A 144,179-nucleotide genomic window follows, 5' to 3' on the forward strand; every position below is an offset into this window, starting at 1 on the left:
CAACCTGATGGTACTGTATTCCAATTAAAACAACAGAAATAACACACAGTGATTAGATGCAAGTGCAAACAGATTCAGTCATTTCTAATTATCTTCTTTGCACAAGATTTTGGGCTCAGCTCCACTGTTTGGGCAACACTTGAGGGAATGAATAGGACAGGACAGAATTACAATCAAAGTGAGTGACTGCTGAAAAGCCTTTTACTTCAGCAGTCATGAACCTGCATCTGTCAAGCTGCATATTTAGTGAGCCTCCTTTAAGTCTTAAAAAATCTGTGCAATAACAAAATTATGAATGGAAAACTACAGTGCTGTGGTAGATTACTTTCCTATTCTCTTTAACCCAACAAGTCACAGTTGAAACAGAGTATTAATTGCTAAAAAAAAAAATGTTGTGACGTTAGTAAAGACTGACTGAGAAGCGTAACAACATCGAACATTTCTTTCTGTATTTTCTTACCGAAGTTGGAACCAGGAGGCTGGCGGGTCGCTCTATCAGCTCAGGCTGTCTCCCCGCCACGTTCATCTCCCATAAAACCGCTTTTTTTCTGTCCAGTGACTTCGGCGGGAGTTTTTCAAGTCATTGATCCGAGGCAAGGCGGTTATTCTCCGGCGTCCCGCGGTGTGACAGTGGCGGACGGAGAAGAGGAGGATGGAGGCATGGCGGAGCTGTGCGCGCTGCTGTCGGGATTCGTGCAGGTCTCACTCCGCGGAGGACGAGGCTGGAGCCGGGAAAGTGCGCTGCTCTTTGCCGCTCTTCAGTCTGTGTGGATCTCCACCTGCTGCTGCCGCCGCTGTCCGCGCGTTAACCATTCCTGCGTCAGAGAAGAGGCACGTTAACCCGTTGAGGACGCGCGTAAGGTGGCCAATCAAGGCTCCTTGTTTTTGGTGACATTATGAGTTGGCATAATCACTAGTGAAGGCTGTGTTGAGCACATGAGCTGACCAAACATTTGTATGGAGTTTGGCCAATTCTATAAGCTAATGAAGCACTTATTGGAGTCTTATTGCGCTACTGGACTTAGATTTATGCGTTTTAATTATGAAAACTGTAGCATGCAAAACGCGTCTTTCCACATGCGCATAGTTAAGCTTATAGGCCAATACAAGTAGCACCCATCATTTTGTATTTCCACATGACATCCAAAGGTCTAAATCCACTGGCAAGAAGGTATTGGTACGTTTTAGGCCTATTACCAAAATCTTGCAAGGGGAAGGCTTACTGTTATGCCAAGTACAATGAACCGAATATTGTTGCTTCACGGTCAGCTCTATGTTCCCTCATTTCGAAGATTTTTCTTGTTTCTTGGATTTTTTTCTCAAAATGAAACTCTCTAATTCAAGTCATTTTTGCTTTTCTACCACATTTAAAGGGACGATTCAGAGTCATTTCAACCTCAGGTCCACTCAGCCTCAGGTCAACTGCTGCTGACAACCAAATTGGGAGAAATGGGGGTTATATCTGATGAAATGTGGGAATGTAGAGCCTAATTTTGAAAAAAAACAAACAAAAAAAAAAAATAAAAATAAAATAAGGGAACACAGAGCTGTGGGAACATAAAGTTGTGGGAACGTAGAGTTGTGGGAATGTAGAACTGTGGGAACATAGAACTGTGGGAACATAAGGCTGAGGGAACATAGAGCTGTGGGAACATAGAGCTATGGGAACGTAGAACTGTGGGAACATAGAGCTATGGGAACGTAGAACTGTGGGAACATAGCGCTGTGGGAAGGTAGGCACACTCCCGTTGCCTCAACTTTGAACAATAAAACAAAACATGACCAAATGAGACAGTAGAAGTACCGTTCCATCCCATACTCTCCCTTACCAGCGTTACTTCTCGAGGTTGTCTCTGCAAGAATAATTAATGTGTGTCTACTCTGAGAATACACTGGAGCTGTATTGAGCCTACAAACCATAAAATTATTACAAACCCCTGAATTATTGAAGCGTGCTGGAGGGCTATCTTGGTTCCCTCACTGGGGGATGGGGGCAGTCCTGTCCAGGCTCCTCTCTGGCCTCAGGGAGCTGGTGCTAACAGCGCCTATACTCACTACAACCTCTGCAACACTTCCACTTATTACACAAAGATTTTTATGACCCTGTGTGGTTTGAATAGACAGTGGTGGGAAAAGACTAACAGACCTTCTTTCACAACAGTTTGACTTCCACTTGAGTACTGTATTATTCAGTAACAACACTTCACTTGCAGCATTTGGCACTCTGTCAAAGGTATTGGCTTCAACGCATGTACTTTGTGAACACATTTTTATGTTTTTCTGTATTTCTAAATAGTTGTTTGTGTGTTTTTCTGCTATTATTACTCAGACAACGTGTTCAATGTCAAATAAGACTTTTATTTAACTTTCAAGCAATAACTCTTTCTTAGGACACATTTTTGGCAATGTTTCTTTATCAATAAAACAACATGACAGGGATTCTAAGAGGAGAATGACTTTAAATACCCAGGCTGGCACCACCTAGTGCCTCCGCTCAATTTCATTTCTCTCCAGTGACTAGGTCAGGAATCAGAATACACTAGACGATTTCCAAAAACCCCAAAAGTGCAAATTCGGGCACCAGCCAATCAGCGAAGAGCCATACATTCTGTGTTGACAATGGTTCCCGAGATCGAGGATTTAAAGCCGGAACAAAGAGAATGTTTGGTGAATTTTATCAAGGGGAAAGACGTTATTGCTCTTCTTCCTACGGGATTTGGGAAAAGCTTAATATACCAGTTAGCTCCGTTAGCAGCACATTACATACATCACGACCAAATAACAGCGACTGGTTAAATAAAAAAGTACACGCTTACCGTTGCGTGAACAAATACTAAAGCTGCAAGACCAGACTTTCACTTCACTATGCTGTGGTTGTATATGTAGTGGTAGTTTTCAAGTTAACAGCCGGTCAAAAGTTTTAGAAAACCCTAATTTTTCCAGTTATTTATGGCAATTCAAGTCGTGCAACTTCAATGAAGAGCTTGAAATGGTACAAAAGAAATAACTGAACAGACAAAGTTTTTTTTTTTAAATTATAAAAAATAACAAAACACAAGTCTAAGCTCTGCCAAAACTACCTCAGGGAAAAAAAGAACAAGATGGTAAAGCATGAAAACATGGAGTGTCCAGCACAGTCTCCAGACTTAAACCCCATCGAGCTGGTTTGGGATGAACTGGACAGAAGAGTGAAGCAACGTACAGACTTGGAAAGAACTTTCTGAAGAATATTTGATTTCTATTGTAAAAAAGAATAAACCATGAGTGTGTTCAGCTGTCATATCTGCCAAAGGTGGACACTTTCATGAATCAAAAGTTTAGAATACATTTTGGTCTATACATTTATTCCATGATTTCTTTTTGAACTCATATTGTTTTTTTTGTTTTCTGTTGCTTATTTGTTCAAAAACTGGAAAAAGTGTGTTCTAAGACCTTTACCGGTAGTGTACATTTTACCTTTAGTTCAGTAGTTTGACAATACCAGAGCTGAAATCATCCAAATGATTCTGTTGAAGGTGTACAGAGTTTAAAAACACAGTGGAGCAAACACTGCAGCATAATATGGGCCCTTTAATGTCTAATTCCAACTCTGTATTAGCATTTCAGCGTAAACAGAGCAGCGGAACATAGCATATTTTATTTATTCATTATTTTCTGCATCATACAATCAGACCGCAGAATCACAGGAAAAGCAACCTGATTACGCGTCTATTATTAGCCGTAGAGATCGCGTTAAGAGTTTTAGGATTACAGCATTATACACAGTTGCGGTATACTTGAACGCTCGCGGTGCTATACGAGGCGGTGCCAGATCTGCTCTGTCTCCACGAGCTGTGAAAAGGTACCATCAGAGCATTTGAAAAGACCGATTTGTAGCGAACCGTCTCAGATTCTACTGCACATATAGACTACAAGCGCTCATCAAGCACACTGCAATATTACGCCACGCTCAGGTGCACTCTGAAATAAGGAGGTATGGGGGTTTCACAGCAAAATACACAAAGTTGTTATTGTCACCATTTGAAATACAGAGAGGCTGAGGGGAGTCATTAAGCAGTGCAAGTTTAGTCATGGAGATATTTCTAGAGGCAATCGCAAAGATAAATAGATACTTGTTGTGCTGGAAAAGTTTTAATGAACAAAATGGGTTATTACATGCATACATAATATTTGGCAATTATTGTTGAGCTGAAAGGAGCAGAGAAAGCCAGATGGTGTATCAAGATTTTTTGTTTTAGTTGTTGTTGGTTTTTTTTTGTAGTCTTAAAGGTTCTATTTTACGCAAACTTGGCTCTTGTGAGCGTTAAGCGATGTTAGAATTCTTTTACCTGATCAAAAACTTACCCAGAGTTGTGTCTTGTTTCACAGTGACGCAACAAGGTCATTACTCTGGCAGAGGCATATGCTATCCAAGACATTTATTAAAGGAGATTTCTTAAGTTAAAATAACTTTTATGAGGTTTTATTACACAAAATTGACTCTTGCAAACTTTAATGTTATAATGTTGTTACCTCCTCAAAAACAGACCTGGAGTTGTGTTTTGTTTCATTCACATGTTTGAGTAATGCTTTATTATTTGTCTGTCTGCTCTGCTTCACCAGGTCAGTTCACTAGAATCATTTGAATAATTTCATTCCTGGAATTGCCTATCTCTATTCAAAATGTACAATGGGGCAAAAAAGTATTTAGCAGTTATAAAAGGGGCCAGATTACTCACTTCAATCAAGTGGAATTTCTCCAAATTATACAAATAAAACAATCACAGCATTTGATTTCCTGGATTTTTTTTCACATTCTGTCTCACAGTTGTATAAGTGTATCAATGATGAAAATGACAGACCTCTCTCATCTTTTTAAGTGGGAAAACATGCACTTTCTCCAGCTGCTAAATACTTGACTTTAACACTGTATGGAGCATGCAGTGGAGCACTTCCTGTATTACCACATGACAGAGGTGGGGCCAAGCCATTGTTTTGCGAGTCTCAAGTAAGACTCAAGTCCAAGTCAAGTCCCAAGTCAAAGACAGGCAAGTCCAAGTCGAGTCTCGAGTCACTGGCCCATAAGTCCAAGTCAAGTCCAAGTCGTCTGCTTTGAGCTTCAAGTCATTTCAAGTCTTTAAATCAAAGTACCAAATATAGGTTTGGTTTTAGCTACTTTTATCAAGAATACAGATTTAAAAATGCAGTTATTTTGTAGTCTGCACTGAAATGGAAGATCATGTTCTATGTAGTTCCCTCGGTTATACTGTATTTACTGTATTGTCCTGTATATTACTATATTGTACTGTATATTATTGTAGTATATTTGAGGATACCACATCACAGTACTTTAGTTACATCCAAAGTACCAAATCAAGTCCCAAGTCACTGACCTTCAAGTCTAAGTCATGTCCCAAGCCTCAGTCTATTTTATCAAGTCAAATCTCAAGTCCTAATCATAGTGACTCAAGTCTGACTCGAGTCCAAGACACGACCTGCAAGGTGGAACAGAGTGTTTTGAGATAAGAACCTATATAATATGTTCCTCATGTGTGTATGAAATAAAACACAACTTGGGGTTTGTTTTTGATCAACATTATAAGAGAGATGAGAAAATGTCCTTTAAGCATGTTCTAATGTTGTTCCCTCATCATACATTTACTTCGAGTTGGTGTGATTGATTCATCCATGTCTGACATTGTTCTGCTTTTGAGGATTGGTTTTCATCTGCCCCCATCTCTGCTGACTACTTGCCTGCAATTATTTAAAAAAAAAAAGTGCAGTGATTTGAATTGGAAGTCAATAGGTGTGTTTCTATTAGTGCGCTGATTTAGGCTAATATTGACGAGCACAATGACCAGAATGTTAAAAATATGATCTGAGGGTGTGTATATTATGAAGGGACTTGGGCATTTCAGTATTCAGTGGGACTATTTTAATAAGCTGTATGCCTGATAAAATATTTAACTGTAAACTTTACTTTGAAAGTGGCTCACCTTGAGACACAAACACAGGTCTCAGCTGCTCAAGTGGGTTCAGATGTTATAAAAGTTTAATCAGTCAGAGGACACTTCTCTTTGCATAAATTAAGAAAAGTTAATATGAGTGCAACTAGGCTGAACTTTTGAACTGCAGAATGCGGTCTTATTGTCCAGTTCATATTTTCTCTGCAAGACACAAAAAGTACAGTTCTGATCAGTAGAGTGCATAAATAGTTTAGTTTTGCAAATAAAATAGTTTTGAAGGTTTTACCCTGAACTGGCATATGGTAAAATCCATCAATGATGATTAGAATTGCGAGGTAAGTTTAGGGCCTTGTATGAGGTCAACACTTTCTAAACCATTGTAATTTACAGCACCAATCTAATCATCTCATACACTTTTAACTTCAAAACAAACTCTGACAAACTGAATAACTTGACCTTAATTGACTTTAACAAAGCCTGAAAAAAGAACAGTAGTATTACTGGTGCTAACAAATGATTTATTTATTAAGAATGATTCAGGCTCAACATAACCAATTATTTCAGACTTAAGGGGTTAGGGTTTGTAGTTAGAGTAAGGTAGGTAGGCTAGGGTTTTAAAGCTCTTATTAAGGATGGGCATGATTAGTCAACTAATTGATAATTGATCATTAAGAATTTCATCTATCACGTTCATTTTTAATCGACAATCTAAATGTAGGTTGCTGTACATAGCGTAGCATAAGGAGACGAGGCTGCGTCTGACACAAACACTGGAGTTGAGTCCCACGTTTTGGGCTCTGACTCCTCCTTGGAGACACTGTACCACTCAGTGAGTGTGTTTACATGCACATCAGGGTCCCAGGTATGACTGGGTTTTTTGAGTATCCCGGTTTCGTCATGGTGCATGTATATGCAGTATCCCTCTGGCACAGAGAGAACACTCTGAGACCACTGAGACCACTGAGTCATGTCCTTTAGTCCGACAGAAGCTGAACCGCATCAGTGCACAAGGAGCAAGCTGATTTTTTTCAGCGCTTATAGTTTATGCAAATGAGCCATATGGTTTTAAGTTTTGATTCTGTAAAATGTAAACAAATGTGTCGTCAAAGCTGCATTAAACACATTATAATGTCAAACTGGCTGATGTGGCTCTATAGTGGTTAGGATTTATATGTTGTAAAGTTGATTTTATTTATGCAGATTAGTAATAGTAATAATAATGATGATCATTTCAATATAAAAACTTTAATGATTAACTGAAAATTGATCGTTAATTCTCCCGACGATCGATTAAGAAAATGTAATCGAATGCCCATCCCTAGCTCCTATATTACACAAAATGGAGTATTTTCTTATGAGCTTTAACACATGTTATAATGTTGTTTCCTTTTCAAAAACAGACCTGGAGTTGTGTTTTGTTTCAGTCACACATGTTTGAGTAATCCTGCATTATTAGTCTGTCTACATCTCCAAAGCTCAAAATGCTCTGTTCCACCTTGTGATGTCAGGAAGTGGTAGTTATCAAGTTAACAGCGTTTTTTTTATCTTTAGTTCAGTAGAGATTGGGTATTCCAAGGCTGAAAATATGCAAATGATTCTAGTGAAGGTGTATGGAGTTTAAAAACAGAGTGGAGCACTTCTTGTATTTCCACATGACATCACAAGGTGGATCAGAGTGTTTTCTGTTTGAGAGAGGAACTAAATATGCAAGATTTGTGTGAATGAAACAAAAGACAACTCCAGGTCTGTTTAATTACGAATTTAATCTTCATTCTTAATTAAGGCTATTTAAGTGAGTTACCAAATTATTAACAATGTCAGTGTTTAAAAATCCCTACAACCATTGTATTTTGTTCAATATTTAAACACTATTTAAAACATAGAGTAGTGATCTGAATGTGTTCGAGCTCTACATTTCAGGGAGGAATTTTAGATGTGCTTTAAATGCTTGTTTATCGGGCTCTGGAGGGCCCATTAGCTCCAGTTCTAAGGGGGCTTTGAAAAACTTATGTCAAAGCTTCAAAGTCACTTCTCTTCTTTGATTCGAATCTAAAATCTGCCCATTTTAAGATGATGTTTTACATATTGCAGCATCTTGGGTTTACAGTGACTCACCATTACATTAAAGGTGCACTACCGGACTTTTCCAGTTGGGAATCTTTATAATTAGGTGATTTTATAGCTCACAAATACCTTCAAAAAACATGCATTATATCTGTGAAACTACATAAAACTACATGGAACTTTCCGAGCCAGCAAAGCAATAGCATTTCTATGGAGGCATTAAAAAAAAGGCAGTGCACCTTTAACTCCTGACTAGATAAGTTAAAACTGGGGGCTGGTTCAGGATTTGCTTACTTGAGCCCAGAATGAAGGCACATACTGAATTAAATAATAAATGATAATGATGCTGTAAAAAAAAAGGTGATTTAAGGTCAACCGTCCTCAGGAACCTGTCTCTATCTAAGCACAGCCTCCGTGCCCTATAAATCTTGCTTAGCTTCAAGAAAATCATCAGGAAATTGGTTGCGCTCATATCTTGTTCTCACCCAAAATCCTTTCCTCCAGACTAAAAACTCATCAGAAAGTCATTTTAGGAAGACAATAAGTGGGTCAAGGTTCAGCCAAGTTCACATCAAAGCCACAACATTTTTGTACAGTATTTTTCAATTTGTGGACAGATTCTAAACCGGCTCGTGGCAAGGTGAGTGGTGGTGCAGTGGTTAGCATCCTTGCCTCACAGCAACTAGGTCTGTGGTTTGAATCCCAGACTGTTGGAGATCTTTTTGTAAGGAGTTGGCATGTTCTCTGTGTGTTTTGTGGGGTTTCCTTAGGATACTCTGATCAATCTTAAACATGGACGATAAACTAATTCTCCACATATTTACTGTTAAAGTAGTCAGGCTGGGACCTGGCACCAGGCTGCCTCCGCTCAATTTCATTTCTCTCCAGCGACTAGGTCAAGAATCAGAATGCACTAGACGGTTTGCAAGAATCCCAGAGGTGCAAGTTTGGGCACCAGCCAGTCAGAGAAAAGCCATACATTCTGTGTTGGCAACGATTCCCAAGATCAAGGATTTAAAGCCAAAACAAAGAGAATGTTTGGTGAGTTTCATCAAGGGGAAAGACGTTATTGCCCTTCTTCCAACAGGATTTGGGAAAATCTTAATGTATCAGTTAGCCCTGTTAGTGGTGCATTACATACATCACGACCAAATAGCAGTGACTGGTTAAATTTAAAAAAGTACCTTCCTACTGTCGAGCGAACGAATCCTAATGCTGCGAGGTCAGACGATTTCCACGAAGTGAAACCATCTGATGAATCAGGCTACTGTTAAAGATGCACTGTGTAACTTTTGTTGTGGACAGTCCACCAACTGACCTGCTTGTCTCATGGAGATGTTGCTTTGCTTGTAATGTTGCACATTATGGCATTAGACTTTAAACTCAAAAATATATATTGCAGGTGCTTTACTGCTTTTGAGGTGCATTTCTTAAAATGTTACAACTCTCGAACATTCCAGGCAAAGATAGTGGTTCCTACCAGAAAAGTTACATGCTGCATATAAAGAAAAAGGAGGAAATTAATGTATTCAAACATGCAATAAAAGATTGAAGTGGGCCACACAAACTGGGCTAAACAGAACATACTGTACAGTATATTATCCATTAAAAGTGCTCCATATTATGAATGACCATATAAACTTTAATCATATTTTGGATAGAGGAAAGGAAGTGGTAACAGTGAGATTCATTTCTATGGTAATTTTATAGTCTCTGACTAAAATCAAGGTTAGTCTTAAAGAGATACAATACGTGACCTTAAAACAGAAGCACATTAAAATACATAAGGTAAAAAATAGCAAGACTAAATCTGATGTTCTGTTAATCACGGGTTCTCAAAAAATGGAAACGGGCCAGAGTTTTCTCCAAATTACATTAATTACACAAAAATGGAAAATTTTAATTTGTTAAAAGTGGGGTACAAGAAATATTAGGGACAAATGTCTTGCCAGAACTACTGAAAATTGCTGCTGAATTAAAGCTCCTATATTACACAAAACTGACACTTGTGAGCTTTAAGTCATGTTAGAATGTTGTTACCTCATCAAAAACACCTATAAGCAACCCTTTATTATTATTATTCTGTCTACACTTCCAAAGCTAAAAATGCTCCGTTCCACCTTGTGATGTCATGTAGTGGTAGTTTTCAAGTTAACATCTACCTTTTACCTTTAGATCAGAGATTGACAATTCCAAGGTTGAAATCATCCAAATGATTCTAGTGAAGGTGTGAGGAGTTTAAAAACACAGTGGAGCCCTTCCTGTATTACCACATGACATCACAAGGTGGAACAGAGTGTTTTCCTCTTTAAACATGCAGAGTTTGTGTGTTAAACATGTATAAATAAAATAAAATACAACTCAATGTCTGTTTGTGATGAAGAACAGCATTATAACATAGATCAGAAAATAGACGTTTAACAGAATCAGAAGACTGAGCCTGTCCTTTTACCACTCACTCAACTTTTCAGAGGAATTATTTGTGGGGGGAAAAAACATTTGGCAGTTCCCAGAGTCTCAGCTGATGGGACAGGGTGCAATCATCTCCAATCAGCTCCATTATTGATGGGAGTTTGGCAGCACATATGGACTGCACTGTGAGGACTCTGGCTCATGCAACAATGTCACTGTGTTTCCATCACGCGCACAAACGGATAACTCAAGATCAACTGTCAAAACTACAAAGGTTATATACAAAAATACAGCTTAATAAATGATATGATTAGGGAAGTGTGTAAAATGCAGGTTAGAGGACACATATTACACAATTTTCTGATCTATTATAATGTTGTTTCCTCATCAAAAACATTAAGGTTGTGTTTTGTTTTAGCTAACACACAAACCCTGCATATTTAGGCTGAGTTCTTCTCTCAGAAAAGACTTGATCCACCTTGTGATATCATGTGGTAATACAGGAAGTGCTCCATTGTGTTTTTTAAACTCCATACACCTTCACTACAATCAGTTGGATATTTTTAGCATTGGAATTTTCACTTTCTACTGAACTAAAGGTAAAAGGTTAACTTGAAAACTACCGCTTCATGACATCACAAGGTGGAATAGAGTATTTTGAGTTTTGGAGAAGTAGAAAGAGTAATAATATCAACATTCTAACATGTCTTAAACCTCACAAGAGTCAATTTTGCATAATATAGAACCTTTAAGAAGTTGCTAAATTAAATGTAACTGAGTACTATCCATTTCTGCGTTGATGTGTTCGGTTGAAGCTCAGAGTTTATCTCGCACATGCTCAGATAACTCAGATGTGACACATGAAGACATATGTGAGTGCAGTCATTGGTGTAACGTGCCTTCTGGTATTACTCAAACATGTGTGAATGAAACAAAACTCGACAACTCTGCGTATATTTTTGAGGTAACAACATTCTAACATGTCTTAAAGCTCCCCAAAGTCCATTTTGCATAATATAGGAGCTTTAATGCATCACAAAAATAGAGCCCCCAAAACAGAGCCCTGTGGGACTCCCTTGACTTCAGTAACACTGTTGAAAGTTACTTTAGTGGTACAATGGAAGGCAGTAACAAGGGCACAGCTCGCCTTTATTGACTCAATAAAGGCAAGACATTTCATTTTTATGTTCAAGTCCAAAACACAAAGTTTGAAAGACAGTAAGAAGTGTAAGATCTCAGAGTACAATATTTGTCCGAGGTGAAAAAGATACCCCTGGCTGCTAGAACAAAGAGCACTTATGTTCTTACCAATACCGCTGCTCTCATTACCATGTACCTCAGTGCTTTAAAACTACACTATGTACAGTGTGGTGACAGGCGTGCCAATCATTCTCGTGTGTTTGGGAAATTTAAAATGAAATCCTTTTGGGAAAATATTGCAGTTGTAATGGAAGAGGTATTTAACCATAAAATACCCATTGACACACAGGTTATGTTTTTGGGCTTGTTTTTGGGCTTGTTGCATGAAAATATTATTCGAATTGAGGACTTCTATTTCTAAAGTTAAAATTTTTATAGTTTAAAGTGATGCTTTTGGCTCGTAAGAAAGTTATAACAAGGAATTGGCTGAAGGATGACCCTTTAAAATTACAGGAATGGACATATATAATGGAGGAAATTTATGGGATGGAAAAAATAACTTATTATTTGAGACTGAAAGTTGGTAAATTTGAGAAGTAATGGTCAAAATGGTCTATTTAAAAGCTCACTCTAATGTATGAGGTATTTTCTTTTAGAACCCCAGATTGTTTGTTATTTTATGTACATTTATTAAAATTATGAAAAAGCACAAATAAAAAGTAAAAAAGCTATGTAATTTTTTACCATTTCTAGCTACATTCCAAAAGTTTTAAATGAGAAATTGCAATATCCCAGCTCCTTCTGAGATGTGCTGTGGCTTGTTTACATACATCTGAATAATCTGGACAAGTTGTGAGGTAACACACACAAAGTTCACAAGATGCCTACAGCTACACAAGTCTGGATAAATTAATCAGAACCACCACAACAAAAACAGCGGTAACAACAGCTCACGGCAGTAACATCCGTGGCTAATATTTGAAATGTTAAATTAGTGTAGTGGGGATTGATTATAAATGAAGTCATTTATGGAAAAAGTTAGTATTTACTGCCGTGACTGTAACATCTGATTTATAATTTAAAGTTAATGTAAGGATAAAATCTGAAATAATGCACAAAATCAGGTATTGTCAAAGGACAGTTTCATATCTGCAGGAGCGATGCAAGAAACACAAATGGTCAAATCAACATAAAGCTTTTGTCACTTGTAGAATTACTTACAGTAGGAAGAGTAACCACAAGGGATGTAACAATAACCGAAATATCATCATATCCTATCGTCAAAAGTCTCACAATAATATTGTGGATTGTCACAATATATCGAATTACAAGTTCCTTTGCTTAAATGTATGGTTTTATAGCAGCAATAGCTAATAAACATTTGGAACTACATATCCCATGATTCATTTCAGCGCAGACAACATGAAGTTATATGTTTTTTACTTGAATTCTTACGATTATGACAGTAATTATTCACACCAAAATCTTGTCAAGGTATTTTAAAAGAAAAAAAAAAGTGTCCTGTCTACAATTATATCAGCCTCTTCAAAATATGCATATCGTGAAAATATCGTACCAAGAGATTTGGATATCGTTACATCCCTAGTACACCAAAAAATACACATATATTATTCAAGTTGGACTAGAGTAAAGTACTATTTCTTTAAAGGGCCGATATCACGCTATATTGTGATCTAATGTTTGTTATAATTAGAGCCCGACCGATATGGATTTTGTTGTGGCCGATATGAAACTGATATAATGGGAGTAGGAGCTGCCGATAGCCGATATAATCACCGATATATTTAGTGATGTAAAAATTCACTGTAAATCTTGAATTGATTAAAAAACTTAGGTTTGGCTCTAGTGGATTCTAAATTGGGTTTATTTAGGCAACATTTATTGTTATTCTGACTCTTTACATCATATTTACATACAGTAGATTGGCCTAATGGCATTTTTGCATCACATTCTAGCTACTAGTGATGGGTATTCCATTTTTTTTTTTTTTTTTTGGAGAACCGGCTCTTTTGGCTCGGCTCACTAAAGCAGTTGGCTCTTTCGGCTCCCAAGCGACTCTTGAGATTGTTTTGTTGCAAGCAGGACTAAACCAAAACTAAACCACCTGTTTATGTGCTGGAGCTACAGCAGCTAACCGCTAACAAAACCTAAACTAGCTTCAAAGTCGATGTATTTCCAACACTCACCGCTCACACAGGCTCCTCCTCGCATCACAAGTCTGCACTAATAAATGTCCTTTTAATCCAGACTCAAACCGATTGTCCGAAAAAGAATATATCAGTGTTGCGCACTGCTGCGGGTGTAAACAAACACACGTGAGTGAAGTGACGTCACTCTGGTGGTGTGTTCAGGGACAGTACGGACACAGACAAATTACACCGCAGATAAATACTGATGCGGAGCCACATATTAGGACATTTATCTGTCTGTAAATTGGATTAAATTAACATAATGTAGAGAGTCTAAGCTTTATAACGAGGTATCACATGCCCACGTGAAATATCGGCCCATATCAGCAAGCATATCGGCCGATAGCCGATATGTCTCCAGGTGCTCATATTGGCCGATAATATCGGCCAGCCGATATATCGGTCGGGCTCTAGTTATAATGCTGTTTCCTCATCACAAACATACCTGGAGTTGTGTTTAGTTTAAGTCACGCATGTTTAACACACAAATCCTGCACTTCTCTCAGACAGAAAACACTCTATTCCACCTTGTGATGTCATGTTGTAATAGAAGAAACTGCGATTTTAAACTCCACACACCTTCACTAGAATCATTTAGATGATTTAAGCCCTGGAATTGCCAGTCTATACTGAGTGAAAGTTTAAAAAAAGGAGCTGTTAACTTGAAAACTACCGCTTCAGTAGAGCATTTTGAGCTTTGGAGATGTAGACAGACCTATAAAAATCAACATTCTAACATGCCTTAAAGCGCCAGAGAGTCAATTTCGCATAATACAGGGCCTTTAAGAAGTTGCTAAGTGAAATGTAAGTGCCCACCTCTGCGTTGATGTGTTTGGCTGAAGCTCAGAGTTTATCTTGCACATGCTCAGATAAATCAGAAACATGTGAGTGCAGTCATTGGTGTAACGTGCCTTCTGGTCCTGACAATATGGCGGATGTTCAGTGGGCTGGGACTGGACACATAATGGACGGAGGAGCTGGAGAGAGATGAGGAGGGCAGATATGACTAGGCCGGGTACACGCTCAGATCAAAAGGGTTAGAAAAGGCAACGTATGATGAGTTATTAGAACCAAAATATGGCAAACTGCACAACACTGTTTTGACAAGTTGTCTTAATGTTTATACAAGTAGTTAAATGTGCACAGTTTCTCAGCAGATTTTTGGTTTATACATGAAAATATTAAAAAAGGCTCTCAAACTTCACTTGCTCTCAAAAAGTACGTATTGCTCCTAGTATTTCTACAAAGCACATTGCAGCTACTTCTATTTCTGATGATGCACTTAATACAAGCTTGGAAACTTGTTTTTTAATTTACAAAATGTTTAGTAATTTAACAAGAAACATACATACAGCTGGAATATCCTGGAAGATCTTCTCAGTTATCTGAAACATACAATTACATCATTAGTAAAATTTTCAGGATTTTGTTACATTTGAAAAACAAAGTACAATCTATTTTAAAATAACTCTTTCAGTCTCATCAACATGCTATTGTTTATGCCACATTAGTTTTCTCCCTTTTCGCATATTTCCTCTTGTCAATCCAGGTGTAAGCAGTTAGAGAGAAGTCTGCTACACACATCAGATGAAACTGTTTACATGACATTTCAGTAATCTGATTATTCCAGAAATCAGATTGTGAGCAGATTTTGTTTGCAAACATTATCCAAACTTTGACATACTTGACTGTATTTTCGTCCTATAAATCATTATGATACTGTTACTGTACTGTTTCATTAGCTTTCTTAAAGGTTCTATTTTATTTAAAATTGACTCTTGTGAGCTTTTGTTAGAATGTTGTTACCTCCTAAAAACATGTTTGAATAAACCTTTTATTATTAGTTTGTCCACATCTCCAAAGCTCAACATGATCTTGTGATGTTGTGAAGAAGTAGTTTTCAAGTTAACAGCAATTCTAAGGCTGGAATAATCCAAACGATTCTCATGAAGGTGTATGGAGTTTGAAAACACAATGGAGCACTTCCTGTATTACTACATGATATCACAAGGTGGAACAGAGTTTTCTTTTTTTTTTTTTGAGGAAAGAACTCTCCTAAGAGAACTCCCACCTAAATATGCAGGGTTTGTATGTTAAACGTGTGTGAATGAAACTCCAGGTGTACTGTACACTGTTAATTTTAATGTAGTGAATTTTAGACAGATAAGATCTTTTATGACTCTATATGCGGCATTAATGTTTTTACACTCCATGATACTGTCTCATATAGAAGAACCACATGGCCACTTGCTGCTGGCACAACACTCAAACCAGTTGAATCGCTTTTTTTTTTTAAACTGTAAAAATACTTAAAAAGAAACCACTCTCATTTCACCACTGCACTATTTTAGATAAGTACAACCTGCTTAATTTTTATAATTTTGTTCATTTTAAATATTGGATGTTTTATATATTAAGTATTGTATGGACTTGCCCCACCTCCGTGACAGGATTTTATTAAAATAAAGACCGTCAGTGGGATGGAAATCAGGGCCACAGTCCGGAGGAACTGTGAGCTCCACACAGACGCGCCACATTTGGACAAAGTGTGTCTCAGTCAGAGGCACTAAGTTCTGAAACAATCTCCCATTATCAATAAGAGAGACTCCAACACTGGACACTTTCAAATCCCACTTGAAACATGCTAAAGGAAAACCAGACTTGTGGACACTTTTAGTTTAGAACTGTCACTTGTTATTGTTGTTGTTGTTTTTTTTCTGTTAAATTTGTGGTGTTACCTGCTGAGGGACTACAGATAGATATGAACATTTTTGCTATAATCTGTCATATTTACACTGCAATGCTGTAGATGTTCATTAATATGCACTGTCCATATTTAATAAATGAATAAATAAAACTAAAACTAAATATTTTGCAGATATTTATGATGAGGAAAAAACATTATGACATATACCAGAAAACAGCTTAATATGTGCTCTTTAAACATATTAGAAAAAAATAATATTAGTGAATGTTGTTTCTAAGTGAAGTGATGTTTGAAATCGCCTGGCATTCACTTCAGTTTTGCCCCTTGGGTCAAAACAGCTTTCACAGCACAAGGACTGAACCTGCCACACTGGCCTCACTACAAACAGCACATCCACGCTTCAGACATAAGAGAGCAGCAGATGTAACCACCAAGGCCACTGCCAACTGTGGACTCCGTGTTTCTCTGTGAGGCTGGAGGGGCGCGAGCGAACCGCCTCTGAAGCACACAACATTTGATTTATGCTAACGACATAACTCCATGCGGCACCATATTGTAACGGCAAATTATTAAATCGAAGTAAAGCCGATGAAGTGGAACAAGCAATTAGAGACTCAATCAGAAAGGAGCTCAAACCTTCATTTGCTCATTACTGTTAAGGCAGTTTAATTGCTGTACATCATAACAATGCACAGTGCTCTCCTATTCACAGCACCCCAGTCTTTATTGGCCCACTTTGGCACATTCAAACTGTAGGGCAGAGCTTTGATGTCAGCTTTGAAGAGCTTTTGAAAAAGGTATTACAGCTTCTCTGGTTGCTGCTAATGAATCATTTGATAACAAGGTCTATTTTTCTGATACGCAAATCAAAGGCAAAACTAAATTATATGGTTTTGTTACAAGTCATAAAGTTACAGTCATAAAGTATCATCGAAACTTTGTCTCACAGTAGTTTGTGTTCATCTGTTTCTATAGTATTTTGTCAATTATTACTAGGCCTGGTTATCATTAAGAAGTTTATACGATACCTTGATACATAGGCCATGATACGATATGGTTTTTCGATACAGTGCATTTTCGATTCAATATGATTCGATACGATATATTTCAAAACGATTCAATACGGTTCAGTAAAAAAACAAAGCTTAAATCATGGCTGTGATGCTAAAAGTTCATATGAAAAACAACAATTTTACTCAAAACAGTGAAAATGCCAAGTGTAAAGCATAAACAAGTGAACTTTCTCCAAACGAGGAAAACAACTGTAGCTCTTTGGCGATATATCGATACAGCAGCACATGATACTGATACCAATAAAAACAATAAGATATATCGATATTTCAATATTTTTTCACACCCCTCGTTATTACATTACATTTTTTTATGCTGCAACAATTCAATTTCATCTTTTTTAAAATCTGAAACCATACCCCTGGAAACCACTGAATCATGTGGTAGTAACTTAGAGTAATGCCCATTGTACTACTGAACTACTGAAGTTGCAGTAGTTGTAAAAAGTAGTGAGAATGTCCACATAAACCAAATAAAGCTAGTTTAGTTAGAATTTGAAGACAGGAACATTTGAAAACCTTGTCACAGAAGTTTGATGGACTGTCTTGTCCAAAAGCACAATGACAGTGTGACCAGGGGAGAGTGGGAAATGAACTTATGAACTGGATGCCAACTGCTTTTCCCATCTGAACAAGTGTCTTGAGGAAAAAAATAGAAAGAAATGCGCAGAGAACTTTGAGAGAACAAAGTTCACCAACACATTTGTAGTGATTTAAAGCCTTGAAAACTATCAGTGTAGCAATAGAAAATATATTTATATTGTTATCTGTTCTGCCAGTTCACTTCTGTACAACTCTAAAGCTAAGAAAAAAAAGTCTATAGGTACCTGTCAAAAGCATGAGCTATTTTGCCCACTTCAAAGCGTGTGCTGTTAATGTTAAAACATCTGAAAATGCCAGATAAAATAGTCAACTTTCCTCTACAACTCTACAATATTTTTTCCCTCTTAACTGTGCAAAGTTACACAATTCCCCACAAATCTTCAGTGGGCTTATCCAGGCTATATGTGCTCAACATGGTGTACATTCTCACCTCATTTGTTCTTCATGTATGCAGTTCATAATTTAGTATTGGACAGTATACATCAGGGAGGCAGAAGGGTTGTGCTTGTGACTCCCCCTACTGGCTATTCAACTGTAAAGACATAAAAAAAAGAAGCGTAACAATATCCAAATCCAGTTCAAAGAGAGTAGTCTTACAGAATACTTAGATAAAAAAGAATGTCCAGACGAGCCACACAGGAGCTCAGACTTTGTTCTCAGGCGGTGGTGGGTTTCCTGAGGTTGGAAGTGCTGTAATCTGTCAGCAGGCATCAGCGAGTTAACCAAAGCTCCAGTTCTCCTCGCACTCCGGTCGCCAACGCCCCCATCAAAAATGCAAAAAAACTGTGCAGAGGAAACAGAGTGGTTGGCTTCACTGAATACATTATATACCGTACCCCATGGTGAACGCAGCAGGATTATTATGGGATGGGAGGATGTGTGTCGACATACATGAGAGGAGGCTACTGGAAGCTCTTATGAATTACTAAATGCTCTGTGCAGGCTTATCCTCGAGCTCATTAAGGACCTAAAAAGCAGAACAGAAACAAATCGATGCTTCAAGAATGTTTTGAAGAGTTTTTTCAAACAAGATGTGACTAAACAGAGGCTTATGGTAATTGTTTCAAAGATATACTTCAAAAGCTTGTAAAATCAAATGGCATTTTATTGAGTTAGGAAATTACAATATGTACAGTGGTTCTACTATTGAGATTAAAAAAGACAAACATTAGCTTGTCACACCAAGCTTATACATACATACATGTTAACATTGCACTTACCTACTCTTAAATAAAGAACCAGATTTAAATAATGATTACAGGTCGTCATGGCATCCTCATGTGCATGATGTGCTTCCAGGACATCTTTGTTCAATGTAACAAAATCATCAAAGTGTTCTTAAATAGTCTAACCTACACTATACAGAACATAACACATATTGAAGCATGTGTTCCATGGGAAACAAAGAAAAGGCAATGGTTTGAAAATCATCTCGGATGAAATAGTCGCAAGCCTTGATCAATTCATTAAGGTCATTTACAAGAGGTGGGTCTCACCATTAAAGCAGTCAAATAATACTACTATCTGCTACTTTGTTCCAAATATACACAAAACATACAGTAGGTGCAAAAGGTTCAGTCAGAGCTTGAGTGGTATGCCCCACAGTGAACTAAGCTGAAATTCACATGATTAATATTGTCCTTTAGTGGCTCCCGTAGTTCCAGTGTGTGACTGTTTGAGAACTTTCCATTGCAGTGATTATTCTAATGTTCTTTGTCTCGCTGACCTTTGTCCTCCTTCTTGTCCTGCTAGTGTTCTTCCTTGTCTCGCTGACCTTTCTTCTCCTTCTCGTCCTGCAGAGCTGTGCCTAACTTCTTGATGAGCACAGACAGGACCTTGTCCAGAGGGTCCATCACACCTCTCTGCAGCCACTTGGGAATTGTAGTCCTTGCATGATGAAAGCCCAGCTTCTGCAGGATGTAGTCCACACCAACAGGGTCGATTTTACGCCCGGTCCAGGAAATGAGTCTGGAAGAGGAGAGATGTGTGTGAGAGCAGGGCCACCGGGATATTCTGTCAGTACTTTTAGCTCTGATTTCATATTGTTAAACCAGAATCAGAATGTTCAGAATGTTTTTTTCCAGTGAACTTCTGGCCACAATTGTACAGAAAAATAATAAAAAAGTACATTTTGTGTACCGGTATGTTTATTTTCTGTAAAAACTAAAGTTGCATCTAGCCTAACAAAGATGGAAAATAACTACGGAACGCATGGCTTTAAAATAAGACAGTCAAATTTGCCTGTGAAATATTGTTAGAGCAAACTTGATGTACTTGTCAAACTCTCCAGTCCCAGCCTTTGAAGTGTTGTTTTGCCCGAGCTAACTAAAGAACAGCCCTGTCATATAAACAGTGGTGCGTGAGTGGAGCGGGGCTGACCTGAGCGTGGGCTCCAGGTGCCACGTGTTGCACATGAACTCTCTCCAGTCCACGGTGGTGTAGTTGGAGCTGTCGTCCTTGTCTTTATCTGAAGAGCTCTCGTCGTGGAGGGCAGTGGGGCTCTTCTGTCCTGGCCTCGCTGCAAACATCCGCGGGGCAAACAGCGCTAAACAAATAACACCCAAAACACAAACAATGAGCTTTTGTTTTTTTCCAAGCTTCGGTGAATGGATGTTTTCTTGTTAACACAACGCAAGTCTTCAATATAAAGAAGTAATTCTCAACAGAGGTACAACGGGCGTTTGCCTTGAGAGCTGTTACCTTGAAACCATAAATTAATTTCCATCTTAATTAATCAGAAATAATATAAACACTAATGAAAATCTCAACAGATCTGCATCTTTCAATTCATTTCAGCACAATCAATAGAGGCAGGGGTTTATTCTTATAAAACAATTGGCGCAGGCATAAAGACTTGTCTTTTTGAAACATTGCACAAAGTCACTGAAATGGTGGTGCCATTAATAGACGAGTGAAACAGCTAATAAACAACTTTAATGGCACAGAGGTACATATGTGCTTGAGTTTGCTGCCAAGTACAATGCTATTTAAAACAATAGCTCCACTTCACAACTCCCACTGCAAGTCCCTCATAGATGATGTTATATTAGTGAACCTGCTGCTGTGCTAAAGTACTAGGACTGAGCCGGTTGACAGTAGACTTTTGTAACCTTTCTCCTTCTCCTTGAGGTAAGCGGACACAAGGTCATGGAGGAACATGATGAGCTCGGCGTCCATGGTAACGCAGATGTGGTCAGTGAATTCCGTCACCACGCTGCACTCCACTTTGGGCTTGCTGTTGGCATCTGGGAAAAAGAAGGAACATTGTTGGGATTTTGGTAGTACTTCACATGTTTGAAGTAGTATTTACAGTTTAAGTTTATTCTCGATTGATCTGGTTAACTGCTATTTGTCTATGTATATTTTGAATATTATGATGCACTTTTCTTTGTTAAACGTTTGTGCTTTTGTACCTGATAAAGTAGGCTCCTCCGGGTCCTGCACATGTGTCGATTTGAAGTCCAGTTGCATTCTGGGAAGAGCGAAGATGGTCTCTGTCTCGTGGTTGTAGCTGGAGGAGCCACGGAAGCTGCTCAGAAGACTGGAACTTTTGGCAGTGGCTCCATTTTCTTGATTGTTGGCCTCCACGTTCCTGAGCAGGTTTAACTCTAGAAGAGGAGTTTATACTTAATACTATGCACTGTCCCCAAAGTACATTTAAAGTAGTACACACAAATAAAAAGCTACAATGTTAAGTTCCCACAGTGGGTTATTTTACCTTCATTCCTCATGGCAGTGACGTAGTTGAACCATTCTTTAACAGTGGCGACACCGTGTGGTGGGTTTTCGTGGCGTCGTCTGGTGATTTTGGTGATTGTAGCCATTGGGCTTTCAAGTGCTCCACAGGGTTTGGTTACCATGGTGTTGTGACCAAGGTGGAAATCCAGTCTTTGAACTACGTAAGTCGAATGATCTTTAGAACCTGGTGATAAAAGATAGCAAGGCGAGTTGAAAATACAATACATACACATTTTCCACAACATAACTAGAATAAACAATACTTTTTCAGATCACTATATGACAACATGTTCTGAAGATTTTACATGATGACTTTCTCAATAAATCACTCATGGAAGATTCTATAACAAAACACAGAAAGTAAGCTTGTGTTCTGAATATTTATAGTTGTTCCTCCACTCACCATCCTCCCAGATCTTCTGTGCCTCAGTACAGAAGGTGATGTTGGGCTCCTCCAGGTGGAACAAAGCCCAGGACTTGGAGCGGAAGTTAGGTCCGTGGAAACAGGCCAGGGTCATATGGTTGCCGTGGAGACTCATAGACCCACCGAGCTGCACAGCATCCTCAGGCAGGGGCATCTGGAATAGCGAGATGTGGCAGCCCGCGATCACCTTCAGCACCCCGGGCCAGTGCCGGTGGTGAGCTGCATCTAGATCTGAGAAGCAATGCAACATGAGGTTAAAAGTCAAACACAAAAAACACATAAAAACAGATATGTCTATTTATCTAACTATAGATTTACTGACAATAACTGTTCTAGTGTGACAACTTTCTCACACTGTGTATAATCACTGTGCACTTGACTTTAAACTAGTAAATAATAGACTGTATCAGGTTTTTGATTTGTCTTATTTATCCTATTGTACTCTAAAGGAATTTTCACTTACTAGACAAAAATGTAACTTGTGCCCGCTCATTTAAGCTACTGTCTCTGCGGCACACTTGCTGAGGCAGCTGATGCTACAGCCCTGTCAAAGCATTAGCAGGTAAAGCGTGCTTACAGAGCTCAGTGGTGCCTTTCTCATTGTTGATGACGGGGGTTTTTGGAGGCAGGTACGGTCCGGGGCCCCAGGTGGAAAGAGCCCGTTTGCTGGTGTCAAACTGCTGAGTGAAAAACTCCTGCAGCTTCATGCCAATCTTGATGAGGTCCGGAGTGGTGGAGCGCGAAATGATCACCTGGAAAATGTCCCAGTGCAAGTCTCCATGGATGAAGATCTCACTGGAAGAAGCAAAGGATGAAAATATGAGTGTGGGGGCAGGAGGCAGAAAGATAGAATGCAACAGTAAGTAAGTAAGTATATATCTATATTCAAATTTGACATTTCACACCTTTTTTCTGACATGCTGGTGTCCACAGTGCATAGGTTGACCTTCCATTCGTCCTGCAGTTGTAAATCGGCATTACTGAAAACACCCATTAGAATGCTGGAGCCCATATAATCCACTCGCGCCTCAGTTGACCCCATGGTGATCTGGATTTTATGGCTTGGCTGCTGGTTTGGGTGTTCAGAGATGTGAGCTACAAAAAAACATATTTTTCAGTTTTACTGCAGCCATAAAAATACAAACCAATTGGAAATAACTGGCAAATACTGGCACATAACTCCAAAACAGGCAAATAAATAAGATCAACTAAAATGCTTGAACATTTGCCATTATGTTGAATTAGTAGTCCTATACATAAATTGTCCTTGTGTAAACTGTTGTTGTGTCCTTAGGCGAGACACTTCACCCATCTTGCCTAGTGTGTGGTGTGTATGTGTGAGTGACTGGTGGTGATTGAAGGGTATGTTCAGCCAGGTAAAATGAAGGTTAATTTAAATAAAATAACACAGAAAACATGCTTTATCAAATCATGATCTTTTTTATTTTTTCTAATCTCTAAAGTTTACTCAAACTTTCACCAAAATATGACCAAAATATATTGAGTCTGCCCAGCTCTCCACGGTGAGTGAGAATCGTGGCTCATGTGAGTAGAAGAACAAGCAGCTAACAAGATGGGGAAAAACAGCAAATATTGTAGTGTTTACTTACAGACCATCTCCAGGGTATTGACATCTATGTTGCCACCCACCACTCCGCCCTTAGAGTCCAGTTTGGAGCGTCCCAGGCCGACACTCATGCTGATCTCGCGGTCTCGGTTACTGCCCACGGACAGGCGACCCTGGCTCTTCAGTCCACTGGTCGTCCAGCTGCAGGGGCCAAAACACACAGTGAAAGGGCGCTGAATAATGGAGCAGCACTCTCTATCAAACATAAATGACTCTCATTGTGAGGACTTGGCCAGGTGTAAACACATCTAACACACAAAAATAAAACTTGGCTAAAGAAGTGATTGACAGCTCGACTTTTGGCTTTGCTACAAAAACAGAATGGCACCTGTTAGTGTGCTGTATTTGTAATAATAATAAAAAAAAAAAACATGTATTATAAACCAAAAATAAATTGTTATATAATCTGAATACCAAGGTAGCTTCATTACTAATAAATTTAATTTAATCATCACCCAAAGCTCTTTATAGAGCATTATCCATTCAGTTCACACTCGGTGGTGGTAAACTACTATTGTAACCTCAACTGCCCTGGGGAGGGACTAATATACTACATACAATACATCATTACTAGGTAAAATGGGCAACTTAAGTGGAAAAGTAGTAATCAGATTAAAAGGTGCTCTGTGTAATTTTTCTTGGCAGTCAACAGAGATAAAATGAGATTGCTTTGTGTATAATGTTCCACAATATGGCGTTATCTTGCATTTATTCAATTACCTTATAAACATGCAATCTTACTGAGAGCAGGGTCACCTGTCCACAGATCTGATCTGTAACTTGGTCTGATAGTGTTATCTATCTCCATAGAGACAAGCAAATAAGTTTAATACTGTACTGTGGATCCTTCAAGGCGAAGAAACAACCTCTCCATAAAGACAAGCAGGTGGTTTATTGTCCTCCAGAAAAGTTGCATAGTACATCTTTAAAATATGTCCTAAACTTTACTCAAAAGTATTTAACAAAATACTTCACCTGAGTATTTTTCATCATTTATAATTTATTATCCAATGTAAGATTAAAGAATAATGTTAGAGCTACTATGATGTATGGATGTAAAAAATATAGAAAAAATACCAAGAAAAATGTATTTTTTTTCTCTAAATATTCTAGCGCCTTGTATTATTGAAACACCAGCCAGCAGTGTAGATACTTGCTGTAAACAACAGCGGGGTGTGGCTTTTGTGACTAAAAGATGCGCCCACACAATTCCTTTCTGACTTTCTTGGACTCAGAGCTCATAAAACTGTAGTGTCTAAGTTATGAAGGCTCCCTGTTTGTCAATGATTCAGCAGATTTTTTTGCAAAGCCACCTTAACCAGAGAGATAAAAGTTGTACATCGCTGTATTTTTTGAAGTCACCGGCATACGCAGTCATTAGAACAGATGAAAGGAACGGAAAGTGGTGGGCGAAAAGAGGCCGGAGAGGGTAGAAAATCGGTTTTGAACTGATGGTAAAATAATAAGGATAAGCAAAAAACTGCTCTAGAGGGAAAATCTGCAATCACTTCTTACTGTGATGAATGTAAACAAAGAGTGATTAAGTCCAGCTAACTATAAAGACACTATCATAGTCTATCAGGGGAACGGCTTAAATTAAACTACGACGTATTTGAGTTTGAACTATTTTGATGTGTCCTTACGTGTTGTTTCCCATGACATTGCTCATGTTCATTTGCACGGTGAGCTGTTTCAAGTTGATGGCAAACACTACAAGAGTCTCCCATGGCGCCCCCTGCTGCCCGGTAGCTTTTCCATTTTTGCCAAAGGCTGGAGTTGAGGTTTTTGACACAGAATCTGGAAAAAAAAAAAAAAAAAAAAGGTAAAAATTTTAATCTGAGTACGGCATTTAACTTTACAAATGAAGATACAGCACTTTATTTGTACAATTATTAAAGATGTTTACATGAGTATATCCTGCTGTGACTTTTAAAAATTATGGGTTTTTAAAACAGCCAGTTACATGTTTTACTTTTTACAAGGGAGGTGAAAGCTTAAATAACTTTTTTGGTTTATTGATTATCTAAATTAAGCAAAAAATAAACATAACAAACATAAAAAATATATACATATCAACTTAGTACAATTTTTCCTGACTACAGCTTTTCTTTGAGGGCTCATTTCTGTGCTTACCTCTCCTCGGTGCAGAGGAGTCTGACACGCTCCTCGTGCGCCCTGGCCCAGGTGACTTGAGGTGGCTGAGGGCAGGAGACATGTTACTTCCGGTGGAATGCTCCGAAAACACATTTGGAGACTGAGGGGCGTGCTGAGCCCCGCTGCTGCCGTCCCACGTCCTCCAGTAAGCCTTCCGACTGGACTCAGGCGACAGGTGCTGTGTTTCAGCAGAGTCAGGGGTCGCAGGGCCAGAGGCTGTGGAGAATAGAGATGTAAGTAAAAGGACAGCCTCGCAAATGTCAACACAGAACAGAGAAGGATCATGTTGGCTCAAGAAGGCCAACAGGATGGGATATTAAAAATGAACACAGGACAGATCCACTGAGACTGCAGCTGCACCCAGTGGAAAGAGACCAGAGCGGGTGTTTTGTGTGATATTTATATAATATAAAACAAATCAATGCTTATCCAAAAACAGGTCACCTGGCAGGTTTATGGTCTGGTCTCCCAAAAACAGACGTCTGGCAATACTCCGACGATACCAGGCTTTCGGAAAGGCCAGAATCTCACCCAGCCGCCGCATGTCGTATTTGAAGGAAGCAGAGCCGATGTCACACACAGCTGGAATATAGAAGGGTGTAACATGATGTCAGGTTCACCTTTTCAACATTTAATGAGCTTTTTAAGAGGATCATGTCAAAGAGAACCCCTGTTGTAACAAATGTCAGCGTCAGAATTGGAGCCAGAATGTACCTGAAATATTGATGAGAGTGGTGTCTATCTTGCCCCCCTTGGCTGGGATGAAGCTCTCAATCAGCACGGGGCCCCCGGTGCGCCTCATCCTGGATAAGCTGACTTTGACAAACTCCAGATTGATGCTCAGGGAGTCTTTTCTTCCTGTGACTGAAGAGGGCTCCTCATCCACTGTGCCTGAAACCACAAATGACAGCCTTATCAAATACTTAAAGCAAGTACCAGTGTATTACAAAATGACTTTTTCTTTTCCATACCTAGGGGTCCTGGGCCTGGAGGCAGCCCTGTGACTGCAGATTTCTGTTTTCCAGCGCCGTAGGGGTGGAAGACGTACAGGGAGAAGTCCGACATGCAGGCAGTAAAGCTGAGGCCGGAGGAGTTACTGGGGGGGCCACTCAGGTCTGACTGACTGCTGCTGTGGCGGCTCCTGCCCAGAGGGCTCCCCAGCAGAGGAGACGCTGCCCATAAGGAGGGAGAAGAAAGGGATGAACTAGTTAGAAAAGTTCACTCCAGTATGTAACAACATATGGTGGATGTATGCTAAGTGATGAAGCAAAGACAATAAAAGGGCTGAAGAAACATTAGCAGTTTGTAGTTCAGATGCTGCTACACTAGAATGCCCACCTTTACTGGGGGGTATCTTTGGTACATGCTGCCCAGGAGGGGTAGAGGAGGGAGGGTTGGGTCCCTCTGTGGGGTGGGCTCCTGATGGAAGCTCTAGCTCTCCACGGTTTGATGAAAAAACCAGGTCTAAGGAAGGCAGTTTGAGCATGCACTCCACTCTGGACATGGGCAGGCAACTAAACCGAATTTGTGAGGGCTGGGGAAAAAAAAACAAGCTTTTTAATAGCATTAGGCATAACAATGATCGCAAGTTTTCAAGACAGTGGCCAGTGTGTTACCTGAACTCTAACATAAACAACCACATCGACAGGGAAGGAGGAGTAGGCCGATGTAGATGAGGAAACAAGAGAAGTGGTGGATTCTTCCAATGGATCCACAGCATCAAACTGACCCACGTCATCCTCCTGAGAGGCTACTGCTGAAAGTAAACAAACACAATATAGTCATTAATATTTCAAAAGCACACTACATCAACAGTATATGTGTGAGCTGTCTCTTAGACATGTCCATATGAGGCGTGACAAACCTGCATAGTTCCTATCCACAGGAGTGATAGGAATAGTCTCTAAGGCCTTCTCCAGGAAATCAAGCAGACATGGGCTAATGACCATTTCCTCTGGTAGAGTTTGGAGTGCCACCCATGCATACAACTTGGCTGTCTTCACCCCTCCACTCCCCTTACCTTTGGCTGTAAAGACAAAAAAAAGTTACAATTATATAGTCTAGGTTTATATACAGTTAGATGAATGTTTCAATGGATTATTTTAATTTTGTGTTTTTTCTCCATCTTTGATACACATCAAAATGCATGAACCCATTGATCAAAATGCCCGGTAGTTGTAACATGCGTTTAGTGGGGTTGTGATTTTGATCATTTCACATCTTGTGCATGTGACTGTCCAGGATTAGGGCATGCAATAACTTATGAGGAGAGCATAATACCTGATGGAATAGGTGGGGGCAGGGGAGGTTGGAGCGAGTTAGTCTTGCTTTGGACAGCATTGGGAGGGTTGGAAGGGCCATTATCTTTCATACCAAATAACTTGGATTCTTTGGAGAGAGTGCGAGGGAGAGAGGATCCGCGTGAGGCATTGGGCGACTCTGTCTTCAGCGTCTTGGAGTTGTAGTGCAACTGTGATATTATAAATAAAAAAATAATTTAAATACAACATATCAACACAACATATATCTGAAGGTTATTCTGTATAATTAGGGACTAACCTTAACGTCTACTCCTGGAATGTAAAAAACAGTGGTCTCCAAGTCATTTGATTTGGTCTGTAGGGTTGAGGGGTTCTTCTTTCCAGCTAAGAGATGAGTGGTGGAGGTGTAGGTTGGCTGTAGTTTCTTCTTCTTAGGAGGAGAGTCTTGGTCCAAACTCTTAAGACTACGCTCGCAGCTTCTATAACACCACCAATGGCAAATTTCAGAGCACGGTCAACACACTGTAATGAAATGTCACTAGTTACACAAGGTTAATACAAATTTTAAAGACGGTTTTCATCTGACAAATCATTCAAGAGGATCTCATTATTTGAAGAATAATTTGGCCATTTCAGAGGCGTTTCTATCCCCATGGGAATCAGCGGGAGATGTCAGTCAGACTTCAAATATGGCTGAGTTATTTCTCAGAGTGTGAAAGCTCTTTTCATCCCACCTCTTCAAGGAGACATCCTCATGCTCTGGCTGCGGAGTGGTGGGGTGGAGAACACACTTCCCGCTGTCAATCTCCACGCGCACGTCCAGCTCAAAGTCTATGTTGCGCTCTGTCGCCGTGCCACTGAAGCTGCGATTGGTCGGTGTTCCCGGCCAGCGATCGGAGAACAGCTGACTAACACTGGTGAAACCCGTGGACTTTCTGTGGGATGGTGGGCTGTAGACAAAAAGAGGAAAAAGATTTATTGATGCTGGAGTCTGTAATAGTAAATGAAGTAAACACTGGACTTACAAAGGCCGTCGATAGCTGGGTAATCTATCAAAGTCATCCTCTTTTTCAGAGTCCTCAGAGGAAGAAGTGGAGAGGTCATCGCGTCGGGAGTCATCGTGCTGGAAGGGAATTGTGGGTGAGAAGACAGCAGGAGTGCCTGGAGCGCTGAACGCCGAGCGCTGTGTCTCAGTGGATGGAGATGGAGGATGGAGATGAGATGAATGGGATGGGTCATCGATGGTGACTGACAACAGGTCCAGCTCTGCCTCCTCAGGGAACTTCACAGAGGAACACAGAGTCAGGGCCAGAAAAATGTGCAGTAAAAAGAAATGAATTGCAATGGTTGATTTATGTAGTCCACCAACACAAATTCATGCATTTTCTGGTAATGAAAGATATGATGCAACAAGATGAGAATGTACATTACCCAAAATATAACAAGATGACGCACAGTCCAGCAGAAGTAGTATCAACATATTCCCAAAACAGAGCATGGCAAAGTAGAAGGTGGCTTTCCGTAATGTATGAACAATTTAACAGACCTACTATAGGAAACTGTTCTATAAATCCATCTGGTTATAATTGATGTAGGGCAAATTTAAGACTGAAAATCCCCAAACTCCAAAAAGCCCAAAACCAAGCAAGCAGGACAGCAGACCAACATTTTTAATAATTATCATTAAAGTTAGTAAATATAGATTTAGATACACCACGTTTAATATCTGATCAGTTTAAAGGCACAGCAAAAAGCTTTAAAAAATCTGCAGCTGAAGGAAAGATTTTTATTCAGATACATTTCAAGTCAGGATGAGAATGTTTGTAATGAAATAAGTAGCAACTGTGTATTAAAGTAGGGTAGATATGTCTGAATATAATGTAGTCTGGGGCAATCTAATCAAAGCTATTCAGTTGTATATAGTTAGAAGAATGAAATGGTGACAGATTACAATACAAATTTGATAGTGAATATTGTTCTCTGAATGTTCTTGTTGGTAGCATTCCTCATCCTGATTTGAGTATGCATATATCTTATTAAAAATAGGAAACACAAATTTGTTGGGGTTGGTTAAATGTCTGATTTTGTAAGTTTGATTTTTGTACCAAATACCTTAAATATTTCTCCTGGACTGACAGGTGCAAGTGCAGAATCCGAGGCCTGATTTTTAGACTTAAATTAAACACAAATTATGTGATTAAGGTGTCAATTTACTATTACTTACAGAACAAAACGGCAAGTAAGTTTGTTCATTTTACCCACATTCATAAACCTCATTGAGGGTGTACAAAACTGTCACAAAATGACAATATAATATATTTGATTTGTCAGTAGTATATAGAAAAGAAATGTATTTTTAATAAATGTCATGGTTGTTTCCAAAAAGTTTTTCTTTGTTTTTGTTTTTACCGGATCTTGGATGTTGAAGGTGACCCGAGGTCCAGGGGAAGCCACATCAATCCTCACGTCAGGAAAGTCCTCCATATCTCCTATTCTGGAGCTGCAGTCACAGTGATACATGGCATGAACTACATGAACTGTAAGGAGCCATCACAGCAGTAAAATACAACAGACCTTTGTCTGTCCATCCTCTTCAGGGGCGGTCTGCCTGCTGCCGCAGAGATGCTTTTGGACCTGTTGTAGCTGGGTTTGTAGCCGAGACCCCACTTATCCTTCAGGGAAGCAGCCTGGCACAGGAACAAAACAAAGTCACAAACAACTAAAGCAAATGAGAATAATGTAGTGAAAATAGCAAATACAAGACATTGTACCCTCATGCTTGAGCGACGCAGTTTCTTTCTAACATCTCTCCTGATGTCATTAACAGCAACGGACTCCAGCTGCTGATAGCGCTGAATTTCCTGGTTGATTGTACCTTCACTGGCACCCAGTTTTCTGAAATGGAGTGAAAGGGTTAAAGAGAACAATACAATTGCATTTATCAATGGGAGAAAAAATAAATCTTATGAAGTGTTACTTGAGGTCATCGATAACTTTGGCTTGCTCATTCAGTTCTCGGATGTCCACCACCCTCTTGGTAATCTTCCTCCCTCTGGCATCAGTCACCTGGTTCCCCATAACCATCTGCCGTCTGGGGTCGACGCTCTCCTGCAGGTCAGACACAAGTCAGACTCACAACCATAAGGCTTAATGTCCCTCTGTTAAGCCCAAAGATACTGAAGGATCAAAACCTTATTTTAGCCAGGCATCCCACATCTGCATTTATTGGCTTTTAAATAGTTTTTTCCCAAATTTTTTGTGAAGAATTCACACACCAGAAAGAATAGATTTCAAAATAGTAAAACCACCACCACTTCAATCGAAGATAAAAGAATAAGGCAACCTTTTCAGTGTGGACTGTGCACCACCACTCTACTCTATTTGACCTGCCATTAAGTTCAATGAGGGCAGCAAATGCTCAGCAAAGTTACCAAGTACCATGCATATGATTTAGCGTCCTATGATTTGGAACAGCATTGCTCAGCATTTTAGAGGACAGCACTGCCTCCAATGAAACAGATGATTTGGTCAGCCCAGAGAAGAGTGTCACTGTGGGGCTACATACACAGGCCCAGGAGAGAGGTCTTTGGGACCTTGCCGCGCCCGCTCCTGGGCGAGGCGAGGCACAGTTTAAGTAGTCAGCTGGGACAGACACACTCTGAGGTCTGGGGCTCAGGCCCAGAATGTGGTTTACCAGACGCTTCCTTAGGGTCAGCCGAGGGCTGAACGGGGTCTCAGAGCTCTGCAATAACAGGAACATGGAGGGGCAGGAGCAATAGTTCAACAACTTTTCCATTACATCCTTGAGAGCCAGGTGGGATCATACAATGTATTGAATGTAACTGTATATGCTCATGTGTGGTTTTGTATGGTTTGTGTTTAAACACATTTACTAAAATGTGCTATTAAAAACTATAATTGGGCGTACCATATGAATGGTGGGCGACATGGAGTCTGCTTCATCCTCATCAGAAAGGTCGGCCATATTGACTGAATTAAGGTCCCCGATGTCATCGATATCTTCCTCTCCAGTCAGCGAGGTGAGAGTGTTGCCAAGAGCATTGAGCCTCTTGCCAATGTTGGGGTCCATGTGAACGTCAATGCCACACATTTTCCACAAGACATTCAATGTCCACGTCCCCGCACTGCTGCTCTCTATTCAGAGGAACAAAAATAAAAGGGGAGAAGCAGCAGAAGAGAATTACTGGAAAGAGTTTTGTGCTTATTGTGCAGCTTTAAGGTGTGATCAATAATTTATAGTCTAGCAAAAAAGAACTTGCCTGCAGAAGCTTGTCCCGTAGTTCTGGAGCAGACTTCATATGTGCCATCAGGGACAACACCTACAGACAAAATAAGAATTAGAAGCAATGTGTACAGACAACGTCAGCTCTATCCCAACTCTCATGCCCCTCAAAAGTTACCAAGGGATGACCATTATATATTTGTGCATACTTTACTCACATGCATTCATGACCAAGTCTCCTCGCACTTCAGGCTTCCAGTCATCCCAGGAGGTCTCAAAGCCCTCAGCAAAGCGAATGCAGAAGTTTTTGAAGTGCCCTTTGCTCACCAGAGACTCAGAGGAGCAGGCAGTGATCAGTGTGCTTTCAATGGTCAGGACCAGGGCAGAGCCGGTGTCAAAGTCTATGCTATGGTTGGCCTGGGAAAGAAATCATGAATATTTTGACATGGGGGAAACTTGTTCACTGGCTCATAATGACTGAATGGGAATATTTAAAGCTGGAATTCTTTTGTCAAGTTCCACATGAGGGAAACAACTGATTAAATAAATTATTACTCTGAGAAGGCATCAAATCAAGTCATTAACTGGTCATTCTGGATATTCAGAGAAATATTGATCATTCTAATTCTAATTACATCATTCACCATTGAGTCATTAGAGCTGAATATAATCAAACCACAGCAGTCACAGCAGTCCCTTATACCACAGTTTGCACATTAGTATTAAAATTGAATTATTATTATAATTATACATTAGACCCAGAAACTGGCATTTATTTAGACAGCCCAAGCACATACACCACATTAAACTTCCTTGTTATGCCAGAAAGATAGAAGGTTGTTATGGGTACACAAATTGCACAAGTGATACTGCCACTTGTATGAAATGATCAAAGCTAACCATTTCCCCACATCAAGCCACAGAAGATGTAATAAGCCACTGGTTACTTTTCGTGCATATTTTTGGCGGCCTACTGATGCGCTTGTCCCATGTTCAGAGCTGTTGGCCTCCGTAACTGGCACTTGACCTCTCTATGGAATACATGTCACAACACAACTGGTCTTATTTGTACACATCACATATAGAAACTCCTACAGAATGTTTGTAATGAAAGTTGTCCCCCCAAAACCCAAATGCATCATGAATAAATTAAGTCAGACAAATGCTAAAACGGTAAAAACAACACTGCTCACCTGAGAGGAGCTGGTGATGGGCAGGCAGATACCTAGATCGTTGACAGTCAGTTGCAGGAAAAGGGTACTAAAGGCCTGGGCTGAGGTCTGCTGAATGCCAGGCAGTTTGTCCACCACCTCTTTGGTGGCCACGTGGATGTCCTTGTTCAAAGCCAAGCGCTGCTCATTCCAGTTGTCATACGCAGCCTTGTAATTCAACCAGAACAGCACAGCTGTAATACAGAATGCAGCAAAATTATATAAAATAAGAGATGAGCGTAAAAAGATATAGAGATAAGAGTCAAAACCTCTGTCAAAAGCCACAGGCTGAGCAAAAACTATTGGTCTGTTGAGTGTGATGAGGACAGCCTCTTTGTCCGAGGAGCCACTGATTTCCTCCTGCAGAGCATTTCTCAGGCCAATACGGGTTTTGAAGTATGCCACCTGATGGAAGTCTGACCCTGCTTCTTCATACACCTGGACAAGAATAAAGGAAGTGTTGAAACTCTTAAACTACAAAAGGTCAAATAATATCATCCTTTTGCTTTACTGTACCTGGTGCCTGACAATCTGTCCCAGAGCTAGGTTCAAGTCAACTTGACATTTGCCAAAGAGTTTCAGATAACTGCTGCTGCCACCAGGTTGGGCTTTGCACTGGATTCTGTTGGACAGTTCTAGTTCAATGAGCCCAGTCTCAAAGCGCACAGCTCGCATGGATGGAGTAGTGGCTGTCATTTGAATTCCCTATAAAAAAAGACAAATCTCTAATTACAGCAACATTATAGGTAATAATTTAGAAAACATCATCCACTTTGAAGAGATACCTTAAACATGAGGCTAACTGAATAAAGTAGAATCTTTGGCTTATCGGCGTCTGTCGAAGTGTCATGCTCATTCCACAAAGGAATAGGCTGTTCTCCTCCTGTGTATGAGAACATGCAATGATTAAATATGATCAACTACACAGGAAAAGTACAGAACTAAAACAGCACAAAAGTATTATTAAATAAACCAAAACAAATGAAATACAGTGTCTTTACTGTGACATACCTGAAACTTTCTGAATGACCTCATTGACTTCCTTCATGAAAACCTTCTGGAGGAAAACCAGGTGGTTGAGCAGGTCTGTGGTCAGGTTATGCTCAAAAGAACCAATCTGTATATGAGAAAATGTGTGTTTATCATCTTCATATTGATTCAAAAACCTTTTAGTTAACAATGCGACGTGTGGTGTTAATACCTCAGCCACACAGCGCAAGTAGTTTCCTTGCAAATAATTTCCTTGCTTGGTAGGAAAGTCATCAGGTGCCCACCCATGGTCTGAGTGAGTATCATGGTCTTCCATTATGTACTCCCCAGACATAGTGACAGGGGGCAGAGTGAGACTGGCTGATGGGGGCATGGTGGATAAGTCCACGGGGGACACTTTGGACTGGAAACAGAGCTTGTGGTTTGGCAATTCAAAAGTGAAGCTGGTTTGAGCCCCTTGGTTGTATATAAAAAGAATGTGTTATAATGACAACAAATACTGAGGATCTAAGAGTAATGCTACATTTTAATCTGTGGCAGACACACCCACCTGTCATTCCATGGCTTTTCATACGTCCCATTTTGTACTCTGCCTTCAGTGATGGCAGCAGGGCAGCTCCTATTGTAATACCATCCATCATGGCACTAAACTTAAGCACAATTGGCTTCTTCTCCAAACCCTCAGGAAGTTGGGGGAACTCATTGGCTTCTACAGGCGTTTGATTAATGCTGGATGCTTTGTCTGGGGGCTGTGGAGTGGGTGTGTCCTCCCGGTTTGGAGGCTGACTGTATACAAAAACAATACAAGAGTATTAGGAGGAGATTCACAAAGGTTATTTATCAAGAGATGTAAAATTTACAAAAACATTTGCGCATACGCATTGGAGGGCTGGCGAATGAGGTCTGAGATTTGTTTGGAGAGCTGGTGGGAGCTGCGGACCATCATGCTGTGCAAAGTAGCTGGATGCTGAGGGATATTGATCATGATTGCCCCCACTTTGAAAACAGCAGCATTATTGGTCTTCAGTCCCCGCTGCGCACTATACAGGGCTTGAGACTTGGCAATGTTGCATTTTACCACCGTTCTGAAAAAGGCACAACAAAATATAGTAAATAAATTCCTCCATTTTACACTTTTTTGACAATGCCTAAGTAAACATTTATCATTCAAATGTCATGCACCTTCAGGAGAGCATTCATATGACCAGGAAAGACAATGGCAATGGATTGAGAGTGATTTCTGTATGACGTTGAAAATATGACCAGCAAGACAAGTATTATACTTTATCTTCTTGTAATTAGTTTTAAGAAATAAGCACTTGAGATTTTTAATTATTGGGCTAAATATATTCATCATCAGTAGTGATATTTTGGCACATTGAATGTTCAGCTTTAACTGTTGTAATAAAACAACAACAAAAAACACCAACACACTGATTCCAGATGAGATGAGGTGACACATGATGATGTACAACCAGGAGTAGATTCACAAAGCCTAATCTTTATGTTTAACAACAACATACAGAAACTCCTGTTTAGCTGTGCTGGTGGGAGATGTTGGAAAATCCTCCAGTCTACGCATAGTAGGCAGAGAAAGCAAAAAAGTAAAAGAGAAGAGAAGAGGGAAGTGTGAGACAGTGCTAAAAGCCAATAAGAGAAGCTGTAGCTTAGTCGCTTTCCCCCAATTCACATATGACCAAAGGGGGGCTCCAGACATCAGCATAAGAAGTCATATTGCTAGGGAGTCCCGAAATAACCTGAAGTATTTTTGAACATCTTACTTTGACGCTTAGTGAGAACACAGATTCATAGCCTTTCCAGGATGCATGACTGCCGGGCTAGTAACTTGATTAGGGTTGTTGTGTTTTAGGGAAATTGCTTGCCAAGCTGGAACAGGCTTTGTAATTGTGTCTAGCAGAGTAAAAACACTTGAGATGAACACTTCACCCTTTTCTTATTTTGCCTTTGCAGAATATACAAGGTGAAGGCAATATTCTGAGGATTCCTTTTACATTAGTGGAGGAGTGCTATACACTGCAGCGGCACAGTGTAAAAAAGAAACTACATTCTACAATTGGTTAGAAAGTAAATTTAGTCCAAAATAAGCATAAAATACATACAGTTAAACACTGTTAAAACTGAAATGTGTTGATCAATAAGAAATTAGACATCACATACTGAATGTCTGGTGTAATGCCCTCCAAGAGAACTATGTTGACTCCTCCTATGTGAGCTGATGCACATGTCTCTGTCATTTTCTGATGCAGGATATCTAGGATGAAAAAAGACAGGTAATCAGTACACATTTACCAAAGAGAAGGGTACCTGTTATTTATGAAAAAACATGAATGAACCATTACCACTACCACCTACCTTTCATCTTTTCCTTTAGTGTAAAACTTCCATGGATCTTCTTGAGCTCCGCCTCCATGGTCAGTCCTCCTATATCAGCCTCTAGGTGGGTCCTGTTGACCATGCCTATCCCGAACACGATGAGGGTGACGTGCTGCGGCTCTGAGCTCACCAGACTTCTCCTCCTCCCTGACGGCTTATTAGGCGTGGTGGGCTCCTGCTGCTCATTTTCAAAAATCACTTTACAGAATGACTCTGAAGTTCTGTGGCCATTTTCTGTAAAAACACATAAAATTCTCATCACCATTTCCCTAAAACTAAAGAGGGGAGATAATGTACTGCTCCAGTGCCAAACCTGTAAGGCAGTTCTCTGGAGAGTTTTTCTCTAAGATGCCAGTTGGATCAGAGATGAGAGAATAGAAGTTTAACAGCTTGTACATGTTCTGCCAACATTCGGCTGATGGCTCACTCTGCTCCGACACCGTGATGGAGTCAGAGTCATCCATCTGGATCGCCATGTGGTCCGCCACATCACGAGAACCCTTTCGAGACACCTGCAATCATAACACAGGATCGAGATTTTTTTATATCATTACTATATTCATTACTATATTCAAACATATTTGAAGGAAATGACCACCATGTAATTGTTGTTATCTGCTGGCACCACCTACTGGTAGCAATACTTATGCTAACTCAATAGGACAGAAGTCTAAAATTTAAGCAACGTTTTGAGGTTTTGTCAACTGTTAAAAATATGATAATACTTTTCTCTTTTCATGAATTAATATTATGCAGATTATTTTTAAAAAAGAGTGACAGGATAACCCAATATACAAAAAAAAAAGTTTTATAGTTTACAGAGATGATTCCATTTTTTACACTTAAACAAATTAGTATACATCTTAATTTCTAAAGAGATCAATGTTAATTACCTTAGACGTGCGTCTCTCTGAACGCCCCAGAGAAGTCCGACCTCTTGGCTCTCTTCTGCCTAGTGTGTCCATTCCTGATGGAGGACCATTCGGGGGCAGACCTCCGCTCATGCCTGCTCCTCCTGCCCCAGCTCCAGCCGCTCCCCTTTTCTTTAACGTCTGTGTGGCACTTCGGACGCCTCCATTGATGCTGCCCCTCGAGCTGCGGCTGAAGTCAGATGACCTGAAGTGGCGATAGGGGCGGGCCTTGAAGGTGGGTGTTGGAGAAGCTGAGCCTGCAGTGTACCGACTCAGCTTTATATCAGTCTGTGTGGCTTTGATGTCGTCGATCATGGTGCTGAACTGGTGGATGAGGCGCACTAGGGCCATGTCTACTCTCTGGCTGATGGCCTGGCAGGCAGTGGTAAAGTCACAGTGGAATGTGTTGTAGTGACGTCGGTTCAGGTCGTGGAAGGACAGAGGGGCAGCAGTGGGACCCTGAGGAGCGCTGGTGGACTTCTCCATGACAACCGCGTTCAGGCTAAACGTCTCGATCAGCAGAGCTGGTTTGAACTCCAGTGGTGGGAGGTTCACCATGCCTTGTCTTTAGAATAGAAGATAATATTTGACAGTGCCAAGAGGAAGATTATAGCAATGAATCAGAAAATAAATTAAGAATGATTTTGTACCTTCTGGATCTTTTGCTCTTCCGCTCTTTAGATGGGTCAGAATCAACAATATCTGCACGGAGACATTCAAGGTTCCCAGAGAAAGACAGGTGCTCTCCAAAATACATTTTATAACTTAAAGGGGTAGCATCCTGGGCCTGTATGCCAGTGTAGTTTAGCAGGGGCTTGAAAACAACCTAAGAAAAATAAACACAGTAGTAGTAGTTGTTGTATTTATATATATAGTTATAGTAGTCTGATCACCATTTGACTTTAATTGACTTTTAAATACCTGGGCATCAGCCAGTTGTACAGCTGCTGGGCACAGGTTGCCCTCCTCAATGTCATCGATGTCATCCTGGCTGGTGCTGTGCTGGGAATGCTGTGACTGTGTACCATCCAAAGTGTTCTGGTCACTGGACAAAACAGTGTTGAAGTCTGACGCAGAAGGGATTGTGGGTAGATTACAGGTTCCACCTAAAAATGTCAATGAGATTTGTAAGGTAAATAATATTATAAATTAACTGTGCTATACTTTTTACACAGAGTATAACAAAAGGCTTAGGCAGCATAATAATATTTTTTTTCATTTTTACAATATAGTACATAGTAATCAATAACAAGTTACACATTGCAATGCAGTCACGTTATGTTCTTGAATGTTTTGTGCCTCTGCATTTATTCTTACTCTTACAGTCAAACTTAAGAAGTATTTTGCATTGGATTGTCACATTACAAGTCACATTACAAATTCACTTATAATTACTAACACATGACAACAGTTAACTATCATCTATTTTACATAGTGGATTGTAGAATTGATTTCAATGCAAAACTATATGCCTACAAGTATAAACATGGTGTAGCTATTTTACTATGGGAAACTAAAAAGACTAGACTTTCTGATTACTTCACAAGCACAACACAACAATCCCTGACCTCCTTCTGGGCTGTTAACCGGTAGTAGTTCATATTGGTAATAGCTATCCAAGGATAGATATTCCGGGGAGTCTTGTGGAACAACATTTGAAAGTAAAATATATTACAGTTGAGTAAACATTTCAGTAAATCAAACTGCATAGTTTCTGACCTGTTTGTAAACTGTTGTGCTGGGAGCGGGTGGCTGGTGAGTCCTGGGTGATACCTCCAGTCCTGCCACCCACGGCGTTGGACATCCAGTTATAAAAACTTACAGAAGAGGGTGCCGATAGCAGAGGATGTTCCGTCAGCATGTCTGTCCCAAGGCTGTTCCCTGAAATGGCACAAAAGCGTAACATAAAGACTATTTAGAATGTCATCCTTACAAGTGGCCTTAAATGCTTGGGCTCTTTGCCATGTGAATACCTGTGCGAGTCAGGGAGCTGGTCTTGGCAGCTGCTGCAGTAGACGGTTCATTCCTCTGCGGTGTGCCCTCCAGTAAGTTGTGCAGACTTCGAAAACTGCCTGTCAGATTGCTCAAGAGACTCTCCTTCCTGGGGCTGTCCTTGGCCGGTAAGCCCCCTCGACTCACATGGGCTGGGGAGTCTGCTGCTGTGTCGCCGCTGGTGTAACTGAGCGACTGGTATGGATGTGAACCCTAAGTGTGATAAATGACAAGACTTAACACTCCAAAAAACTTGAATATGGCCACTTAATGCAGTGTCATCTTATAATTAATCACACCTTACAACCTCCAGCTTTATACGGCATTATTCATTCATTCCACACACCAGATAAGCCACAACTACAGCTACTATACCTATACGTATACCTACTATAACTATTGCAGCCAATCTGCAGCAATGGTTGGTCAGTCAGACATTATCTCACTAACAAAAGTCCCTCTTATATTTTCATTGTGGATCTCATACTTCCCATTCACAGCCAAAAATTGTACAATATATTTCTGAGTTTCTTTTGAAAATCAATACTACAAAAAGCTATAGGTTGCACTATAATTCATATACCTTTATTCTGAGACCAGAGTCATTGTGTGTGTGGGACTTGGAGAGCTTCCTCATGATTTCCACTCCACTGACAGGGCCAGTGTTTGCTTCCTTAGGCGGCGGGCGGCTGCACAATCCATCCAGCAACATGGTGTGTTCACTCACTGTGGCTTCACAAAAGAATATTAAATCAAACTCTGAGAAGAATGCCAAAACTCCTTCAAGTCAAATATTCTTTCCTCAATATACTATCTGCTGACAAACAACAAACATTGTTCTTTTATGTCTGTGTAAACACTGACAAGCAGAGGTGGGGTACACCAAACAATCCCCATCCCTTTGAAAGCTTTATACTCCCACCTGCATCAAATTCAAACTCGGCTCCATCAGCGCTGGTGTCACTCTGTAGGGCGGCGCCATTGTCCAGGCCCATCACCGTTTCCACCAGGGTTGGCTGAGGTTCTTTTGGCTTGGCAAGCTGGTTAGGCCTCATCAGACCAATGGCTTTGAAACCCTGAGTCACTACAATAAATTTCATCCATTGCCTTGCCAATGCCACAAGACCCTTCTTTAGAGTTACTAGTGCTGGCACGCCATCATTCTGAAATAAAATGGAAATAGATTGAATAGGTTAAAAGTCAGGTGTTATGGATTTACTCAGTTAAATGTAACCTACTTAAACTTATTTGTAGTGCAAAGATAAAATATTATCAGTGTTTAACAATGTGAGAAAATGTATATTTATTTTATCATACATTTTTGCTTCTAGAATTCAGACTTTTTCTTGAGTACTATTATTTTAAAAATTAATTCAATTTATATTCAGTTTATATTGCACTTACCATGGTAGCCTCCTCAATTATGGAATAATCTGCTTGTTGCAGATAGCGATGCAAGATGTTACACAGCATACATGAGGGATTCTCATGCAGATACCGAGCTCTCTTGGTAACTCGGTTGTATTTGCTCCGGAATGGAATGTGAATAGTCTTTTTCTGTTATAAATATTACATACGATTATAACAAAATATAAAAACACATAAAATATCTTGGCTTATTAGTGAATGTTCTAACCTCTAAAGCTTCTGTCATTATGCAGCCCATAACTGCACAGATTCGTAGTGTGCCTTCCATGTCCAGTTTGCGTAGGGAGGACTTGAGCTGGTCAATGGGAACCAACCAGGCGCCAATAGCAGGTGTGGCTGTGCTAAGTAGATTGAGCTGCCTGAAAAGTAGTAAACAAACTAATTAGACAGAGGTGTACTACTTTCAAGTTAAGCATGGCTCTGTAATGATTGTGTACCTTGAAATAGCTTGCGAAGGTGAGCGCACATTTGTTGGAGCAGCGAAACTGAACCAGATTTCTCGGATGGTCAGTTTCATGCTGCTGGAGTCAGGAGGCGGGGGCATGAGGGGTAGGTCTTTCTTGAGGTCATCTGATTCAACACCTTCGTCCTGTAAGCACAAATCAGTAAAAATGTCTATTAACAGTCTTTTGTGTGTGTGTGTGTGTTTTTGTAACTCACCTGGTCATCAGAGTCAGAGTTCTCGTTGGCATCAGAGGGTGGGCTGAGGGGGTCGTGTGGCAGGTTGTCATCAGAAACATCTGTGCTGTAGCCGCTGCCTGTCTGTGAACCTGTGGATCCATTAGACTTTGACGTTCCTGTTTTTCCTCCTGTGTCTGTGCGACCCATCACACCAAATGCATTGTAAAGAATGGCACCCGATTGTCGACCACCTAAAAAAGACAAAAATGTACATATAGAATTATTTTCCACTCCCATATTTCATAGCACATGAAAATTGATGTATTACCTTTGACTGTAAGATTCTCAATGCCACATTCAAACATAATCCATCCCCATTTCTCCAGTGAAGACATGGAGCGACCCAGATCACCTCCTGTGACTTGAGCATCAGTCTCATCCACCACTGAAAACTCCTCCATTTCCTCCAGGCCAAAGAGCACTTTGGATTTCTCAAAAGGAATTGCAGTAATGGCACAGGTGCCAATGTCTACAGAGAGAAAGAAAAAAATACGCGTAAAATAAGTTTCAAATGGGGACTCAGTGAAATAGCAAGAGTTCGTCCTGACCTGTCGAGTCGAGGCCTCGGAGCTGACTGTGAATGCGGTGGATGTTGAGTCGAGCAGCAATCTCTTTGCCTTTCTCAATGCCTGCATTTGATCGCAGTGAGCCCGAAGACTGGGGCTGCATTTTGGTGGCTGAGGCGTACTTCTCTAGCATGACTGAGGGTCGGCCATGTTCTGTTGTGTTTGGGGTCTCTTCCACAATCCCTCTGAAGCCAGAGAATTTTGGTAGTAGGTAAACATGTTAAAGAATCTAACATTTTGTAATGATTCAAAAGTAATTTTCATTTTAATATTAAGAAATAAAAAACACAAAAGATGTACCTGTTCATTCTGAACTGGGTGGCGATCCGATCAAAACACAGTGCCACAAGTGATACATGTGTGACAGTTTTGCTAGAACTCGAAGGAGATCCCTCTTCTACTGAAGCTTGAAGAAGGCAAAGGTTTACCTAGACAAAGGATAAATACTTGTGAAAAAAAATCTAAAATCTAAATTCAAATTAACATGTATATATTTTTTTTTAATATGATGCTTCAAGAATGTACATAGTAAAAGACTGTTAAAAAGCATATTTAAAGCATAAAAATGATTCCACTTGAAGCATTCTGCTTCAGATCACATTTTGTGCAACCTTTATAGTCTTTCATTAGTCTGGGTCAAAGGTCATACCTTGGGGATGGAGACATTGGCCTGAAGGCCCTTGATTTTCACATTATCTGGTTTGACTGACAGGTCTGTCTGGCCTTGGGGAACGCTCAGGGAGCTAGGGTTCACGGCCTCGCTCTTGGACAGCTTATGCTCCTGCTTCCCAGTTTGGCTCTGAGAGGTGAAACAGATTGGAAAACAGTGAGTTTCATTCAACTTCACTTTTAATTTACTTGATTAGTGAAAGCTAACTGAAGTTTGAGTATAATAACTTCATCTTATATTTGATGTCTGTTTCATATAGAGTTACAAGAAGCATTTATAGCAGTATGATTGTTGACTAAAGTGTACTTACAGATTCTGTGACAGTGGACTTGCTTATTTGATAGGCCTCATTTAAAACTTTGCCATGCAGGTCATCTAGTATCGCTGCAGGGTGTCGGATACTGGCAAAATGAACCATGGCCTCAATGTACCTAAAAGGCAACAGTACAATCATATTCTAAGTACATATGTTTAAAAATGTCAGAATACAATTCAAAATTAACTTGAACATATAAAATGAGTGCTACCTGTCCAGAGACTCTGCCACAAGAGGTGTGAGCACCACATTGATGGCTCCTTTCACCTCCACGATGGCAGTGGTCCTGGTCTGGGCCAGAGGCTGTTCCAGAGTCCAGTCATCAGTCATTGTGTCCTCATCTGTATTCTCCATGGCCCGCTTATCCAGAGGAGTATATGGTGTACTACAAAAAAATAAATTCTATAAAAGTAGCACAAAAAAGCATGCATAGAAATACATAGAAAGAACAGATTGATTAAATACCTGTTGTTATCTCCCATCAGTTGAACTCCTCTGTCTAACAGTGAGCTGGCGGAAAGACCCTGCTTAATGATCTGAAATCATTCAAATTAAAACCTTATTACTCAAAAAGTGTATTCTTCTATCTATATCTATATCTATATCTATACAGATATATAGATATAATTGACTTCCACATTATAAATGAATTAACATGTGCAGTATACCTTAAAACAAGGGACCGAGAGCTGGTCAAAAGATCCAGAACTTTCTTCACTGGTGGGTGTATCCAGGTCTAGGGGACGATGGAGTGAAGATTTAGATGTTCTCTTGTTTGTCGGCTGCTTGACAGACCAATTAGACACCTGCACAAACAGGCACAAAAGCACAGCTCAAATACAGTAATAGACTTGTTGAAGTGCGTGTCTTCTTCAGTGGAAGATAGAGTTTTACCTGGTACTGGGCGAGGTAGCTTTGGTAACATGCCATGACATGGGGTTGGCGAGTGACAGGGCCAGTCTCAGCGGTCTTCTCAGCTTCCACAGAGCTCTCCTCCTCCATGGCCAAAGCAGAGACAAAAGAGGCCTGGGACATGTGACTCGGGAGGGGATGAGGGGGCAGGGGAGGCAGTGTTGGAGGTAAGGGCAGAGGGCGTGGCTCAGTGATCAGCTCCCCATTGAGAACATAGGTGAGGGGCCCTTCCACACTGTGGTATATGGACGTTCGACTGCAAAAAAGAGAAATTACAGTCCAGTCACTATGGTTAAAAGCTTTACCAGTTATAGTTATTTTATCATTTTAAAATTATGATTTTAGAATTTACTACTGTTACTACTGCAATAGTTTTGAATGAATTTTGCTTCCTACGTGAGCCTGAGCATATTATTTCCATTCATTTGAAGGCCATATCAATCAAAAAATATGGAGAGATCAATAACAACATTTAAAGTAATAGAAAAATGACAAGGTAGTTACAGAGCAACACCAAAATCCAATTTGCACAACACTTCAGCAAGTGCCTTCTCATGGATCAAACATCTCATTTGGTACAAGCCATTTACATCATAGCCAGCCTCCATGATTGAATCAATCTAATAAATGAAAGCCTCAACGTGTCTGGCTCAGGGCCAAGATGGTTTGTACAATGAATTGCAAAATGTGTTATATGAAATCATCACACCAATCCATTTCTCCTCATTGATTCTGCTTTGTTTTATGAAAAAAATTCACAACATAACCCCCACAGAGCTGCAGTCAGCAGTGGATATTTCTGAATCTTGTGTGTTTCTGTTTCTCAAGTTGTTATAAAATATATATATATATATATATATCTAAAAGATAGTACTCAAATGGTTAGGTTAAGGTTAAAAAATGTAAGGGTAAAGAGGATGAAAAATGTTTGTGACTGAGGACATATTGGTATCATCATATTAGCAACATGTAGAAACCAATAAAGCTATACAATTTGCACTGGCATGTTTTTACGATTTCACTAACAAAAAAATATGCCACAAAACTTAGAGCTGTGCTGCTGACCTGTAGCTCTCCATGTAGTATGGTGGTGGGGGTTGAGGCTGCCTCCTCTTCTTCTTACGTCCGGGGTAAGTGCCCGGACCCTCGTCTGCGCTGCTGATTGGTTCAAAGTCCTCTGCAGCGGAGAAGTACGCTTCACTGTCAGCCACAGACATGCTGGAGTCTGCAGAACGATACTGATGGAAGGTGTTAGAGTCAGCTGATGGTGTGAAAGGAAAGGAGCCATAACTCCTCCGCTGACGAGGCGAATCCAGAACATTCTCATCACTGCGGGACACTTCACTGTTGAACTGGACACCTCCAGCCAGAACCACAGGAGGTTTGTCTGTGAAGACAGCAGCTGAGAGGCTCTTTGTGCTGCCCAGGCGCCCTGAATGCACCGACGACTGTCGCTTGAGGGGAACACAGAGGAGAGCGCACAGAGGAGCGGTCCTGAGAGTTACTGGGAGACACGGGTGAGACCTCTGGTACTTCTCCAAGAGTCCTGTGCAGAATAATGACGTTTAGTTTAATGTATATTACATAATAATGTCTTTAAAAGACCATTTGACAAAGCTGTACAACTCACTCAGCCGGGCTTTTGTTGTTAATGGTAAACATGCGTTCCTCTATGCTGGGAGAGGGGGTGTCTCTTTCTCCAGCCAAAAGGGGCAGTGCAGCACTAGAGGAGCTGTTCTCTTCTGAAGAGGATGCAGAGCTGTGGGAGCGCTGAGGCACCTGCAGATTCAGGTGTTGTTGACATCTTCTCTCTGGCACTTCAGGAGGGATGCAAGGAGAGTGTGTCTCTGTCTTTAGTCCTACAACCCTCCCTAAGAAACAAATTATATTAGGGCTATATTCTTGAAATAACAAGAAAGAACATCTGTTCAAAAAAAGTATACCATCCACTTTGGGAGTTTCCTTGGTAATAATCCACTCTGCAGGTTGCAGGAGGGACTGTCCATAGGACATGTCTGTCTCAGTGCTGGAGGAGGAGAATGCAGAAGAGGAGGAGGGAGTGAGCTCCTCAAGCCTGAAAAAGTCCAGACCCATGTTGGTCCCCCCAAAGAACCGGCAGCCACCAAGACAGCCACAGCGATTTCTGCCACGCTTATTACGAACGCTAGCATCTTCTGGCCACAGAAACCAGAGTCTGGAAAGTAAAACCAAAGGAAGAATTAACTGACATCATTTTTTTTAATGGACATTTGAATAAAGTCTGCAATACTTCATGCCTCTGAGGCAATGTGAGATAAAAAGCCATGCGATGTCATGCTGTCAGTCAGTTCAGTAAGCGAGTTAACATGCCTCTCTGAGCACAGGCCATAATCTGTTGCATGGAGGCATTATAGCCTCACATGCACTCACAATGTGACAACTTAGCGCACTGAGATGCAGATAACTGATGACAGTATGTATGTCCACCTTTTGGTCTGTGTATCGTGTAGTTCCAAAAAGTGCCTCTGGACTTCACATTTGGCTGGGTGGTCAGCGGCCAGAGCGATGTCTGCTGTAATGAGGTTCAAGTTGACTGAACCCGCTTCCAGCCAAACAGAGCGTCGCAGCAGAGGGGGCTGACCCAGACCTGGTGGACCTTGGCTCTGACCAGCAGGCTGCAGTCTGGAGGCTTCAGAGTACTGCTGCTGCTGTTCAATGTACAGCCGGATATTAACATCCTGCACCACTGCACTGATACCCTCTCCAACCGCCTGGTTATGCAGGTTGCAATTTGCCACCCTAACAATGCCAGTCTAGACAAAACAAACCATAAAAAATATATATTGGGTATATCAAATTGAAAAGCAGATAAAATTCCCATTAGTTTTTGCTCTATACCTTAATGTTGGCAGCACATCCATGCTCAACAATGAAGAGGTCAATTCCATCCATTGCAAGTCGGGTCATGGTGTACTTGAGCTCCTCTGATGTGCGGCAGTGCCCAGGCATACAGGTCAACTAAACCAGCATAAGGCAGTGTATTTCATGAATAACATTATAGACTCATGGAGTTATACAGAGTCACCAGCAAATACAGAATTTGAATTGTTTAAACTGTCAAATAGTTTAAAAAGTTTGATGTTATATAAAACAAAAGTCAATAACTGAATAGAAATTATTTTGTATCTGAACATAACAGATCATTAGAGAGAGTCTGCATGGGTCTTCATTCATTATCTGCTGTTGGACCAACACTGAGCCAAGTGAAAAATGCCTTTGGCTATAATGAGCAACTTCTAAAGCCAGGTTCAAACGCACAGTTAGCTTCACATCAGAAACATTTCTCATATTAGCAGTAGCAAACATGAAACAGTGCAAAAACTCTAAGCTTAAGTAATGACAGTCTTGCACATTGTGCATGACTGTTTATACCTTAGCGTCACAGATGCGTCGGTCTACACCATGTTGGCAGATGACTGTGGGTTTGGGTTGCTCTAGTTGGAATTCTCGAGACATCACATGGAAAATAAAAGTTTCTCCCCACTCTACCACACTGGCCAGCTAGTGACAAAGTTATTATGCAAATCAACATGTTAAGATGATTTAACAACAGAAATCCTGATCCTGAAATGTAGTGTTTGAAGCAGCAATAACCTGTGGAACAGAGATCCTGCCTGTGAGGCCTCCTGCCTGCATGTCAATGAGCCATGCGTACTCCAGTGTGTCACTGCCCAAAGGTAGGCCCTGAGCAGAGAACATGGCATGTGCTCGCATCTGCATCCCTGACAGACTCAAGTGTCCGTCTCTGAGCACCCCATCTGCCGTTGGCCTCTGTGGATTAAAGAGTGGTACACATTTAAAACAATCATAACACCATACATTTGTTCATATTGAAGGTGACTCTGGAGAAGCGAAGAGTATGCTTTGGGAGACATTTTTCAGCAAAACAATATAAAAGAGTGGCAGAATTCTTAGAACACAGACATTCTATATGGTTACATGTTTTCTATTATGCAACCCTGACCGCTGGCTTTTCTCACAGTGCAACCGGCCCAGAATAACTGCTGCTGTATTATGGTCACTTGCTAAAGGCCATGGTTGTACAAAATCACTTACATTAAGTAAGTACATTTTGCTCACTTGTTATTGTCAAGATAAAAATGTGAAACATAATGCTTATTACCTGGTAGTTATCACTGACAAAGATGTGAATGGGAGACAGAAGTAGCTGTAGCATGGTCTCCTTATAGCCCTTCTTCATCTCAAAACAAAGCCGTTCCAAGAAGCCTGATGGGCCTTCAGGGCCCTCGCTGCTGCAATGCTGAAAGAGGGAGGGCAATGTGACTTTGAACTTTGAAATGTAATTTCAATCAGTGTTAAATATTTTTGGTATTAAATAGCATTTTCCTCTTGGCCCATCAGTCTTACTATTGGCAGTCGACCGTGCACTTTGTAGAGGTTAATGAGCACTGTGATGTCCCAGGGCCGCAGGTCCAGAGGATGGATGTCGGTTGTGTCTTTCTGCTCACTATCCACCATTCCCAGAGGGGACCAGCCCAGGCCTGAGGAGGTGGCTGTGGACAACACGGGGCTGGTTACTGCCTCCTCAAAGTCTGTGTACATGTCATCCTCTCCAAAATAGTTCTCCTGTGAAAACAGTGGGGGAGGAGTGTTAAAAAACGAACTAAATAATCACTGGACTCTTGTGACTGCTACAGTAAGTAATATAATATAATGGTACCTTAATGGCGAGCAGTGCTCGGAGTAGAGGGCCATAGAGAATGATTTGGGAGTCAGGAGACATTTCCATCTCCACATGTAGCCTATCAGGGGGCAGCTCTGAGGGGTCTGTGGGCATGCGGCTGTAGGCGTTTGAAGCAGTGGCAGAGGTGTTGCGGGGCTGTGACGTATTGGGTCCAGAGGAGTGCTCTGGGGGTCTCAGTGCTGACAGCATGGACTCCTCCATCTCAGAAACTGTAACAGATTAGTGTGTTTCAACATTACACTGATACAAACAGCACAATACTGTTGCAAAGGAGCTTACAGGATTGTTTGAGTTGCTCATCAGCCTTCTGGGGATAAATAGGGTGCCAGGTATAGTCAATGATGAGTAAGAAGTTGGGTACGCTCCAACAGTCCACCCAGCCAGCTCTGTAAGGAGAAAAAACAGTTCAGTGAGAGGGCCGTCTGCTGAGGTTTTAAGTGAATTTTCCACTTCATCATTTGCTTTATGGACCATTCAATACAAGGACATTGAGTGGAGATAAAAGACTGCAAATGGGTTGCGCCTGATTTCACCTCAGTGCCAGTGTGCACTAGCCCAGACAGAATTTGATCGTAACCTCCCAGGGGTACAGGGACTCTTCTATCCTACATAAGTAGTGTACATGTTTCAGCACAGAGCTATTCATAATAGATGAACTTGATGTGGAGATGCCATGTACAGTGTGTACAGAGAGTGCTTTCTCACCAACTCTGACTTTCAAACATCTCTTCCGAGAATGGTAACATTCTGCAAAACTGAAATTTCTATCAAAATAAATACAAACTTTTCAAATGAAAAATAAACCTTGTGTCATATTAAGACTAATTTGAATAATGGAACAATAGCTAGTAATAGTTAGTACATTTACATGCACAATCCAAGAGGTTTCACTAAATCTCTTCAATTTCTACAGTTAAGATACTTCCCCAGCATTCTTTTGCTGTCCAGTCAGCTAGCTTACAATCATGAAACACTGATATCTTTTATCAGAGTTTTGGTCCACAAGTCCAAGCAGTGAACTGAATGAATGAACTGAATGTGCTTTTCTATGGAAATACATGCTACACTCACTCGGTGTGGGTGATGTTCCTCCAGCGGGGCTTGCTGGGTTTGGGAGGGGGCGGTACATGGCTCTCCCCTGTCATAAACATGTCCGTAGGCAACTTCACATTTTGGTAATCTTTGGCCAAAGTGAGGAGGGGATATCGACTTGGGTGACACTCTGGCAGAGAAAGGCGCATATCTGTATCCTCCGCCTGAGAAACACAAATCACAATGCACCCACACACCGTAGTTAGACACCTCTGTAGGCGGATTTGCACATTTGTGTATTGTTCAAAAACACATCAAAATCTGTTTACTTGCTATGACTAACCTTCAAACTGAAGCGAGTATTGCAGGTCGTGGGAACAAATTCATTGAAGGGCAGAGTGAAATCAATAATGAGCGTTTCTCCACATGCAGCCAGGTACACTGTGGAAAAACACACATAATATACTTCAAATCAACATTATACAAAAAAATCCAGGGCAAAATGTTTAATTTTACAGGATTTATATGTAATTATAATAAATCGCCAGCAACACTTCTCATATATCTTTCATATGTTTAATCCACATTAGAACAGGTGTGCCTTACCATTCTCTTGCTGTTTGGTTGAACAATCAATCCAGTTGTGCTGATTTGCAGCCCAGAGCATCTCAAATTGGTGAAATATAATTTTAAATGTCCAAGAATAGGGCACAAAGGAATAGATATCAGGTGCACTGTCACTGGCCCAGTCCTTAATTAGGTCTAAAAACAGTGAAAAACAAATAGAAAATCTATTTTAGAAATTATATTCACTTTTTATTATAGTCAGTATAGTATAGCATATTTTGTGCCATGGGATCAATACCAGTGAAGAAGTTTTTCTGAGCATAAATGAAGTGGTATGTGGCTTTGTAAACCTCAATCTCACATTGCCACGTCTGAGGCATATTCCACACTCGAGGATAGCTGGCGATCACATGAAACTAAAGAGACAGAATACATTATGCAAGTCTCTCTTGCGTGACATTGTTGAACATATTACTTACTGCAAGCATCTCAGCCTCAAGAAGAGTCCTGTACTGCATGCTGCTGGTGGCATCCACATGAAGTAACTGTCCTTTGATGGTGGGAGAATAGCCTAAAAGTAGAAAAATGAAAATACAAAATTTGTAATAATACAAAACTGGCAGTATTTGTATTATTTAGTATGACTGGTAAAAGAAAAAATTAGAACATGTATACAAATTTTTGGTGGAGAAAAACAAATGTATGAAAAGCTTGTATGACAAGGTTGCAAGCTTGTCACATGTTGAATATCTATAAACAATGTATTTATGCATCAATTAATTAATAGATGAGCTACATTTTCTGCTTACCCATCTCTCCTACAGTCATCGGTATATTGACCTCCAGGTAAGAGCCTGCTCCCACGTTCACATGAATGGCATTGGTTTCCTAGAAAAAAATATTAGTAAAATTTACAAAAAGACGAAAGAAGACAAAAACATTACACAACAAACTCTTAACATAGATTTACACAAAATGCCTGTTATGGAACACAAACAATTTAATGCATGATTTAATTTTTTTTTTCTTAACATGCAAATAACATTTGTGGAATTCCTCAGCTGTTGAGGCATTGGTATTTGAAAAGAAGCATAAAAACGCCCTAATGTCAGTGCCAAACATGGCGAGACATAAACACAAAGGGACCAGAGGAGAAGAGAGATCAAAGGAGCTGTCTTAAAGTAAAGCAGAGATGGAGAGAGATATTCACCCTGTTTTTGGTAAAGAGCAGATCGATGGTGGCATCAGCAATGATGTTCATGCGGAGCTCAAAGGCCTGGATCTGCCGAGGTTTGCCAGGCTGTGGCACCTCTGTCACCTGCATGGCCTGGAAGTCAGCAGGCAGGAAAAACTTCCACAGGCAGTCCCTGAAATGAATGCAAAACATCTTCTACTGATATGTTTGCTTTTTATTGTGTGTAAGAGTTACTTTTATTCATCTGCATTTAAAGAATACGGAATTTCAGGTTAAAGTATTGATACAAGCTTCTCTCTCACCTCTGGCGATCAGCCCACGGGCCATAGTTAAAGTCAGTGCCTTTGCCACACACTATGTCTAGACCCCAGCATGGGGGCAGGTCCTGAAGTTTGTCATCCTCACTGGATGTCTCTGCTTCCTCCTCACCCTCTTGCTCCACTGGGACCAGGCCTGCAAAACAAAGACACACAAACACACATTTAAACAATACTTTATAAACAATACAATGAGAAAATGTAGAGAAACCACATAACCATGTCTGTGTGTTGTGTACCTGGTTCATCTTGGTAATAGTAGATGTCAACATCATTGGATTGCATAACCACAAAGCCTTCACCCATCAGTCTTGGAGGTCTGATGAGGAAATCATTTTACAAAATTATAAATAATAGTTAAATATTTAATTTATTTCATATACTAGTGAACTAAATTTAAGGAACTACTAAAATAAAAAATAAAAACAAGTTTGATAGGCTGTGGCCTTACTCATCATTCTGCAGGCCCAGGTAGCGTGGGCTAGGAACCAACATGACCCGGACATTCTCCAGTGAGCCTTTAACGATGTGCATGAACTGATCAAGGTGGCTAGAGGGAGGTTTAGTGGCATAGGTCAAAAAGGCATCTTCAAAATATACACAGAGTGTCTGGGGGAGGTGGTGATTCCCAAAAGCCAAATGTCCCTAAAACAAAAGAATGCATATTTTAAAATTTTGCTTTAATGTTTTTATAATAACTAGTGATTGCGCATATCATGGTGCTAGATTTGGCCTTACTGTGCTGATGTTGACTTTGATGACAGGGATGAGGGAGCGCCAGGATGACGAAGGGTCTGGAGTCTCCGCTTTGATGTTCACACTATGAAAGAACAACAACTTTAAGTCTTACATGCTGTATTTCAACAGCATACCTACATTTAGGTTGTTTGAGGTAGATGCACACCATATGTACCATATAAAAATAAACAAATACTATTTTAAGCAAAACAAAACCAAAAAGCTTTTCTAGCATTTTGAATAGAACAGAAAAATAAAAGAACTTCCTGTTACAGCAAACTACACACTTTTTGCACTGAGTACCACATAACTAAATATTTGGCTTATCAAAACTATCAAGTTTGTCAGGCCAAATATGGTCTAAAACGAGACTACACCACATCTGAATTTATACTAAACAATGTCTAATTCTAAATGATGACTATCCCAAAAACATTCATATATTTGTTTCTGAATAAAACAAAAAGAACAAAAGAACCCTGCAGAGTGGCAGCCTGTGTGCCATCAGTGGTTCACATACCACAGTTTGAGAAACACAGCAGAATCTTACCTTTCGAGGGTGTCTTCCTGTTCCTGGTCTTCATCTTTTTTGGGTGGAATTAGAGTCGGTTCCAGGCCAAAGGTCTTCTGCAGCCGTGCGTAAAGGTCAGTTCGGTTGTAGACATGAAATTCAAAGCCATTTACTGTCACATAGAGCCTGGTTTCTGCTTTGGGATCTGGGAAAATATGCACAAATTATAAAAAAAAAACATTAAGTCGGGCTTTGTTTTTTATCTTTTCCCCTAACATGTATTCTTAACATGGGTTTCACTTTCCTTTTAAGTAAGGTAAGATTTATTTATTTTTTTTTACTTTTTTTTTTTTTAAAGCACAACAAAGCCTAAAATAACTTACCGTGTTGTTTCTGTTTTGGATTGTACACTTTCCACCATCTGAATATAAGGAAGCCATCTTGTATCCTATTGAACAAAGTGGGTAAATTCAAATCATGCTGAAAATTGATCTAGGAAAAAAAACAAAAAAAAAACAACTGTAGCTTGCTTAATTGTAGTACCTGATTGACATATCTGGGTTGATGAAGTAGACATCTCTGAACATGACTTTCCCTGACAGCACAGAGAAGGAGAAGGAGCCTGGGGAGCAGATTGATAAAAAGAAGAAATTTATAAAATTATTTATAGATAAAACACCACATTATTTATAACCCAGCTATTAAGTTTTACACATTTTTGAGAATGTGTCTCCTTTTCTACCAAACTTCTGCATTCACTTGCCTCTCAACCTCGTTGTGCAAGGCCAACATTTTTATTAATTTCAGTTTAAATGCCAAAAGATTGATACAAATATTCCAGGCAAAGGACTAAATAAATAATAATGTGCTGAAGTTTTTAAAGCATTGTTAATTGTAAGCAACGTTACCTTTGTAACATGTAATATTGTACTATAAAACATATAGACATAATGCATTACATGTTTAAAAATAAATAGACTGGCACTCGGGGCACTGCTCACTTTGTAGTGTTAACTATACCTCTGTCTGACATTTTAAACTTTAATGCTGCTGGAGCCATTACTCTAACACTTCCTTTTCTGTTAAAAGGCCAGTAGATCAAGGTGTCCAGTATCACGCAGCAGTGTAAAGCCAGTGTAAAGGAATCTTATTCCACATAAAAGCATTTTTCCCCACACATTCATAAAGACACATTAATAGCACATTTATACTGCTTTTTATACTCCTCCATGTACTAAATGACACAACATAAAAAATTAACAACTTCATGCCTTTGACTGCTTGACAGTGCTGTCCAACAAAACTCTCTGTACGTACCAATATGAATGTAGCCATCTTTGTAAAGTCTGTTGATGATCAGGGTGAGGATGAGGCCAATGTTGCGGGAGTTGTAATAAGTTAAATAAATAATCCATCCACAGGATAGAATAGTGGCTGTAAATTAAAACAGTGTTACATACACACATACATACATACATACACACACATATGAGCAAGACATGGTTCTATCAGACTGAAGCTTTGGGGAACTCACCCACGAGGAGCCAGATGAAGTTGGAGTTGTGTTTTGTAAGAAAATTATCTAAATCCACAAAGCTGGGAAATGTGTTGTTCCCATCCATGGCTATGGACTTTCAGTGTAACATCTGAAAATTTGCAATTTAATCAAATATCACATAGTAAAGGACAGATATGAACATAAATTATGTTATGTATGTGAAAATAGATTTTTGTGAAAATACATTATATGACACTATAAAGGGATTACATTGTATATAAGCAGCAGGAGCAGGTGCTGTCCACCCACACCTTAAAGTCACGCTCAAAAAACAATGAACAGAAACTGAAATCCTATTTCAATCTCCTTAAAATGCTACCAGATTAAGACTAAGAAAAAATTTGAAAAATGAGTGCATGTACAGTACACAAACATGAGCGCTCTCTGACAGCTCTAAGTATGTGAGCCGTTTATTTCAACTCTTGGTCCTCACCTTGGTTTGTTGCTTTCATAACTATTATGAGCAAAACTGATAAGAATCAAGTATGTTTCTTCAACAGCAATATAATCTGCCAAGTGTGATTCATTCTCACATAAAGTTGAAAAGCAAGTTCTCTACATATAGCCTAAGGTATCAGCAGAAATGTAAGGTAAATAAGCCTAAAGGTGTAACATATTCACAAAAGAATTATGGAATAATTATGGAAAAATCATGAATATTAAACCTCAGTTATAATATGAGAGCATGCAAATTGCATACTAACAAAAATGCAATGCAGTTATTAGAATTATGCACTGTGTTTTGCAATCATTAGCAAACAACAAAACAGAAACTACCTTGAAACACATTATAACACTTGTATTACTCAAACTGCGTTTAGCCTGGGAGACAGGCACACCGGGCATGATGTGTGGCGTTATGGATTGATTTAAGGGTTATAGTATAGCAGTATCACAGTAATGGCAATTTATTTACAAGTAAATCGATGAACAGTCACCTAAAATGAAACAAACAACAGATACAATGCCAACACACTACCAGAAACACTATTATTCAGCTGGTTAATCCCCTGTCTCAAGAAATGTCCTCACCACCACAATAATGCGGCTTCGAAGTACCACGAGTAAATGCTATTTGTTAGTGTATGAGGATAATATCGGCTTATTCTACACATTACCAGGCTGCTTCGTGTGAAACGTACAGGTTATGTAGTGCAGTAGTTATTAAGATAAGCGCTACATATCATACTATTAGCAGAGAGTGCTAGCGAGCTAATGACAGCAGGCCGCACCCTGTAACTTCTCTTTAATCCACTTGTGTAAACACTTTCGCCAAATACTGTAAATTACCTTATTCTTTTTGACACAGCATGTGGTTTCATTTTTCCTCCGATTTCGCAGGAGTAGTCCTTTTGTCATATGAGACATTGGAGCTGCTAGCATCCTCTGTTCAATATTTACTTGGAAGAAGGCCAGCTGACATCTCTTCCGGCTCTGATGCGAACAGCCAACAAAATGAACCAATAGCAAACGTTCTACTTTAGAAACTGGCCAATCAACGTAGAGAGGCGTGAACAACAGCTGATGCCTTAATGATTGACACGGCTCTCGACCAATAAGTCTTAATGTTTTCGTAGTAGTGTCATTACACCCTTGCCTCACAAATTTGGTATGCAAATAAGGAAGATACTGTGTTATACATGGTATAAAAAAATAAAATAAAAAATAAAAATATGTAAATATGTAACGTTTGTTTGTTTTAATAGGTATTTAACACTAATTAATAAATCCATTGTAGTTTCAGTGGTGATTTTATTGAGTTTCTCTTAAGCACTGATGAGTAACGTTTTAAATATGTCTGTTCATTCTGTTCATACCTGTTTAGGGGACACTCAGTTAGCTCCTTCTTGTCAGCAGCATTTCGCCCCAGACGGATTTCGGTTATACATTAGAGGCAAGTATTTCGCTGGATATTATTAATATAGATGAAGCCAATGCTGTTGGAAAGGTCATGAGCCAAACTTCACCCTGATTCAAACTTTATGATGCATGCAGAAGAACTCTACATTGTTTATTTAACTTCTGACAGATTAGAAACATTCTTGTACCAAAATATTTAAAACATGAAACCTTTTATTGTGAAGACAGTGAAAATTGATTTTGGCACATTGGAATGACAACACCATTTTCATTCTTCATAATCAATACTCCCACCACAATTGAACATGCTGGAAATACAACGCAGTAGAATGTTTGCTGTGTGGCTGGTTAAGCTGAACTGCAAATAGCAGAGCTGTAGCTCTGAGGAGGGGCCAGAATCAGAGCAAATCAATTTTACACACAGCTGGGCAAATACATAATGATGACAATCGCTGTCAACTACAGACAAAAACACTATTCAACCATGACGGTGATGAGTAGGATAGAAACAACTTTCTTTTTGTTTTCATGTGTTGTAAGGTTAAGTGGTGCTATATGTAAATAATGTTAAGGCCAGATGAAATGTTTGTGTTGTAAAGGCAGCTAAAAACGTTTATTTGGCAAACTTTATAATGCACTGTATAATAACACATGCTTTCAACATAAATAACACATTCATAGGCACAAAAATAATTTAAACTTGAGCTCAAAATAAGTTATTATTTTTCTAAAACAAAAAAATTCTATAACAGCAGGACATGGCAACATAAAATCATTTGGCTCGTATTAGCAGTAACATTATAATCATGCATGCTTGAAGACATAAAAGGCCAATCATAATATGTATTTGCTTCGACAACGGAGCAATGTGCATGCTTTAAAACAAAATAAGAACAAGCAAAAACATGTACCATCCAACGTGTGTCAAAAGCTCGTTAGTGCATCTCTTTCTTGCATGCTTGTGTAAAATGGCTTCCCAAAAACAAACGAGTGGAGTCCTGCTCTTAACTTCTCAGCCAAAGCCATAACAATGTTCAAGTCGCCTTCAACAGTTAGGTCCAAGTCAGTTTTGAGATTACGCAAAGACCGGAATGGCTTCTTCCCTTTTTGCCTGTGAAAAGAAGGAAGAGAAACTTGTAACACAGTACAAAGGGTCAGAGAATTTTACATTTGAATCTTGTTTGGTTGCAGCTGTGTACAAAGATGCCATACTAAAATGAATTATGTATGCTTCCAAGAGACAGCCACAGAGCATAAACAACCTAGATGGGGCACCTGTAAAGAAGCTTGCCCTTACACCTCACGCTGTAAGAAACATAAAAAGTAGTCTACTTATGTGATATTTTGAAAAGAAGATGCTCACACAATATGGCTTTGCTAGTGAGGGAGAATGCCTATGATCACATTTTCCAGAGCAGCTGGTGAGATATGAGTCTTGAATATAAAACATATGGTGTTATTCTACTTTTAAAACAGTTAAATGCAATTCATATATTTGTGTTGCTTACTTAAATGTTAAATAACCCCAAAAAATACCGGGTCATAAAAAGGTAATACAATGTTTTTCATCTTGTTTTTGTTGTTGTTGTTTTAATATGCATTTCAAATCTTAATTTACAGTCTTCCTTTAGCAAAAAATATACGGCCAATCAATACCCCAAATTTCAATGTAAAACACATTTTAAAAATAATTTATTAATACAATAACTAGTATCTCAAAAAAAAAGTGGGAAGGTCAGTTCATTGTTTGGAATCACAGAATGGACAGAGTGTGTCCCAGATGGATGAAAGAGCAGGTCACCGTACGGCCAGGGCGGAGAGGACAGATTTGGGCACAAGTGAGGTTTTTGGAGTTTCTGAAAATTCACTCACATTATTTGGTACAAATCAATTATCTTGAAAATTATGTAAAATTATGTGTACTGTATTTTTATATATTTGGAGTTTGGCATATTCTGATGATTAATAATTTCATAGAGATTATTTTGCTGCATAGAGGCAATCTTGTTTTGAACTTAAGCATGCCATTCTTCAACCTGCTCCCTCTTGGAGCTTTACATGCATGTTCTGGCCTGAATCCCTGCTGTCCCATAGTGCACTGCTGTTCATCTTCATTTAGCCACTGTCTTGGAAACAGTTAGAGAGGCCTGCCTATAGGTCGCTATTTTCCATTGGATATAACAATGCCGCATCCAAAACATGTTTTTGTTTTGGCCTGTGAATGATTCGACACAAGGGTATTCCACAGCATTTCACATATGTTTTTGTCCACGGTTGTTTTCCAACTGAACCCACAATTGTCAGCCCCTGTTTATTGCAATGTTTGGAGTTTGCCCCTCTGAGCTGATTGTACCCTGGCCCCCGGTGTAGCAAATCCCTAGGGATTACATTACTAAACACAGAAAAACACAGACATGCCCTGTGTTGAGTAGCGCTTTGTGCAGCGAATCAACAACAAAGCTCGGCTGCCTTGTGTCCTACAGAGTGACCAGCAGCGACGTCCCTTTCAAGGCGAGGTCATACTACAACAACACTACAAAGTCATAAACAATCAAGGGAACAGAAGGCATCATCAGCTTAGGTGTTTTGACTTTCAAGCATTCTTTTTGTAAAGCAGAGTGTGGGGGTTGGAAACGGTGTGGGGCATTTAATTTAATTTTAATCGAGATCCATTTCTAATCTTCAATGATAAACTTTTTAATTGAAAGGCCTACAGCCAATCCTCTGTCAACAAAAGCATCTGGTTTGGAGCATCAGAGTTTGAAGGAAGCCTGCATCAGAAAATTAATATTGAAAGCAATTTGATTTCTTTTTATAATACAAAAACAAATTGAAAATTGTGATTGATCAATATGAGGATTTTTGAGTTGTTATATCCCCCAGTCCCAGTGTGAGGCTGCAGCATAGTGTTTTATGAGGAGTGCTTAAGAGTTGTTAGTGGCAGTTCTTACGTTTCGTCCTCGATGTACTTGAGCAGCGTGAGGGCTTTCCTGTGGAGCAGCAGCAGGAACTGGGCCAGATAGGTGCTCCGCAGGGACAGGCCTGGCTTCAGCATGAACACCTGGGCGTGACACAGGACGTCAGTTAGTCGTCTTGGATACGGCACGGCAGGAAGCGACACGGGCAATATACAGTGAACAGAACAGATTTCCCCCACTGCTGTGCTAACCTTGAGCAGGGAACATATTGCTCTAGTCACGACAGAAAACCTGAAAGAGCATCAGAGGGCAAATGGCCATGGAAACAGATGACGCCAAGTGACCCATGAGAATGAGTCGTGTTGGCTCTGGATTACATCAGTTATTTGGAAGGTTAAATGGTATTTAGTAGCCAATACATAAGGCTCATTAGCAATGCACTAATCAGGGTGATGAAGTAAGCCTTGATTCAGTCTTTTACAGAGACTTGTTGATGTAACTCCTCATTTGTTCAGGCGTGGACCATGATAGAAAAAGTTTAAAAGCCATGGTAGTCATCTGGACAATGTTTCTGAAATTAAAACGTTTCGGCTAACCATTTGGAACAGAACTATCAATCTGAAATGAGCAAAAATGTATACTGCCTGAAAGGGAGGAGTTTACCCTGAAACTTACCACAGTGTAGATAACTACTTTTGAAACGTATTCTCCCATAATCTACCTGAATTAACATTTGAAACCTTAGTATCTGCTCTGACTAAGAATATCATAAATAATATGCATCTTTTTAACATAAAAAGAAACAAATATGCACTAGTACATATTCAACCCAAATGCAACATTATAGTCTTAAAACCCCATTGGATAATTGGATAACTCTCATTACCACTGAGTGTTTATTATCACTATCACATTTACACTTTTCCTTCCTTCAGATGATAATGTAATTCCTTACTCATTTTCCTCATCATGCAACATATGGTAGCTTTAACAGAATTGCTGCATACTAACCTCATCAATGAATGACTTCACCAAAGTGTCTTTGTGCATGACATCTTGAAATATATTTCTAAAAGCAGAAAACACAATGGTTATATATATATCCATAAAGGACACAGAGGCACATTAAAATAACACTGATTCAGCCTGGTGCTCACAGGTCAGGTGTGAAGGTCTCATCAGTGTGGATCACAGTATCAGGGGGTATATCGTCCTCACAGTCGGTCCTCCACAGGGCACTGAGCTCTGAGCGCATGTAGCGCCGCTGGTTATATGTGTGTTCATGGCACGGTGGCATCTGCTTTACCGTGTTGATGTCAACGTCAATGTGTGTAGTGGGATATGGAGAGTACAGCACCTGGCGGAAAGGCAAAACAAAGCTGCCTGTGGAGTCCTGGAGGGAAAAAGGCAAAAGCATAATCACTACTTGTGTGTACTTGTGTGTTGTTCAGTTAAAACATGACAGAACTTGAAACGCCAACACAGAATCTGGTGTCCACACTTTTTTGCAAGATGGTAAAAATTGAAATACTAAGAAATAGCAAAAACACGTAAAAGAGAATTATATTGTTGAAATCTGGAGTCCCTTCTGTCTAATAAAATCTAAGCTACCTTCAGCAGACCTTGAACAAACAGGCCAGTGTCATATTTGAACGAGGAGTCAGCCTTGCAGAGGCGCGAACATTTCCTCTCAGAGGGGGTCAGGAAGAGGCACAGCGTTCTGACAATCTGCACAAACAGAAAGTACAATGTCTCCTTTTCAATTTTTGTTAAAATACTAATGTAAATACAACAAAATTAAGGTTACATTCATGGAGCCAGCTCATTGAGTAAGGAGCCCTTTTGTGCTAGAAATTAAATGCTTACATCATATGCACTGTACTATATTATTTAAGTGCTTATTTGCAAAAAGAAGTTGTCTCTCAATTATGAAAATTACCTTATTTACTTTGTCTGGATTACTCCCAACTACTATTGAGCAGCCACATGTCTGGAGATGAGAGCTGATGGCCCTGATACACACAAATAAAGACAAGAATTGCAAATAAGAGTCTATTAGGAAGACATTTCTAATGACAGATTTTAAGGTTAATCGTCAGGTCAGAGGCGTTGCCAGAATAATGCATTTACAAAAGGATTAATTATTTCTTTGAATATAAAATACACTCCAGGGCAAAGTACTGTAGGCTAATCCGATTTTGATTAAACCATGAAAAGACATTGCCAAACTTTTGTCCACTTTTTATCCTTATGACACAGGTGAGTGGGCAGGGATTAACACATGCTTTGTCATCTTCATAGGACATTGAGGCTCCCCGTGCTGCTTTGAGCGATTAGGCACTTTATTGTCAAAATGTACTTTTCACAGGCTCTCGGCGCTAAGCGATTTCACCCTTTTCTCCAGGGGAAAGTCGGCTAAGTGGAAAGCCATTATTTATCATTGCAGGCCTGATAGGTGTTAAATGGGCAGTGTTCATCATCTGTCTCCATTTGCCTGTACTGCGGCACTCACTTGTGCAGGAAATCCTCATGGCAGCTGTCCCCAATGTCGTCGTCATTAAGAACTGTGTCTTTAATCTGCACAACAGCCAGGGAGGAAATGTATTATTAATCTCAATTATATTAAAACTCTTTGGGATAATAATATGCTTGTTTGCAAATTTGTGTAAATGTGTGCAGTAGTATAGTGTTATGTCAACTCACAATACACAAAAAAAAATTTTAGTTTCTAGTGCATTTATCAAAGTTGTGATTATATTGGGATTATATATAGGACTACGCAACTTTTCTGGAGATAGTTCTGAAATCTTCCTTTCTCCAAGGAGATGTGTTTTTCCCGTTTCCAAGTATAGCATTACCTGTATATAGCTTGAATTGAATTATAGAAGACTATTTATTTGTCAAAAATTTGTTGGAAAAAAAAAAAAAGCATCGGAACAGGAAACAGGGAAAACAATCACATCTCCATGGACACAAGCAGGTACTAGACATGGGAAAGTTACATGATGCATCTTTAAATAATAATAATGAAATGTACCAAATTACAGAAAGTATTGTCAGTTTCTGAAATCTTATACAAGCATTTAAAGTAGTATTGTCAGTCGAGTAAATAAAAGCATCATCTTAGAATCCTACCTAAAAGTATTTTTGTGTTAAGACAAAAAAATAAATAAAATACAGTAAGTAGTAAAGTGGCAATCATTGGGTCTTGGGGTTAAATTGGGATTGTAATTTATTGATGTGTGCCTGTATATGGACTATATACAAGGATATGTCTGATATAGTGCAAAGAGACAGTAGTGCTAAAAGTCTTTCCCTCTACTCACATCGATGTCATCTGGGACACTGTGTGTCTTCATGGATGCCAGAAGCTCCATGATTGGGATGATTTCCAAGCCTAGCACTGATATGATGTTGTAACCCTGAAAGCAGAACAATCATAAATAAGATATTTTTGTGCTATATTAATACTATGTTTCAATATCAATAACGCCGGGTTTGAAGATTAACTCACAGCCACAACCTTTTTATTAATCTTTAAAAGAATATAGTTGGGTTTACCTGACTGCTACAAAACCTCAAGGTTCATATCATATCAAAACCACACAGGACCTAAAAATAAAACTTTGAGAACTCGTAAAATATTAATTGCGTCAAGGGAAAGAGTTTGAAAGCCGAATGAGCTGTCACACAAGGTAAAACAAAACAGATGTGATACTGAAACAATGAGGACAGAGAGATGGGCTGTCAACCTGAGCTGACCTGACCCTCTCCATCTTAAAAGGCTGCAAGTCTCCTCCACATGCGGCCATTTCATTTTGACTGCTTTTATTATTACATTATTACATGCACACTAGTTTCCTCGGTTGGATCATTTGGAGCTAATTAGTCGGGTTGCCCCTCTGTGCTGAGGGACTGCAACTTTATTATTCTGCCAATGTTGCTATAATGCTTAATGAGTAAAGCCAAGATGATAACAGTAATTAAGTTAAAAGGGATGACGTCATCTCTAGGGCTGGACACGTAGTCATGTAGGCGATTAATCAGCTGATGGTGTCTTAGTCGATTAATTATTTTATTGGGATTGACAGTGCCCATTGCAAACTAAACACTGCTCCTAAACAAAAATGTTAACAATTCATGTTGTTACCAAACTTTAGTCCCCAATAAACATCTTAAAAACATTTTAGCTCATGCAAAATATATGGAAAATTGACCATTTATTAATTTATATTTGAATGTAGTTAAGGCTATCGATTTCTAACCAAAAAACATTGTTTTTGTAGATTTCTAACCAAAACAATGTTAAAATGTTATACAGTATTTTTTAATATAAAAATATATTTATAGAGACAACAGGGGCACCAGCAGTACATAAGGAAGTGTTTTCTAAAAGATCACAGGGGTTAATGAGGTTAGCAATTACTATTAGTATTTTTTATTTTTTTTAATCAATTAACAAATTCAGCTATGTATGAGTTGAATGTGCACATTTTTAACAAAGTTTCAAATTAATTTAGACTTAGATAGACTAAGATAAATAAGAATAATACCTGGTGATAATAGATAAATAAGATTCTTTATTGCACTCATGGTTCAGAGTAAAAAACAAGGACAAAATAAAGATTACATTTTTACAAAATACTGATACAGCGAGATTTACAAAGGTTTACCTTTTGCATCCAAATGCGACCCCGGCGTATCACGTGTTTGAGCCTCTCCACACAGATGGCATGCAGCGGCAGGTAGAAGGCCAGCTCAGTCTGAGGCAGGATGATGGACAAGGCACATGTGTTCTTGTCTCCTTTTAGTTCACCATCAAAGATTAGTGACACTATGATGACGCCCTTCTCCGCCAGGACAAAGAACTTCACATCCACAGCTCCGCATTCAGCACTGCGCAGGATCTCCCCATTCAGAGTGTGATTAGCTAGAAAAGTCACCTCTCCATCGCTAAGGTACATGACTTGGTTGCCCTTGGGTGCCCATATGTGGCGTACGCGGGGCCCCAGGATGTTGTCCCAGTAGGCGAAAGTGGCAGCAAGCAGAGGGCATTCCCCATCTACGGAGACCTCAGTCTTTGCCACAGCAGGAGACTGGGGCGGGCAACCAGATGACATTGGAGTGTGTGGAGGAGTAAATGAGTTCTTCAAAGAAAGATTGTATTTAGATCCTACAAAAAAAGACAGCAGTGATTTTACTATTGCTGCTTTATAAAATAATTTACTTTGAATAAGTAAAGCTCTATTTGTTATTGAATTGTACAGGAAAATTGGGTAGATAAGAGTGGTATTATGCTCTGCTATGCAGTTTCAGAACCTTGAAACCAACATTATAACACTGACATGCTGTTATGGGTTGTGAGTTATACAATATATTAATAAACTGATCTCTAAGAATAAAGCCTATTCACTTAGCAAAATGTGATATCATCAAATACTGACAACCTCAAATAAAGTATGTAAATAAAGTGCTGGTGCTAGATTGCACAAGTCAGACTTCTTTTTCCTTCTTCAACTGTCATCTACCTTTTGCTTAACAAAAATGCACAATGATATTTGTCATAAATGGAACACGTGAGCTAGTAATGAAGGAAAGTTAGAGAAATCATTTGCAACTGTTTTAAGTTAAGTTTGTCACTACTATCATGATGCCAATCAGCTGACTAGTTATTGTGACACTAATGGCAGCTTTGAAAACTGCATTGTTCCATATAAAAACTATAATCAGGAATAACTGACAGTCTACGCACAGCAAACATTAAACATTTGTTTTTATCCATATCACTGAAACAAGACTAGAAAGACTTTTAATAATAACCACTATCACAATCCACTAGCTCACTCGCAGCACAACGATAACCAAAACATAGCGATAAAAGATGATCAGCGACTTACCTGATGTTATTTTCTTGTTGCTGGTCACAATAATGTTTTCACGGATAATGAATTGAGCTGCTGCTGTCGTACCATCGTAACTATTAAATCTTATTATTCTATTCTATTAAATGAATCCTCATATGACTAGCATCTGTACTAGCCACACAGCTACTTCCGTGTACGTCAGTCTACATCACCAACAGATGTTCATGCGAAGCGCCCTCTAGTGTTTACGTCCCGTCATTGAACCTCAATGATGTCATTTTTATCCGCGCCTCCAGCCTGCGTCCACAGCATCCACCTGCACAATGACTTATTACACTTAGATCTATTTACAGGACTTTAGAAAGACATGAACCTTTATATTTGCTTGCCTAATTTCCTTTTTAGCATGATATCATATAAGTTTAAATTGCTTTCTCTACAATCGGAAAATCGTAAAACATATAGCCTACTGCATTTTTAATGGTGTCGGTGAAAACAGTATCATAATAGCCTCCTTTTGCTTGCAACCTGAGCTTTCTGAAATTGAGTAGGCCTACTTATACCTGTTAAACCATCAAACAAAAAAGAAAGAAAGAAAAACTACTGCGGATTTTTCTTTGACAATATGTGTGTGTCTCATTTTGTTAAAACACATGTAATTTATTATTCATATCATAGAAATTCATTGCAGCAATTGTATTTCTGAATGTGGATAAATACATTTAGGCTATTCATAGGAAACTCAGTGGTTTTAATAAAATTAATCACCATGCACCCTGTTCTGCAGCCACACAATACTCCTCAGAGGCACTTGAAATGTTGTTTATCAGCAATTCAAGCACAAACTGCAGTAAAAGCCAATACTAGTTTGCTATTCAACATATAGACTGTTGCCTATTCTACTACTATACAACCCCTGTCACTCCCCAGTCACCCAGTCTTCATTTTTTCTTCATGGTTTCCTCTTGCGATCTGTCCAAGCAGCATGACTACAAATCACCCCAAATAAACTAGGAAGTTGTAAGACTTGTGTTACTGAGGATCTCCCGGTTGGCCATCTTGCTGTTTGCTGGTTGTTAGCTGGGTGTGTTGGTATAATTCTGTCTTGGACCTCTTCCCTATAGCTCCATGCAGCTCTCTTGGGGAACAAGCTGATGAGTTTGGGGCCAAAGGACATCTATATAGCACTAGATCATCCACCATTTAAAGGGGCACTGGGGCAAATGTGCTGCGGATTTCTTTTAGTGTTCTGCCTCCTATGCTGTTTGCAATCTTTAAGTGTCCTCTGTATCATTTATGAAGCATGCAAACCTCCTCGTGCTATAATGTCTTTGTTTGGTGGACCTATGCTGGGTACTATACATAAAACTGACTCTTGTGAGCTTTAGCCATGTTATGAGCCATGTTGTAATGCTGTTACCTCCTCAAAAACATAACTGGAGTTGTGTTTTATTTCATTCACATGTTTGAGTAATCCTTTATTATTAGTCTGTCTACATCTCCAAAGCTCAAGATGTTCTACTCCACCTCATGTGATAGTTTTCAATTTATTTATTTATTTTTTTTTTATTAAGGACATCACAATCGCATTAAACAAGCCAGATGCATTGCTTTGAGTGTTTTAGCACAAGTGTGACTTTTCAACACCTGTCCATATACAAAATACAAACTACATGCATAAAACCAGACAATGCAAAACACATAATTTACATACAGATAAAATATATACAGTACATTTTCAGTGAGTACTTTTTTGCATGGAAACATACAATCATTTTAATTTACGTTTAAATTTGTTGTTGTTGGTTTGCAGTTTTAAATCAGCTGGTAAACAGTTCCACAGTCTGGCCCCTTTAGAAGAGAAAAACACTGATCAAGAGTCGTCCTGTACATTGGAACTTGTATTGGCTCTGCGTGTACATTTTATGGTTCTGGCAAATTCAGGATATAGCGGTATATCACAGTTAAGACACTTAAAAGGGAATTTAAGATTATTAAAATTGGTAAAAGTTTCAAAGTTAAAAAGGCTATGTTTCTTTAAAATTTCACAGTGGTACCAATGTCTGGGCTTTTTGTCAATGATCTTAGGAGCCAGTTTATAAAATGAACAGAGCAGTCTCAATATGGTTGAGGAGGCCTGCGACCATGAGGTGATACAATAAGATAGATGAGAGAACATCAGTTACCTTTTACATTTAATTCACTAGAGATGGTCAGTTCCAGAGTTGAAATCATCCAAATTATTCTAGTAAAAGTGTATGGAGTTTAAAAACACAGTAAATCATTTCTTGTGTTACCACATGACATCAGGTGGAACAGAGTGTTTTCTGTTAGAGTTCAAAAACAGTGTAATGGGCCCTTTAAAAAGAAAGTTTTCAAGGTCGACAGGAGAAAATTTGACAAACTGTCCCGGTCTCCACATGTGGCTCTGTGATGTTATTGCACATTGGTGATGTAGTGAAGTCTTCCTGAAGGTGAAAATGAGTTTTTACACCCAGATAAAAGCTCGGCAAGGATCAAAGTCCCATTAGGGTGACACATTATTTGAGAGAATTAACTTCATTTTGCCACTTGCCATGCTTGTGCACAGAATGTTGGACTTTCTTTGATTAATTTCTCTTATTGGGGGTTCAAGGATGGCAGATGTAAATTGGTGAGACGAGTGATCAAAAAATGTACTTTAGTTTCTTTGTCTGTTTAATTTGAAGTATTGATAACAACAGAGAGAGGAAATACAATCTTGATGTTACAAAATCATATGAGGTAATGTGTAGCTAAAAACATTTTGTTCAGAAAGAAGACATGTTGTTATGTTACCCAAGTCATTTATTTAATCAGCTGAATAACAAACTGGGCTTCATAGCACCACCTGCCAAAATTACAAATAAGCCTGGGTAATTGCCAGTTTTTGATATTCCACTTCACTTAGTTGGCTATTTTGGCTAGTATTGGAGAAAAAAAACACGTTTTTATTTAATTTGCTTGCTACTACACAAATATCATATTATTATTTTAGATGAGACATGACCTTAAAGAGTTAAATTTCTGTTGTCTCGACAATAGACTGTATAAAAAGTGGACCAAGGGAGTGTGACGTCTCCCAGAACGTTTTGCTCCAGTCAAATGAAGTTCACAAGGCTAGCAGTTACAACAAAATGACGAGGCTCCCTACAGCAGTTACAAAGAGAGAGGTGACCATTTTTGTAAAGTCAATAGACCTTTCACACAACGGCCGGATTTAATATATCCACATCTATGAAGGTAAGAAAGACAAAAACATAAAGGTGAAGAACGAAAATGCATTAGTGAACTACTCCTGAGCAAAACTAACATTATGGTCATGAATAAAACAGAAGTAACTTGTTTACTCAGACTGATTCTATAATTAAAATTACAAATCGATTTTGTGGTGTAGATATTAGCATAGACAGAGAGATTTGTGCAGTTTAAATGTGAGACATCTATAATCTATGAACATCTATAGCATTCGAACTGCGCAAATCTCTCTGTCTATGCCAATATCTACATCATGAAATAGATTTTTTACTTTAATTGTAGAATCAGCCTGAATTAACAAGCTATTTATTAATGAATTACTTATTACTTCTGTTTTATTCATGACCATAACATTAGTTTTGCTGAGGAGTTGTTCACTAATGCATTGTTGTTGTTCGCCTTTACGTTTTCATCTTTCTTACCTTGATAGTTGTGGATAAATTCTGGATAAATGTCCTTCGTCGAAGTTTTGGTGATGGGGCAGATTTATGAAGCTGGTGGAAAATACGCGAGACATTTTCACAGATATTTTGCCAGAAAAAAGCATTAATGTAAGTGACATTTACCCTAGATCGCACCACTTTCGGCCATTATGAAAAAGGTCTACTGGAGCCAGAACTGATGGAGCTAAACTTGATGTGAGGACCTCTGTGAGAATAACCCTTTACAAACCATGTCATATACCTGTTTTCTCACCTCCTCAAACTCCGTTAACCACCTTGTCGCAAATACAGGTCAGTGTTAGCGTCTAATATAATAAAGTGTAAGACAAATTACATCATCAGAATTGCATTTCCCCCATTTCCGTTCTTTTTGGCTGCTGACCAGATTCCCGGATGCAATCAGCGAGTCTGCGTTCTCCTCCCAGTGAGAACACCCTGAACATAACCCTCTTACACTGACTCTAATGGTGTTACTATGTTCCCCCCAGCTCCTCCTCAACTCCTGCTCTACCACGCGCTATTTACAACCACATACAAGGAGGTTGTGCTCCTGTCAGAGGAGAAAGAAAAAGCACATATATATTCTTACACAATATCCAGCAAGTGTAGCAGTGAAATAGTTTTATGCATCATACCAAAAAGAGATCTACTGCAACAACTGTATGAACATTTGAAAAGAACTTTACTACCTCATAGACATAATACAGAGGGATGTAACAATAACTGAAATATTGTGATATCGTATTGTCAGAATTCTCACAGTAATATCGTGGACCATCACAATATATGGAATTACAAGTCTCTTTGCTTAAATGAAAAGTTATGGTGCAGCAACAGCTAAAAAAAAGACAGAAGAAACTACACAGACCATGATCCTTTGCTCCATTTCAGTGTAGACTACAAGAAGAAATAACAGTTCTAAACACTTTTAAGTCTTAGTTCTTTGGATTAAGTCTTGTCAAGGCATTTTAAGTGGAAAAAGTAATAGATTAACAGTTTTAGCTGTTTAGCCTCCACAAAATATCGCAATAAATATCATGCCATGAGATGTATGTTTTGAAAATATTGTACAGAGAGATTTGGATATTGTTACATCTTTAATCGTGAGCATCCCCACCATATCATGAGCTTTCCTATGATATCGCAATAAATATTGTACCGTGAGGTTCATACCGTGACAATATCGGATCGTGAGACTTGGTACACCCCTAGTATTACATTTCAAGGGCCCATATTATACACTATTTTCATGGTTTCATCCTCATCAAAAACATACCCGGAGTTGTGTTTTTCTTTTTTCATATGCCTGCACTTCTGGCTCCTCCTGATTCTGGCTCCCATTGACTTACATTGGAATATTGTGGTCCCTCTCTCTGTAACTGCTGCTGCGTTCCTCGTCATTCTGGTCTTGAAATGTTCGAATGAACCCAGTCTACATGATCCTTTCAGATTTATTTATTTTTTTTTACTATTTGTCCTCTTCATAACATAGAACCTGGCTTCAAAATGGCCCCTATAACCACTAGCATCACACTCACTTAATTAACTTCTTTATACAATATATGGTTACTCACTGTGATGTCGTGTTAATACAAGAAGTACTCCACTGTGTTTTGAAACTCCATACACCTTCACTAGAATCATTTGGATAATTTCAGCCCTGAAATTGCCAAACTGAACTAAAAGTTAAAAAGTAGTTAACTTGAACACTTCAGCTTCATGACATTACAAAGCAGAACAGAGCAAAATTATACCATGGCTTAAAACTCACAAGAATTCATTTTGAGTAATACAGGACCTTTAAAGTACACACAGGTTTCAGTAATAACAGAAAAAAATATTTTAAAAACGTACAATAAATATGCCTTTTTTATAGGCAGTACAGCTTTAGAAGAGCTTGTTCAGATGGTGAAGTGAAGCAGGGATCACAGCCAATGTTCATCCAAAATGTAACATAGCAATGCATCAGACGCTTTCTTTCTAGTTTATGGTCAATACATTTTTATAATTAAATGCTATGTGAGAAAAAAATAATCTTGGAAAAAAGTTGATAGCTTTGATTCTTTATAAATCTTATGATAGAGATTTGAGTGAATTTGGTGCCTATACTGCTTCTCTAATCACGCCGAAATGAATATGGGAAGTGTGTGGCAGGATAAATAGCTCATGAATTGCTATTGATGGTAATTGGGGGTTTTCATTTCAAGTATGAAAGAGGAAGAGTAGTGATCAGTGTGTACTTCTGAATTGGCTGCGGAGTGTTTTGGCTCAGTTAAAAGAGATTGAGAGACTATAGGCAGCTCTGGTTTACAGTTACTGCTTCAAACATTAAACCACATGACCAGGAATCATGCAGGAAAAAGGGCCTGGAGCAGCCTCGGAGCAGCCTGCAGGGTCAGCGGTGATCCAGGACTTCCACCACAGTGCTTTGGTCCATTGTGAAAATATACTAGTATATTTCTGTCTGTTTGGAATGATTTAGTTGTTGGTTTTTTGTTTTTTGTTTTTTTTTTTTTTTTCAGTTTTCACAAAAGTTAACCTTCAACTCAGGCATATGTTCAGCAAGGAAGCTTCTGAAGGCCACAAGCTAATTTACAAATATGATACCATATACTGTGAACATGTCATAATCTCTATAGATAGAGCTGTGAACTACAGTATTAAGGATGTTTTTTTAATGCTAATTGGGGATCTTTCTGAAAACATCTATGACTAAAGAAGAACTAGAAGACTAAAATGACTCTAATTATAATATAAGCAGTAAAAATGCACAAAGGAACATCAGATTTCAAATCCCACCTAAATTGTTTTGGGTAAATCTAAGGAGAAGTGAAGCTGCTCTGGAGAGATGATCTGATAAACAGTAGATTGAGCATCTGTTGGGTCTTGACAATGCTCCAATCAATAAAAATAAGATTTAGGGGCTGATAGAATTAAAAAAAAGTCTAAATAGAATTCCTATAAAAGATTACATTTTTCTAAATTTAATCACTTTTTTTTTTTTTTTTGTCGGTTTGGAGCATAATCCTGCACAGATCGATTTTTGGAGACCTGCACCCACCTGCACCCGCGCTGTACAGCACCACACCCACCTATTAACCCATGATTATATCAAAGTTAAACCCGCACCCGCCCGGAGTCGTTGACATTCCACCCGCTACCCATTCGTGCCCATGATAAATCACACAGAATTGAAAAGTTACAACTTCAAGAATTACAATCACGAAATGAAATGAAACGGTTACACTTTCTTCAGTATGAATACGAATTCACAGGCGCGACTCGACTGTCATCACTCCACAGACATTAGCAAAAGGAACACACCACGGACTGAACCAGGACTAACCCAGCCCAGAAGTTTAGTCCTGGTTTAGTCCTGGTTTAGTCCTGGTTTAGCCCTGGTTTAGTCACTGGTGAATCTCCCCATTTTCAGATGGGCGTGATTGACAGGTGGATTAGCCAATTGGGACGTGCATGATCCTTCCATATCAGAAAAAAGAAAAAAAAAGAAAGAAAAACATTGCCAATTTTTGCAGAATTAATGAGCAAATAACTCTGTTCAAATTATATATTTGATTTTATTTGCAAATGATATGTGACCAATGAAATCACTGAAAAATACAAATCTGATAGTGTGATTGAGTCTGAGGTGCATGGAGAGTGTGGGGGCCAGACTGATGTCAATCTGTATAAAAAATACAGAAAGCCAGGCAAGATCCTGATTCACCTCAGAATGTTTGACTTGACTGAAAATAAGTGGGTTACAGCATTCCCTTTATGTTTTATATGCCCGCGAGCTTCACACTTCCCTTTTATCAGATGGTCGACAAAAAGGAATAAATTAAGAAACAAAGTCAAACCTTATTCAGCTTAACAGGTTTAAGTGACTATGAATGTCCACCTCCTTCTTCTACAAAAGGCTGATTTGTTATGTATGCATAAATGTACTGTATGTATGACAGAGTTCAAGTACACGTATAGCCTTGATTGCAGCTCGGTACAATGTTCTGTAATCACATAAAGAAAACATTATCATCAGTGGGTGCGCTTATGTTTTCTCCATTATCAATGAATGACTCTCACTCTGACTCATACCATCTCAAAGTATGACGCAAGTAGCTCCTTCCACCCCATTCAGAAGGGGCTCATTTGGCGATTATTATTCAGATTTTCTACAGGCCATCATGCGGACAGATAGTGGGTGCATAATAGGCTCTGGTCCTTTTGTATGGATTCAAAGACCGTCCGGGTTTGAAACAACAGCAGTAGCGGCACTGGGAGCAGTGTGGGTCTGGGTATAGCCTGCCTTTCACACGCGCTAACTTCAAAGCGACTCATTTTCTCCTGCCCAGCTGCACGGTGCTCTGCCACGGGCCAATCATTATAATGAGTTTTTAAAGATGGCCAGCTACAGACAGACAAACACTGCACAACTGGGAACAATAGTGTGAGGTGTTTCAAAGGGAGATTCACAACATGTTCTGACTGATTTAATACAAGTTAATACACCTGAGAGCTAGAGCACTGGGTATAAGGGTGCAAGAAGTAAAAAGCAAAGACGGTCCATTGTTGGAAAAGCTTTATAGTTAGTTTTTCAAATGATGATGTGTTTCGTAATGGGAAGGAGTATGTGTGAGGCTTTTCAAAGACAGCAACACAACATGTTCTATCTAATTTAACACATTAGTCTACACCTGAGAGGGAAAAGATTGAGAAAAAGGTACACAGTAAAAAGCAAATGAATCATATTATAGTTTTCTAGTGATGATGTGTTCTATAATAAGAGAGACTATCTGTGCAATGCTAGACTTGACTAGCCTGATTCATCAGCCGGTTTGACTTCATGGAAACCATCTGACCTCGCAGCATTAGGATTCGTTCTCTTGACAATAGGCGGGTACTTTTTATATTTAACCAATTGCTGCTATTTGGTCGTGATGTATGTAATGCGCCAATAACGTCTTTCCCCTTGATAAAATTCACCAAACATTCTCTTTGTTCCGGCTTTAAATCCTCGATCTCGGGAATCGTTGCCGACACAGAATGTATGTCTTCGTCTACATCCATCTCGGCGGCTTTGTTTACTGTTGTGCTGTACCAAAAAAGGGACCAAGACAGGTGCTTGAGTTTTACGTCATGGCTTCATAGCTCTACGCTGATTGGCCAGTGTGCAGTTTACAACTTCCGGGGTTTTTGCAAACCGTCTAGTGTATTCTGATTCCTGACCTAGTCACTGGAGAGAAATGAAATTGAGCGGAGGCACTAGGTGACACCATCCTGGCTATGACTTGACAACTTTAGAAGAAGAAAAAAAAAATCACAACTGTTATAATAGAAAAGGATGTAAAATAAATACAAGCTGTTGCCTCTCCCATGACATACTGGCTATTCTGCTAAATTGACACTGGCTCCTCCGTCCACCACCAGTCACTTATCACTTAAGAGTCTTGCCTAAGGACCTAACAACAGTAAATGGTAAAGGATCACATTTTTATACAGTGCTTTCCCGCCTTCAAGGCACTCAAAGAGCTTTACATCAAGGAACCACTCACTCATTCACGCACACATTCATACACTCAGACACTGGGGGCGAGGTGGGTTAGTTATCTTGCCTAAGGATACAACGATAGTATTCAGTGGGAGATGGAATCACATCGTCAACCTGTGGGTCAGTGAAAGAACTCAACTGAGCTACTGTCGACCATAACAGCAGTGGGCACTAGAGCCGGAGCTGCCACAATAAAAGACCTGGTATTCACTCCCATCTGAGTCTGACCAGGCCCAACCCTTCTTATCTTCTGAGGTCAGACGACTTCAGGTATTCTCAGAGTGCTGTGGACCACAATGATGAAGAAGAAGCAGCAGATAGCACTGATTACAGGTTATATATGAGCCTATGTTTATTTTTTCTACCCACACAGCATAAACTTGGTATTTGTGAGAAACTGTGGAGTTATATTAGTCTCATTGCTGCCTTGATGAGCCTTTTCCAGTCCATTGCATTTGATTCCAAAATGTGTTATCACTGGAGTAGAGACTGTGGAACACTGCAGCTTTCTGGGCCTATAAAATGCCCCAGTGGTTCTGTGCAACCAGTCATTTATCGACTGAAATACTTCTAAATAACAAACATGTGCCAAGACAGAAATACTTTTACATAAATGCAGTAGTTTAAAGGTCCTAAGTTACTCAAAATTGACTCTTGTAGGTTTTAAAACATGTTTTAATATTGTTCCCTCATCAAAAATACACCCAGACTTTTGTTTTCTTTCACGCATGTTTGAGTAATCTTTTATTATTAGTCAATCTCAAAGGTGGGACCAAGTCTTTGTTTTGCAAGTCTCAAGTAAGTCTCAAGTCTTTGACCTCAAGTCCGAGTCAAGTCCCAAGTCAAATACAGGTAAGTCCAAGTCGAGTCTCGAGTCACTGGCCCATAAGCCCAAGTCAAGTCCAAGTCATCTGCTTTGAGCTTCAAGACATTTCAAGTCTTTAAACCAAAATACCAAATATAGCTTTGAATTTTGCAATTTATATGAATCTTAAACTAAATTGTACTTAAAAAAAAGTCATGGTATATTTATATATGAGTATTTATAGAGTATACAATAGTTCTAGAAATTAATTTAGTTATTTTTTCCTTTTTAATTTGACAAGATCTCTGTCATTACAGTCAGAACAGAAAAAATCAGATTTTAAAGTGCTTCTCAAGTCACAGGCCTCAAGTCCGAGTCAAGTTCCAAGTCAATGACCTTCAAGTCCAAGTAGGGTCCCAAGTCTTAGTCCATTTTATCAAGTCAAGTTTCAAGTCCTAAAAATAGTGACTCAAGTCTGACTCGAGTCCAAGTCACGACTTGCAAGTCTACACCTCTGGTCTGTCTGTCTCCAAAGCTCTGTTCCACCTTGTGATGTCATGAAGCGGTAGTTTTCAATTTCACTTTTACCTTTAGTTCAATAGAGATTGGCAGTTCTAAGTCTGAAATTATCCAAATGATTCTAGAGAAGGTGTGTGGAGTTTAAAAAAAAACAGTGGAGCGCTTCCTGTATTACCACATGATGTCACAAGGTGGAACTGAGCTTTTTCTGCATGAGACAAAAAGCTTAAATATGCCGGGCTTGTGTTTTAAAGATGTGTGAATGAAACAAAACACAGCTCCAGGTATGTTTTTGATAAGGAAACAAGAGAAAACAATATGAGGCGTTTATCAGGACCAGCACTTTTATTTTTAATTTGAATACGTGTTATACACAAAGAGATTCCGTTCACTTTCCAGCCTATTCAAAATTCAAGCAACTTTAACAAGCTCTCGGAGGTTGGCTATGATAAAAAGATTGTAATGTGAATTTCTCTTAGTGTTCATGTCCCAGCAACACATTGCATGAATACATAACAGACATCCTTGAGATCAATACAAATTATCCAAAGTTTTTGAAAGGGTTCGGAGTTCTATAAGACCGCAAACGCCCTCAGCAGACAGAAATCAATAAGCACTTGCGGAGAAGAGGACTACCAGAATATTTAAAAAACCCACTCACCTCCCCTCTCGTCTCTTACATTTGGATACATGGCAAACATTCAAAGTCTTTCTCTTCAAAGCCTAAAGTGAATAGTTCAAACATAGTGACATATCTTTACCTTGAGTACGTCTGTGAGGGTGTGACTGTTATGACAATATGGACTCTCTTTTTTATTTCAAATGCGCTACCTTGTGTTACCTCTGCTTCGAGTAAAAGAAAAATACGCCAACTGCTAGTGGGTTGTGCTTCAGTGCTGTGAACCTGTCTGCAGAGATGTCAGGGTTGTGCTTGCTTTACAACATCAGGATGGAAATAGCATAATACAGCTCTGTTTCCATATTCTTATACAGAATAAAAGCTCAAGGACATATGTACCCTATTTCAATGAGTAAATGCAATTATAATCAATTACACATAGTAACATAGAAAAAAAAAGTATAGAGATAAAATATTAAATGTAAAACATAATACAGTGCAATGCAATAAACACACACACATTTGTACGTATCGTATTTGTTCTATTACATTTTTAGAGACCCGCACCTGCGCATTACAACACCATACTCACCCGTTAACCTGATTATATCCAAGTTAAACCCACACCCACCTGGACCCGTTAACATTCCACCTGTTACCCGCCTGTGCACACACATTAAAAGCATTCTAACTGAAGCACTTTATTTTTTTCAATGCGCCTCTCAAAGAACAATGACGCTAAATGAGGACTGAATAAACGGTTTGAATAGGCAATGCACTGATCCCAGGACTAAAACAGGACTAAACCAGGACTAAACCAAAACTGAACCAGGATTGACTGTCGGGACGGGCCCGGAGGTGCACCCGCGTCGGGCGACCCCAGGCGAAAGGACCAGCTCATAGCTTCGCACCTCATGGAGCTAAGTGCAGCCCTCGCTTGATCAAGCTTTGCAGACACCCTGCTCCACGGGCTTGGGGTTCTCCCTATCTCTCTCAAGTCCAAGATTAGTCCTGGTTTAGACCTGGTTTAGACCTGGTTTAGTCCTGGTTTAGACCTGGTTTAGACCTGGTTTACTCCTGGTTTAGACCTGGTTTAGTCCTGGTTTAGTCCTGACCCGCCAGTGTGTAATCACTACCCGCCCGTAAAATTCCAAAATGTTAAAACCCGCTGGTTTCAGCAATTATTTGCAGGTACCGGTGCAGGACTCTGAATCCTTTTAACTAGCTATTGATTTACTTTAAGTAAACATTTTCCAGTGTCATTACTTATCACATTTGACTTCACTATCTTTTTAAGTAAAATAGAATAGTCTCCTTCGGCTCTCTGACAAAAACAAAGAAAAGTTTTTCAGTGAGCATATTGAGACAGATGAAGGAGCAAGCAGACAGCAGGGTACAGTTTATACCTAAAAGGAAAAAAAGCTGTGAGGAAAATAGATCTGGATTTTAGAGGAAAATGTTATAGCATGCTTGTTGCTTAGTCAGTACTTCCTTCATATCCAACCAAATGAGGTTTGAAGCTTGAAGAAGGAGAATAATTAACCTGAGGTACACGTCTTTATCCATGTGAGGAAATTGATTCTCTGCATTTGATCCTGATAGAGAAATTGCACTGCCACCTCAAGCCATGTAATCTTGGCCTACGTCATCAGAGGTATAATACTCCCTACAATGGAAGCATAGCCAGACTGGACAATACTATCACGATGTTTTAAGGGTTCATATCTCTGGGTGCTGCGTCTCATACTGACGGGAAATAAACTTCTGCAGTGTTAGAACTCCAGCTCATGCCTCTTCTTTTCAACTCCCAGGGTACTTCAATTTATTCTACAACAGAAGCATCCTTCAGTGCCGCTGGGGCAACCTGACAGGAGCAGCGGGCGACCGGAGTGTAGCGCTAGGGGACCCACCTCCAGATAGACCTGGTCAAGACCTTCTTACCTGGAGGATTTCACCACTTGTGCATTTTTGTGTCAACAGACACACAAGGGCCAGAACATTATGACAGATTTGACCACTTGCAAAAGTCAAACTCGAGAGTGTTTCCAACCTCTGCCATTATAGATTTAATTACATATAACTTATATATAATAATAAAGTGCAAAACATAAATGGTAAAATTCAAAATATTAAAAATACCAAAAATAGCAAGAGTTGTGTCAAATATGGTTAGGTTAGGTTAATTTTGCCATTTGTAGTTAAAAAAACACATTGGCAAAACATGGGCAAAAAACTCAAAATGCACAAGGACACAAAGTCTGGAACACTCTGCCCCTCTATGTCTGAACAGCCCCCACAGTGGAGTGCTTTAATTCTTGTTTTAAAATCCACTGATCTGATCAGACAGATCAGAATTTTGGACATAGGGCCTCATTTCCTAGTGAGCCAGAGTGTTGGAGACGTGTGGAGACACTTTTTAAAATATTCCATCCAATGTTTGTATTTGCAGAGGTCGCTGGTGCTAGGCTAGTGCATGTCAATGGCCATAGTTAGCTTGCCACAAAAACAGTCTTACCCACTCCACAAAACACACAAAGCAAATCTATTATTACACCAGACACACAGACAATGTGAATGTCTGTGTTGATAGAATACATTTAGAAGCAAAACCAACCTTGCATTTGAAGGATTTATGTCTGAGCAGCAGCAGTGAGTTGTACTTCCTGATAAAAAGTTTGGCAGTGGTGGACTGATAAATGAGAAAATAGTCCCTCAACATGCGACGATTCATGCGGTAGAAGGTTAGTTTTATTTCAAACATTATTCTATCAACACAGACATTTACATCAACAGTCTGGTGTAATAATAGACTTGCTTCAGGCGTTTTCAGTAGTGGGTAAGAATGATTTTAGTGGCAGGCTCACTATGGCCATTGACATGCACTAGCCTAGCACCAGCGACCTCTGCAAATACAAGGACTAGATAGAATATATTGTAAAAAGTGTCTCTACACGTCTCCAACACTCTGACTGACTAGGAAATGAGGTCCTATGTCCAAAATTCTGAACTGTCCCTTTAACACCATGTGAATTGTGTGATCCTCCGTGTCTTTTATTTACTTTTAATGTATTTTATTGGTTTTATTTATTGCTATTCTATGGTTTTGCCTCTATTTTATTTTCTGGCTTTATTAATTTAAGGCTAGTATGATTAAATCTGAGCATTTATTTTATCATTATATTATTATTGTTGTTATTAGTATGTATTTGTGCAGCACTTTGGAAACTGTTTGTGGAATGTGCTATAGAAATAAAGTAGATTGGATTGGAATAGTGAACCATGACACTGTGAAATAAACCAGCTACAAAGATTAATTAACCAAAGTATTCAAGTGCTACATCAAAATTCAAAATGCATTGTTCAAGCTTTTAACAGCTTATAAGACTCAACTATACAGATTTTTATCTTGCAAATAAAGTAAAATCAAATATAGTAAATAGAAAATCTATCTAGACTATTTGGGTAGGGAGATTATGATGTGCCCATGTACTATACACCTCTGCCATGTCTGTCTGTTTGCTATTGTTTATTTGGAGCATTTCACACCTCATCACTGCATCACTGGTCCGCCTCAGCGCTCTGCCTTACCAAGATGATATCTGTGACACGGGTATACACTCATCAGTATGCAAAAGGGAAAACCTGCCGCCCAACATTCTCTTAAGTGTAAGTGACTGGGAGTGATGGAGCATGATACAAACGACACCATTTTAATCCAAGCCATACATTTAGCAGCGAGTAAAGCAAATAGATGGAGAATGTAGATGAGAATCACGCCGAGACTTAACTAACGGCTCAGTGCACCAGCTGTTACCAGACACCTCCCTCTCAACTGCCACTTACACCTTTCACAGTCAGTGCTGTGGAGATAAAGCTTTGTACGAGAAGTGTTAAGAAATCATTACTAACGATCAGTATTTTAGAATCAATTTGAAGTGAGTGAAATAGTGGTGATCAAAACAGTAGTAGCATAATTAAATGTAGCGTTAGAAGACATAGTAGCTGGCACAAAGTAGTTGGATTTGAAGTTATTGTTGAATTAGTTTCAATAAGATTAGTAGCATCAATAAGAATTTACTCCTCTGTCACACAGTATTTATGGCTCTTCTGTAGACACTGTGAGACTAGCACAGGTCAGAGCTGGAACTGAACCAGTTATCTTTAGGTATAAGGGCAACTCTGCAGGCAATGTATGTGTAGCATATAGAGTAGCCAGTATTTTAATATTGTGACGGTTTAAAATTTCAGTATTAAATAAAATGATTGATACTCTATAGCAGTCACAATGCAATGTTCAACCAAAAATAGTAGTTTCCCATACTACGCTATTTATAATCTAGTATGTTGCAGTATGTTTCTTCATCAAAAATAAACCTGGGGTTTTGCTCTGTTTCATTCACACATTCTTAACACTCAAATCCTGCATATTTAGGCTGAGTCCTTCTCTCAAACCACCTTGTGATGTCATGTGGTAATACAATGTGGTAATACTGTGTTTTTAAACTCCATACACCTTCATTAGAATCAGATGGGTAATTTCAGTCCTCGAATTTTCAATCTCGACTAAATTAAAGTTAAAATTCATTCTGACATCACATCAGTATTTTGAGCTTTGGAGATGTAGATGAATAATAAAGGTTACTCAAACATATGAGAATGAAACTAAACACAACTCTGTTTTATTAGTGTCTCAATATTTGATTATTTTTTATAAGCAGTGTTAGTATGCTTTTGCTCAGATGCACCAGTCATGTCCAATCTAAAAACATAAGCTGTACACTGCATTTGTAAGTATAATGAAAACCCCATACATATACTGAGTTCTTTTCATCCCAACCTCTTGTATGTCACCTATTTACTTCACAGTCAATCGAGTGTGGTTTTTCTGCCTCCCAATTCTACTGTACACTGTGCCTGTTGTTTTCCTGGTTGTTGCATTGTCCCTGTGCTGCTTTTCTTTGGTCAACACCAAAGGCCCTGTCTCTCTTTGAACCTCCGCTCCAATTCCCCATGGCTGAGTGCCAGTGGCATTCACTTCTGCACATCCACACCTGAGCATTCAGCCACAAAACTCCTTCTCCATTCCACTAATACGACAACAGCTTTCTCTAAGACTGTTGATGCGTCCTTTCAAACACAATCAGAATTTCCCTGAAGTGAATGAATGGTGTGACAGAACATCAGTATTCCAGTGTGCCGTCATAATTAGCAATAGCGTCCATGTAACGTCACAACATTGGTTCATGGTTTATTGTTAATATCTTTTACTGGGTAATTACTAATTACCTCTCAGCATGAAAACAAAAACTGCTACAAATTGATTTATGGACAAAATAGCAAAATAAAAATACCAGGATCATGTTAATATGAACATTTTAAGAACTAAATGAGGAGCCTGACAGCAGAAGTTATGGTGACAGGGGCAACGTTTCGGTAATAAGAAGTGTCGAAGTCAATGGAGCTGAAAGCGCGCACATGGTCACTTTCTATTTGAAACATGGTGGCAAGTTAACTATGTCCATTTATATATACTGTCTGTGATTCATGAGTCTGGTTAGTTGAAAGGAACAGAAAGAAAGTAACACGGTTAATATGGCATGTTTGTGGAGCCAATTCCTAACAACAATACTAACATTAAAGACTATTATTATTATTATTATTATTATTATTATTATTATTATTATTATTATTATTATTATTTTGCATATTTCACATAAATAATAATGAAAATAATTTGTTGCTTATTTGGGTAGACGGTGTTCACAGTTTGATTATTAGAATAAACATCCATCTATCTCTTTTCTTCTGCTTTATCCGGGGCAGAGCAGTCTGAGCAGGGATGCCCAGACTTCCCTTGCCACACACACTTCCTCCAGCTCTTCTAGGAGGATCTCGAGGCGTTCCCAGGCCAGCCAAGAGACACACCCTCCACCGTGTCCTGGGTCTTCCCTGGTGCTTCCTCCTGGTGGACTGTGCCCAGAACACCTCCCAAGAGAGGAGACCAGGAGGCATCTTGAACAGATCCTCAAGCCACCTCAGCTGCTCCTTTCAGTGTGGAGGAGCAGCGACTGAGCTCTTCACCCTATATCTAAGGGAGCGCCCAGCTGCTCTATGGAGGAAACTTATTTCCATCACTTGTATCTGCAGTCTTGTCCTTCCGGTCATTACCCATAGCTCCTGACCGTATGTGAGGGGAGGAACGTCGATTTGCCTTTGCCTTTTGGCTCAGTTATTCACCAAAACGGCCTCATCATCCGGCCTCATCACTGCCGATCCTGCACCAATCCACTTGTCAATCTCATGCTCCATCCTTCACTCACTCGTGAACAAGGTCCCAAGATACTTGAACTCCTCCACTTGAGGCAGGGACGCTCCATCCACCTTTTTCTGGTTAAGAACCATGGCTTTGAGTTTGGAGGAGCTGATTTTCATTCCAGCTGTTTCAAACTCAGCTGCAAACTGCACCAGTCAATGTTGCGGGACAACATCATCTGAAAACAGCAGAGATGAGATCCTGTGGTCCCAAAACCAGACATCCTCTGACTGAGAATTTCTGTCCATAAAAACAATGAACAGAACCATGGACAAAGGGCAGCCCTGACTATGTCCCACATGCACTGGGAACAGGTCTGACTTACTGCCGCAATGTGAACACAGCTCCTGCTCCAGTCATACAGGGAATATTTTTTATGTACTAGAATAAGCATAGTACATAAAAAATATTGTGCATGACATACACACAAAGTAAGCCTATAGGTGTATTTAGATTTAGCCACTGAATGCATTAAACAGTCTGTGATTGAAGCACCATGTGATTCTCTGACTCTAAACCACAAGTCAATTGCTAATTTATTTAACAAGCTAAATCTCTGCTGGCGTTGTAGTAAAACTGTGAACCTTTACGCATCTGAATATTGTGAACGCCTTTGCGACATGCTCTCAGAGATATTAGGGGAGTCCCATGCAGTCTTCTCCTTCAATGACGCTCTTTGAACAGGAATCCACAGGGAGAGGCAGCCGTCTGAGCTCGCCATTTGTCTTTTATCTCCCATCAAACAACACACAACATGAAACACTTGTGCTCTCCCAGCCTTATTGCTCCGCTTTTGGAGGGAAAAGCTGAACAAGTCATAATGATTACTCACACTGCGGTCCATGCTTGAAGTGACAGTCTATCATCCGCCAGGTAGCACCAATCTCACACAGTACATTTAGGATCAGGTGGTGCTCGGCTTCCAAGAACTTGGGTAATTTTGTCAGTTTAATTTGAGGGTAGAAACGTGTTAGTCAAGTTATTTTACTGTTGAGATATCCATGAAATTGCTCATAGAGGGCAGTGATGGAAAAAGTGCTCAATTTTGTTACTTAACTCGGCACTTTATATACACTTTATATATATATATATCTTCATATACATCAAAAATAGCTTCCTCATTCTTTTGTGGAACTGTATATGTCCTTATCTGTCTGTCTGCCTGTATACTGAGTTTATTTGATTTATTACTGATATTTACGTACATTTCATGTCTGTGTATGTGGTGTGTGTGTATGTGTTTTAAGTTTTTGACATTGGACATTTTCACATTGGAGTTCTGGGGAAACAGTTTTGATTCCCCTGTGTAATGTCTGTTCATTTTATCTTTTTCTTATCTTTATCTTAAGTAAAAGTACAGGAGCAAAAATTAAGAAAAGTAATATTAAAAGTATCAGCCAGTATCAAGTACTAAGAATAGACCTTTTTCACAATGGCCAGAAATGCCGCGATGTGGGGCAAACCTCACTTACGTTAATGCTTTTCTATGGCAAAATATCTGTGGAAATGTCTTACGTATTTTCCACCAGCTTCATAAATCTGCCCCATCACCAAATCTTCATCCAACAAGGTCCACAAAGGACATATTCTTTATTTATCCACAACTATCAAGATAAGAAAGACAAAACGTAAGCGCGAACAACGACGAGCATTATTGAACTACTCCTGAGCAAAACGAACATTATGGTCATGAATAAAACAGAAGTAATAATTAATTTGTTAATAAGTAACTTGTGAACTCAGACTGATACTAGAATTAAAATGAAAAACCAATTTCATGATGGGATTGGATTTGTCCAGTTTAAATGCTACAGATGTTCACAGATTACATGTCTAACATTTACTCTGCACAAATCTCTCTGTCTATGCTAATATCTACATCATGAAATTGATTTTTTAATTTTAATTGTTGAATCAGTCTGAGTTCACAAGTTACTTCTGTTTTATTCATGACCATAATGTTAGTTTTGCTCAGGAGTAGTTCAATAATGCGCCTTTACGTTCTCATCTTTTTTTTACCTTGATAGCTGTGGATTAATTCTTCAGAACAGAACAGAACAAAATATGTCCTTTATGGACCTTGTTGGATGAAGATTTCGTGATGGGGCAGATTTATGAGGCTGGTGGAAAATACACCAGACATTTCCACAGAAAAGCATTGATATACACGACGTTGACCCTACATTGCGGCACTTCCGGTCGTTGTGAAAAAGGCCTATTACCTTGTTTGTATTTTTTTGTCCTATCTGTTTTTATTCATATATTCATATATTTTAGTTTGCTCAAACTATGTACGTACACACAAATAGACATCACAAGGTGGAGCAGAGTATTTTGAGCTTTGGAGATGTAGACAGTAATAATAAAGGGATTACTCAAACATGTGTGAAGGAAACAAAACACAACTTAAGGTATGTTTTTGAGGAGGTAACAATATCATATCATGGCTTAAAGCTGACAAGTGTCAATTTTGTGTACTATAGAACCTTAAAAGTTTTAGCTACCACTGCACCATTTTAACTTGTCAGTGAGTGCTGATAGGCATTGCTATCCAGTAAATAATTTGAGTTCCTTTACATATGCCAGCTAACCTGCATGTCTATAAAGTCCCACCAGCAAGTTTACAGACTACCTTTGATATGCTAACAATTACCCAATAGATTGCTTATTGCCTGTAGCTGTCTGTGTGTAGCTCAACCTCAAAGCTCCCTCCACCTGACACTGGATTTCTGGGAGTAAAGTTAAAATATTGAAACTCTCCTCATCAGGACATGTCTCGGGGGTTTATCTCTTCGACGTTACGCCTTTCATGCTGTTGGTAATTGCATTCCCCCCTCCAGGAACCATCATTCATTCGGGGTAATTAGCTGGTCCTGACCCTCTAAGCACGCCCCTGACCTCTTCATCTGCTAAAGGCTGACTCCTGCCTTCATCACTGCTCACTGCTGACGGAGAGCTGACAGGCCCGGCGCACAGGTACTGGGCTTTGTTAGGCAAAATAAAGAGCTTTGCCTATAAGTCCGCCCCGCACCAGATAATAAGGATTTCTCAACAAACAACAAGACTATATAGGTTTTGGCTGGTTGGTTTTTCTTCGTTGTTTACTGAAATGGCAGGGAATTGTTGCACACTTAAGATAATGTTGGATGTCCACGGAGCATCAATTAGCGAGGGAAGTCTAGTTTCAAAAGCAGAAGAATCAAGAAAGGAAAAGTAGACTTTAAACCTATATAACATCTTTTTTTCTTTTTTTCTTCATACACTTCAGACAAAAATAACCTCCTTTATCCCTTGATTCTGCTCTATTTCCTGATATCATTTTAAGGGCCACTGTCAATCAAACCAATGTAGTTTTAACAGGTGTCAGTGCGGTTGTTCGGTCCGCTGCGTGTGCCCAGTCCCTCATTCATCTGACCAGTTACTCTGTCTGTGATACTAGCCTCCAGGGAACACAACTTGCACCATAATACACTTATAGAGGACTAACTTCTTTTTGCAGAAATGAAAAAAATATATAAAAATATAACTTGGTTTAAATTGACAGATTTGGTTTCTGCCAGTGCTGTTGTTCGTGTCCTGGCATCTCTGCATTTTATTGCCGACATCTTGCCTTGTGGTCATTTCCATTCTTTGGAGCTGGGGTTAAACAGTGGGATGGCTTTTGTCTGGTGTTCTCGTATAGATTGTATGGGTGGTCTGGGGACTGTTAGTGTTTTGGAGGAGACATGTAAAGACTAGAGATAGGCTGATATATTAGTTGGGCGATATTTGCACTTTTTAGCGATTCAGCTATCATCCTTAAAGGGATAGTTCAGAATTTTGGACATAGGACCTAATTTCCTAGTGAGCCAGAGTGTTGGAGACGTGTGAAGACACTTTTTAAAATATTCCATCCAGTCCTTGTATTTGCAGAGGTCGCTGGTGCTAGGCTAGTGCATGTCAATGGCCATAGTTAGCCTGACAATAAAAACAGTCTTACCCACTCCACAAAACACCCGAAGCAAAACTATTATTACATCAGACTGTCGATGTAAATGGCTGTGTTAATAGAATAATGTTTGAAATAAAACTAACCTTCCATCACCTTAATCATCGCACGTTGAGGGACTATTTTCTCATATATCAGTCCGCCGCTGCCAAGCTTTCTCTCAGGAAGTACAACTCACTGCTGCTGCTCAGACATAAATCCTTCAAATGCAAGATTGGTTTTACTTGTAAAATTATTCTATCAACACAGACATTTACATAGACAGTCTGGCATAATAATAGATTTGTCTCGGGTGTTTTGTGGAGTGGGTAAGTTTTTAGTTTTTAGTTTTTAGTGGCAGGATAACTGTGGCCTTTGACATGCACTAGCCTAGCACCAGTGACCTCTGCAAATACAAGGACTGGGTGAATATTTTAAAAAGTATCTCCACACGTCTCCAACACTCTGGCTCACTAGGAAATGAGGTCATATGTCCAGAATTCTGAACTGTCCCTTTAAATCTCTAGAAGAGGCCAATATTTTGTTTTGCCTGATCTTTAGTGCTGGGGTCTTCAACCTGTCGCTCTCCAAACCCCATCCAAGTAGCTCACCAAGTGATTTCTGAATTATACTATTGCGCTGAATAACAAAAAATGTATTAATTACATGCATTGTAAATATATCATTTTGAAGCTCAACTTTGTGCACTTATAAATGGACAGTGGTTTATGTTTTATAGGCATCTAACTGTACCCAAAGGCTTGCCCTGTTTCTTATAATCGTCTCAATTTCTTGCAGCCACTAAAATTAGTCGCTCTTTGGCATTTTTGTTTTGTAAAGGTTGCTTACCAGAGGAAAAAGGTTGGAGACCCCTGCTTTAGTGCTGAGAGTGAGCTGCACAAAATGTGACTACGCTGCTCTTTTATAGGTTTGTGGTAAAAAAAAAAAAAAAAGGTGGCTGTGGGTGAGTTTGAAGTCAATTTAAATAACATAATTTGAGGAAAATAATCAAAATCTGTCCTTCATAATGGCCAATAAATATCTGCAGAGTTCATCAGTCATAATTTTATCTGGATTCTAGTTAAGACCACCTGATGTTCTAAATGCCAAACCCATTTTGCATTATAGATTTTTTTAAAAAAAACTTTGAATGTGTGATGTTACTCTGTAGTGACTAAAAATGTAAGCCTGCATCTGATAATGATGGTGAAAGTCCAGTGAAGGGTCGCTGTTGTGTCATTGCTTGATTTACACTGTCTATTAAAACACATTTAATAAGTGAGATTTTTCAGTAAATTGAATAATTTAAAATGCTAATGATTATGCAGTGACATTTGTACTGATAGCCTGTGCCTCACCCGGGCTGTCGCGCTGGCTGTGTATCCGTCTTGCTGCTACATGTGATGGGAGTAAATCTGGTGCGTTGGACGGTGCTCCTGTATGCTGCAGATTAATTGGGGAGTCAGTGACAAGAATGCTGTCGTGAAGAGACAACTGTGTGGCTCCAACTGAACAATGGGCCTATTTAAAGCTGCTGCCAGGCCTGTGTACCCAGAATTAATGTTGGGATTAATCAGCACCTAGCTCCGCAATTCTTCCTCTGTGATATAGGATGTGTGAGCGGCAAGGCATGCATAACTCACACATCACGTGTAATTACTGCATGTGTCTCGGCTCACAAAATGATGAACTGGCATGATTTGAAGACAGGATTGGACATCTAGAGAAAATAACTGGATATTTCACACAAACAAGTTAACAAGTAAAAGTAATTATGAGGAAAATATTACTTTTTCTGCATAATGGTTCATATCTCAAAATGAGTAATGCAGCAGCAGTATTGGAAGCTGAAGAAAATAAAAGGCCAAGTGGCAGCATATTACTGAACTAAGCTAGCAGAAGTACTGCTTTGTTTTACAAGCAGCACTAGAAGTAGGCACCCATGGTTAAAAGTACAGAAAAAAAATAAATGCCCCTTTCAATGAGCGAATAAATGGCATACAAAGAGGAGCCCACACTTTCATAAAGGGCCCATATTACACCATTTTCTGATCCATGGTACATGCACATCTACACCTCTACACCTCTGATGTTTTCAATTAAAAATGATATTTATATGAAGTATTTATATTTAAATAAGTATATGATGTATTAATGTTTGCCTCTGAATTTTCGTCACCTGACAAGCTCAAGACCAATCAGTGACAATCAATGGACACAGAGTTCTGTAGTTCAGAGTACTGTAGTGCAGAGTTCTGTAGTGCAGTTAAAGATAACAAAATGACTTGTGTTAAAGTACGAAAAGTTGACAGAGAGTGCCGAGTTTTCAAAGAACTGATTAGTTTTTTGTTCAGTGTAAGGAGTGTGCAGTTTGTCTGATATGTAAAGAAAGTGTGGAGGTTTTCACAGAATATAATCTGCATGGTCAGGATCATACAATTCTGTTATATGGCCGACCCGACCCCCATCACAGTCAGGAGCCATAATGTGACCCTCAGAGAAAAAAGTTTGGTGACCCCTGTTTTAGACAGAAAACACTGTCATGTGATACTATAGAAAGTACTCTGTTGTGTTTTTTACACTCCATACACTCTCACCAGAATCATTTGGACGATTTCAGCCCTGGAATTGCCAATCTCTACTGAACTAAAGGTAAAGGGTAGTTGTTAACTTAAGAACTACTGAATCATGGCATCACAAGGTGAAATAGGGCATTTTAAGACAGACTAATAATAAAGGATTGCTCAAACATGTGAATGAAACACAGTTCCAGGTATGTTTTTGAGGAGGTAATGTTAGAAGTTAGATTTTTGCCTTATCATTAAAGCACTCCAAATCTTATGTCACAGTTAGTATATTTTAATATTGGATGGCTTTTTTTTTCACTAGGCTACTTAGTGGGTGAAGAATATAGTGGCAAAAGTAATATAAAAATAGATATTTTTCAAACTACAACTACATGAAAGTAATCAATGTAGGATATAAATAAAATAGCTTTTAAAGGGTAGTACTTTTATTTGACTATTTTTTTTCTATTTGTACCTGTGCTTTTTTGTAAACCTTTCTCATCCTCACATCTTAATAGCAGGTCCTCCCTCCCCCCTCCTTCCTGAGAGTGTATGCAGCATTGAGGACAGAGCTGGAGGGAGCGTGTGCACATGGGCCACCCGGAGGACATCTGTAAAGTGACGCTGATTCTCCACGGCAAATCAGAACGCATGGCCCTGAGCGATGGGCTGTGACTGCTCTACACGCTCTGCTTCAACACACTGACTTTTATATGAGCTCCACTCCCAGCTGAGACTGAGTCCGTACACTGACGTCACACTACCCACAGTGTACAGGCTCCGGGCCCATGGTTTCCGCCCTGCAGGCCCACCCGCCATGCTCCTTGTGGTTATTGCTCTCATCTTTCACCCCGCTGCACTCCCTGACACTTGCCACCAGCTCTGTGTTTGTGGTAAGAGACAATGGGGCTACAGAGTTCAACTTTGACCAACGATGAGGTTCAATGTGGGGCAATGCTTTTACCCCTCTCATATTTCATTTAGATTTAATATTGTATGTTATGTTAGTGCTGCAGTATTAGTACTTTGGATGGTGAAGAGAATTCAAAATGGCATGTATAAAAAAGAAGCTGGAATCCACAAATATATTCCATGTTATGCCATTGCAAGACAAAGACAAACTGAGCCACATGTAACAAAATGTTGTGTGTGTCTAGTTTTTCCAAAGCTTCCTGGTCTAGTCAGTAATGATCAAGCATATAAGCATGTAATTCATGTCTTTGAAAAGCCAGAACATGTAGACTTGTCATAGAAGAGCACAAGATTCATGTCTGGCAGTATTACATATTGCACACATATGTCAGTTTCTGATTTGCATTGTAAATGATGTTCACACATTGTACATCGTGTTTTAAACAAGCATAGGTGCCCACATACAGACTAAATCTGTCTCTAGGCTCCAATCACTCCCTTGTTCCATCCTCCCACATTGCTGACATTGAACACTCATAATTGGAGTCTTGTTAATAGTAATTATGAACAAGAGCTGTGATTATTATTGAGCCAAAGCTTGTTTTAGTGCCCATAAAACACCTGACTGCTAATTTAATTCATTCTCATAAAACAAAACTGAAAACTGAGGCAATCCGGAGGCAAAATGTGTAATCATTTCACTATTATCGACTCCAAATGTTTTTTTTAATGCATGTGAAGAAAAATGCAGTGAATAATTACTCATTCATAATGAGTACATGTCTGGACAAACAGCAGTATAGTGGAGGTCTGATTTATCGTAGTTTTTCACTGTAAGTGGGAAAGTGGCAGTGAAAGTGCTCAGCAAAATGAGTACTTTTATTGTTAGCACAGAAATAGGCTACACTACAACTGCCACAATCACTTTAAGCTTCTACTATAAATTGATAGTATGCTTGGAGTATGTTTGAAGCTTTTTATGATAATGACTGACCCTGTATGACCAGAGCAGGCCAGCAGAAAGTCACAGCTGTTCTGCTGGACTCTGCCAGGGCTGCCCCATATCTCTGGTTCTGTTCATTGTTTTCATGAACAGATTGTCTATGGTGCAGCCAGGGGCCAGAGGGGCTCTGGTTTGGGAAACACACTATTTCATCTCAGTTTTGTGCAGATGATGATGTCCTGTTAGCTTCACCTGATCAGGACCTGTAGTATGCACTAGGGGCAGTTGTGAAGTGGTTACAAATCTGAAACCATGGTTCTCAGCTGGAAATATGGCTTGCCCTCTCCATGTTGGTGGAGAGCTCAGCTCGTGCCTTAAGTAGAGGAGTTTAAGTATCCTGGGCTCTTGTTCATAAGAGGAGGTTGGAGTGTGAGTGCGGCATTTGCAGTGATGTGGTAGTAGCACACTGTATGAGACTGGTGTGGTGAAGACGGACTTATCGTGAGCTCTGGGTCATTGCTGAAAGATTCATTGAGTTTTTACTGCTAAAATAATTTAGATACATCATATGAAATAGAGGTTTGGTTTTTGATTTATGCAGCAGAAAAAATAATTTCTCATTTTCAAGTACTTTTAACAATGTATGTGTCTGGTTGTTTTAGAGGGTCATATTTTAAACTCACACTCATTTTTACTTGCTGTCACTGTACAAGTAAAAATGTGTAAAATGTGTGTATATCTTCATTTATTTATTTGAGGAACATGGCATTTCTGTTATTCATTACAAAGTTGGTCTTATTACACCTCTATAGCCACAGAAGAGCAGATTGGAGTACAATTTGCCCCTTAAAACTCACGTGTCCGCTGTGAGGGCCTGCTGGGGTCTTGAGCCTGCCATCTCCACAGGGCTAGCTCGATTAGCCACTGACCTTTCATTATGGCTGCTACATCATCAGCCAGGCCCCGGGGCAGAGAGAGGAGCCACCACCAAACTCCAATATCTTTTATTGATCTAGGGCACTATGAAGCATGCATCAAAACAACCAGGCTGGTACACAAGCTGAATGGCTTTTTAATGCATTGGTTGAAACCTCTGCCACGGGTTCAGAATGTTTTTGGAGAACATATTTTTTAAATGAAAGTTTACAGCATTACAATTTCATTTGTTTATTTGTTTTGGCACATTAACCTTTCCTTTGTTTTTGGAACCTATGTCATTTTCTTTTTGTTTTGCTTTATATTATAGGTCTATTCTTTCTCACTTGACTGCAGAAATGTTTAACTGAAGAAAAATCCACAGTATTTAAATTTTTATAAAAATTTGTCAAACACAACTCCACATTTCACTTTCATCATTTATATCTCACTAACAACTCAGTATCAGTTTTTTCATGGGAAGGTTCAAAGCAGGCTAAACAATGGCTTTCCTCTCCCCAGACACTTCCTCCTGAGGGACTTAATGTTCCTGGACGAGACAAGCCTCTATAGTGCCTCCATAGTACAGCCTTTTTCTTCTCACATCTCACTATTACGACACTAAAGAGAACATTTCATACTTTTTTTTTAAAGATTTGCAATGTTTCATATCGTGTAACCTCATAGATAACAACTTTCTGTTTAACACTTTGAACATATACAGGTTGCAGTGTTGAAAGGTTGTGAAGCCAATTCTATTTTTACATTATTGCTTGCGTTTGAACAATTCCTCTCAGAACAAGCTGACAGTTTGGTGTCAATGGGTTTGTACAGTATTGTTCTAAAGTGTATTAAGCTAAGAATTACTTCTGCTGCAAGGGCATGGTCACAGCCAAATTCATGTCCTGCCCTCTAACAAATCCAATTTACACCCTTGTTCCCAAACCAATAAGGAGGAAGTAGCGGGCCCTATACAGAGTCTGGCTGTACAAAAATAAGACTTAGCACACAAAAGAAGGGAATGAGTCAGAGCTGAGGAACTAATAAAGATAATGCACTTATGTTTAAGTACAGAAGGGGTTTGGATCATTGTTCTTCTTTGCTAAAGCATAAATTACAACTAGAAGAGTCTGACATAATGCCTAAAGTTAGTCACCTTAGTTTAAAACTACAGGTACGCAAAGTAAAAGTGAGAAAATGAGTAGAGCTCATCAAAAAATATGTCTTTAATGGTGCATTTAGGGTGACCATTCATCCAGATTTCAGTTGGACATTCTGGTTTTAGAGCCTTCTGTCCAGACCTGTGTTATGCCTGCACATTTTTGGCATCATACTATGCCTTCTGCTGTATTGACATGTGAGTAAATATGGCAGAGTAGCCGAGGTAAAGGTGCATTAGACCGACACGCAGACACAGAATAAGGAGAATACTAGCAGTGCTGCGCTTATCTTGAAAGTGATGAATAATAATAAGTGTAATAATTATAATTTTAACACTAATCATATATAATAAATAATGATGAAATCATAATAGTCATTTCCTCAATCCTTTTGTAGCCAGGCTGGTGCCACCTAGTGCCTCCACTCAATCTCATTTCTCTCCAGCAACTAGGTCAAGAATCGGAATACACTAGACGGTCTGCAAAAACCTTGGAAGTGCGAGTTCGGGCACCAGCCAATCAGCGAACAGCCATACATTCTGTGTTGGCAACGATTCCCGAGATCGAGGATTTAAAGCCGGAACAAAGAGAATGTTTGGTGAATTTTATCAAGGGGAAAGACGTTATTGCCCTTCTTCCTATGGGTTTTGGGAAAAGCTTAATATAACCAGTTAGCCCCGTTAATGGCGCATTACATACGTCACGACCAAATAGCAGCAATTGTTTAAATAAAAAAATTACCCACCTACCGTCCAGCCTATGAATCCTAATACTGCGACATCAGACGGTTTCCATGAAGTGAAACCGGCTGATGAATCATCACTTTTGGGCCTAAGTGTCCTAATTTTCAAAGTCATGCTGGTGGTCACCCTAGTGCACTGTATATCTTTTCTGGTGGGGAGTCCCTCAATTACTTTTTTCCATGGAATGTTTTTGCTTTGTTTGGAATGTTTGACAGTATGACATTAAAGCAAAAAAAAAATTACAGGTCAGATCTGTGGAGAGGCAACCCCACCCTAACTCACACAGAATATATGTTTTTCTAGGTATTCTTGAGCTATAAAACCACCTGTAATTGAATAAATGTCAGGTAGAGCTTTTTAATGTCATCCTGTGGAACAGTCCAGGCAGAGCAATGACATATTCATAGAAACAAGAAGGTGATAAACCCTCAACCAGAAGTTATGCAATGTACCTTTAAATTAATTACTTCTATCAATCTCATCACTTAAACTTCATAAAGTATAGAATATCCAATTTTCTAACTGCCAACTTACTTCAAGGAACTCACTTGATAAGTTCGTGTGAGGATTCTACATAGATCCGTTCCTTGTGTTACATTTGGATGCAACGGCCATGCCACTTTTCACTCAGCTTTGATTCCCACTCTTTTGATGAAGTCTTACAGCCTTGACATATCTTCACAGAGGCATTTTATGATCTGTAAAATTTCAGTTTAGCTTGATTGAATTTTAAACTCAGCTAATTTCTGTCTGTATAGCGCATATGTTTCTATCACATCTATGCGTCTAATGTGTTGAGGGTAAATGAAACAATAACATAGCTTTGTTAGGGCTTCAATGAGCAATGAGATCTTTGCCATTTGAATGTAAATGAGTGTGTTTACTGCTTCAGTGCCTCCACATCATGAAACAACGGATATCCTCTCGTATGTTGGAGATATGAATAAATTGAGTGTAAATAGATTCATTTTTCCCTCTATTGTTTACGGCACTCCCATGATAAAAGGGAGAGCTGCCACGCTACGCTAATAATAAAAGCTAACCGTAGGGACTTTGATCTCATCTTCATAACAGCAGCAAGGTGAGCCACAACATGTAAAGGGCCTTCCTCCATTAGCATGATAGCATCAACGGAGTACGCCAGTGCTAATTTAGAACTGCTTCATAGAGCCGGATCTAACAGGGATGAAGACCGAGATGGTATGTGTTAGCGAAGCACTCAATATTCTGATTTAGTTTCGAGATTTGCCTTACACGCTTGCCGCCGGTGTCAGATATCATGAGAAGTGCGTTTTGCTAGCACACAAGCTATTTCTGACTTAGCGCCAATCTCACCGCTGTGTCTCCAAACATCCCAATTTGGATTTCTGTTTCTCCCTTCTTTTCATGTGTTCTAGTTTTGATGTTTTCACAGTTTCGGTTTTCATTTCCCTTTAGGATTTCATACCAATGTTCCGCGGTAGGCTATACAACCCTAGCTGTGGGAGGTTTAGCCGCATTGAGCTAACAGCGTGAAAAACTACTTTGAAGAAAAAGAAAGGTAAGTAAATAGCCAACAACAAAGAATGTATCCCATGTAAACTTTTTTAATTAGGTGGCTTGGCTTTCTGCTGAACTTTGAAAAAATCTTTAACTCAATACCTTGCACCAGAAATACTAAGCAAAGCACATCTCCGAGTCACTAAGTTATTCACAAAGCAATTTAGTAAGTTTCTAATTAGTGTTGTAGATTGCTTAAATTCCGTAGTGTATTTTAAAATTTCTCCTTGCACTACTTCTTTTTAAAAATCATATCTTATCTCAAATATTACTTTTTAGTGTGGTGATCAAAATACTTCTCAGATCTTTAATTCAAGAGACAGGCTTACTGACATGTGCTCACCCCATTTGACAGTTTGCTTGTGAATAACTAAATGTGCAAGCCAATTAGTAAGCAAACATCTTGGCAAACCGCTGGATACCACACACACAGAGATGTCAAAATAGCCTGCAGGTATGCAAGGACAAAACTGTAGTGAAATATTATTATTAACTAACCAATATCTTAATTTATGCAACATTCTGTGGGTATTACGCTAGACAAATGTGAGTTGATTTGAAGAATAATAAAATTACAAGAGCTGCACATTTAGGGGTATGGTTACGATTTATTTCCTTTTGAAAATATACCCATAAATTTGTCATATGAAAACAATTATACAACCTTGAACATTTTATCACAACAGGATCACAATTTAACACCCACATCCCTGTGTTACAAAGAATTGCCCTTAGTAGTTTTTTTTTTTTTTTCTTATTTCACATTGAAAACATTTTTGAACAAAGAAAATTAACAATACAAGAATCCACTATAACTTTCAACTTGCCATCTATGAAATACCCCTGAACCCCCTACTGCCCCAGGGAAGATCCCAGACACGCAAGCTTGAATTGGTGCGGTCAAAGAAAAATGAGAAGGGGAAATTCTACCCATAAATCTGTGATACTCAACTTTGTCTTGTCCCAAAGAAGACCCTGGCCAGTAAATCTTTGCCATTGTGCCTGGCCACACTCCATTTTATATCATATCAAGGGATTTGGGTGGCAGGAAAATCTGCCTTTGATTTATAATGTGATAAAATGGGTTTAACATGACGTTTCTATAGCTCAGAGCTTTTCGAGAGCAATAACAGGGCCGAACACTGTTATTCTTCAGGAAAAATGCAATGGCTGGAAGGCATATCTCTATGGTAAAGACAAAGCTGACACAATTCACACTATAACAAGTGAGTCTACTTTAAGATTAGAAAAATCCCTATCTAACTTTGGAATCATTACAAGTGGGTGATTTCAAAAAAATCTGCAGCATTTTCTTCAGTACAATAATGTGATTTGCATACAAACATTTATAATTGTGGTTAGCTCAACAGTGACAATACTGTTGTTACACCAACTTAGCAAAATCAACGGCCTGTTAGAATGTATTGGACCCTATTAATCATTTAAATTGTTCAGACCGACAAAAAAGGCAATACGTGCACATGCACAATGAAACACATGAATGCAACATGCACCCACACGCTTACGCACAAACAGAAGTCACATCTTTCATACAGTAGCTAAGATGGTATAAGACAATTAAGTCTGGACATTTGCAATGATAGGTCTACTGCCAGCCAAAGATGTCCCCCTTCACTCCCAGTGGCTCAAACCTTCACCTCGATGTCACATCATTACTCATTACATCACCACTGAAACACATGCCTAGTGCAGCACTATATCACTCCCATATTGATATGTTGGTTATAGTATTATATTTAATTTACTGAATGAGAACATTATTTCATATAAACACGTCCACGGTTTCATAGATCACTTTTATATTAACATGTCCACTTGAGCACGAGATCACCCTCATATTAACAGCCACTATAGATACATCACTTTCGTATGTCACAAATCCACTGAGTCATAGAAAATGTGTTTCCGTTGATATGTGTGCACTGTGTATGTGTCTCCCTCGCTCTGTTTAAATCATCTTCATGTTGACCCGACGTGGGCCGCTGGTTTCAGCCACATCTGAAGTTGCCCCATTGGACTTACGAGGGACATACTCAATATCAAAGTTGTTCTTATGCCGTCCTTTTCCTCGGCTCCAGGCAAAAAGGAGAAGGAAACAGAAGACAACCACACCTAGGAATGACAGGCAGCCCATGGCTGTGGAAATAATTATAGTCTTTATGTCTATGGGGACTGTCATGTTGTACAATACTGTTCCATTTCCCCAAGTGTTGTTAGAGTCTGCCAGATAGTTTGAGCTCCTGTTGCTATAGTGAAATCTGTCCCCAATGCCCAGGCTCTTCACAGCTAAAGAGGCCGACAGGCTGGCATTGCCAGCAGGGTTACTGGCAATACATAAGTACACCCCGCTGTCATGCAGCTCTGTGGCCTTGATCTCCAGGGTACCGTCTGCTTGGACCTCCACCCTGCCGCTGCTCTTAGCTGTGATGTGACGTTTGTGAGGGGTAATCCAAACCACTGAGGGCCTCGGCGCTCCCTCTGCTGTGCAGCTGAGCCGGGCGGGCTGGCCCTCATCAGCCATCAGGAGCTGAGTTGTGTTGGGCCCGATCCTTGGTTTGGTGCAGGTCATGTACCTAGAGACAAGGGGCTCCCTGAGTTCTCGAAGAGATTTCCCCTGGAGGTGCTCGGGGGCACTGCACTCAGGCTGGACATCCAGGATGTGCAGAGAAGGGGGCTTGTGGCTGTTGAGAAGCCACAGTAACCTGCAGTCGCACACTAATGGGTTTCCACCCAGACACAGCCTCTGGAGGCTGTCTGGAGAGCCAAATACCTCCCTCTCCAGAGAGTCCAGGCGATTGTGTGACACATCCAGGAGCTGCAAAGACTTGAGGCCTGTAAAAGCAAAGGGCTCCACGGACAGCAGCTGAGAGCCTTGGAGGCGGAGTTCCAGCAGGTACGGCAACTCCCCTAGCTCCCCCTGCTGTATGTGCCTGATGTGACAGAAGGAGAGATTCAGATGTGTGAGGTAGGGCAAACTGCGCAGTGCAGCACCGGGAAAGGCAGACAGGTTAGTGTTGGTAATATACAATGAGGTGAGGTTGAGGCCATGCAGTGATAGAGGTGGCAGTGTGTCCAACCAGGGCCAGTAATCAATCTCCAGGTGGCGGAGGCGAGATAGCCTTTTAAAAGAGAATGGTTTTAGAAAACTGATGCTCAGGTGGCGCATTCGCAGTTCTACCAGGCTGTGCAGGTGAGCCAAAGCATCAGTAGGGATCACTGTCAAATTAGAACGTTCTAGTGTCAAACTTTGTAGTCCAAGCAGTCCAGTAAAAGCCCGCTGAGAAACAAACACAAGCTCGTTATCCCCTACTTCTAGAGAAGACAACCTGCGCAAATCTTGAAAAGCATGATCCAGGAGAACCACCAGTCGGTTGTGGCTGAGGTCGAGACGGGTAAGGTTGGTCAGGCCTGACAAAACCCCAGCGGGCACCAGCTGAATCAAGTTGCTGCGAAAGTTGAGGGAGCGTAAAGCAAGTTGTGAACGAAACGATCCAGGCTCAACGACGCTGATGAGATTATCACTGAGATCCAGGTCTTCCAGCTGCAGGAAGGAGGAGAAGTTGTCCGGTGTAATGATCCGTAGCTTGTTTTTACTGAGATCCAGGACTCGCGACTCGATGGGGATGCCTTCGGGGATGGAGGGCAGACGTTTTCGATGACAGCTGACCGACTTGCTTTGGGCAGAGCACTCGCACCTAGCGGGGCAGCTCAGTCCTGAACTGACCAGCAGAAGCAGCAAGGCCCCACCCAGAAGCAGGTGGTAGTGGCGCGGTGCGGGCTGACACATGTCTTTTTTACCCATCATTCCCTCTGCCATGGCACTGTATCTCGCCTATACAGACCACCATCACGATTGAGCCCTGAAAGACAAAGATAAGAAAAATATGTTAAACTTTGAAGAAATGCACTTTCGAACTGTCTTCAACTTTTGGATCCCTGCCTTTTAGCATTTTCCACCTTTCACACTTTATGCCTTGTTAAGCTGCCAAGCCTTTTCTCTGTTAATTAACTGTCCCTGTTTCTGCCAAGGTGGATATGATGGAATTAAGCTCACAGCAGGGCAAGGCTGCACGAGAACTATTGGCTACAGAAAACAGGAAAAAAAGAAGCTGAGCGGTACAAAAGGTTGCAGGCTAACAGGAGACAATTTTATAAAGATGGGAACTGCAGCAGCTTGGTGGCGAGAAATGACCCTCGTTAGTGTGCTGGGGCAAGATGCCGATGTGAATCTACTGTATATAATGTATTTAAAGGGGGGAGGAGGAGGGAGCGAGTGTGGCAAGTCATCAAACTAAATAAAGAATGAAACTGGCATGTGTTGGCTTCTATATGAGGAATCAAAGCACAGCTGTAGAATTAATTAAACATACGCTTTATCCTTCAACCTTTACAATACATCATCAACAAGCTAATAACTTATTGTTTTGCAGTCAGTGTTCTAAGGTTTCTAAATCCTTATTAAATTTTAGGCTTTACAATAATTTCCAAACCTAACACAGAACACTAAGAAAAGATTAGATGATTAAATATTTACATAATCCTAGCAACTGTCATATTGGCTTCATTGTTTCCTTATTTGCGTTCGTGGATCATGTATTATTCCCCTCTCTGCTCCGTCTGTCTAATATTACAATAATGCCAAGAAATATCCACATTTTGTAGCAAGTAGCAATTCACCTCCCAGAAAATCATTTTGCTATTTATGCTGACATTTTTCATTTATTATTTTCAAATCTACAACTCTATAAAAAAAACTTTACCCGGCAATACAAAAGATAACATCAAGTGCATGATGGTTGGAGTGGTGAAAATTTGGTAAAGCTATAATCCCTTATGTTTTATGTATTTTCAACAGAATTTGCATTTCACTTTCCACTGTGCCGTTCTCAGCCAATATGGGATCGTATGAGACGAGCAGATAATGACGAGGTAATGAGAGGCAGTATGTGCAGTTGAACTGTTAAACATTATGTTTGCTGGGAAACTGTGCTTCTCCACTGCTCGGGGAGGCACAGACCTTGACAGAAGCACCTCGCTGCAGCCACAGGTTGTTGAATTGACAGATAGCGGTGTAGACAGAGAGGCTGCCCATAATTGCCTCATTACCACTTGTATCTGCATTCAGCTCATGGCTATCTCTGCCAATTAGGTGCGCAAACTGCAAGACACATCTGCGAGCACTGAGAAATTTTAATGCACTATCATAAAGGAGCGAGAGAAACGCCTCAGATAAAAGGTGATTTTAAAGCTTTTAGAACTGTGTCAATCACAGCAGAAGTGCCATGGTGTGCACATAACAAGCACAAAGACAGACATGCACTCTGCTTTGATAGTAACCGGAGAGTTGTTCAGAAAATAACTGAGAAGAGACTTGTATAGCTCCCTCCCGGTCCTATGTCTTTCCCACAGCACTCACCCCTCTCTTGGCTCAGACACTGCACCGCACACATCTCCATAGCTCGCGCATCCCTTCCTCCTCACTATCGCCGATTTAAGTCCCGCTCCGCCTGTTGGCACATCTTCCACCTCTCCTCGGTCCAGCATGGCTCTCCCCAGCCTGGCAAAAGCCCTGGTGCACTCATCAGTCCCTGCAGGCTGGGCTTTCTATCGATCGCGGCGCAGACACATCAGATGCCAGGAATGTAGCCTTTAACAAAGAGCAGGCCGTTGCCACAGCAACTACAAACCCTGACTCCCATCCGCTCTATGTAGTCTGCCAATCAAATTAATGAAAAAAGGAGGAATAGAGTAAGCAAGGTGACATCTTTTTCATATTGTGCGACTCCATGCATCGAGAGGTGACACAAATTGAACACGTTCCAAGGAAATTCACTTTCACTGGGAGCGCGGAGTCTAGTTTAGGGTGTTTCCAAGCTGTCATTCGCACCGCCTTGCTATTTGTCGACCTGTCTTGTTGCCCATCCATCTGGCGCTGGGGTAACTATCTCTGGCTGTCTACCTTATTATCCATCCACAACCCCCTTCTGTCTTTGTGTATTTATCAGTCAAGCCTTATACCATCAGCCTCTTCTCCTCTTGCTGCTCTGCGCCCCCCTGTTTAATAATTACAGTCCAGTTGTCTGTTGCCGCGGCGAGGGACCGATATGGTGCGAGTTGTGTGTGAGGCAGCATGTAGTCATCTGCTCAGAGAGTTGCCGGCCACATAAAAACACTACAGCCTCATAAGTTATTTAAGCTCATGTCAGAAACATGGTATAATAACATGGATATTGGTATTCCAAACCAAGCGCCAACTGAATGTAAGATTTGGTAGTACAATGTAAAAATATTGTTTACTGCAAAAAGCTTACATAAAATAAAAAGAAATGTATAAATCAGGTTTTTGGAATAACACACTATTTCAGTACTTGTAGAAGTGCGTAACCTTGAAAAATGATCTAGACCAGTGAGTTTGTTTGATGTCCCAATCCATATCTGACAGAGAAGCTCCCACTGCTGTTACACTCTTCTTTTCTAAGGTTTGCCTGAAGACATGTTTCTCTCACCATACAATTAACAAGCAGCAAAGACAGGAAGTAATATGGCCCTTTATGTAACACGATATAATGAGGTGAAATGCGCATGTACAAGAAAGTGTCTATAGAAAAGCTAGTTTAATTTTTGCATTGCCAGTGCCACACCCATAGTCCAGTTTTGCTGTAATGATAATTATTAGTGGTTGTTTAGGCCTATTTAGCGAATGTCATTGACACTAAAATGGTTTTGTTTAGTTCTGCCTGCCTCTAACTCATTATAAGAGGTGGGTTAAACAGGTTTATGCTTCATCCAATTACCATTATATGACATAGATCTGTGCTTCAACAAAGCACATGTACTGTAGTATATTACCAAACAGTGTTGTCTAAAATGACTAATAATTACATTACATGAATTCTAGTCAAAGTTTGAGGCTTAAAGAGTCAAAAGCGGACTTAGCACCTCTTGTGATGCTATCAATAAACCCTCGGCAGAATGTCAATGATTCTAAACTGTGTGATGGTCAGGCGAGAAGGTCACTCCAGTCTGCATGCATTGACCACGACTATAGAGCTGACCTACACAAACATAAGCACTTTTCTTTGGGCTAAATTCAGGGCTTTTACACAACAGACTGTGATTGATGCCTGAGTTTCAATCACAAACCAGAAAAGAACTTTTAGGGACAAACAGAAAATTGAGAAAGTCCATTGTGAAGTGTGTGAAGGGATACAGCACAATCTCTAGTCTAAGTTAACAATGGAATATGACAAGTGCAAGGAAAAACCTGTGTGCTGTCACAATTTTGATTTCTTTTGAGGGGTGATCCAGATCTAGCCAGGCTGGTGCCACCTAGTGCGTCTGCTCAATTTAATTTCTTTCCAACGACTAGGTCAGGAATTTGAATACAATAACGGTTTGAAAGAATCCAGGAAGATTTAGGCCGTGCACCCGCCAATCAGTAAAGAGCTGTGAAGCCATGACCTAAAACTCACGCACCTGTCTGGGATCCTTTTGTGGTACAGAACAGCAGTAAACAAAGCGATCGAGATCGGGGTAACCCCAGGTTTGAGTACCCCAAAATTACAAATTTTTTAAGACCTTTTTAAGACCAGTTAAATGAAAACTAAGACCAACATCGCACCAATTATACGGGCGAAAAACACCAGATCCAGTTCTAATAATGACCAAACAACTACTAGACTCTAAGAGCCACTGTGGATTAAACCTACATTTCCCCATGATCCATCCAACGTCTTCCTCCGCTCTTCTGATTGTTTACTCATTGCCTCTGGTGCCAGAAACCAAAGTATTATTTGCACATACTCCAAATTAGATGTTCATTCACGTTGTTGTTTTTTCCTCCCTCCGTTTAACATTGCACTGCAGCACTGTTGAGTATACAAAAATATAGGCTAATGAAATTTAAGACCTTTGAGAAAAAAATAAGACTTGAAAAAAATAAGAGTTTTTAAGGCTTTAATTTAGGAACATGATATTTAAGACCTTTTTAAGACTTTTAAGACCCTGCGACTACCCTGCTGGAACTGCCATAAAAAGAGAGAATGTTTGGTGAATTTTATCAAGGGGAAAGACCTTATTGCCCTTCTTCCTATGGAATTTGGCACATTACATATGTCACGACCAAATAGCAGCGATAGGTTAAATAAAAAAAGTACCCGCCTACATCGAGTGAACGAATCCTAATGCTGCGAGGTCAGACGGTTTCCATGAAGTGAAACCAGCTGATGAGTCAAGTTAGATCCAGACAGCTCTTCGGGAATTACTTTGGTCTGGATTTGTCAATTGTGGTACAACAGTGAGTGACTATTAGATTAGATTTTCACTGCGCAAAAGATCTACACATAACTGCTACATTATCATTAAATAATCTGTAAATAAATGTGTTTTGCATTCTTTTGTCTTGACTTTAGTTATCTTTTAGGAAATTTTTTTTTCCAAGCTATTTTGTCTTTCTGCCAAATTAACCAATAACACTGACATCCTGTTGATTCTTACTTCACTATTTCTTTCACAAAATATGTCTGCAGATATTTTATTGCAAAACAGTTGATATTACTTGGGAACTACCTTTTATAGTCCACCACTTTCAGCCTTGTTCAGTCTCCTTTTTATTTTATTTCACCATAGCATCAAAACAATATTGCATTTACGGTTATGTTGTAAACTGGATAAAATATTGCAAGCTATAACATCACACTACAATGAAAACACCTTGCAAATTATTGTTGCTATACAGAATTAAACAAGGCTGAGTCTGAAGTGTCACGGCCATTCTATTTATTACGCCGGACAAACAAACCCAATTAGTCAAGTTTAAAATTATCCACAAGTGTCCCATTTGTAAACAGCCGCAAGAAGCCCCAATTCTCTGACCCTGAGTGACCTTAGTGACACACATGCCGCTAACGCTTCTGAACTGTCTTCGAGGCACAGATTTAGAAACATATCAGGGAGCCAACTGTGTCAAGGGCAGGGAGGAAGAAGAAGAAGTAGGAAGAAAAAAAGTCAGTGTAGAAATGGTAATGGCGATGGGGGTGTTCATTGAGAAGGGCAGCCTACAGGGTTGCGGCGTTTTGGGATTTGGATTCTGAATTGGATTAAAGTGGCAGTAAAAAGAGTGGAAAATCTGACAGCTGAAAAAGGAGCTGTGGGGTGATGTATGACTCACGGTGAGAGGAGGAAAGAGTTGAAGAAAATACAAACGGTGTGTGAGATAAAGCAAGACAAAATATGGCGGCACACATAAACGGCCACATAAACGCCCTTTCTTCCCTACATTCAAACGGGGCTTTAACCTGCCTCGCGTTCACAGAATGGTTCCATTACAGTCCTGTTCATTATCCTTCCACTTTCTAAATCTCTGGCCCCTGACATTACCAAAAGTGCATTTCACTCCAGTGAGAACTCTCTCCAATTGCTGCTCCAAATTACATTATTGCTTTCCACAAAATTATTAATGAACTAACGATGAGGTCTATTGACAAAATCTAGCGCCTTGTTCCCCCGCTAGGCATCCATTAAAGTCTGAGCTTCATCTTCTGAGAGAATCCAGAGAGCTGCTACTTTGAGTTGAATCTGCTAATGTTAGCATTTACCTCGACAGTTAGAGGGCTATGCCAATAAAAAGGGTTTGCCCACTTTGGTGTACATGATAAATCGAACAATAAATCCACACTAGTCTTCATAGCTTTGCTCATGGATGCCATTATTCAGCCCACAGCCCAATGGAAAAACATTTTACACAACATAAATCTTTTGATACGAGCTGCTTCCTCGGCAAGTGCGCCCATCATTTGCATTTACAGTTGTTTACCATTTTAACAAAAATACATTCTCTTTACGTTGCCAGTTGTCACTTCAAATTGTCATTGGGGGTGTTTTGAATTGTATTGTTAAATATTAAAATATTCAAACTGAAGCCAATAGATTACAGTCTCGTTTGAAAGGCAGCATGAAAAATTGAATTATTTCACATGAGTGCATTGAGACGACTCACAAACATTGCACAGAATGGTGTGTGATGAGTGACCTGCACACAATGTTAAACCAATACAAATATAAGAACAGCTTTGCCATTATAACTTGAGCAACTGGAAATTAGTGTTTTTATTGTTCAAAACATCTAACAATATGTCTTTTCTTAAGTGGGGTCACGTCTTCACTGATGTAATCTATAACTTGGCTTATTGGCACCAATAACATGTCCATGGAGACAAGCAGCTGGTGGACTGTGTACCGGAAAAGTTACATAGTGCATCTTTATTGCTAGTTAGGTCTATTATGACATATATCCTTGAATTACACTATTCCTTATAGCAGGGTTTCCCAAACTTTTTTTCGGGGAGCCATTTTTTAAAAGTCACAAATCTTCGTGATCCAAGTCAATAGACATTATTCGTAAATCACAAAATACATTTGTGACCATTATTAAACATTTCATTGTTGAATGAGTGATTGTGTCTCTCTGAACAATTAGTATTACTGTATTTTTCGGACTATAATGCGCAATATCAATAATTTTGAATTCTCTCATCTATTTTCATACAAAGGCACATCGGATTATAAGGTAAAGTGAAACAAACGGATGATACTTGAGACTTTTTTTATTTCCTACGAGGAGGACTCAAATATACATTGAGTCATAACGTGTTTAATGCAGCTTTGCGCACATTTGTTTATGTTTTACAGAAAGAAAACTTAAAACCACATGGCTCATTTGCATAAACTATAAACTGATTTAAAAAAACAAACAAAAAAAACCCAGCTCCTCCTTGAGTGCTGATGCAGGCAGGTTCTGTTGAACTAATGAATACGACTCAGTGGAATTATACCAGATTATAAGGTGCACTGTCGATTTCTCAGAAAATTAAGGGACTTTAAGTGGGCTTAAAGTCCGAAAAATACGATACTCAAATTTTAAACCAGGAAAAACAGTAATCATTGTTTCCCACAGAAAATTGGCTAGGCAAGGCGGTGCTGCCGGAAAAGTGAGGAGTGGGGGGGTGCACGGAGATTCTGTGCGTGGAGAAGAAGTGTGGAGCGGGGGTGCACAGAGAGGAACAGGGGGTGTATGCAGATGTATGTATATGTATATTGCAGACCTACATGCAGATCGTGACAAGGTGTCCAAAAAAAATCTCTTACGGCCCACCTTAGTGTGGCAACCCAGTCTTTGGGAAACAATGCCTTATAGCACACAATTACAATTGTTATAAAGGCATCTATGTACTTAGCCCTATAGCTTTGGCAGTAAAAAACACATACAATTTATTTTCATGATGCCAAAGGGCCATTCAGATATTGCAGACAGTTTCATCATCGCCACTATCTTGACAGACTTACCAAAAGAAAAGCAAAACTTCTAACATACAGTACTGTGTGTCAAAGCTACTAAAATATCCCCTGTCAGTGTTCGAGGTGGATAAGCCACATATAGGTCTATTTGAAATCCTGCCACAGACTGCTGCTGTCTCTCGGGGTGGACTTTGGACATTGGTGTTTAATTCATATTATTTAATGCAAGCAAAGCCCGGGTGACTCCTGCCATGTGAGCCCTGCACTCTAACGCTTTGATGCGGTGTGTGTTTCTGTATGTTCAGCGCACTGGCAGTCCAAAGGGATTTTTCTATTTTATTTTATTTATTTTTTTACATTGAGCACACACATCAACAATCTCCCCATGTATTCCAAACAAACACTAACAAGCCCCATGCATTTTCACTTCTATTCCTGGATTTGCGGCGCCGCGCATGCACACCCAACCGACTCACCCACCCACCCACTGACCGCCCCGCCGAGTGCAAAATGTCAGTGGAGTTTTCAGGATGCTGCCGGGGATCGTGAAAAAGTCGAAAAGCATGTTCTCCAAGGCTAATTAGAGATCGCACATTCATACGCGCGCCAATTAAAAGCGCCTCTTTCTGCACCAGTGCCCATGTCTCTTCCGTGGGCCATCATGCGCGCTGTACTCTGTCTCCTACGGCGTGTGGCGGCTTGTTGCGCGCCCAGGGATGCGGCGAGGCGATTGGGGGGGAGAAGGAGGGGGAGAGGGGAGGGGAGGTGGTTCTCTACTAGACTCGCGGTGTCAGGATTTAGACAAGTCCGCCTAATACTTAGTCAGTGTTTGCTCATACTGATAGACAGAGGGAGGACCAGTGCAACCTGCTGAAAGAGACAAAAGAAACAAAAACACGTGCCGCCCTCTGCAACAGCTTGAGAGGGGAGGACATACTGTAAATAATGTGAATAATTTGTACCACGGAATCTGGATTTTATTTTATTTATTTGCTATGTGTCATGTAACCCTGTCATAATATTAGTCACATTCAAACGCCCACGGCAAGGTTTGATTAAGGACAATTTGCATTTTATTGACAAAGGTGTGCATAAATGTAATAAAACTTTTCCCAAGATTCTTCCTTCAATGAAATTCCAAAGCCCAGGAAAGAGTAGTAAGGACATCTTGTGTAAAATATGCCAACATTTATTTGTTTTCTAACTACAATCTACCTTAAAGCTGCCATCGCTAATTAGACTGGCTGGCCCGCCCCTGTTGTATTCTCACATATCACCAGTAAATGCTATCTAGGTTACTGCAGACAGAAGAAGACCAGAGACTAAAAGGTGAGTCTGAACAAAGGCCAGTTGAGGGGAAGGACGAGAAGAGAGCCGGTTTCACATCTGTAATCTACTGGACTGTAATCTACTGGACTTGAAAATGGTATCTTTAAAAATGCAGTGTACAACTTCTTCGTCCGCCAATGGAGATATTATTGCTTTACCGTATTTTAAAAGTCACAAACCTTCACGACCTAAGTCAATAGACATTATTCGTAAATCACAAAATAAAAGAGGATTTGATTTATTGAACATTAATGAGGATATTTTATTGTTGACTAAGTGATGGTGTCTCTCTGAACAATTAGTATTACTCAAGTTTTAAACAATGAAAAACAGTCATTGAAGCAGCAATAAAAGGATCCATAAGTCGCCTATTTGGACATTAAATGTAGCCCATTTGTTTTTCTTTTCAACATTCAATTGAACCAGCAATACTGGAACAAAGTAGTCAATAAAATAATTACAAAATGATCGGAAATGATACAAAACACGTCTTAACATTTCAACATTTCTAATGAGATAGGTGGGTCTGTCTGTGTTTTTGTAGCATGTTCCAGTCCAGGTGCAGGAGGAGAGCAACACACATGTCAGACGCAGCGTTCAGTCTGTTTCTGTGCTTTGTCTTCATTTTTGTGAGCTCAGAAAATTCCATTTCACACATATATGTAGTAGTGAAAGGAATAAGCATAGAAACACTGACCCTACAGGACAAGATATTCTGACCAAATGTTTATCCAGAATGATGATAAGGTCACAGATCCATGTTTACAACTGTATATTGCAGACCGACATGCAGATCGTGACAGGGTGACCTGAAAAAAATCTCTTGCGACCCACCTGAGAGTCGCAACTCAGTCTTTGGGAAACTGGGTCGCGATTCTCAGGTATGACATTAAACATATCCATCTAGCATTTATTCATTAAGGTTCTATTGCTCAAAAACAAAATATTTCCTTGTGTAACTAGGGACGACTCTCCACAGATCTGAATTGTAATGTAGCGTTGTGCTGTAACCTGCTCATCTTCTCCGTGATAAATAGGTTGAATCTATACTGTGGAGTATTTTAGACAAAGCAGTAATGTTTCCATGGAGACAAGCAGGTGCACGTTTAAGTCAGTATGTCACCCAAAACCAGTGTTTGGTTAGAGTAACATTTTGGATTATTTTTGCTTATATTACAATTGGACAAAGAAAAATGTGTTACAAGTTGCACTTCTTTGTCTATAAATACTTTCAAATGTAAAACACATTTTTATGATTTTGAATAGTCCTTTGGTGATCAAGGTTGTGCAGATTTTAATGCATCAGATTTTATATAGCTCTTCCTTTCAAATAGCTTTTCTAATGTGTCGAATTTGATCTTAATTTTTGAGAGTACGACAAAAACTGAACTGAATGAACAGATTAAACCTCCAATTTAGTAATAGTATACCTGCTCATAAACACGTCATATAAACCATTCTTTTTATTATAATTAAACTGCACCAGTACCTGTAAAAAGTTCCACACTGAATTACATCAAGTTTAAGTTATTGCCTTTTGTGTTGTCACTTTAAACGCCCACTTGAAATTTAATTAGGGAGAATTACAATTTTCATTACGCTTCTCACAAACAATATAAGCCAACAGAGTGCACATATTTTTATCACGCTGCTACATGACACGGAAAACTTATAAATATGTATGTTTCTCTGCGTACAAACAGATCCAGCCTTCATGTATATATTTCTCATGTTTTTCATTTGATCCTTGCCCGCAGTAGTTGTACTAACTGTTCTGTGACGTCCAAGTGTGTCTTATTCTTCAGGCCACCTCAGGAACCTTTTGGCCGTCGGGTTTGTACTTTATTTTATTCCACGTAGCGGCATCAAATATGTATGTGGAAGACACCTACGTATGGGAAAAAGTCCATTAGCATACTCATTTACATAGGTGCAGCAGGCGCAGTTAGGAATGATAGCATAAAACGATTTTTGACTACAGTTGTAATACTAATTCCAGTGCAGTTAACATTTCATTTATAATAATGAATTTGAATGTGTTTTGACAGAATGACAGACGCGTTAGCAGTGGAGTAAAGAGGTGTAGCTCCAGGCTGTTATCTTAGAGTAAAGCCTTTTGTCTGAGGAAAATTATATCAGATTGATAGTATTGTCGTTTAAATTCAGGAATGGTCTGTGGGCAGTGCTTTTCCAACAACATCAAGGTATTCTATCCTCCAGCATTAAAACTATACCAAATCAAACACTAAAGAAATGAGCTCAAAACAATTCAGACACTATAAACATGCACTAAAATGTGAACCAAATTCAAGTTCATTTTTATATTGAGATTAATATCTGTCTCATGTCTCAATCATGGAGATTTGTAATAAAACTGGATAAGGCACTCCCCCTCTGACAGGCTCGAGACTGACTAGTGGCCGCTCCAAGTACTGCAGCTCCCAGGAGCTTAGGCCCAGACAGAATTCTCCCATAGAAGCACAAGGCATTTTTTTGGAATTCTAAGTTTTTCGGCTGACAAGGCATCACAACTTTCACAAAGGTTAGATTTTGTAGGATTATTTTCTATTTTCACAACATAAACTTTTTAAATCCTCAAAGTGCCTAAAAGTTAGATTTGTAAGACTTAGCCTAGCCCCTAGCCTAGCTGAGCCTGCGCTAGCTCCGTTCTAGCAGCTCTCACTCTGATTGGTCCAAATGCTCCACACATTACAATGAAAAAATTTTCTGGGCCCATGCACCATTGTAGCCAGGCTGGCGCCCCCTAGTGCCTCCAGTCAATTTCATTTCTCTCCAGCGACTAGGTCAGGAATCAGAATACACTAGACGGTTTGCAAGAACCCCAGAAGTGCGAGTCCAGGCACCAGCCAATCAGCGAAGAGCCATATATTTTGTGCTGGCAACGATTCCCCAGATCGATCAGATCAGATTTAAAGCCAGAACAAAGAGAATGTTTGGTGAAGTTTATCAAGGGGAAAGAAGTTATTGTCCTTCTTCCTACGGGATTTGGGAAAAGGTTAATGTACCAGTTAGCCCTGTTAGCGGTGCATTACATACATCATGACCACATAGCAGCAATTGGTTAAATAAAAAAAAGTACCTGCCTACCGTCAAGTGAATCCAACGAATCCTAATGCTGCGAGGTCAGACAGTTTCCATGAAGTTAAACCGGCCGATGAATCAGGCCAGCACCACTGAGCACAGGCCACTGAAAACAATACAGCGCCTTCTTGGATTCCAGATTTGATTATAGTTCTATGGACTCAATTTAAAGGTTGTATATTACACAGCATTGACTTGAGTGACCTTTACACTATCTTATACTGGTGTTACCTCCTCAAAAACATAGCTGGAGTTGTATTTTGTTTGTCATGTTTGAGTAACACTTTATTATTGGTCTGCCTACATCTCCATAGCTCAAAATGCTCTGTTCCACCTTGTGATGTCACGAAGCAGTAGTTTTCAAGTTAACAGCTACTCATTAAGTTCTGTTCAGTAGATTCCAATTGAGTCCAATGTTCAGCAATTCCTGGGCTGAAATTATCCGTATGATTTTAGTGGTGGTGTATGGAGTTTAAAAATACAGCGGAGCCCTTGCTGCATTACCAGATGACATCACAGGGTGGAGTGTTTTCGGTTTGAGAGAAGAATTCAGTAAATATATGCAGGATTTGTGTGTTAAACATGATAGAAACAAAACACAACCCCAGGTATGTTTATGATTGGAAACAACATTATAACATAGATCAGAAAAATACATAATACGGACCCTTTAACGAGGATAAGAAATTACAATTTGAATGAACATAATTAGCAAATCACGAAGACTGCCGTTTTTGAAGTACCACTACTTTCCCCACAAAAACAACAAACAAAAAAACAACTTCTGGGCGTGTTTAATATGTGAACTTCAAAACGGAATCTAATCACAATTAAAATACTTTCAGAAAATACTGTCAGAAAAATAGTAATTAGATATTTTTTTTCCAAATATTAGAAGCTCTATCAGAAATGCCACACTCCACTAAGGAGTACTTATGAGTGACTACTTCAAGTGAAACCTTTGAACTACTTGCAGCATAACTTTTCTGTTTTAACATTCCGTGTTGCATCTGCTTCCTGTGTTGAACCACGTATCAATATTCCTCAAACATTACAGATGATCCTTTATGCTTTTCTGTTCCCTCTCACAGCGTTGTTATTGAAGGACAGGCTCAGTCACCACAAACCTCAATGAGCTGCTTAGACTCTGCGCTAACAGAATAATCAGATTTCGCACGCTCTCCCGACTGACATTACGAATCCATACCTTTTTTTAGTGGAATCTTTCTCACCTTCCTCCTGGTGTTGTTGCTTATAAATCAGAGTGCTACTTGAAGGACACCCACTATATAGGGTTTCTGTCTAATTTTAGTCTGGGGAAGGTAGGAACTCATCCATTTTTCATGGTATATGTGTGCCATCCCGATACTGTTTTCCCCTTTCACCAAATGAGATTAGGCATAAGCATTATTCAAGACTTGTTGCCGCTTACATACAAATAATCATATCTTAGAAAAACACATTTAAATGCATATAAGGAAATCCAAAGGGGCCTATATATTTTAAATAAAGGCATACACAAATGTTTGACAAACAAGTGGCTGATAGCTAAACAAGAGAGGCAAAGGGAGGGGGGAACAATGTGTGTGCTCATGTGTATGGGTCTCTGCTGGTTTAGAATCCCATAAGTAATATCTTTAAAGGGTCTACATTTCACCATTTTCTGATCTGTGTTATAATGTTGTTTCCTCATCCAAACCATACTCAGACTAGTGTTTTGTTTCATTCACACACGTTTAACACACAAACATAACGTATTTTTTGGACTATAACTGGCACTTTTTTTTTCATGGCTTGGGTGGTCCTGCTATTTATACTCTTGTGCAACTTATATATTAAAATGTTCACACTGACAGTCGCGAGAGGCTCTAGGCTTGTGTGCCCATATCTGCTTCTCCTATTACTCCTGTACCTCTGTCAGTTCACTCTGCTGCGCATGTATCCTGCAGAAAGAGCCGCTGTCCTGCTGCAAATAGTGAAATATACAGCTGAAAATGGTAATCGAGCAGTAGAAAGAAAGTTTGGAGTGAGCAAGAAACTTGTGAGGAACTGGTGAAAGGCGAGGATGGAGAACACAAATTGACGGTAACCGGGAGGGTGCACCATGCAACTTTCCTGGAAGTCACTGATGGATTGACAAAGCCTGGACTTCAGTGACAACCAAAACCATCCTGTCAGGATTCAGAAAGGCTGGAATAATTCTAACTGGAACTAATGCTTAAACTAACCACAGCTACACAGAAGAGGAAGCAGCACTCTGTTTACCTCTGGAGATCGCCGAGTTGCTCAGAAGTGACACAGAACATGAAGAATTCAATGGATTTAGTGATTTGGCGTGAGATGGAGAGTTTGGTAAACTTGTTCTATTCTGTTGTTTATGTTATAGTTATCTGAAGAACTATTCATATGTGACGTTAACAGTCTGTTGTTCTCTGTTCTATTTTTGTTACTATAACTTGAAATGTCAGTTCCTGGTCTCTGATTTTATTAAAATACATTTCCCCCAAAAAGGTCAACTTATAGTCTGGTGCAACTTATACTGCGAAGCGACTTATAGTCCAAAAAATACGGTACATCTCTCAAATGGGAAATACACCTTGTGATGCCATGTTCAGCTGTTAACTTGAAACCTACTGCTTCATGACATCACAAGGTGGAGTAAAGCATTTTGAGCTTTGGAGATGTAGACAGATGTAGACAGGATTACTCAAACACTAAACTCCAGGTGTGTTTTTGATGAGATAACAACATTATAACATAGCTTAAAGCTCAGAAGATTTTGTGTGTAGACCTTTAACATAAGTTTGTCTATTTGTGGTAAATTTATCCATGAACACTTAACCTGCATTTCCAGTATTTCCACCAACCTTCTCAGGGACTAAATTAGCATTCACACTATAACCCTGCTCCCGCATCTTTCCTATGACACTTGTCTTGGTTAATGTATTATTGTGCACTGTCCTTGTACAAATATAAGCACACCTACATACATGCATACATACAAACAGAAAGCAAGGCAAATAATCATGGAAAAAGGATCAGAGACCCTCTTGTTGCTGTTGCCATCAGTCTAAATTACAAATGATTCAGCCACAAAAAGGTCAGGTGTTAACTTACTTGTAGTTTCTCTCTCTAAAAATAAAAAAATGCGAGAAGAAGCTGGCTGTTGTTGGATGGTGTCTTGTTGTCAACATTTTTACGATGACCACAGCACCCTGGGGAGGCATTTGTACTATCCTGGTAGGGGCCCTGTTGCAATTATATGGTGCTGTATTGATCGGTAATATTGATTAAAGCCCTCCCTTGATTTTTAGATTCAAACCGACGCGTCTTAGGTTTTCCGAGGAAATGAGAACAATGGAAAAAGTGGTCTAATTTGGAACCCAGCGTGCAAGCTAATAAACAAGACATTCTGACTAACTGTTGTCTTCTTCAATTTTTCCGAAATTTTCCATGGAAACAAAGAATAACTCCTTCACAAGCAGACAGCGGGATGTCCTTTGATAAAATCCAAGCGCGGTTGTATTTTATTTGGAAGTAATTTGAAGCAATTTTCCCAAATAATTATGCACAGTTTCACATAATTTAGGGCTCTATTCACATGGGCGCTTTTGTATTGTGCTGTGGTGTTATTTTTAGATGATTTTTGCAACACCTCCAGACTGGAGCCAGTGGAGCTCAGTTGGGTGAGTCTGTTCTCTCTCCCCAGGCTTAAATGTGGAGTTGGTCAGTGACACATGCTGTCCTCATGTGGCATTAGAGCTGGCCTTTGTCACACCATCCTTTTAGATTACATGAAATTCTGTGCAACTGTGTGTTGCACCAGAATCACGTAACACTTTTGTTTTTACTAACACTATGTAAATTTGCTCGGTCTGTCTCCTACTTGTCTCATAAATATGTTGTCAAATAAAACTCACAAAGCTAGCAGTTATAGGGATGAATTCAGAGTTGAGTTCCATATTAGGAATTTATTTCCAGACAAAATAGCAAAATAAAAACGCTAGGATCACATAGAGGGAATTAATACGAATATTTTAAGACCAAAATGATGAGGCTCACAACAACAGTTACCGAGAGAAGGGTATGGCTGAGTATCATTAAGAAGTTGCCAATAAGACACAAACCTCGATACATAGGCCATGATACAATACATATCTCGATACAGTGCACTTTTGATATAATACAAAATATTTCAAAATTATTTGATACAGTTCAATAAAAAATAATGGCAAAATCATGGCTGTGATACTAAAAGTCTTTGTTAAACCACATCTTCTGCAAAGTTCATATAAAACACAAACATTTAAATCATCAAAACTGTGAAAATGTCAAATGTGTCACATAAACGAGTTTCTTCCTCTGAATAAGCAACAAAACTATAGCGTTGTAACAAAATAATTTTAGTAAAATATACAAAAAATAATAATACTCGTGGCAGTATATCGATACAGCAGCATTCAATATCGATACTGTATCATCGCATTTAACAATATGATTTATCAATATTTCAATATTTTTCCACACCCCTATAGAGGGGTGGTAACTTTTCAATGTAAAGTCAATTGGAGTCAGAGATGATGGAGCCGGAAGCAACTCCATGAACACTTCCTGTTTGGATTGCGGTGGCTAACGAGTAAGTTATGTTCATTCATGTATACAATGGATAAACATCTCCACCCTCCACCTGAAGTTTACATAGCGCCCCTTCAATATACAGAAAAAAGATGCCAGTATAATAATAATTGTTTGTATAAGCATTGGTGCTTTCTATTTAGTTTAGCTGTAATCTTCATTCACTTGGCAGCTGCCCTTTTAGTAAGCTCACCCCAGCTGCTCCGGGGCTGAAAGACACAAGTGAAGCTGCCAGTTTGTGTCCATATACAAACATTTTAATAAACACCCAGCAAAGAGAAGTGAGTGCAAGGACACAACAGTGAGCGATGCGCTTGGGTCGGACAACAACCTAAAGCAGTCAATCTGAATGCATCCACGCTCTTTTATCTCACTCACAACACATAAAAAACAAAACATTTTTCAATAAAAGATCCACCTGAACCCCGGCGATGTTTCAGATTGAAGACTCAAAGGTAATTTATCCTGGTATGTTTGTGGCTGCATGACCCAGCAAAGTAAAAAGAACCTCTTTTATAAGACAAACTGCTTTTAAGGTCAGTTATTGTGAAAGGATAGACTCCAAGCTTGTGTCCAGATGGATTCTGCATTTACTTCTCAACTAGAACATGCAGAGAGTCCAGCTGCTGTCAAGTTCTTTACCCAGTTCTGCCTGCTTAGTTCTAAAATTAAATCTAAAATATAACAAAGAAAACAATGTATACATGAAGTACAGTCACGATAACTAAATATATTTGATCTGGATATATTGCTACAGAGACATACTGTGATAAACGATGATATTGTAACAAATTTTTTGCCAATGACACAATAATAATGCAAGATAATCTAATTAAAGCAGTTCATGGTTTCTATTTTGTGGTTTCTATGTAAGTTTTTGGTTGGGGGTCCGTCACCTCCTTGTTTCTATGGATATGTCATGCCTCTGCCTGGAATGTTCCACAGTATGACATTAAACTAGGGAGCCAGCCTGATGACATACGTGAAAAACGATACTAAACCGTGGCCTCAAATTTCGTTCCAACGATATGTTATTCATTCCCATGTTTTGGCTGAATCGTTAGTTAATTCGTTCCCACATTTAAGCTAATTCGTTCCCACGTTTTAGTCAATTCGTACACGTCTTTACGGGGTTATCCCATTGGTCCGAAAGCCCATTAGTTCGACCATACACACACGCGGTAGAGATGCTGGATGTGCTGTAAATTTGTGTGTAAATTTGGAGTGTGGGTGGAATTTGTTGCTCCAAACGAACGAGACACTCCGAATTTACAAACAGTTTATCCTCAGCACTTCACAACCCGTCCAGCATGTCTACTGTGTGTGTATGGTCAGACTAATGGGCTTTCAGACCAATGGGATAACCTCGATATTTATGAATTGGGAACGAATGAACTAAAACGTTGGAACAAAATAGTAATTTGAGGCCACGATTTAGTATATTTTTTCACGCACGTCATCAGGTGGGGTCCCTATTAAACAGCTCTACTTAACTTTTATTAAATCACAGATGGTTTATACTGCAGCTCGAAAATACCTAGAAAAACAGGCATTCTGACGGTGAGCGGGGTCGCCTCTCCACAGATATGACTTGCAATGGTCTGGTTTGGTCTCCATGAAGATAGAAAGGTTTATACAATACTGTGACTACATTCCAGACAAAGCAATAACATTTCCATGGAGAAAAGGCCTGAGCTGCGACAAATAAATAGCAGAATGAACCAATAATTAGTCATAGAAGTTGCCGTAGCTATTGTATTACAACAACAAAAAATACCCCAAATCTCCCCACTTACAAACCCATGATAAATATTGAACACCAAAAGACTTTATTTTGTTCCAGCTTTCATTTATTGAATGAAAAGTCTATATAGTAAATTATCATGGCAGGCCTAAATACATGCACACTCGTATCTTTGTAAAATAACTGAGTTCAAGAATGGATAATGAAAAGAGATTACGTACAACTTCAACTTTGTGTAATTAGCCTTGAAAGCAGAGCACACGACTAAGCCTCATGTCTTTTCTTGTTGCCCACACTGTACCAGCATGGGGTACATCGGCATCGCTTTTATCTCTATATAACTCAGCTTATTCCAGGAAGCCATTCTGCCTGTTAGTACGTATTGACACTAGACTGTTATGAAATCATTTAAACTATTCAGAGTCATTTCTCTTCTGGCCCGTGTGGACGTTTGGTACCACTGGCTGCACTGTACATATTTAGGCTACACAAGTGGGTGATAAGCAGCCGCAGTTGGAACTAAAAGGATTATAATTACTTTCAAGCATAGACCATTTTCAGTTGTGTAAGAGGGGATTTCATTGACAGTAAAGTCAATTCAACACAAAGTAGCGGCACTAGAAAACTGCTCAGAATATTGGCTGCGTTTAGTGATTTCTAAGTACATTAGAGGAAAAACATGTGGAGCAAAGAAAACTTTATATCTGAACAAGTCTCCTGAGTCTTATGTAAATACCTTGTAGTTTAGATCACAACAAATATGTTAAGGAAGACATTTTGGGTAGTTCAACTTAAAGGTGCAGTATGTAACTTTTTGGTTGGGGGTCTGTCACCTGAGAATACATGGGATTTTGACATTAGGGGTAGTTCATATTTCAGCCTGAAAGTAAAGAAAGGAAATTGTCCAACCGTGTAAACAGAACCTTGATGACACTGCTCTATAAAACGTTTATGGAGTTGGTTAAATGGGCGAGTGAGGTGATTGTCCATCCTCAGAGCCGCCTGGACTCCCTGTACTCAAGACAGTTACAGAAGACGTCCCAGAGTATTTTAAGATGTGCAGCATCCACTAAACTCAGAGCTTCAGCTGCTTCTCTCTGGTCAGATGCTTTTAGTCCCAAGATCTAGAACAAATCGTTTTAAAAGGAGCTTTGTTCCAGCTGCTATCATACTTATGAATAAATTGTAATTTATTTATCTATCCATTTTAGTACCTGTCTTGGAAAAGTCATGTGTTTTTTTTAATATATATATATAATTAATATTTATTGTGATTTTAGCCAAGCGTGGTGGATGAATTAACTAAATGTTTATGGAACAAACCTACTCTGCACTGGAGCACTGTAACACTTTATTTTGTAATTGTTTTTTTATATAAGTGTGTTTACTGTTCATAATGTGGATGAATGAAATGTGAAATGTAGGACCTGCCTCTCAAATCTGCAAAACAAATTTACCTATTGTATGAATAAAGCAGCCTAACCTAACCTAAAGGCACAATGTAACTTTTAGGTTGGGGGTCCATCACCTGCTTGTGTCATGGATATATATTTGCTCTGCCTGGAATGTTCCAAAGTATGACATTAAACAGATCTATCTTACATTTATTAATTACAGATGGTTTTATAGCTCAAAAATACCTAGAGAAACAGGAATTCTGACTGTGAGCAGGATCACCTCTCAACAGATCCTGTAACTTGGTCTGTTTTGGTCTTCATGAAGATGGAAAGGTTTAATGCCATACTGTGAAACCTTCCAGAAAAAGCAATAACATCTCCATGGAGAAAAGCATCTGATGGACCCTCCACCAGAAAAGTTACACAACACACCTTTAAATGGGTCCATTTGAAATATAGACTGGCAGCCAGACTGGTGCTGAACAGTACACAGTGGATGTCAGCCACTACTTCCTCCCCTGCGCCTCAGGACATTCTCATAGAGTGGAGCAATCAGGTCAGAAGCTCAATTGTCTTCTATTATTTAGACCAAAGCCAATCTTTTCTCATCTCAGATTAACAGTGTCAGTACTTCTACTGTTGATTCTGCAGAAGTCCGCGAAACAAATGAACCAAGTGTTTCTCTGATTGATCGATCTAACTGTCAATCATGGCCATCTGAACTTTGTGTGAGAAGACAGTGACTTGTCTTTCCTGCATTTATTCAGTCACTTAGACTTTGACTGAGACAAACTTTATTGATCCACAAGGGAAATTATTTGAACACAGTAGCTCACTCACCACAATATATTATAATAACATAGAGTAGGAATATAAATGGTAATATTAAATTCAAAATAAGTCGCAAAAATATTTGTAAAAATAGTACAATACAGAAATATAGTAATGCAAATATATATCAGCTATATACAAGAGATCATAAAGAGAAACAGTGCAAAGATTAAAGGTGTGTAAATTAAGGTGTGTTGATTGTAATAAAAACCTTCGAAAAACATGCAGGGCCACCTCTCCAGAGATGTGACCTGTATCTGACCCATTGGCGTCATCTGCTTGTCTCCATGGTATTTACTAGCCATTGGAGACGCAGATAATGGAATACACTAGACGATTTGCAAGAACCCCGGAAGATGTAGACCGCGCACCGGCCAATCAGCTGTGAGCTGTGAAGCCATGACGTCAACAATAAACAAAGCAGTCGAGATGGATGTAGACGAAGACATACATTCTGTGTTGGCAACGATTCCTGAGATTGAGAAATGTTTGGTGAATTTTATCAAGAGGAAAGACGTTATTGCCCTTCTTCCTACGGGATTTGGTGCGTTACATACATTACGACCAAATAGCAGCGATTGGTTAAATAAAAAAATACCCACCTCGAGCGAACGGATCCTAATGCTGCAAGGTCAGACGGTTTCCATGAAGTGAAACCGGCTGATGAATCATGCGAGGTATTTACTGCCAAACTGTGAACATTCCAGGAAGCATAATCACTTTCTCGGAGACAGGCAGGTTGGGCGCCCTTCATCTAAAAGCGTTGCGAGGGCTAATAGCATTGTTCAATTGTGCTAATACAGTGTGCTTGGATTATAAAACTGGACCCAAAATTCTTAGAAAGCGTTTAGTTAGCGTCATCTCTCTCCACATCTGACCCTCGCTAAAGGATTAAGCAGCCCTCTCTGGCACTGAATATCACTGGAGGATTAGCACTTCGCCTGTCACCAAATCATAGCGACGGATTAACGCTCTCCACTGTCAGAAAACCGGGGTCCAAAACACGTCTGAACGAATGGGTGAGACTGGGGAAGGTGACTTTGGGCTGAGGGGAGAGCGTAGGGGTTTTCATCATGAGAGAAACTGTACAGTGCACGGGGTGGAGCGAGCTGACGGCCGTTAATTGAAATCATGAACAGAACGTCAATGAGAAAATCAAAGCTCGTAACAAAAGGTCAATCCTGTGCCATGTATGGAGATGTGATGTGTGCTCAATCATACCAGGCGGTGACGCATGTCTGAGGTGAGAAGAGTGAATGTATTAACGGCAAATATGCTTAGACTGTTCATGTACAGCTTTTACATAACGCACATTTACTATATGTGGAATAGCCATATACATGAAGGCACAAGATAAATTAATCTCTTTAAAGGTCCCACATGACACTATTTTCTGATCTATGTTATGATGCTGTCTTCGTTACAAACATACCCTGTTCTGTTCTGTCCTTGTCATGTCATGTGGTAATACAGGAAGTGCTTCAGTCCCTGAAATTGCCAATCTCTGTTGAGGATTAAGAATAAAAGGGTGCTGTTAACTTGAAAACTACCACGACATGACATCACAGGGGGGAACAGAGCATTCTGAGTTCTGCAGATGTAGACAGACTAATAATGCAGGATTACTTAAATGTGTGAAAGAAACAAAATACAACTTCAGGTATATTTATGATGAGATACATGGCTTAAAATGGCGCTGTTTGATTATGGAAAAAATCATTATCACGATTATTTTGGTCAATATTGAAATCACAATTCTTGAAACTATTATTTTTTTTGTTATACAATGCATTTATTCAGCATTTCTCTCTAAAAAACAACACTTTGTTACTGATAATTTATGCAAAACTTTCAAATTGAAAATAAATATAGGCTACAAATATGTAACTTAGAGCACTTTTGTACAATTCAGTGAAGTCAGTCACAGGGGGAGAAATGTCCTGCTAATGAACACAACACCACTGTGTAATGCTGATACACTGAACTGACAACCAGTATAGGTGTATGTCTTTTTAATCTAATTCTCCAGAGAATAGATTAAAGAACTGGAGAGAGTGGCATATTTATTGCTAAAACAATTACCTTGTGGTGTCACCTGCCAGTCTCCTAGGAGATAGATTAGTTTAGTCCTATACTGTGGAACATTCTTGACAAATAGTATCTCCTTGGAGACAATCCAGTAGGAGTGGGCAGTAATGTGTAATTGTCAGTGATATGGTTTGGGTTTTTAAATCGACAGGTCAAAAGAGTTCAAAATTTTGAGGAAGAAATGTTATTTTTTGTGTTAAATGGCACATATTAAAAGCCTGTATTGTTTATGTTCATAAAATCATCAAATCAAAAGTCCTGTTTGCCTGATGCAGACCTAGTGCCAAAACCTTGCACAGTTTGTCCTAATAATTCTCACATTTTGCATTTCAAGTAAAATGGTGTGCGGGATTTTTCTCTATATTCTTGGGCTGCTCGCTCTCCTCCAATGCACCCTCTTAAGTAACTGATGTGCAAAGTTCTCATTCTTTCATAAAATCAATACTAAAAGCCTTTTTATTTTGTTTTTAAAAAGAAAAAAAAAAAGATCAATTCAATCAAGATCGATTTATATGAGGAACAGAAATCATTATTTGTCCATATCAATTCTGCAAACCTGCAAAGAAAAGTTACATAGTGGATCTTTAAGATAAATAAATAAATAAAATAAAATAAATTTGTCATTCATTTATTAGCTGGCAGCTCAGGGCTCCAAAGTGAGTCACTGGCACATAATAGGGTCAGGTGAAAACATGCATACTAATGTTTATTGAGATTTTATAAAAAAAAAAACAAAAAACAAAAAAACAAGGTACATATAGTTTTCAATATGAATTTCCTAAACATAAAAATATAACTACCTTCTAATATCTAAAAAATATAATTAACTCTTAGCTCCAAACCACATTCTTTTGCGTTGATTGGCTGTGAACCACTCTCAAGCTGATCATTGACTGAATCTTGATGTCTTGATTAAAACGTGATTAATTGCACCACCCTATATGATTTTCTTTTTCTATTCTCTACCATGACTTGAATTATAACACAAAAAGCAATAAAAGTGTTGAAAAATAATAGACCAGTTGAGACCATTTATCAGAGCTTAATGAGACTTAATGACAGTGAACACGCACAAACTACACGCGGTGAGACAGATAAAAATCAAGGAGCTTTTAATGAGAAAACTGTCTGATTGTTATGGTCAATTTACAGTGATATCATGTAGAATTTTCCTTGGTAATGACTCAAGGAAAGTGACTGTTGTAGTTTATAATGTGAGTCACTAGTACATGAGTTATGTCTAGGAAGTTTCTCCTCAGACAGCAGCTAGAATGTGATTATGAGTGATTATGCTGGTTCAGCTCTTTTACAGATAAGATTTGCAACAATAACTCACTTAGCGCAGCTCGCAATATAAGACTCAGAAGACTGAACAGCGCAGTGTGTACACAAAAATAATGACTGCATATTTATAACATTTCAGTAAAGGGAGATTTTATGAGTTTCTGAAGCTATCCGGAATTCTGAATATTTCTGCAAGATCCATAGACGTACATAGACGCCAGTACAGACTGCAGCCAATAGGGGTCAGAAAAGAGCAAAGAAGAACTATTACTTTTTTCAATATCACTATGTATTTTTAGCATTGCATTATTCTGATATACATGAATACAAGAGAGACAGGTTCATTGCGAAGTATGGAAGTTTCCACGCAAAGTAATAACACCAGAAAAGTTGGGCAAATCTCGTCTTTTTGTATATTGGAAAAGTTCTATTAATTGCACATATATATCATTTGAGTTCTTCAGTCAACACAAGATATTGCTGTGTTTTTTAATCTAGTCTGTATGACTCTCTCAGGCCTCTGCAGTAACAGTACACACAGTATATGAGCATCTATGTAACATTGGCCCCAGGCTCCACAGGCTCCACTGCACAGACAGCTTCTTCTCTCATTTGTTTACTCGTCAGTGCAGCCACAGACTTCATATACTGTATAACTGCGCTCATTTAGGAGTGGACGTGTCTACTTACCGGATCCTCTCACCGGATATTACCTGGAGCATAAAGTTAATCAAAGATACGTCTGTGAAAAGCTTGCGTTTATAAAGTTGTCACGAAGAGGCTTCTCTCTCATATAGGGACAAAATATATGAAAATGTGCTCTCTTTAGTTAATCAATGTTGGGTATTTCGCAATCAAAATAAATCTACATTTGAAAAGCTACAACTGCTATTACTAGAAATGTAACTATAACTGAAAAATCATGATATCGTATCATCAAAAATCTCACAATAATACCGTGGATTGTCACAATTTATCGAATTACAAGTTCCTTTGTTTAAATTCATGATTTCATAGTAGCAACAGCTTATAAATATCTGGAACTACATATCCCATGATTCACTTCAGTGCATAAATATGAAGAAATATGTTTTTTACTTGAATTCTTGGGATTATGATGGTAATAATTCACACCAAAATCTTGTCAAGGTATTTTAAAAGCAAAAAAGTGTAAAATGTGTAATTATTAGCCTCTTCAAAATATCACAATAAATATCGTATCGTGAGATGCATATCGTGATAATATCGTACTGTGAGATTTGGTTATTGTTACATCCCTAGAATATGACAATAAATGTTGTACCAAATGACTGGTCAAAGCATTTTATAATGTCAGTCTTGTTATTATGTATAATATCGTAATATTGTGAGCCTCCCCAGCATATCGTGAGCTTTCCCATGATATCGCAGTAAATATTGTACTGTGAGGTTCACACCGTTACAGTATTGTATCGTGAGACTTGGATATCGTTACACCCCTAATTATAACAATTAAACGTATTAGAATGTACACTGCAAATAGCAAAATGTATTAACCCTATATTTTTTAAGATTGTAAGCATATTCTGAAATGCATAGGATTCACAGACGGTCTTCCCTCAAATGTTAAAGCTGCTGGATCCTCATAAACTGTACACTGTGAACCGAGTTCTCCAATGCATACAGATATTGGCTTTGTTACGATATTGTGGTATTATTTGTACCTTCCAATACACAAACTTGCACTGGGTTGATCATAAAAGATTTGTTAGAAAAGCCAAAAATTTTGCTAGGTAAGCCAAAAAAAATATATATTATCAAATTTTTATTAGCACCATACCACAAATGCTTCGATTCATTTATACTAAATTTATATTTCATTTTATTGATCTGCGTGTTCTGAGAATTTATACTACACCGTAATTGGTTAATTCCACCTGACACTCACTGAAACCTTTACACAAGGTTTACGCAAACTACAAGGCGAGTCCAGAACTTTCACAGGGTTACTTGCAGATCACCTGTCGCACCAACTACAAAAACTGAGGTGCCTATTTGACTAAGGCTATGTTCAGACTGTGGCCTGAAGTCAAATCAGATTTTTTCACCCCTGTGCTCCTGTATCTGATCTTGTAATGACAGTCTGAATGACACAGATCAGATTTTTTCAAATGCGACCCAGGACACTTGGATATGTGGTCGTAAAACCCATACATATCCGATCTTTTGACTTGTGACTTCAGTGTGAACGGCCAAGTCACATTCATCCCACCTACACGTCAGGCTCCGAGTCTAGTCCATGGAAGGAAAGCGAGGTTTATGAATATTTGAGGGGATCGCTGTATTCAGGACAAATAGGAGGGGTTTTATCAGAACCGTGTGGTTTTTGAAATGATTGCCAAAGAAATGGGTGAATGCGGCTAGAGGCGGTCCTGTTTCCAATGTCAATGAAAAATAAATAGCCTGCGAGCCACATTCAAGGAGGCTCAAACAAAAGAAGCGGCCGTGGACATGTAACCTGTCCATTTTACCAACAACTGAACCGTATTTTGGGAGACAGCGTTTAGGCTACTCGCTGTGGGACACTTTTGGGGCGTTTAGATCACATAAAAGTCGCACTTAATTGGAAATGTGAACGACCTCACAAAAAAATCAGATTTCACAAAAAAACCCGAATTGAGCATAAAGACCTGCAGTTTGAACGTAGTCTAAAGCAACGTTGTTTTACATGAGTTCAAGCAATAACACATGTAATGACCTGAAAACCACACCAGACCCCATAGGGAAAAATAGATATGACCAAAATAGCATATATAATTCAATGGATGAGATCACAATTCGATTTTCACCACAAGATCGCCCAACCCTAGAGACAGATTCGTTGTACTATTTAAAGGTCCTGCATAAAACTGACTCTTGTGAGCTTTAAGACAGGTCAAAATATAGAGCTAGTTTTCTAGTTGGAAGTATGGAATTTAAAAACACAACTTCAGGTTTGTTTGTGGTGAGAAACGTAGTAGATCAGAAAACAGAGTAATATCTGCCCTTTAAATGTTTGCTAAAATCTCCCAGTTACATGACACAGGCAAACACTGTATGCAGAATCCAATATTCACTTGAAAGATGTATGACATAAAGATCCTCACTCTCTCCCTGTCTTTCTCTCTTTCTCTCTCTCCGCTCTCTTCACTCTGTACTATTACACGCTCAAACACTATTTCACTTCTGTATGCTGTAATGAAGCTCCAGGGACCAAGACGAGAAATCCGTTTTTGGTTAGATTTCAATCCGTTCTGTCTATATGCGCTAGTACAACCATCTGCACATTATAAATCTTAGCAGCCGCACCATTCAATAAGCAGAGGCAGTGGACAAACTGTGTGTATAGAAAGCCCATGTCTTACAGAGGATTGAGGACTACCGGTGGCTGGCTCCCATTAGAAGCTCATCTATTTCTATCAATACCACGCCAGAGCAGAGCAAATAGTGGCAGCTGCACCATCCACAGGCTTTTATGAATCCTTCAAAGCGCATTTGATCAAAGTGGACAAGATTCTGGATTTCCTGCCATCTCCTGAATCTCTATTTTGAAATAAATGGGGTAATTGGAGTATTGACCAGTAAAAGGAACAAAAAGGGAAGTGGTCAAAATGTGGATGTGTTACTCAAGGGAATATTTCTTAAAGGTCCTGTACTACGCAAAATGGACTCTTGTGAGCTTTAAGTCATGTTAACCCTCTCCAGGCAGGCATTGCAGATTTGCAACAGCTAAATTCCAAGTACCTACTTACTCCACATCCATATTATATGAGCTTTTTTTACTCAGGAGCCTTTTTTCCCATCCATGCTGATAAACGTGGGCAATGCAGACTGTGCAAGAATGGCTACACGCAAACGGCCTGCCAGAAGTGCAAAATACTTTTTTTGTTTACGAAGGATAAAAAAGTCAGAATTGTATATTACTACCCCATATTATAATTTTCCCCAAATACCAGATTTTTCCTGATACTAAAAATTAATTTGAGCCTGAGAGGGTTAAAATGTTATAATTTCAGAAATATACCTGGAGCTGTGTTTTGTTTCATTCACACACGTTTGAGTAATCCTTTATTATTAGTCTGGCTACATCTCCAATGCTCAAAATGCTCTGTTCCACCTTGTGATGTCATGAAGCAGTAGTTTTCAAGTTAACAGCTAAACTAAAGTTCAGTAGAGATCAGCAAATCCAGGGCTGAAATTATCCAAATGATTCTAGTGAAGGTGTTTGGAGTTTAAAAACACAGTGGAGCACTTCCTGTATTACCACACAGAGGTGGGGATTTGCAAGTCGTGACTTGGACTCGAGTCAGACTTGTCACTATTTTTAGGACTTGATACTTGACTTGATAAAATGGACTAAGACTTGGGACTCGACTTGGACTTGAAGGTCAATGACTTCAAGCACTTTTAAATCCGAATTCTTTCTATTCTGACTGTAATGATTCACACTAAGATCTTGTCAAAACATTTAAAAAGGAAATATTTACATTTCTACAACTCTGATATACTCTATAAATACTCATATATAAATAAACTATGATATTTTAAGTACAAGTACATCTTAAAATTCATATAAATAGCAAAAATCGAATATATATTTGGTACTTTTTTGTTTAAAGACTTGAAAAGACTTGAAGCTCAAAGCAGACAACTTGGACTTGACTTGGACTTATGGGCCAGTGACTCGAGACTCAACTTGGACTTGCCTGTATTTGACTTGGGACTTGACTTGGACTTGAGGTCAAAGACTTGAGACTTATTTGAGACTTGCAAAACAACGACTTGGTCCCACCTTTGTTACCACATGACATCACGAGGTGGAACAGTGTGTAGGATTTGTGTGTTAAATGTGTGAATGAAACAACACACAACTCTGGGTATGTTTGTGATGATGAAACATTATAGCATACTGTAGATCAGAAAATAGTGTAATATGGGCCCTTTAAATATACTATATCTCAGAGAAAAGAAGGTGACACCATCAGGCCAAGCTACAGACCAGATCAGTGGAGAGGCGAGCCTGCACAGTAGCAAAACAACCATTGACAGCCTCATTAACCCCATTCTGATTATCCAGTGCTTTTCTGGTGAACACAGTAAAGTCAAGCATACACTCTTAGATGTTGTTGGTGACTGGAGTGACCGCAGAGCTGATTGTCCAAAAGTGGCGAGCACAATGTCCACGAGGAGAGCGCTAAGTGCACTTAGCACATGTCCAGGCCTGGCTCTGAGTGCACTGTCCTCTCCACGCTTTTAATCACCCATTACATGTACAAACGCCAGGAGACTTCGACACCATTTAGCTTCCTGTAGAAACACTTAAACCACATAAATTGACAATGTTTTTGAGCATGGTTATAGAAGTGCTAGTTTTGATCGTATAATTGATTTGTAATATATTTAGAATGACAGCAAATTCATCAAGACAAGAAACTAGCTCTACTCTACAATGCTACAGGGAGGCAATGATCAAACAGTATGACTAAACAAGATGTGTGTTAAGGGCGCATATGCTATTTTCGGATCCATGTCATAACGTTTTCTCATCACAAACAGACCTGGAGTTGTGTTTTGTTTCATTCACATGTTTAACACAAAAACCTTGCATATTTAGTTCTTCTCTCAAACAGAAAACACTCTTCTCTTCTTTAGACAATTTTATCCCTGGAATTTCCTATCTCTATTAAACAAAATGTAAAAGGAGCTGTTAACATGAAAACTACCCCTACATGACATCACAAGGTGGAACGGAGCACTTTGAGCTAATAAACCAGGATTAGTCAAACGTGCAAATGAAACCAAACACAACTCAAGGTGTTTTTGATAAAGTAACAACATTCTAACATGACTTAAAGCTCACAAGAGTAATTTTTTTGTAAAATAGAGCCTTTGAATGTGTCATAGACTTGGTTAAAGTTAGAATTAGACAAGATGAACGGTAAAATGTAACAGTGGAGAAATGCCACTGTTAGGGATGTGCGATATCCATATCTATCGGTATGATATTATCACGATATGCATCTCATGGTATGATATTTACTGCAATATTTTGGAGAGGCTGATATAATTGTAGATAGGGCACTTTTTTGCTTTTAAAATACCTTGACAAGATTTTGAATTGAATTATTTCTGTCATAATCCCAAGAATTCAAGTAAAAACATATTTCTTCATGTTGTCTGCACTGAAGTCAATCATGGGATATGTAGTTCCCAATGTTTATAAGCTGTTGCTACCATAAAACTATGTATTTAAACAAAGGAACTTGTAACTGGATATACTGTGACAACCCACGATACTATTGTAAGACTTTTGACGATACGGTATCATGATATTTCGGTTATTGTTACATCCCTAGTCATTATACATTTAGTTTGAAAGATTACACAGCAACTTTTCTTTATTTTCAACCTGTTTGCAGCCTTTTAAATATATTTTTTCATCATAGGAGATATATAACACAATTTTGCATGCCTAAAAAAAGTTCAATACTATCCATTACTCAAATTCAACATGTCTCTTGCCTCTTGAAAAATGTTTAAATGTCCTACATTACAAAACTGACTCATGAGAGATTTAAGCCATGTTATAATGTTGTGTTTTGTTTCATTCACACATGTTTGAGCAAAACTTTATTATCAGTCTGTCTACATCTCCAAAGCTCAGAATGCTCTGTTCTACCTTGTGATGTCATGAAACGATGAGGTTTCAAGTTGACAGTTACCTTTTACCTTTTGTTCAGTAGAGATTGGCTATTCTAGGGCTCAAAATATCCAAATGATTCTAGTGAAGGTGTATGACGTTCAAAATCACACTGGAGTGGAGACAACATTATAACATAGATCAGGAAGTAGTGTGTGTTTTATCACAGGAGACATTTAACACAACTTTGCATCCCTGAAACAGCTTCGATACCATTCATTATTCAAAATCAACATGTGTCTCGGGTCTTGAAAAATGTTTAAATTGCAGCTTTAAGACAGTGATCAAGGTAAATAATACTCATTTGTGTTTAAATTGCCCCTTCTGACTAGAGCTGTGTTTATGTGCAAAGAATCAAAATAAGAATAGAAGAAAAAAAAAAAAAAGGCTGATCATAATACTAACATAAAAGTGCACTTAAGGCGAGATTAACGACCAGAGGGTAACAATGCAAATGTTTCAGGCTCAGATAGGGAGCCATTTTCTGCTGAAATCTCAAAGTTGATCAAATATTTAAGACAAGCCACCCAATCTAAAACACTTTTTATTCTTATCTAATAACTCCCGGAGTGGGCTGCACGGCAAATGGTGCCATCTCCAAAATGAGGAGAGATGGGGAGTATCCACCAAATACAAATTATTTAACTCCAAAATGAATATAGCTGTTGCCATGAGCGTTTAGCGAGTAAGACTTTATCAAAGCAGACTGGGTGAATGCAGAAGGTCTTGGATATTCACAGTGTTACAATTAAATATAGAACTGTTAAATCGCAGTGCTTTTCTAACAATGAAAACACTAGTTATGGAATAAAAATGTAATCATAACCTTTTAATAGAAAGATATTATAATGACTCTAGCTGTCTTACTCTTTGTTTTGACAGATTTATGTTTAAATGTGCAGTAGTTCATTTTAACACTTATTCATCTGAAAAACAGAATTAGATAATGACTTTCTTAGCACATTCTTAGAGCAGAGTTTTGTCATCACGTAAAGCTAAAAACACAACATATTAGCAGGTTTGTAGTAAAAAAAATCTGGATCTGGAGCTCTATCCTGTCTCCTCGATTTTACAGGTTTGATAGGCAGATTAACCAATCAGAGAGACACATGGTCCGTTTGCATCAATAACAAACATGGAGGGTTACATGTAAAAAAAGGGGGGGGAAACATAAAGGGAGAAACAGTGCGGATGTTTAGAGGCAAGGGTGTAGGTTTGCATAGGGACAGTGGGGACATGTCACATATTTAATATTTGGGGAAGACAAAAGAGTCCCTACCAATATTTGCCATTTTATTTTAATAAACAAAAATATACATTTATTCCTATATTTTTCCAAACTCACTAGTATTAATTGAACATGTTTTAGTTCACATTTTGTTTATTAGATGTATTCAATGATATGATGTCAGGGTTACACTTGCTGCTATTTCACTGGCTGTAACAGAGTGATGTCATTAGTGGAGCCAGGAGCCTAAACTGGGGAAGCAGCAGGACAGTGTAGCACCTGAAGATGGCGGCTTGAGCAGGCGTGAGTGAAGATGCTGCACACCAAACTTTGAAAAACTTTTCAAAAGGAACTTACTTGGCTTCATCTTCAATTAAACTTGTCTTATAATGAGTCGCCACAGAAAAAGAGCGACTATCACCACAAGTGCACCTCCCAAACGGAGCCCTACTTGTGCGCTGTGAGCAGCCCGACTCTACTGACAATATTCCATGGAAAAATGTACGGACATGACCTCACAAATATTTCATCACCAACAAGCAAAGGGAAATCTGCTACAAACTTCTACACTGCTGTTTTCCACTAAATAATCATCTTGGAAGAACAATGGACACAAACTGAAATTAAACAATGAAACCACCTCTCACTTATTCAATGCTCAAGATCCCAATAATGCAGCAGTTGTATTATTTATTCTGAGAGCAAGAATTTTACAGGCTAATGTTATTTGTTATCCGGAATGTTTTTCCGTTGCACAAGAGCCCAAAATGTTCTTAAAATTTGAAAAAAGGAAAATGTAAAGTGTTGAGTAGTCAGCATAGTGTGGCTAGTGTGACCAAACCTACGCCCTTGTTTAGAGAATCAAGAATCGAAGCAACAAACTATTATTTATTTCAGGTATAAGAAGATATATTTTATTCTGAAAGTTACTTGAATTTGCAGAGATGTCTTCGCATTTGAGAGACAACAAATTAGCAGCTATGTTTGGATCATCTCAAGTTTGGAAGGAGGTTTTTCACACTCTTATTGTCCAGTTCCAGTTCCTTCTGGATTCTAGCAGGATGATATATTTGTACTTGGGCAAAACAAACAAGAAAAATAGGTAGAGCGCCTTTCTTTCTTTTTTTTTTTTTTTTTTTCCACCATTGTTAGATGTCAGGTAATGGTGGTGAAATGCCATTTGCATATTTATCTACCATTTTGTGGGGGGCACCAAGTTTAACTTTACTTTAACATTCACAGGAAAGCTAGGGTTAAGACTAATATATTCCATTGCCGACAGATGCAGCTAATTTGACACGTTACACCTTTAAAGCTAATTTATTCACGCCAAGAACACTTTCTCTGTAGCGCCTGCAGTGACTTCTGAGAGCACATATCTGAGCCTCATTATCACCACCCCTCGCTCTCTCTCTTTCTTCATCTCTCTCTCCTCATCCCTCTCTCCACATGAGAACCAGCCACGGCCATACATGTTACCTCCATAACAGCTCCCTTCCTCTCCTTTAGAGCCGATAACCTGTGCTATTCCTCACGGGGCACGCGGGTCAGCCTGTGCTTTGGAGGTGTTTCCTTTGTTAAAAGATGTTAAAGTGTCACAAATGGTGTATGATATGACTGTGATAACCCGCTGCCCTTTTGTTCCAGCAGCCCAAGTGGAGATGAATGCTGCACTCTTGGTTAGAAGACACGCAAGCCTGAAAATAGGAGCGCATTGGCCAAGAGTATCTCATGAGAAAAGAAAACTATATTTACGAGTCTCTGCTGACCAATTGTGGGTGGAGCTGGCATCTCTGGACCTACCCTGCAACAGCATAGGATTCTGAACAAATAAAAATGTACAAGTTTAATAGAGTTGTGCAGCTTTCAAACTCACAAACAAACGTATGAATGATGAAAATCCAAGTAAAACGACATACACAGAGAGATCTATTTGCTGACATTCTTACACCAGGACTGATACAAATGAAACTTGATAATATCTGAAGAGCATGCTGACTGGGTGACCATTATAACAAAAGTTTGTACATTTCTGGCCTCAAAATCTATACTTACATTATACTATAGTTTAAATTATCCCTATCTGTCTTACTCTAATATAGTCTGGGCAAGCACTTTCTCTACTACTCTGAACAAAATATTATTGGTGCAAAAACGTTTTGTTCGAATTGCAACTCCATGCTACTAACATCGTCTGATAATTTATTCATCAGACTTAACATTTTTTTATATTTATGAGATTAATATTTATGAGATTAATATTTTTATGTATACAATTCTTTCTAATTCAACAATGATCCCCAAACATTTCACATTTTACTTTAAAACCAATGCAGAAATTCAGACACAAAACTCGTCAAAATTGTAATTTTCAGGTGCCAAAATGTGTCACATCAAGAGTTCAGTTTTGCTACAATACAGAGGAGGGAAATTCTGGAGTTATCACATCTGGTTTGTGACGGCAGATCAGAGTCATTGTTTAAAAAGAGTTTGAGGAAACATATTTTATTGTAATGTTTGATAATCATTCAATTGTGGATGTTTCATTGTGTTTTGATCCAGGGGTTTTTAACCTTTTCGATCTCGGGGCCCGATTTTTTTGTACAAAGTAGTCTGGGGCCCTATTTCACAATAAATGCATTATATTGTACTGATCGTGGGGCCCCCAAGGAGGTGGTCTCGGCTCTACTTTGAGACCCAATCCTACGGCTAAGAATCACTGTTTTAATCTGTGTTTGTATCAAATGAATTTAATCCAAGGTGTTTAAATGTAATTATTATTCTTTTTTTAATGTTACATTTTTAATGTATTCATAAAGTGGAGGCTTTAATATTATGCTTTTTGTTTGTTTGTTTTTTTGTCTCTTCCAGCACCTACTTTTTTATCTAGTGTGTTTTTTTATTGTTCATTTATATCTACAAAAATAAATGAATGCATAAATAAGAGAATACATATACTGTAGTTACATTTATTTTTGATGGTGCAAGTCATGTATAGAAACAAACTTTTATTTAAATGTTCTCCAAATATAGATCCCATCTCATTATAAAACTTTGCTGTTTACATAAATGATACTACTTTCCAGCACACGTTGCCATGGAAACGCAAACCATGTTGGCTATTTTTCCACAACAACTATCAGGTCAAGTTGTTCCTTACCGCTCCCAGAAGATCCTTTTAAGAAGACAAAATATTTTGTTTATCTCAAATACAATTTCCTCTGTTACAAATGCAAACCAACACTGCTGATAGAAACTGCACAGAGAGTATATAGTGGTTTTAATGCCTGTTTTTGAATCTTTGTTTTGTTTTTCCTGCATATTTTCTGATGCAACTGCAGTTCTTGTTCTTGAACACTCAAATCTGATCTAAATCCCTAATGGAACAACAGAAAAGAACAGATAAAGTAAGATTAGGGAAAAGCCAACACACTCAAAATGTTCTTCCAAAATGACCAGTGTCCCCAGCAGCAGCCAGCATATAACCAGTGTGTTTCTAGCTTCACGTAGCCTCGGAGTATTTGCCAAAACAGCCGCTCACTAAACATTCTGTGTTCTTGTCGCTGCGCATCTCCACAGCTAAAGCCTTTTTATTCATTCGCACCATCGCAATCATCTTTTCACATTGCAGCAGACGCACTTCTCTGGGTAAACAAGTGAACGCAGACGAAACATGATTTGATGGAATGCTCAAGATGTTTCCAAATAACTTATTATACATCAAGGGAATATTTGGCTGAAATTTTCAAAATGATAAACACTGCGAGGCAATAAAATGTATGTAATAAAACGTATCACAATATTGTGCCTATAGTTTAGAATCGAGCTGGAGGGTAGGGGATTGCTGTTTAACTGTCAGATAGCAGATTTAGTTTTTATTAGTTAGTATTTATTTAGTTATTGGTTCTTTTTGTTCTGAACATAATTCTGCAAACTTTTTGAGCTGTTTTACGTGGCTATGTTCCGCACTTTGGGAACTATGTTGTTCATAAAATGTGCTATACAGATTGGACGGAGATTTGTTTATCTCATTTGTGTTTAATATCTTTGTAATAACTGGGCTAAATGAAACAAAATCTGCCACAAAATTCTCTGTCAGAAATAAACTAAATTATTTTGTGTCATTACTCGACCACAAAGACATCATTGTTGCCAGTTTAGGGCTGTAACAAGTTTATCCATGAACTAGTTCCAATAGAGAGAAGAGGTTTTATGACTCAGACAGATCAGGAATTACACACAAATCACAAAGGACATATGTAAATGTAGTGTTTTTGATTTTCTTTCTGTCTTTTTAGTCTGAAAAAACTCTTTGCTCTGTAAATATACTGCACCAGGATGTCCCCAAGAAGCTTCACTTCACAGTTTTATTTGGGTACACTAGGATCAGATCAAATTCACTGGCCTTTCGCAATCAAAACAACTAATTGATAAATCAGTTGAATACTTGCTACATTATCGATTAGCAATGTAATTGATGGTTGCCAATCCAAGGGCGTAGGTTTGGTCTCAGCTTTGGTGGGGACATGAAACCAACTGATAGATTTCTTGATTAATAACAGATTAATTATATAATCTTGTTTATTTTTGGTATGATGCACACTGCAAAAACCAAACAGCACATCTTTATAAGAAAGGGTCAAATGGGAGTAAGACGTTGTGTATATGTTTTATGAATTCTTTCCAAACACACACAGAGTCTTGGCAGGTCCAAAATAAGTGAGAGGTGGTTTCATTTTTCAATTTGTGTCCATTGTTCTTTTAAGATGACTGTTTAGTGGATAACAGCAATGTAGAAGTTTGTAGCAGATTTCCCTTTACTTGTTGGTGATGAGATATTCGTGAGGTCATGTCCGTACATTTTTCCATGGAATATTGTCAGTAGAGTCGGGCTGCTCACAGCGCACGAGTAGGGCTCCGTTTGGAAGGTGCACTTGTGGTGATAATTGCTCTTTTTCCACGGCGACTCATTATAAGACAAATTTAAGATTTAAGTAAGTTCCTTTTGAAAATGTGAAGAATCCCTCAGTCGTCCAGGTAGAATCCATGACTTGGAGAAAATTCAATTTGTCAACTGGACAAAAGTTAGTTTGGTTGAGGATGTTTCGCAGCTCATCCAATCTGCTTCTTCAGTTCTGGTCAGAATGCTGGTGGACACTTCCTTATATCTGCAAGGAGGAGCTAACTAACTGAAACTAACACACCTACTTGTTTACAGTTTCTGTTTGTTAGTTAGTTAGCAGATATAAGGAAGTGTCCACCAGCATTCTGACCAGAACTGAAGAAGCAGCTTGGATGAGCTGCGAAACATCTTCAACCAAACTAACTTTTGTCCAGTCAACAAACTGAATTTTCTCTTCGCCATTCCTTTTGAAAAGTTTTTCAAAGTGTGCAGCGTCTTCACTCACGCCTGCTCAAGCCACCATCTTTGGGTGCTGCAATGTTCTGTCGCTTCCCCAGTTTAGGCTCCTGGCTCCACTAATGACATCACTCTGTTGCAGCCAATGAAATAGTGGCAGGTGTAACCCTGTCATCATGTCACTGAATACATTTCAGAACGTCTAATAAACAAAATGTGAACTTAAACATGTTCAATTAACACTACTGAGTTTGGACAAATGTCAGAATAAATGTATATTTTTGTTTATTAAAATAAAATGGCAAATATTTGTAGAGACTATTTTGTCTTCCCCAAATATTAAACAAGTGACATGTCCCCACTGTCCCTATGCAAACCTACGCCCTTAAGCCACTCTCAAACAAATAATGATAAGGTGCGACATTTGTGGATCCTATATTTGGATATGTCTTTTAAAAATGGCAAATCTCTCATAGAGTTTCATATAGTCCCATGCCCTCGATCTGAAAATACTACATTATCAAACATGAATGCAGAGGCAGCCATACATACAACCATATAAACACTAATATAAAATATCTTGATTGTCATTACACTAAACAAAAAGATCACTTGAATATCCACTATACTTCTGCATTTGACATTACCGCAAATAAAACACACCCAAATATGTTCAAATAAAACTATTCCAGGTCCAAATCATTTAAATTATAAAATCATACAAACTAGGAGAGCTGATTATCTCCAAAACTCATCTTTGTTGCAGTTTTTCGATGGCGTCTGCAGTCCCTCAATCTCTGCTGTAGCTGCAAAACAATTCAAGTGAAAGACATTTGAATGGAATGACTTCTTCTCAGCTTCTCTGTCATTGTCAATTCACACTGTAAATAGGTTTTCTGCACAGTGGGGTAAAATGAAAATTATTGATGAAAAGTCATAGGCATCAGAGAAACTTTTTTGCAAGCTCGATGCCACATTTAAGAGATGTTAAGAGGGAAATAATGGCAAAAAGGCAGTTTGAATAATAACTGTGTAATAGAGGAAGTCAGATGAGAATAAATATTGTCAAGTCAAGCGGACATCGAGGTCACTTACTTTCACCCATGGGCCATCAAAACAAAGGCAGATTGGAGAACTGTTGCACAATCTTGCCTCGAGTCCTTTGTGCATACAGAATGTGGATAATAGAATATGTCAAATATGGACACTAGCTGAGGTCAATATTTAGACATATTTTATACAACTCAATTTCTATTCCATAGCACAGAGGTTGTGGGTTCAACTTGCTTCTGTAACATATTCTGATAAATAGGACAATGTTTGGTCTGTCCTGAAAAGTTTTAGAATGGCTTGGATCTATAGAACTAGTACAAGACTAGACTGATTCATCAGCCGGTTTCACTTCGTGGAAACCATCTGACCTCGCAGTATTAGGATTCGTTTGCTTGACGGTAGGTGGGTACTTTTTTTTATTTAACCAATAGGTGCTATTTGGTCGTGACGTATGTAATGCACCAAATCCCATAGGAAGAAGAGCAATAACGTCTTTCTCCTTGATAAAATTCACCAAACACTCTCTTTGTTTCAGCTTTAAATTCTTGATCTCGGGAATTGTTGCCAACATAGAATGTATGTCTTCGTCTACATCCATCTCGTCCACTTTGTTTACTGTTGTGCTGTACCACAAAAGGGACCCAGACAGGCGCTTGAGTCGTCTAGTGTATTCCGATTCCTGACCTAGTCGCTGGAGAGAAATGAAATTGAGCGGAGGCACTAAGTGACACCAGCCTGGCTAGTACAAGACCACACTGAAATATGAATCCATACAATTATATGTTTATTTGTGTTGAAAATCTTTAAAAGTGCATTGTGTAACTTTTCTGGTGACAGGACCGGCGCCTCTGGAACATGGTATCCATCTTGCATTTACTTGCATTCTTACTTCCTTTCTTACTGTGAGTGGGCTCGCCTCTCTGCAGAGCTCACATGTAACTTGACCTGTGGTGTCACCTGCTGTCTCCATAGAGATAAATAATTGTAATGCTGCAATGTGGAAAATTCAAGGCAACGTCTCCATCAATCAAACGTTTTCCTTAAAGAGCCCATATTATTGTATTTTCTGATCTGTTATAATGTTGTTTCCTCATCACAAACAGACCTGGAGTTGTTTTGTTTCATTCACACAAAGCCTGTATGTACATTTAGTGAGAGTTCTTCTCTAAAATCGATAACACTCTTTTCCACCTTGTGATGTCATGAAGTAATACAGATAGTAAATAGTGCTCCAGGCTCAAAACAGTTCTGTTTAGCTGTGCATACGACTGAAAGGTTTTCATTTTTCATTCCACACTCTTCTCTCTAATTTAATCTCTCTCTCTCTCTTTTTAATTTTATGATGAGTATTTATGTTTAGATTTTTTTGTATTGTGATTTTAATGTGTTTCTTATTCTGTAAAGCACTTTGAATTACTTTGTGTACAAATTGTGCTGTACAAATACACTTGCTGTGCCTGTGTTTTTAAACTTCACTAGAATCATTTGAATAATTCTATTGCAGGAATTACCCATCTCTACTGAACTAAAGGCTACTTTATTACATCAAAAGGTGGAATGCAGCATTTTGATCTTTGGAGATGTAGACAGACTCATAATCCAGGGTTACTCAAACACGTATGAATGAAACAAAACACAGAATGTTTTTGAGGAGGTAACAACATTCTAACATGGCTTGGAGCTCAATGTTGTGTACTTTTACCGTCAAAATTGATTTATCTAGTTAGTATCCTGCTTTGAATAGAGCCTTGGAAACTCAGATCTGGATTAGCAGTGAGCCTGCTTTTGCCTTGTTGCTATTTACTAGACATATAGAACTTAAATCTGTTTCTTTACTGTCTGTGCTGTTTGATTAAATATGCAATACAAACAGACATCATTAAGAGTAAGCGCTGAGTTTAGACATACTTGATCAATGTTTACCTTGTTCAAGTAGAAAATCTATTCTGCTATACTCATCATAACACATAATAATCCTATCAGACTTTAAACGCCTGGTTGAAAATAAATGGCTGCAGTTACTTTCAGCGCTGATGAGAGAGGAGCGGTGCTGAGTTTCACTGTTATTACGCCACTGCTCCTGTCAGCCTAATAAAGCAGTGGAGCTATGGGGGCCCTGGCAGAGCACCCGCTGAGACGCCCCCGGTCCACAGTGTGCGCTCAGACGCTGGCCCCAGTCACAGCTGAGGGCCCCGGGCAACACAACTGGACCAGACCAGACCACAGCACCAGTGTAATATGTGCTTTCAAGTGCGTCAGGAGAGACAGAGAGGACAACGTATAGTCATTTTAACATATGGCACTGACGGTTCATTTTATGCTTTGTCTTTACAAATCATAAACTGAATAAAGAAGTGGACTAAGGGGGTGCGGCGTCATCCATAGCATTCGCTCCAGGCAAATAAAGCCCACAAAACCAGCAGTTATAGGCATGAATTTGGAGCCAAGTTTTAGGAAAAGGAATTGATTGACAGACAAAAAAGCAAAATACAAACACCAGGATCATGCAAAGCAGGTTAAAAAGAACATTCTAAGACCAAAATGAGAATCCTGACAGCAGCAGTTACACAGACAGGGGTGACGTTTTTTCAATACAAGGCAAACTGGAGCCAGAGTCGATGGAGCTGGAAACGAGCCCATAGTCACTTCCTATTTTCGTGTAATGCAGTAAGATTAGCTTTTTATCCAGTGCAGATATATTGTCAAAGCAGCTCTTAGCAGGGTAAAAATAAGACCACAGTGTGCTTTATCTACTGCAAAACAGGAAGTGCACTGTTAGCAAGCTAGTTGTTCTTATCTTAGTTAATCATACAGTTAGTATTACCTGTAGTCATTTTCCTAAATACTTTTGTACTCTTATTGAGTCATTTCCTGGACCCCTACTTTGTACTTTCTACATAAGTAATATTATTTTGAAGCAATGCAGTGCTCAAAAATACATTCCTCCAGAGCAGGGTCACCAGTCCACAGATCTAACGTGTAAATTGACCTGGTTGTGCTTGCCTCTATAGATAAGTTTAATGCCATACTGTGGAACATTCCTGGTAAAGCAAAAGCATCTTAAGCAGGTGATGGATTGTGTACTAGAAAAAGTGTATTATTCTAAGCTGTGTCAAAAACCTTAATTTGAAAAACACTGGTTCAAAAGGGTCATGTAATGCTCTAGTCTCGCAGCCAGGCTGGTGCCACCTAGTGCCTCCACTCAATTTCATTTCTCTCCAGTGACTAGGTCAGGAATCGAAATACACTAGATGGTTTCCAAGAACCCCGGAAGTTGTTGACTGTGCACCGGCCAATCAGTGAAGAACTGTGAAGTCATGACGTCAAACTCAAGCGCCTGTCTGGGTCCATTTTGTGGTAGAGTAACAGTAAACAAAACGGCCAAAATGGATGTAGACGAAGACATACATTCTGTGTTGGCAACGATTCCCAAGATTGAGGATTTAAAGCCGGAACAAAGAGAATGTTTGGTGAATTTTATCAAGGGGAAAAATGTTATTGCCCTTCTTCCAATGGGATTTGGTGCATTACATACGTCACAACCAAACAGCAGCAATTGGATAAATAAAAAAAGTACCTGCCTATCGTCAAGTGAACGAATCCTAATGCTGCAAGGTCAGACGGTTTCCATGAAGTGAAACCAAATGAATCAGGCTATCTCACTGCTTGCCTCTATAGATAAGTTTAGTGCCATACTGTGGAACATTTCTGCTAATGGATGGATTGTCTACTAGAAAAGTATATTATTCTCAGCAGTGTAAGAAACCTTAATTTGAAAAACACTGGCTCAAAAGGTCGCGTAAAGCTCTAGTCTTAGCACAATAAGAGAAAAATCCAAAAGGTTGAATAGATGGTGGGGACGTCACACCTCATTCACCAAAGTCAATAGCTCTGATTAGTCAGTCTAATTGTGAATCCACAAGCCAGTGTTGTCCCTTTATAGCACAGCACGCTCTTCAGGTAATTAGTCTTTGTTTGTACCACCCATGAGGGAATCCTATCTCTCTATTTCATGCACTTTGGACAATGTACTCCAGTTTACAATACAATTACAGACAGTGAAAACCGCCTCAGAGATACTGCATATAGTAATTTTTCACAATGAGAGGACATCAATTCATTTCAATGGAAGATTTGATTTGTCTTTTTATGCCACAACATTTCCTCAAAGGCACACACCCTGTTATCCCGCGTTTTCCCCTGTATGTTTAGCCATCACTTTTCATGTGCTGTCGTAAACTTGGAGAGGCGAAATATGAATGGGACACAACAGGAGGCCCATGATGCACCCTGATGATAGATTTTTGGGGCCAGATGCAGAGCAAACCCGAACAGATGTGGGGTTATGGGAGCGCAGCTGAAATAAATACCAAATTGGAAAGAGATGAGGTGGAGGCCGAGAGGTGCACAGACTTCTTGATATAAAATCAGCCCCACAGCTTCTGTCTCATGGATTTCTTCACCTTACCGTGCTGTCTGGAAATGTCTGAAAATGTCACTGGAATAGATATTTTGACAACGTGTGAAAAATATAATTCATGATGTAAATGTCATATGGTTTAATTGGATGTTATGAGTCTCAGGGGAATCCTCTCTGAAATTTGTGACATAAAATTAAGTACAGTTGTAGTTGTTTGATAAATACTACCAATAGATAATAATAATAGATAAAAAATAAATAAATAAAAAAATTGCTAGCCTTTTTTCAAGCCTGAAATGATCCAAATGATTCTAGTGAACGTGTATGGAGGTTAAAAAGGGTGGAGCACTTCCTGTATTACCACATGGCATCACAAGGTGGAACAGAGTTTTTTAAGTTTTAGAGAAGAACACAGCCATAACATGCAGGATTTGTGTGTTAATGTGTGAATGAAACAAAACACAACTCCAGGTATGTTTTGAAGAGGAAACAACATTATAACAGAGATCTGAAAATAGTGTAACACGGGCCCTTTAATATGTTCTTATATATTTATTAACCAACATTTATTGGGGGCGAAAGGCTATTTTAACCACGAGATTCTATTAGAATTATCAACTCTGCTCCAGCAATTTTAAGATGTGTTCCAGCCCGTGGGCATATTTTAATTAGAATGATCAGAATAAAGAAATCATGAAGTACATTTTACAGCTAATACGGTGTTATGTATTCACTTTTATGACCCTTGCATAGAATATATTCTTATAATTAATTGACATCATGCCTGAATATTTATTTAACCACTTCCTTATGTAAGTGTTTTTAAACTATTTCCCAATGTGCTTAAGCTCAGAGGTGAACAGACTACTGAAAATATATACTGAAGTAAAAGTACAGTTACATGGTTATTATATATAGCACTCAATAACAAGTACAAGTACATGTTTGAAAAAGTCTACTAAAAAAAAAGTAACCCCCCCACCCCTTCCCAAAACATAACATTTCCAAAAGTGCACTATGTAACTTTGGGGTACTCTCACCTGCTTGTTTCTACGGCAATATCCCTACTCTGTCTGGAATGCTCCACAGTGTGACATAAAAAAAAAAGGTCTGCCTCACATTTATTCAATTACAGGTGGTTTTATAACTTAAAAATTCTTAGAAAAAAAAGTGAGCGGGGTTGCCTTTTCACAGATCTAACCTGAAATAGCATCACCATGGAGACAAACCTTCCACCAGAAAAGTCACACAATGCACCTTTAAGCGACATTTGCGTGTTAACATGTCAGATTTATCCCGCGGTGTTTGTTTTATGTTGCCTGAGACTCTATTCTAAAGCTCCAAATAAGTCTGATCACATATTTGCATGAGCTGAGACAGAGTTGCAGAAGATGGCTGGTTTCTCTGTGGAGCAGCCTCGTGTTTGATTTGCT

At 39.2% G+C, this 144,179-nt stretch overlaps 3 protein-coding genes and 1 long non-coding RNA gene across 4 annotated transcripts; all 4 read right to left on the minus strand.

Moving 5' to 3' along the window:
- Positions 1-14,610: 14,610 nt before the first annotated feature.
- Positions 14,611-18,896, minus strand: LOC129410584 (uncharacterized). The gene is made up of 3 exons (XR_008632920.1): positions 18,582-18,896; positions 15,124-15,156; positions 14,611-14,748 (listed from the first exon to the last, which is right to left on the minus strand). It is a non-coding gene; the product is annotated as an uncharacterized LOC129410584 (long non-coding RNA).
- Positions 18,897-19,235: 339 nt separating this feature from the next.
- On the minus strand, positions 19,236-56,757 carry kiaa1109 (KIAA1109 ortholog). The gene is given in 90 exon segments (XM_055159035.1): positions 19,236-20,119; positions 20,531-20,696; positions 21,262-21,396; positions 21,565-21,759; positions 21,870-22,073; positions 22,293-22,544; positions 22,891-23,108; positions 23,219-23,408; positions 23,924-24,081; positions 25,584-25,737; positions 26,074-26,310; positions 26,539-26,676; positions 26,809-26,985; positions 27,066-27,266; positions 27,433-27,628; positions 27,711-27,850; positions 27,959-28,120; positions 28,375-28,564; positions 28,654-28,834; positions 29,090-29,305; positions 29,381-29,637; positions 30,468-30,527; positions 30,765-30,855; positions 30,930-31,042; positions 31,127-31,250; positions 31,333-31,463; positions 32,284-32,510; positions 32,636-32,695; positions 32,817-33,015; positions 33,546-33,629; positions 33,792-34,003; positions 34,079-34,247; positions 34,326-34,514; positions 34,595-34,692; positions 34,821-34,926; positions 35,011-35,255; positions 35,350-35,585; positions 35,678-35,884; positions 36,978-37,071; positions 37,173-37,427; positions 37,507-37,705; positions 38,087-38,669; positions 38,755-38,930; positions 39,026-39,210; positions 39,824-39,985; positions 40,078-40,309; positions 40,680-40,828; positions 41,019-41,259; positions 41,501-41,653; positions 41,733-41,883; positions 41,962-42,113; positions 42,185-42,396; positions 42,474-42,674; positions 42,754-42,956; positions 43,072-43,199; positions 43,421-43,570; positions 43,752-43,872; positions 43,969-44,142; positions 44,223-44,293; positions 44,426-44,563; positions 44,652-44,925; positions 45,735-46,136; positions 46,138-46,215; positions 46,300-46,540; positions 46,613-46,863; positions 47,136-47,461; positions 47,547-47,666; positions 48,081-48,209; positions 48,303-48,479; positions 48,832-48,969; positions 49,077-49,295; positions 49,390-49,622; positions 49,693-49,799; positions 50,485-50,669; positions 50,789-50,886; positions 51,052-51,207; positions 51,311-51,428; positions 51,492-51,583; positions 51,822-51,900; positions 52,223-52,379; positions 52,510-52,660; positions 52,764-52,843; positions 52,976-53,169; positions 53,263-53,344; positions 53,813-53,978; positions 54,157-54,221; positions 54,317-54,395; positions 55,091-55,207; positions 55,308-55,419; positions 56,622-56,757. Coding segments are annotated over 89 exon segments (15,270 nt in total). The 5' UTR covers positions 55,396-55,419; positions 56,622-56,757; the 3' UTR covers positions 19,236-19,899.
- Positions 56,758-57,386: 629 nt separating this feature from the next.
- Positions 57,387-66,182, minus strand: c9orf72 (C9orf72-SMCR8 complex subunit). Its single transcript, XM_020919308.2, has 10 exons — positions 66,007-66,182; positions 64,783-65,282; positions 63,436-63,531; positions 62,622-62,686; positions 62,049-62,121; positions 61,721-61,837; positions 61,267-61,502; positions 61,121-61,178; positions 60,143-60,252; positions 57,387-58,302 (listed from the first exon to the last, which is right to left on the minus strand). Exons 2-10 carry the CDS (start codon positions 65,227-65,229, stop codon positions 58,116-58,118), a joined length of 1,389 nt encoding a protein of 462 aa, XP_020774967.1. The 5' UTR covers positions 65,230-65,282; positions 66,007-66,182; the 3' UTR covers positions 57,387-58,115.
- Positions 66,183-98,211: 32,029 nt separating this feature from the next.
- lingo2b (leucine rich repeat and Ig domain containing 2b) lies at positions 98,212-100,080 on the minus strand. Its single transcript, XM_020919307.2, has one exon. It carries the CDS (start codon positions 100,078-100,080, stop codon positions 98,212-98,214), a length of 1,869 nt encoding a protein of 622 aa, XP_020774966.2.
- Between the last annotated feature and the right edge of the window lie 44,099 nt (positions 100,081-144,179).

This window comes from Boleophthalmus pectinirostris, unplaced genomic scaffold (genome assembly GCF_026225935.1).
Source record: "Boleophthalmus pectinirostris isolate CB_2022bp ecotype Guang Dong unplaced genomic scaffold, ASM2622593v1 HiC_scaffold_10, whole genome shotgun sequence".
Lineage (NCBI taxonomy): Eukaryota > Metazoa > Chordata > Actinopteri > Gobiiformes > Gobiidae > Boleophthalmus > Boleophthalmus pectinirostris.

What these genes read in the sequence shown, in the direction of transcription:
- c9orf72 (XM_020919308.2), bottom strand. Translation starts at nt 65,229, where the DNA reads ATGTCATCTGGTTGCCCGCCCCAGTCTCCTGCTGTGGCAAAGACTGAG. An exon ending in GTCGCATTTGGATGCAAAAG is followed by an intron (nt 63,532 to 64,782) that starts GTAAACCTTTGT and finishes TTCTGCTTTCAG; the next exon opens with GGTTACAACATCATATCAGT. An exon ending in GTGTCCCAGATGACATCGAT is followed by an intron (nt 62,687 to 63,435) that starts GTGAGTAGAGGG and finishes GCTGTTGTGCAG; the next exon opens with ATTAAAGACACAGTTCTTAA.
- lingo2b (XM_020919307.2), bottom strand. Translation starts at nt 100,080, where the DNA reads ATGGCAGAGGGAATGATGGGTAAAAAAGACATGTGTCAGCCCGCACCG.